The sequence below is a fragment of the Salvelinus sp. IW2-2015 genome, linkage group LG31 (genome assembly GCF_002910315.2).
Source record: "Salvelinus sp. IW2-2015 linkage group LG31, ASM291031v2, whole genome shotgun sequence".
Classification (NCBI taxonomy): Eukaryota; Metazoa; Chordata; class Actinopteri; order Salmoniformes; family Salmonidae; genus Salvelinus; species Salvelinus sp. IW2-2015.
In genome coordinates, this window is record NC_036870.1 from 13,856,133 (window position 1) to 14,000,311 (window position 144,179).

General features: G+C 42.3%; 4 protein-coding genes across 6 annotated transcripts in view; 2 read left to right on the forward strand and 2 right to left on the reverse strand.

Moving 5' to 3' along the window:
• LOC111956113 (thrombospondin-3b) overlaps positions 1-2,678 on the forward strand; it is a 31,474-nt gene extending 28,796 nt beyond the window's left edge. The window contains exons 20-23 of the mRNA XM_023976555.2: positions 1-146; positions 373-545; positions 1,825-1,964; positions 2,053-2,678. The exon at positions 1-146 is cut by the window's left edge and continues 51 nt beyond it. Of these exons, the coding sequence (XP_023832323.1) occupies positions 1-146; positions 373-545; positions 1,825-1,964; positions 2,053-2,108 (515 nt within the window). The 3' untranslated portion in view covers positions 2,109-2,678. The remainder of the gene's footprint in view (positions 147-372; positions 546-1,824; positions 1,965-2,052) is intronic.
• Positions 2,679-20,274: 17,596 nt separating this feature from the next.
• LOC111955812 (thioredoxin-interacting protein) lies at positions 20,275-23,908 on the forward strand. The gene is made up of 6 exons (XM_023976130.2): positions 20,275-20,756; positions 21,316-21,391; positions 21,488-21,635; positions 22,037-22,396; positions 22,786-23,088; positions 23,198-23,908. The coding sequence occupies exons 1-6, from the start codon at positions 20,501-20,503 to the stop codon at positions 23,243-23,245; spliced, it is 1,191 nt and encodes a 396-aa protein (XP_023831898.1). The 5' UTR covers positions 20,275-20,500; the 3' UTR covers positions 23,246-23,908.
• Positions 23,909-58,181: 34,273 nt separating this feature from the next.
• LOC111956151 (DNA-directed RNA polymerase III subunit RPC7-like) lies at positions 58,182-67,465 on the reverse strand. Of its 2 annotated transcripts, none has more exons than XM_024134738.2 (8): positions 67,401-67,465; positions 66,670-66,805; positions 66,174-66,303; positions 65,287-65,355; positions 64,874-64,930; positions 60,298-60,368; positions 60,037-60,156; positions 58,182-59,014 (listed from the first exon to the last, which is right to left on the reverse strand). In XM_024134738.2, exons 2-8 carry the CDS (start codon positions 66,787-66,789, stop codon positions 58,928-58,930), a joined length of 654 nt encoding a protein of 217 aa, XP_023990506.1. In that variant the 5' UTR covers positions 66,790-66,805; positions 67,401-67,465; the 3' UTR covers positions 58,182-58,927. The 2 variants fall into 2 exon arrangements, with proteins under 2 accessions (XP_023990506.1, XP_023832365.1); XM_023976597.2 differs by having other exon boundaries at positions 67,275-67,461.
• A 538-nt stretch (positions 67,466-68,003) lies between these two features.
• On the reverse strand, positions 68,004-119,271 carry LOC111955755 (transcriptional repressor p66-beta). 2 transcript variants are annotated; one of them, XM_023976072.2, is made up of 11 exons: positions 119,090-119,271; positions 91,149-91,523; positions 90,625-90,754; positions 90,301-90,432; positions 89,576-89,704; positions 88,706-88,873; positions 88,016-88,400; positions 87,450-87,652; positions 84,292-84,402; positions 78,521-78,740; positions 68,004-72,849 (listed from the first exon to the last, which is right to left on the reverse strand). In XM_023976072.2, the coding sequence occupies exons 2-11, from the start codon at positions 91,520-91,522 to the stop codon at positions 72,713-72,715; spliced, it is 1,989 nt and encodes a 662-aa protein (XP_023831840.1). In that variant the 5' UTR covers position 91,523; positions 119,090-119,271; the 3' UTR covers positions 68,004-72,712. The 2 variants fall into 2 exon arrangements, with proteins under 2 accessions (XP_023831840.1, XP_023831839.1); XM_023976071.2 differs by having other exon boundaries at positions 78,497-78,740.
• Between the last annotated feature and the right edge of the window lie 24,908 nt (positions 119,272-144,179).

The window sequence follows — 144,179 nt, forward strand, 5'->3', positions numbered from 1 at the left end:
CGGCCACGGACGATGACTATGTTGGCTTCATCTTCGGCTACCAGGACTCGTCCAGCTTCTACGTGGTCATGTGGAAACAGATGGAGCAGACCTACTGGCAGTCGCTGCCTTTTAGGGCCATTGCCCAGCCAGGCCTGCAACTGAAGGTGGGGCACACAGAACACTGCATCTGTTGGCTTTAAAGGGACATTACACTCCAACATCAAACGTGTGTCAGATGTTTTCAGACCTTCAAAGTTGTCTTATGTCAATAGGAGTACACATCCCACCCCCATCCTGTTGTGTTATTCCAGCTACATGCCTCAACATCAAATGTAATAGATATTAGATTACCACAGCCAAACACTTGACTTTACTCCTTCTGCTCAACAGGCAGTTAAGTCACGTACAGGTCCCGGTGAGTACCTCCGTAATGCCCTCTGGCACACGGGCGACACCCCGGGTGAGGTCACCCTGCTGTGGAAGGACCCCAGGAATGTGGGCTGGAGGGACAAGACATCTTACCGTTGGCACCTCAGCCACCGCCCGCAGGTGGGCTACATCAGGTGAGCAAAACATCAAAGGGCATTACAGCCACAAATGCTCTACTCCTAGTTGTATTCTCCTGCCAATGCACTTCGTCATCACAAACGTTCCTCACTATTTAAATGAGCCGTTTTCTGTATAGAGAGATCTATAGCTCTTCATGGCTACCTGTATATAATTCAGATTATGCACTGAATGTACAGAGCATTAGGAACACTATCCTAATATTGAGTTGCACCCCCTTTCCCCTCAGAACAGCCTCTATTCGTCGGGGCATGGACTTTACAAGGTGTCGAAAGCGTTCCACAGGGATACTGGCCCATGTTGACTCCAATGCTTCCCACAGTTGTGTCATGTTGGCTGGATCTCTACTCCGAATAGCTTGTTCCATCTCATCCCACAGATGCTCAATTGGATTGAGATCTGGTGACTGGGCAGGCCACTGCAGTAAGCTGAATTCACTGTCATCTTTGTGGAACCATTCCTAGACAATCGTATCCTTGTGGCATGGGACATTATCCTGCTAAAGAAATCTATTCGCAGATGGACACTGCTGCCATGAAGGGATGCACCTGATTGGCAATGATGTTCAGACATCATGTGGCATTCAAACGTTGCTCCACTTTTATTAAGGGGCCCGATGTGTGCCATGAAAACGCACGCCACACCATCACACTACCACCACCAGCCTGCAATGTTGACACGCACCATGATGGATACATGTAATGGTTTTCTCCATACCCTAGTCCTCCCATCAGCGTGAAACAGCAGGAACCGGGATTCTCCATTGTCCAGTGTTTTTGTTCCTTAGCCCACTGCAACCGCAGTTTATTGTTTTTCTCTGAAAGAAGTGGAACTCTGTAAGGTCGTTGGTTGCCATACACCATTCGTGTCAAGGTACGACGAATTGTGGATTATTTTATGGGTCTTTGGGCACTAATGTTATACTGGACTGTAGCCTGTCTATTGCTCTGCACAATTTGTGCCAGCCTCCTTTGTCCTCTTTAATAAATGACCTGTTGTTGGCTGGATGTCCTTTGGGTGGTGAACCATCCTTGATACACACAGGTAACTGTTGAATGTGAAAAACACAGCAGGATTGCAGTTCTTGACACAAATCGGTGCACCTGCTTGGCACCTACTACCATACCCCGTTCAAAGGCACTTCAATCTTTTGATGACATCAATAAGGGATCATAGCTTTCACCTAGATTCACCTGGTCACTCTATATCAGGGAAAGAGCAGGTGGTTTGTACACTCAGTGTATAGAGAGATCATTGTGTATACCCATGTCACAGGGTGAGGCTGTATGAAGGCATGACATTGGTGGCAGACTCTGGCGTGGTGGTGGACACGTCAATGAGGGGCGGGAGGCTGGGCGTCTTCTGCTTCTCCCAGGAGCAAATCATCTGGTCCAACCTGGGCTACCGCTGCAACGGTACGTCAACGCTCTCAGAAGATCATTTTCTTGAATTTGAATTTAACCTGGCTATGTTAGAATATTTCTTTCTATCTTTTTCCATCAGATACTGTACCAGAGGACTATGAGTTCTACCGCAAGCAGATCCACGTCAGGGTGTGACTGAGCCTTGCACAGCATCTGTGCAGATACACAACATCACCTGTGCCTTCGCTGTATCTTGCGTGTGTGTGTATGGTTGTGTGTGTGTTTTTAAGGTACATTTACTTTAATGTGGGGCTCTTTCTGTCTTTAGCCCACACAACGACCTTACACCTGACTGCAGGTTGGTCAAGTCAAGAGTTTAAGATTGTTTGACAAAATAAAAGCTTTTATTATTATTATATAAAATGATGAATGAAAGCTACTTTTAAGGAATTAGGATCGTGAAATCCTAAGGTACATGACTATGTGTATAAGGGAAAATGAAATACATATGTTTGAAAAGTGTAAAATCCTACTCTTAGACTTAAACTGAGCATCATAAAGGTTTCAGACTCACAGTTGACGTCACATTACACACCACTGAATCCACTGTTAAATTGTACAATATTTGTCATGATGAAGGGTTAACTTAACACAAGGCTGAGTTTATAAGGAATTTTATAATTTTTTATGAGGATCATCGAGACAGACCTATGTGGAAGCCTGTGAGAAACCAATTGCACGGTAATAAACATCCAAATATATATATATATTTTTTTTTACTGAGTGTTTGCATGTAAACCATAATACTAGATCTCACCAATCCAACATATGCATAAGGTTCATTGGCTACAAAGGCATCCTAATTCTGGTATTTTTTTTCACTAATTGGTATTTTAAGTGACTAGATCTGATGTGATTGGTCAAAAGACCAATTAGTGAAAAAAATATCAGAATTGGGCTGCCTGTCTAAATGCAGCCATTATAGCCCTGTTTATACCTGGTCCTTTGTCCAGTTATTATCCACATTCAGATTGTGTCCACCTTTTAAGACAGGAGTAGATGATTAAAATATGCAAACCGCACTGCTTCTTAACACACTGCTCGCTTAACCCGGAAGTCAGCCTTATCTATCAAGTTTGAAGGTAAGACCCAGATGCAGACTGTGTCAAAGTAACAATGTTTATTACAGCAACAGGGGCAGGCAAACGACAGGTCAAGGCAGGCAGGGGTCGATAATCCAGAGTAGGGGCAAAGGTACAGGATGGCAGGCAGGCTCAGGTCAGGCAGAGGTCGGTAATCCAGAGGTCGGGCAAAGGTACAGGACGGCAGGCAGGGTCAGGGGCAGGCAGAGGTGTCAGGCGGGCTCAGAGACAGGACAGGTAAGGGTCAAAACCAGGAGGGCGAGAAAAAGAGAGACTGGGGAAAAGCAGGAGCTGAGACAAAACGCTGGTTGACTTGACAAAGAAGACAAACTGGCAACAGACAAACAGAGAACACAGGTATAAATACACAGGGGATAATGGGGAAGATGAGTGACACCTGGAGGGGGGTGGAGACAATCACAAAGACAGGTGAAACAGATCAGGGTGTGACAGTACTCCCCCCCTCTAGGGACGCCACCTGGCGTCCTACCTGGGCACATACCTGGTTGAGCGGGTTGCCGGCACTGGAACTCAGAGATGAGGCCTGGGTCCAGGATATCCCTAGCGGAGACCCAGCACCTCTCCTCCGGGCCATAACCCTCCCAGTCAACCAGGTACTGGAATCCCCTGCCCCGAGGTCGAACCTTCAGGTGACGTCTCATCATATACGCCGGTCGGCCGTCGATGATACGGGGAGAGGTCTGGGCCTGGAAACAGGAGACAAGGGGCAGTCAGACATGGTTTTAACTCTAGACACAGAAAATGTAAAAAAGATACGGAGGGTACGGGGCAACAGAGGACGAACAGCAGAGGGGCTAATAATCTTGGGACAGGGGGGAAAGGTCTCGGCTTCCGGGGGTGTAGCCGCGGCACTATAGCAGCGTACCAGCACCTGAGGCTTGACTTTCTTGGATACCGGTCGGTGCTGCGGAAGCGAAGTGGCCCAGGCCTTACTGAACCCCTCCCAGAGGTTCTGGTACTCTGCAGAGCTGGCGGAGAGGTGCGAGGCAATTTCCGAACCCCCAGGAAGACGTCCCGGGGCAGGCAGAGCTGACTTCAGGCAATGAGTGTGGCAGGACAGGCTCCAGCCCACGATGGCACCAGTAGCCCAGTCAATGGAGGGATTGTGTCGCTGGAGCCAAGAGAACCCCAATACCACTGGAACCTGCAGAGACTCAACCAGCAGGAATTGGATCGTCGGTAGTTCTCAGGCTGCCATCTCATCCTTTACCTCCTCCAATAATCTGTGCAGGAACGTGTCGAACAGCGCTTCTGGGTTCCAGTTACACTCCGCTGCTAGCGTGCGGAACTCCACCGCATAGCCTGCCAAACTGAGGGTGTCCTGCCGAAGCTGGAGTAACTTCCGGGCAGCCTCTCTCCCGGACACCGGAGCCTCGAAAACGTTTCTCACCTCCACCACGAATACCTCCAGACTGAGGCAGATGGCGGAGTGTTGCTCCAACATCGCCGTGGTCCAGGCGAGTGCCCTCCTGGACATCAGCGTAATAATGTATGCTATCTTCTAGCGGTCTGAGGGGAACGAAGAAGGCTGCAGCTCGAAAACAAGGGAGCACTGGGAGAGAAAGGCCCAGCTGCCTTCCAACCCACCTCTACAACTGCCTTCCGGCACACCTCTCCAGCTGCCTTCCAGGTCAACTCTCCAGCTGCCTTCCAGGTCAACTCTCCAGCTGCCTTCCAGCCCACCTCTCCAGCTACCTTTCAGGTCAACTCTCCAGCTGCCTTCCAGGTCAACTCTCCAGCTGCTATACCGGTGCAACTCTACCACCTGTCTTCCAACGTCACATTCTCCCTGCACTTCCTGCAACGGTCTCTCGCGCCTGCCTTCAGAGATGGGCCAATTCGTCCAAGTGCTGCGGACAGGATCAACTACTCAGGAATAAGCCTCACAGGTAACTCAAATACCAGCAGTGAATACCAGGTCTAACATAAACGAGCATTAGCGCTCTACCCATGGTCAACACTCCAGCTGCCTTCCAGGGTCAATCTCACAGCTTGGCTTAAACCAGGTACAAACTCTCCAGCTGCCTTCCCAGCCAGCCTCTCCAGCTGCCTTCCAGCCCACCTCTCCAGCTACCTTTCAGGCTACCTCTCCAACTGCATTCCAGCCCACCTCTCCAGCCACTTCACAGGCCCCTCCGCACATGTATCAGGCTGTGGCTGGGAAACACCTGATTACTCTTCTGGTTTCAACACAGTTATGTACGCCCTTCCAAAAGCAGGGCCAGGTAAATTACTAAACTGTGATTTTGAAGGATACACCCGCAATTAGGCACTGGAAGGAGAGCATAAAAATCAAGCCTCAGAAGGAAGAAATAAAAATTGCACTGCCTAAAAAAAACAGTGGAAAGAAGCAAGCCAAGACAAACCACACTGAACAACAACAAAAACTGTCCTGCCTAAAAAAAGCCATAACAAAGCACGTTGAACAGAAGATTCAGATTCCTCCAACGAGGAAACTTCTGCATTGTGTGCATGGAGCACTTTAACAATTCCAAGTCAGTACAAGGAGGTCTTGGTGCAGTGCTGGGAATGAAAATTATGAGTTCCCAAGCTATACCCCAGGAAAGCTATACCACTGTCAACTGTCACATGTTCAATCAGACACAGACGACACGACAGGACACGGAACAGACACGACACGGAACAGACACGACACGGACACGGACACAGACACGGACCGGAAAGACACGGACACGGACACGGACACGGACACGGACAGACACGGACACAGACACGGACAAGACACGGACACAGACACGAACACAGAACACGGCACAGACACGACACGACACGACAGACACGCACAGACAGACACGGACAGACACGACAACACGACGAAACACGGACAACACGGACCCACACACGGAACACCGCACACACACACAACACACACACACACACACACACACACACACAACAACACACACACCAACACACACACACACACACACACACAACCACACACACACCACACACACACACAACCACGATAATGTTTAATGTTTAGTTTAGCTTAGATGTGCTGTGTTTGAAAAAGACCATTTATGAGGGTAAAATGATAAACATGTATTTATTATTTATTATTTTTTCTGCAACAAATGTTAACTTTCACGAGCCCTACCCGATCGGCGCACCCACACCCCACACATAATTAGCAACTAGCATAGCTTCAAAAGTAGATAGTAGCATCTAAATATTTAATCAAAGTCAGACACCAGATGAAAGATACACATCTTGAATAAAGCCACCATTTCAGATTTTTAAATGTTTTACAGGGAAGACAAAATATGTAAATCTATTAGCTAAACACGTTAGCAAAATACACCACTATTCTAACTCCATCAGTTCTTACTCCTTCAGGTGCTATCACCAATTCGGCTCAACTAAGATATTGATATCCACTAACCAAGAAAAAAACCTCTTCAGATGACAGTTGATAACATATTCATGGTATAGGATAGTTTTTGTTAGAAAAAAGTGCATATTTCAGGTAGAAATCACAGTTTACAATTGCACCCACATCACAAATCGACTAGAATTCTAGATAGAGCAACGTGTATGACCAATTTACTCATCATAAAACATTTCATAAAAATAGACAAAGCATAGCAATGGAAAGACCAGTTTGTGATTTCAGACCATATTTCAGATTTTCTAAGCGTTTTTCAGCGAAAACACAATAAATCGATAAGTTAGCATACCACATGAACAAACGTTACAGAGCATCGATTCCAGCCAAAGAGCGCGTATAACGTAATCACCGCCAAAATATATTAATTTTTTCACTAACCTTCTCAGAATTCTTCCGATGACACTCCTGTAACATCATTTTACAATATACTATACAGTTTGTTCGAAAAGGTCATATTTAGCCATACAAAACGTGGTTACACAATAAAAATTACTAGGAAATCAAGCCTCAATATGTCTGACGTCATCTATCAGAGTGATCTAGTTTAATTGAAAGCTAATCATATACTTGACTAAAAAATACAGGGTTGACAGCAATCGAAAGACAAATTAGTTCTTAATGCAACCGCGGATTTACATTTTTAAAATTATCCTTACTTTCAATACAGGGTTGGCCAAGTGAAGCTATACCAAAAAAATGGCGAATTATGCGTTTAAAATATTTCGACAGAAACACGGTTTATCATATTAAATATTGCTTACTTTGAGCTGTTCTTCCATCATATTCTTGGGCAATGTCCTTTCTATGTTATAAACGTCTTTTGGTCGATAGATGTCCTCTGTCCTTCGAAATGTCCACCACCAACGACCGACTCCCTAAAACGTGTGTCCAAACTTTCGAAACGCACAACAAAGAAATTCCTAAATCGCACTAAAAGGATATAAATTGATATAAAACGGCTCAAATTAACTACATTTATGATGTTTTTAACAACTATAACGACTGAAAACATGACCGGAGAAATATTTGCTGGTTAGAAAACGATTTGGAACGAGGCAGGTCCGATGGCCTTCACGCTTGAGGCGCACGTTGAGAAAGAGGGGTCTCTGTACATTTTTTGTCATTTATAATGGCTGTGAACGTCCATCGACTTCATTGAAAACGTGATGACGTACAGACACCCAGAGGAAGACGTAGGCAGGTCGGTTCCTTCATAGCATTCACTGTGGCCTTATAAACAGACCCCAGATCAGAGGTAAAAATTTCTGAAATCTGAACCCTGTCATGAAAAGTGCTGTAGAAATTGTTCTGTACCACTCAGAGACAAAATTCCAACTTCTATAGAAACTAGAAGGTGTTTTCTATCAATAATAACAATAATATGCATATTGTAGCTAAGCATTTTAGCACGAGGCAGTTTAATTTGGAGACACAAATATGCTAATGCGGAACAGCACCCCCTATAGTTGCAAGAATTAAATAGGGTAATGATGCTCCCATGGTCTCAATTAAGGCGTTCAATAATTAGTTGCATGTCATGATTTACGCACTTTTTTCATTCTGTTACAATTCACCACAAGCACTGTTACAACTAACCCAGACCATGGGGTAAATTGTAACACTTCACTCCTTGTATTTAAGACAACACTGTGCATTTGCAGTTTGATTTACATATATAGTAACCACACCAAGTTGTAGAGGACAGATGTAGGTTGTTTGTATCAAGTTTTGAATACACTACCATAAACGATCTGAGAAAATAATGAAATGGTGAAATGGGTTACAACCATCCCCGGTCTCCTCTAAACGCCACATCATAGCTACCCACCCCTCCTCTTCTTTTTGTTGAAACTTTTTAAATTATACTCAAGACACAAACATTTTAGATGCTTTTCACTGACAGCCGCAACTCAATCAGCTATAAGCGTGCTGCCCAAATTGCAGGATCCCTAAATAGGCATAAGCCTACACCACAGAAGGTTGGTGGCACATTAATTGGGGAGAATGGGCTCGTGGTAATGAGTGGAATATCAAACACATGGTTTCCAGGTGTTTGATGACATTCCATTTGCGCCATTCCGGCCATTATCATGTATCCGTTCTCCCCTCAGCCGCCTCTTGTGGCCTACACACGTGTGATTTGAAACAAAGCAATGTATTTAAAGAAGCTAATGATCATCTGTGGCTAAGTCATGCTCTCTGGTGAAGTATTTAGATTATTTTTATTTAGACAGGTGTAATTATATAATTTTGGCAAAACATACATTTATACTGAACAAAAATATAAAAATGTAACACGTAAATTGTTGTTCCTATGATTCATGAGCTGAAATAAGAGAAGTGTGCTCTTCACGGATGAATCCTGGTTTCAACTGTACCCGGGCAGATGGCAGACAGCATGAATGGCATTGTGTATGCAAGCGGTTTGCTGATGCCAACGTACAGAGTGCCCCGTGGTGGAGGTGGGGTTATGGTACGGGCAGGCATAAGCTACGGACAAGGAACACAATTACATTTTATCGATGGAAATTTCAATCCACAGAGGTACCGTGATGAGATCCTGAGGTCTATTATCGTGCTCTGGATCGACGTGTACAACAGCGTTTTCCAGTTCCCGCCAATATTCAGCAACTTAGCACAGTCATTGAAGAGGAGTGGGAGAACATTCCACAGGCCACAATCAACAGCCTGATACAACTCTATGTGAAAGAGACGTGTAACGCTGCATGAGGCAAATGGTGGTCACACCAGATATGGACTGGTTTTCTGATCCACACTCCTACCTTTTTTTAAGGTACAGTTGAAGTCGGAAGTTTACATAAACTTAGGTTGGAGTCATTAAAACTTGTTTTTCAACAACTCCACAAATTTCTTCTTAACAAACTATAGTTTTGGCAAGTCGGTTAGGACATCTACTTGTGCATGACACAAGTAATTTATCCAACAATTGTTTACAGACAGATTATTTCACTTATAATTCACTGTATCACAATTCCAGTGGGTCAGAAGTTTACATACACTAAGTTGACTGTGCCTTTAAACAGCTTGGAAAATTCCCGAAAATGATGTCATGGCTTTAGAAGCTTCTGATAGGCTATTTGACATAATTTGAGTCAATTTGAGGTCTACCTGTGGCTGTATTTCAAGACATACCTTCACACTCAGTGCCTCTTTGCTTGACATCATGGGAAAATCAAAAGAAATCAGCCAAGACCTCAGAAAAAAAATTGTAAACCGCCACAAGTCTGGTTCATCCTTGGGAGAAATTTCCAAATGCCTGAAAGTACCACGTTCATCTGTACAAACAATAAATAGTACGCAAGTATAAAAACCATGGGACCACGCAGCCGTCATACCGCTCAGGAAAGCCTGTCTCTTATACACATCTAGATGTGTATAAGAGACAGGTTCTCAATTGTGCATCTGTAAAAGTTTGTGAGGGTTTTAGGTGACAAGACACATTTCTTCAGCCTCCTGAGGTTGAAGAGGCGCTGTTACACACACATACACACACACTACATACGCTAACACACACCTGTCTCTTATACACATCTAGATGTGTATAAGAGACAGGGTCACATACACATGGTTAGCAGATGTTATTGCGAGTGTAGTGAAATGCTTGTGCTTCTAGTTCCAACAGTGCAGTAATATCTAACAAGTAATCTAACAATTCCACAACAACTACCTAATACACACAAATCTAAGTAAAGGGATGGAATAAGAATATATACATATAAATATATGGATGAGCGATGACCGAGCGGCATAGACAAGATGCAATAGATGCTATAAAATACAGTATATACATATGGAAAGAGTAATGCAAGATATGTAAACATTATTAAAGTGACATTAAAGTGACCAGTTATTTCAAGTCTGTATGTAGGCAGCAGCCTCTCTGTGTTAGTGACGGCTGTTTAACAGTCTGATGGCATTGAGATTGAAAAATATCTTCAGTCTCTCGGTCCCAGCTTTGATGCACCTGTACTGACCTCGCCTTCTGGATGGTAGCGGGGTAAACAGGCAGTGGCTCGGGTGGTTGTTGTCCTTGATGATCTTTTTGGCCTCTCTGTGACAACGGGTGTTGTAGGTGTCCTGGAGGGCAGGTAGTTTGCCCCTGGTGATGCGTTATGTAGACCGCACCAACCTCTAGAGAGTTCCCTGCGGTTGTGGGCGGTGCAGTTGCCATATCAGGCGGTGATACAGCCCGACAGGATGTTCTCAATTGTGCATCTGTAAAAGTTTGTGAGGGTTTTAGGTGACAAGACACATTTCTTCAGCCTCCTGAGGTTGAAGAGGCGCTGTTACACACACATACACACACACTACATACGCTAACACACACACATGCATATTGACACCACACACACACACTCACACATAGACATAATTTCACACTCTTTCACATTCTTCACATGCACTGCTGCTGCAATGTTTATTATCTATCCTGATTCCCTTGTCACTTTTTCCCCTACCTACATGTACATATTATCTCAATTACCTCAACTACCTCGTACCTGTGCACATTGACTCGGTACCGGTACTCCTTGTATATAACTTCCTTATTGTTATTTTATTGTGTTACAAATCATTCTTACTTTTTAAACTCAGCATTGTTGGGAAAGGGCTGGTAAGTAAGCTTTTCACATTTACATTTACATTTAAGTCATTTAGCAGACGCTCTTATCCAGAGCGACTTACAAATTGGTGCATTCACCTTATGACATCCAGTGGAACAGCCACTTTAGCATACGTGCATCTGCATCTAAATTTTTTTAAGGGGGGGGGGAGGGGGGGGTGAGAAGGATTTACTTTAATCCTATCCTAGGTATTCCTTAAAGAGGTGGGGTTTCAGGTGTCTCCGGAAGGTGGTGATTGACTCCGCTGTCCTGGCGTCGTGAGGGAGTTTGTTTCACAGTGAAGTCTTCAACTGTATTTGGCGCATGTGACAAATAAAATACTATTTGATTTAAATCATCATTATACCGCCCTCTAAAATTATTTACAGCTGACAACATTGACTTATGGCTTCAATATGCATCATACAGGACCAGGAAATCTGGTCACAATGTGAATATTTTTTTTAACCTTTATTTAACCAGGTAGGCAAGTTGAGAACACGTTCTTATTTACAATTGCGACCTGGCCAAGATAAAGCAAAGCAGTTCGACACATACAACAACACATAGTTACACATGGAGTAAAACAAACATACAGTCAATAATACAGTGAAAAATAAGTCTATATACAATGTGAGCAAGTGAGGTGAGATAAGGGAGGTGAAGGCAAACAAAATATATATATAAATAAATAAAAATATAAAAAAGGCCATGGTGGCGAAGTAAATACAATATAGCAAGTAAAAAACACTGGAATGGTTGGTTTGCAGTGGAAGAATGTGCAAAGTAGAGATAGAAATAATGGGGTGCAAAGGAGCAAAATAAATAAATAAATACAGTAGGTAAAGAGGTAGTTGTTTGTTTGTTTCATTCAAGCTGTCAAAGTAAAAATATGTCGTTCTGCCCCTGAACAAGGCAGTTAACCCACTGTTCCTAGGCCGCCATTGAAAATAAGAATTTGTTCTTAACTGACTTGCCTAGTTAAATAAAGGTGAAATAAAAAATAAATAAATAAAATGAGATGAGACAGTGGCTGGATCAAATACAATACCACGTGCAGACACGCCTGAAAATGTGGGCACAATCAGAATGTGGATAAGATCAGGACACAGGATCCATGTTAGAACCAGGGGTGTATTCAACGGAAAATATTTTGCAACAAAAACAAGAGTTTCTATTGGACAGGTAGGTCCCTTCGTTCCATTTGCTCTGTTAGGTTATTAAATGGTAATTGTTTTCCGTTGCAAGATGTAATGAATACACCGCAGGTATAAACTAGGCTTTTGGTATGCAGGGTTTGACATAAGATATAGCAGACTCACTTTTGCCTCTAGATGGTGCAATGTGATCACAGTTTTAGTGGTGACAGGGGAAACAACATGGGAAACAACTTTCTCTGCACTTCTGATTCACCTTCAAGTTCAACCACCAGTAAAATATGGGTGAAGCAGATTATCTGGTGCAATTTGACCAATTTAGACCATTGAATACCCAGATAGCACACATACGTCTCTCGTTTGGTAATCTTGCCAATTACCAAACGCTCTCCATACTACATCTTCCCGATGTATCATGTAAACATCAGGCTAACGTTGGCGAGAAATATGTGTGCTATCTGGGTACAATATGAGTCATGACATCTAATCAAACAATCTAATGTCTCAGATTTTAGGGCAGAAGGGGAACACTTGAAGTCTTGATAACTTTTCAGCATTTAAATGAAGTCACAGAAAAAAAGTAAGGTATGTAGGTAAAGCCCAGTTATTTACATTTTATAACTTAAGAATCCATAACTATTTGGAACTCTATATTGTGGGACATATTAATAGGTCAAACTTACAGTATGAGTATTACCTATAGAAAGCCAGCGGTCATACTTTGACATTGCTTGAGTCTGCTGTTTTCCTACTTCCAAGAAAGCACCTGGCATATTCATAAACAACCGCTGTCAACGCAAAAGCAACAGCAGTCGACGTCTCTTCAAACTTTACTCACACATTATGTAATTGGCACGAAACCAGCTGTGGTTTTGCAATGGATATTCCAAACAAGTTCAGGAATGAGCTATGTGTGTGACCCTWCTTTATCCTGAAATTGTTTACCAAGTCTGTCTTCAACCCAACATTAGTTTGACTCATGTTTGGTGTTTTACATTTWAAAAAATGTCATGCTACGCTATCTCACTAGAGGGCGCACCCAGTATCTGATAGAGTTTTTCAATAAACATGAATAAAATACAACCACCGACTGTTTGCTCGTTGCTGTTGCTCTAAGATGGCAGCTCCGTGCAAATGTGGATGTGCCAATTGAACCTCAACAAGGAAACAGTCGTTGGTGGCATTTCATTAACGTTTATTGAAAAAGTATGGATTCCCAGCAAACAAAGAAAGGCACACGACTACAGAGGACAAACATAGATACAAGCTGGGCGTTTCATAAATGTTTTGAGGTATCAACATGGAGTGGAGTTTAGTCCACTAACTGTAGGCATGGGCAAGCCTACGTAGAAACACGAGCAAATGGTTTAACAAGCTTATCTGCAAACAATGTTTGGTTTTCCCAACACGTCTGACATACACTGAGTGTACAAAACATTAGGAACAGCTTAATTTTGCCCTCAGAACAGCTTCAATTTGTTGGGGGCATGGACTCTTGGGGGCATGGACTACATGGTGTCGAAAGCATTCAACAGGTATGCTGGCCCATTTGACTCCAATGCTTCCCTCAGTTGTGTCAAATTGGCTGGATGTCCTTTGGGTGGTGGACCATTCTTGATACACACGGGAAACTGTTGAGCGTGAAAAACCCAGCAGTGTTTGCAGTTCTTGACCTCTGGCACCTACTACCGTACCCTGTTCAAAGTCACTTAAATATTTTGTCGTGCTCATTCGCCCTCTGAATGGCACACATACACAATCCATGTCTCATTCAGGACATCCCTTCAGGACATCTATAGCACCCGGTGTCACAGGAAGGCAAATAAGATCATCAAGGACCTCAACCACCTCAGCCACGGCCTGTTCACCCCGTTATCATCCAGAAGGCGAGGTCAGTGCAGGTGCATCAAAGCTGGGACCGAGAGACTGAAAAACAGCTTCAATCTCAAGGCCATCAGACTGTTAAATAGCCATCACTAGCCAGCCTTCACCCAGTCCCCTTCCCTGAACTTAGTCACTGTCACTAGCTGGCTACCACCCAGTTACTCATCCATGCACCTTAGAGGCTGCTGTCTATGTACATAGACATGGAACACTGGTCACTTTAATAATGTTTACTTACTGTTTTACCTATTTCATATGTATATACTGTATTCTAGTCAAGGCTATCCAATTCAACTATTGATGTACATAGACTTTATATACAAAAGTATGTGGACACCCCTTGAAATTAGTGGATTCGGCTATTTCAGCCACACCCGTTGTTGACAGGTGTATAAAATCGAGCACGCAGCCATGCAATCTCCATAGACAAACATTGCCACTAGAATGGCCTAACTATTAGTGGATTCGGCTATTCTGCAAAAAAATAAGATCATATTACTCTAGTGCTAGCCTCCCTACACTGGCTTCCTGTTAAGGCAAGGGCTGATTTCAAGGTTGTACTGCTAACCTACAAACCATTACATGGGCTTGCTCCTACCTGGGCTTGCTCCTACCTATCTTTCCGATTTGGTCCTGCTGTACATACCTACACGTACGCTACGGTCACAAGACGCAGGACTCCTAATTGTCCCTAGAATTTCTAAGCAAACAGCTGGAGGCAGGGCTTTCTCCTATAGAGCTCAATTTTTATGGAATGGTCTGCCTACCCATGTGAGAGACGCAGACTCGGTCTCAACTTTTAAGTCTTTACTGAAGACTCATCTCTTCAGTGGGTCATATGATTGAGTGTAGTCTGGCCCAGAGTGTGAAGCGTCGAACGCGAACAGCTCTGGAGCAACGAACCACCCTTGCTGTCTCTGCCTGGCCGGTTCCCCTCTCTCCACTGGGATCTCTGCCTCTCACGCTATTACAGGAGTCCACTGGCTACTGGTGCTCTGTCAGCACCCAGGTGCAACCCGTCAACCATGACAGGAAAAATCAGCCACCGTGACTCCCTGTAATAGGGTTAGAGGCAGAGAATCCCAGTGGTGAAGGAGGGAGGAACCGGCCAGGCAGAAGACAGCAAGGTGTTCGCTTTTGCTCCAGAGCCTTTCCCGGTTCACCTGCACCCGGTCCCTGCCCAGACGAACCACCGCAAGCAAGAGACTGCGAAGGGCGTAGCACGCGAGGAGGATCTGGGTGCAGTTGGAGTACTGGACGTGATCTTCCTGTCTCGGTTGGCCCCCTTGGGTGTGCCGTGCCGGAGATCTTTGTGGCTATCTCGGCCTTCTGTCTCAGGATGGAAGCTTGGGAACCATTCAGAAGATATCCCTTCTCAGTGGTGTGGGGGCTGTGCTTATTGGCAAGTGGTGGGGGTTATATCCTTCCATTTGGGCCCTGTCCGGGGTATCATCGATGGGGGCCTATCAGTGTCTCCTCGACCCGTGCCTGTCTTCAGCACTCACAGGTATTTATGCTAGCAGTAGTTTCTATGTGTCGGGGCGGCAGCGGTCAGTTTTGTATACTCTGGAGTACTTTCTCCAGTCTTATCCAGTGTCGCTGTGTGAATTTAGATGCTCTCTCTAATTCTCTCTTTCTCTATTCTTTCTCTCTCTTTGGAGACCTAGCCCTAGGATCCCACGCCCTGCAGACACCTGTGGCATGATGAACTCCTGCTGTCCCAGTGCCCGCCTGGCGTGGCTGCTGCTCGCAGTTTCAACTGTGGTCTGGCCTGCGGCTATGGAACCCGTGACCTGTTCCACCGGTACATGTAACCTGTCCCAGACCTGCTGGTTCTTCAACTCTTAGACGACAGCAAGGAGCGGTAGAAGGATACTCTGAATGCATCGGCATATGAAAGCCAACTGACAAGTTTCTCCTGAGGTGCCTGACTTGCTGGCAAGCCTCGACAAACTACTGTGCATTATTATATATTGACCATGCTCGGTGCATTTATTGAACATGTTGAATCTTCCTGTTGTTCTGTTATAATCGTCCACCCGGCACAGCGCAGAAGAGGACTGGCCACCCCTCAAATAGCCTGGATTCCTCTCTAGGTTTCGGCCTTCTGCTAGGGAGTTTTCCTAGCCACCGTGCTTCTACACTGATTGCTTGCTGTTTGCAGGTTTAGGCTGCTGGTTTCTTACAGCCAGCATTGAGATATCAGCGCTGATGACAAAAAAAAGAAAAAAAAAAATAAGAACGGGCTTATAAATAAATTTGATGTGAACTGAAGAGCTCATTGAACTCTCAGGCGTTCACCTTCACTAGCGATGCACACCATTATCCAGAACCAGTCCAACTCTCGCCCTGGCCTAGAGCTGCCCTGTGTCAACTGTTAGTGTATCTATTAGTGAGTGGAAAACGTCTAGAGAGCCAGCAACGGCTGGAGCCCGCAAGAGTGCGTAGGCCCACACAAGCTCACAGAACAGTGACGCACTGCGTGCTGAAACGCGCGTAGTGGTAAAGATCATCATTCACCAGTTGCGTCCACATTCACCACTCACTGAGTTCCAAACCTGCTCTCTGGAAGCAACCTCAGTCAACAAGACACTGTCGTCCGGAGAAGTCATTCATGAAATGGGTTTCCCTATGGCTGCAGGCAGCCCGCACACAAGCCATAAGAATGCACAATGCCGCAATGCTCAAGCGTTGGGCTAAGAAGGCAGTGTAAAGCTTGCCAACCATTTGACTCTGGAGCCAGTAGAAACACATTCTCTTGGAGTGATGAATTCATGCTCAATCACCAATGCTGGCAGTCTGGAATGACGTAACCTGGGCTTGGCGGATGCCCAGATGCCAAGACACCGCAGAACGCTACCTGCCTGAATGCATAGTGCCAACTGTAAAGTTTGGTGGAGGAGGAATAATGGTCTGTGGCTGTTTTTCATGGTTCGGGCTAGGCCCCTTAGCTCCAGTGAAGGGAAATCTTAACACTACAGCATACAATGACATTCTTGACGATTCTGTGCTTCCTACTTTGTGGCAACAGTTTGGGGAAGGCCCTTTCCTGTTTCAGCATGACAATCCCCCTTGTGCACAAAGTGAGGTCCATACAGAAATGGTTTGTTGAGATCGGTGTAGAAGAACTTGACTGGCCTGCACAGAGCCTTGACCTCAACCCCATCGAACACCTTTGGGGTGAATTGGAATGCCGACTGCGAGCCAGTCCTAATTGCCCAACATCAGTGCCCGACCTCGCAAACACCTCGATCACACCGACAGCGTCATTGTGCAAAATGGTACAACAAAAGTTCAACATTCACCTGCTACCATTTCTGTCAAGCAGTCTACACATACAGTTTGACACATAGGTTCGATAAATCCAATGCATGCACCACAAAGAACGCACTGTAACTGCCTCTGCAAAGCAAGGCTGCAATGCAAACACAGCGTTCCAATGGAAATTAATACACTTCTGGTGTACCAAAACGCAATGACACTATCGGTGTGATCAAGGCGTAATGCTCTTTGTGGCTGAATGGAAGCAAGTCCCAGCAGCAATGTTGCAACATCTAGTGGAGGCTGTTATAGCAGCAAAGGAGAGGCCAACTCCATATTAATGCCCATCTTTTTGGCATGAGATGTTCAACGAGCTTTTGGTCCACATACTTTTGGTCCATAATGTCTATACATCCCATCATATATACATACAGTACCAGTCAAATGTTTGGACACACCTACTCATTCAAGGGTTTTTCTTTATTTGAACTATTTTCTATATTGTAGAATAATAGCAAAGACATCAAAACTATGAAAAAACAACATATGGAATCATGTAGTAACCCAAAAAGTGTTAAACAAATCAAAATATATTTTATATTTGAGATTCTTTAAAGTAGCCACCCTTTGCCTTGATGACAGCTTTGCACACTCTTGGCATTTTCTCAACCAGCTTCATGAGGAATGCTTTTCCAACAGTATTGAAGGAGTTCCCACATATGCTGAGCACTTGTTGGCTGCTTTTCCTTCACTCTGTGATCCAACTCATCCCAAACCATCTCAATTGGGTTGAGGTCAGGTGATTGTGGAGGCCAGGTCATTTGATGCAGCACTCTATCACTCTCCTTCCTGGTCAAATAGCCCTTACATAGCTTGGAGGTGTGTTTTGGGTCATTGTCCTGTTGAAAAACAAATTATATTCCCACTAAGCGCAAACCAGATGGGATGGCATATCGCTGCAGAATGCTGTGGTAGCCATGCAGGTTAAGTGTGCCTTGAATTCTAAATAAATCACTGACAGTGTCACCAGCAAAGCACCCCCACACCATCATTTCCACTGGTCTAATGTCCATTACTCATGTTTCTTGGCCCAAGCAAGTCTCTTCTTCTTTTTGGTGTCTTTTAGTAGTGGTTTCTTTGCAGCAATTCGACCATGAAGGCCTGATTCACGCAGTCACCTCTGAACAGTTGATGTTGAGARGTGTCTGTTACTTGAACTCTGTGAAGCATTTATTTGGGCTGCAATTTCTGAGGCTGGTAACTCTAATGAACTTATACTCTGCAGCAGAGGTAACTCTGGGTGTTCCTTTCCTGTGGCGGTCCTCCTGAGAGACATTTTAATCATAGCTCTTGTTGGTTTTTGCATTTGTACTTGAAGAAACTTTCAAAGTTCTTGACATTTTACGGATTGACTGACCTTCATGTCTTACAGTAATGATGGACTGTCATTTCTCCATGCTTATTTGAGCTGTTCTTGCCATAATATGGACCTGGTCTTTTACCAAATAGGGCTATCTTCTGTATACCACCCCTACTTTGTCACAACACAACTGATTGGCTCAAACGCATTAAGAAGGAAAGAAATTCCACAAATTTACTTTTAACAAGACACACCTGTTAATTTAAATGCATTCCAGGTGACTACCTCATGAAGCTGGTTGAGATAATGCCAAGCGTGTGCAAAGCTGTCATCAAGGCAAAGGGTGGCTACTTTGAAGAATCTCAATATAAAATATATTTGGATTTGTTTAACACTTTTTTTGGTTACTACAAGATTCCATGTGCTATTTCATAGTTTTGATGTCTTCACTATTATTCTACATAGAAAATATTTAAAATAAAGAAAAACCCTGGAATGAGTAGGTGTGTCCAAACTTTTGACTGGTATTGCATATATATGTATTTATTCTCCGGACTCCGACATTGCTCGTCCTAATATTTCTTATTCAATTCTTTGACTTTTAGGTTTGTGTGTATTGTTAGATATTACTACACTGTTGGAGCTAGGAACACAAGCATTTCGCAACACCCTTAATAACTAATGCTAAACGTGTATGCAACCTATAATATTTGATTTTGTTTCCTCTTAAGGCTTAAAATCCATCTTTAACCTCTCTCCTCCCATTCATCTACACTGCTTGAAGTGGATTTAACGGGTGASATCAATAAGGGATCATAGCCTACACCTGGTCAGTCTATGTCAATGGTTCCCAACCAGGGGTCCCCTGGGGGTACTTAGCCTATCCACAGGGGGTACTTGAGAAGACTCATGAGACCATAGGCCTACTGGTAAAATGCACATGAGGGGGTACTTCAGGGGTACTCTGGGCAGAGAAAATTTCAGTTGGTGGTACAATAACTGAAAAAAGTTGGGAAACACTAGTCTATGTCATGGAAAGAGCAGGTGTTCCTAATTGTTTGTACACTCTGTGTAGTTTGTAGTGCCATAACACTTCTTTATCCACTCCCAGGAGGGTCAAATCTGAACAAAATGTACCTCGACGGGGCTGTAAAAAACCCTATACTAATAATATATTTAAGAGTTATGCTTCCTGTCCCAGGCTTGTGAAGTTAATTTCGCTCTCCAAAAGACCACAGACTGTAAAAAGCTACAAAGAATCTAGCCACTCCTCCAAAAGCCCTTCCTCTGTGACAGCTGCTGCGCACTCGCTCTATCCTCTCAGCCACGAGGTGTCCACGCGCCGTTCCCGGGCGCTGATTGGTTACAGACGACACAAACATCGATGTTCATGCGCTGAGCCATGCTGTGCATTCTGCTTCCACATGCTCAGCTGAAGTGATCAACAACGCTGGTGAATCACTGGCTGGCCTCCTCATATAAAAGCTGCGCCTTCCTCCTTTGTTTGTATCTCCTAAAGTTAACGTGACAGTAGGTTGGCTATATTTGAGGATAGGCTTACACTAAAGCAAGCTTTTTGCGCTGCTTTACAGTCGTAGTTCTTTAAACCTCACTCAATTAATTATATTGACCGTCTTATTGAACAACAAAACATTGATTTGGAGTTGGAATAACTCTGAACTTCTTGCAGTATAACTATTAGAGTTGCATCTCGACTAAATAGCAAACATGGTTGCTATGCCAAAGAGATTGAAGACTTTCGAGGTCATTTTCAGCGATGCTAGCAAGGCTTTCTACTGCAGTGGAGACAAAGTAGCCGGGAGGATCGTGGTGGAAGTATCGGAGGTGACCAGAGTCTCGGCTATGAGGGTGCTCGGAGTTGGATGCGCTAAAGTGGAATATGCCAAAGGAAAGCAGAAATGCAGAGAGGAGAATGAGTACTTGAGATACGAAGAAGTTGTTCAACTTGTTGACCAGCCAGCTGGTAAGATCCTCATTGAATTATTCCGTAAAATCAATATGATAACTTATTTTCATGTGTAACGTTAGTGATGTAGATACCCATATGGTGCTGATGACGGTGACTAGTTACTGTAGTAGACGAAGATCAGTTTGTGATTGTTACATGCATTTCAAATGTGACTGTCGCTGTAGGGATCGAATTACAGATTCATGTGAAGTATTAAGTTAGTTTACCTAGCAGTTATGAACTGTATTTAAACAAAGTGTCTCCTACTTCAGTAGTCATTGATTTCAGAGTTGAATTTCATGGAATGAATGAATGGCCTATTCAAAAGCTGCTGGCAGCAGTGGCTGAGCAGTACATGTGGAGTGTATACAGGGAATCCCATTCTGAGGTGTCAAGCGTTATCTATGTTTCACAGTACTAGGCTGAGGGTAGCATGGTGGCCTTGGCAAACCTCCAACACCAGGCTTTAGAAGTTAACATAGCTGATAGTCTAGCATAAAAAAAGCAACCTTGTATCTTGCCGTTTCCACTAATCAGGCAAATCACCATTATTAAATCACTTTATTAATTTCAGATCATGATGGATCAGTTGTCCTTAGACCTGGCAACAAGTACGAGTACATGTTTGGATTTGAACTTCCCCAGCAAGGGTAAGTCTCTTTGCATTGGCCTGTGTTTTATTGAGTCGATACAATATAAAGCTTCCTCTGTATGTGGCTCTGCCTTATCTTTTTGTTTCCCCACAGGCAGATTGTGTCTTCCTACAAGGGCAAGTTTGGCTATGTCCAGTACTTCGTCAAGGCCTTGATGGAGAGGCCTGCTCAGCCTGCCCTGGAGTGCAAGAAGCACTTTGAGGTGGAGGAGCCCCTGGATGTGAACACCCCAGATCTGCTGGTGAGTTCATCTCTCACTTAACACAAAGCCTGAACTGCAAAAGTAGAAACACAACAGATGACAATCTGAAAGCATTAAGAGTGAGCAGTCTGTATCAGGTGTTTCCCTTGAGTGTTAAATTCAACCAGCCTTTGGGATTACAGTCATGTGACATGCCCAGATGTGATGCTTCAGGTTGGGCACCTGTGCCTCATCCTGCTCAGCAGTCTTCCTTGTAAAGCATGGACAGATTTGACCTCATGCAATTGAAGTCATAGGTCCTAGAAGTCTTTAAACTATTTAGAAAACTTGTCATTTGTGAGCATGAAGGAATAGATYTATTGAATTAGAAATCTCAAAAGCATGGTTAAACATCTGTTAGTGAGCCCTTGTGTAACCAGTTTCTTTCTCTCCCTCTTCAGTCTCCTACAGGCGGCATGAAGGAGAAAAAGGTCACCTGCATGTTCATTCCCGACGGCCAGGTGTCCCTCAACGCCAAGATCGATCGCAAGGGGTTCTGTGAGGGCGAAGACATCTGCATCTGTGCCAAGTTTGAGAACACCTGCTCACGTATTGTGGTGCCCAAGGCAGCCATCATCTCCAAGCACACCTACCAGGCCAATGGTAGGACAAAGGTCTTCCGTCAGAAGCTTTCCTCTGTGCGTGGCAACCACATCATCTCCGGTATGTGCGACGCCTGGCAGGGCAAGACCATCCGTGTGCCCAAGATCAAGCCCTCCATGCTGGACTGCAATATCATCCGTGTGGAGTACGCCCTCATGGTGAGCATCTTGATCCCCTCAAATTAGCATAATAGGATAGTGCTAATAGGTTTTTGTGGTAAGCAGCCATTTCTAGTAGCAATGGACTTTCATTGGTGAAATGAAGTGCGTTTATTTACCTTTAAACTAACTCGTCGCTATTATCATAGACGTGCTTATACTACATAGTATGTTCATTACTCTAAATCCGACACTACACTGCAGAGCAAGGGGAACCACCACTTCAAGGTTTCAGAGCAAGTGACGTCACCGACTGAAAGGCTGCTAGCGCGCACCACCGCTACCTAGCTAGCCATTTCACATCGGTTACATCCGCACTAGTTAGACATGCAGCCTTTTCAAATGGCCACTCAGCAAGTCTGGTTTCTAACCATTATCCTCTCCTCCAGATCTACATGCACATCCCAGGCAGCGAGAAGCTGATCCTGGAGCTGCCGCTGGTCATCGGCACAGCCGGCCTGGGCAGCCGCACCAACAGCGTGAGCAGCACAGACGGCTCGGTCAGCAATGCCTCAGCCAGCTGGGTGTCCCTGCGCATGCCCTCTGCTCCCCCCAGCTACTGCGATGTCACCCGCGACTGCCGCCTGGATCAGCCACTCACACCCCTGCTGAATGACTACGACGGCGATGACAGCCCCATCTTCATGCACTCCTCAGCCTTCCAGTTCCCACCCCTGCCTGCCTACTCTGAGGTGAGTGTCTTGAAAATAAATGCAGATAAAGTATCTCCATGATGGTACATGTTCATTGTGATTGAATTGATGAGCAGGTGATCTAACACGTGTCTCTCGCCGGTTTCAGGTTGATGAGGAGTTCAATGGCAACACTCGCATGCTGCAGGTCTGCTGAAATACCTCAGCACTTCCAGAACTCTGGTCCACTGTACAAGGGCCACTTCTGGCACTTAGCTCACTTGAAAAGGAGCAGAATACAATATTTCCAAACGAATGGAGAAGTGTTGGACGGACTTTGGGAAGTGATGTGGTGTCTGGTATCGGAGCKGGCCCTGCATCGAGAAAAGAGGATGTGAAGGTCATGAGGCAAGAGGCTGAAGTCTTTCTTGTGCCGGCGCAGTCGGCCATCTTTGCAGCACCACCTAAGTGGATCTTGTTCTGTTTCCTCCTGGACTGTTGCTGTTCAGGTTTCTGCGCCTGAGCATGACACTGCAGACTTCATGGTTTGCGACGTCTTGGTGTGAATAAGCTGCTCCTTCCAATACCCTCAATGTTCTTAATACATAAGATGACTGTTAAGAAATGAAGAGGGATCTGCTAGTCCTTTATAAACCATGTGATCTCCATGAGTTTCCCACTGGGGCCAAGCATTTGTTGACAAGTCCCCGACTGACTATGAATAAGCTCTTTGCTTGTTGGGTGTCTGTTCTTCATGGCGTTTAGTCATTCCATATAATTCCTGTATTTCACAAATGTGGGATTTCATCTGAGGAGCCATATTTTTTTTCTAATGATATTTCTTCTAAAATAAAAGCAATCAACTGTGTTAGAACATGTTGAATATATCTTCCCAAGGACAATCATGCAGAGTTCTATATTCTGTACCAGTGTCTTCTATGGCATTGCATTTTTCTTATGGATGCATATTGCTCTAACCGCCTACAGGAGATCTCGTGGTTTAGATTTGTCTCCCGTGTTGTGTTGGGAGTCTCCAACTCAACCACCGATATATTGTGGTATCACCTCCATATTAGCAAGGGCTCATTGTTTTGTATTTCAAATGAGGGCTGAATCACAAGACAAACGGGTGTATTTTGTGCATAAGACATCACGGAAATGCACCTTGGGTGACAATAATAWTGACAATATATTTGGGTTTATCTTAAAGCGTTTCACTGTGGGATGCCTAAACTGAATAAATGTTGTAAAACTGATCTCTGAGAATGCAATGCATCTTTTATATTTTGTGCATATTGTAAATGGAAATTATCTTTTGTATGAGACTGTTTTCTATAAATAAAAAGTTGCACTAAATCATGTGGTACATGACGACAATCATTACACTGTATAGCCATGCAATAATAGTACCAAGCCACAGTTGCTTCTAGAGATGATCCCTTTTCTGAAAGGGAATTGTAATTTAAAGCCTACGACTGGAGTCAATCTGAATTGCAGTATTATGTAAACTCTGCGTTACGTTTCAAATGGTATAAGTAGCTATAGCTGCATTCATGGTAAACTGCCTATGTCGGCTCAATCGGGAAATTCTTTACATTTTAAAGTGGCTTGATTCCAGCCCCTAGTATTTACATTGTTTCGGGAAATATTTGGTTACACCAAATTCCATTTTCTAACCCTTAATACTGAAGTATATTTTATTGAACTTGTGGAACTACCGCTGCATGACTATTGGAGGTACTACCTTTCCCCCAAAAAAATTGGGCACATTTGATCACAAACTACTATTGTGATAGTATGAATATAATATTGGGACTATCTAATCTGAAGCATTACAGATTCCGGATAGAAATGTAAATGTAGTTTACGATTGAGCCGACATTGTAGCGTTTCCATGAACGCAGTTTCCGCTAAAGTGGAAACGTTGCCTTTAAATTTCAATCACGCTGTATAGTTGAACTTCAACCCACGATTGGATTGAATCCCTGCCTTGGATGTTAACTTCCCCTGCCCTAAAAACTGAACAAGGATCAACACAATTCTTTGGAAACATTCCCTTCATGAAATAAGTCCAGACAAACAGAAATACTGACTGTTTACCCAGAGAAGAATTGAAAGGCATTTCAAATGGGAGTGGGGCGAATGCATCGTCTTTGGGAAGCTTGTCCTGTTTTCCCCAGGTTTCTACTAGAGGTCGACCGATTATGATTTTTCAACGCCGATACCGATTATTGGAGCACCAGAACATTTTTTTAATTTCTTTGTAATAATGACAATTACAACAATACTGAATGAACACTTATTTTAACTTAATATAATACATCAATAAAATCAATTTAGCCTCAAATAAATAATGAGTGTAACAGTATAGCTTCCGTCTCTCTCCTCGCTCCTACCTGGGCTCGAACCAGGAACACATCGACAACAGCCACCCTCGAAGCAGCGTTACCCATGCAGAGCAAGGGGAACAACTACTCCAAGTCTCAGAGCGAGTGACGTTTGAAACGCTATTAGCYCGCACCCCGCTAACTAGCTAGCCATTTCACATCGGTTACACCAGCCTAATCTCGGGAGTTGATAGGCTTGAAGTCATAAACAGCGCAATAGCTGCTGGCAAATGCACGAAAGTGCTGTTTGAATGAATGCTTATGAGCCTGCTGCTGCCTACCATCGCTCAGTCAGACTGCTCTATCAAATCATAGACTTAATTATAACATAATAACACACAGAAATACAAGCCTTTGGTCATTAAAATGGTAGAATCCGGAAACTATCATTTCGAAAACAAAATGTTTATTCTTTCAGTGAAATACGGAACCGTTCCATATTTTATCTAACGGATGGCATCCCTAAGTCTAAATATTGCTGTTGCATTGTGCAACCTTCAATGTTATGTCATAATTATGTACAATTCTGGCAAATTAATTACAGCCTTTGTTAGGAATAAATGGACTTCACACAGTTCGCAATGATCCAGGCGGCCCAAACTGCTGCATATACCCTGACTGCTTGCACGGAACGCAAGAGAAGTGACACAATTTCCCTAATTATAAGAAATTCACGTTAGCAGGCAATATTAACTAAATATGCAGGTTTAAAAATATATACTTGTGTATTGATTTTAAAGAAAGGCATTGATGTTTATGGTTAGGTACATTGGTGCAACGACAGTGCTTTTTTCTCAAATGCGCTTGTTAAATCATCACCGTTTGTCGAAGTAGGCGCATCGATTATATGCAACACAGGACACGCTAGATAAACTAGTAATATCATCAACCATGTGTAGTTAACTAGTGATTATGTTAAGATTGATTGTTTTTTATAAGATAAGTTTAATGCTAGCAAGCAACTTACCTTGGCTTCTTGCTGCCCTCGCATAACATGTAGTCAGCCTGCCACGCAGGCTCATCTTGGAGTGCAATATAAGGCAGGTGGTTAGAGTGTTGAACTAGTAACCGGAAGATTGCAAAAACGAATCCCCGAGCTGACAAGGTAAAAATCTGTCGTTCTGCCCCTGAACAAGGCAGTTAACCCGCCGTCATTGAAAATAAGAATGTGTTCTTAACTGACTTGCCTAGTAAAAAATAATAATAAGTTAATCGGCAAATCGGTGTCCAAAAATACCGATTGACGGTTTTTATGAAAACTTGAAATTGGCCCTAAGTAATCGGCCATTCCGATTAATCGGTTGACCTCTAGTTTCTACCCCTTCATCTCATAATTATTAAACTATGTTCCCAATTAGATGTTTTTCTCAGTTTCGTCTGTCTCTAGCGTGGGAATCCAAAGTCATGTAATTTTGCTTATACTGTGTTACCTAAATGTGTTGGTTATCCTACAAGCCTGTGGCCAGACTATTTTGGTAATTTGGCCTTTTAACAAATGACTGAGGGAGACAATATGAAAGAGGAAGAGAGATGAAGTTTGGAGAAGACTCCTTAATTGTTCTTGCCCTTGTCTGGTCAGTGATGCATGCAGTCAAGACTGAGGGTCCACGCATGAACAAAGCATTTTTCCAAAGCATGTTCTCTACTCTGTGTTTCGGTGCTGACGTGCATGAGTGCTACTTCTGTGGGTCGAGTGATAAGGGCCATCGCTTATCTTCTGTCCAGCAGCAGCCAACAAGGTATAGTACACCACGCTCCACCCCCTCTTCTCTGACAACCTCTAAAGCATATGCTTCATTTTCCCTTTCTGTCTGAATATATGGGGTTGAGCCTAACTTGAGATCCGGGAGGCATTCAGACACCATAGGGTTAGTGGTCACATGACCTGGGGAGAACTTGACAAGGCCATTTCCTGGGCGCATCCTTCGTTTGCATTCAGGCTAGCCTCATATTTGTGGACACATGGGCTCACACAGCTCTGTGAGGTCACAAGAACAAGCTATGTTCGTAGTACATGTGCCCATCTTTGTGCCGTGCCATGCTTGTCCATTGCAATTTCTGCCAACGTCTACACTAATGTACATGGGCAAACTGTTTGGCTTGGTTATATGTCGTGGGTGGGCATTTACATGTACAGCCTTCAGGTGCATACAACTTCCCTAGGGTCAAAGGATGAGGGTGGCATAGGATGGATAAAAACATTCCCAAAGTTAATGGTTGACCAAAGAAGTAGCAGATGGTGAACTGACGCATATCGGTTAATGACTGTTTCCCTTGAGATCGTTCCACCCCATTGAGTCACCATTACTTGCCCATTCTGAAGTTGATGAGTGGGTACGGCTAACGTGGTTGCTGTGGAAGAAATATCAACAGCAGATAACAGATATATATCCACATGAAAAAATACTATGGTATATGGTATAAATACTAGTATTCACTGTAGTGTTTTTTTGAAGACTGCAAAAACATGTTTAAGGATTGCTTCCCTTGAAATAAAGCCTCCCTGACAAAGTATATATATATATTTTCTGAAGTGTCCTGCAAGATCACATAATGATATTTTACATAACAGAACCGAATATAATAGCATAGCATAGTGGGCCTATAACGTTCCTGTTACACCAAAAACACGTCATGTCTAGTGAGATTTTAGGATGGTTAACTGAAGCTGAATAGTCACATTTATTTTCTCAACAGCGCATATTCCCATGAAACTGATTAAGATCAAATGATTGGCATGCAGACACAGTTTGGACATTTCACCAGTAAAAGGTAAAGAATTATAATTTACAATTGACAGTGATGATGGCCTATTTGGAAATTAGGTATGCCTAACTTGGAGTTTGAGGGTATTAAAAATATGACATTTTCTTGAGACAATATGTTTGGGTATACACAGACATTTTAACTGGAGGATGCATTTCATGCATAGTCTATAATAATGTTCAATAGTTGGTACAAACTTTGATAGAGAAATTATGTCTTAATTATATATTTTTTAATGCGCTCTGCACCTAAAAAAAATAGCACTACACCACTGGTGCCAACACATTAGGATGGAACTCCTGCATAGTTACAAACCAGTCGCAGTATGCACCCTTCCCCAGAAGCTACAATCAGACCTGGGTTGTGCAACAGCTATATTTGGCTGTTCTTAATACCGACGGGGGTATTGTTTTAAACCTAGGATGCCAGACACAGGGACACTGAACGAACACAGTAGGCTACCTGCCCTGCATGTCCTGGGAAAAGCAGGGCCTTTCAGCCATATTCCCCACTCATACCAACTTCAACATCTTATACATCTGAACAATCATTTATAGCAACCTTCATAGTGGATAAAGTCTGGTCAGGGGTATGGCAATGAAGGTAGACACGTGCAAAAAGGCACAAAAGCAAGAATATGTTTCTGGCACAGGATTTTTCAATTGGGTCACTGACCTATGACCTACAGTCTTTGACCTCAGGTCATTCATCTCAGACTCTTGTTGTTGACCCTGCCTCCTATAACAGCTCTGCTACCATGAGGTCAAGGAAGGGGACACGTTTCTGACAGCCTACTCACCAGGGTAAAGTAATGTCCCACTGGGCACACGCTGGTTGAATCAATGTTGTTTCCACGATATTTCAATGAAATTATGTTGAACCGACGTGGAATAGACGTTGAATTGACGTCTGTGCCCAGTGGGGTGTGAGTCACTTCCCACTGGGCACACTACATCATTTCAACGTGGATAGTTGGTTAATATTTGGTTGAGACGTTAATCACTAAGATTACAACCTATATTCACCCACTCAAAAAGACAACCAAAAGTTGGCTGATTTTCCAATCTACCACTATGCTTTCAACCATCTAAAAGCACAACCAAATTCCAATAGAAAAATTATTTCAGATATTTGGTTTAGTTGTCACCCAAATGTCTATCACTGTAGTTTTGACCACAGCAAAGTTCAAATGCTAATACAATGTCAGATTTGTATTATTTATCAGGGGCGCAACTTTCACTGGGGACGGGAGACAACCCCACATTCTGAAATTGCATTTTTGTTCCCCCCCAGTTTTATCATTGGAATGTGATACAAAATGAGGCAATAGTGTGCTTTAGGACCATGCGGATGCCTCAGAGCGGTCAAGTAGGCTGTTTGGAGTGTTTATCCGACTGGAAAAATAAATAAATAAGTCCCCCCCACTTCTAAAACCAAAGTTGCGCCCCTGTTATTTATGGACCAGATGAATGATACAGAAGATAGCCCTATTTGGTAAAAGACCAAGCCCATATTATGGCAAGAACAGCTCAAATAAGCAAAGAGAAATTACAGTCCATCATTACTGTAAGACATGAAGGTCAGTCAATTTGGAACATCGCAAGTTTCTTAAAGTGCAGTTGCAAAAACAAACAAGCAAGCAAGCGCTATGATGAAACTGGCTCTCATAAGGACCGCCACTGGAATGGAAGATACAGAGTTACCTCTGCTGCAGAGGATACGTTCATTAGAGTTACCAGCCTCAGAAATTGCAGTTCAAATAAATGCTTCATAGAGTTCCAGTAACAGACACATCTCAACATCAACTGTTCAGAGGAGATTGTGTGAATCAGACCTTCATGGTCGAATTGCTGCAAAGAAACCACTACTAAAGGACACCAATAAGAAGAAGAGACTTGCTTGTCGTAAGGAACACAAGCAATAGACATTAGACCGGTGGAAACGTGTCCTTTAGTCTAGAGTCCAAATTGGAAATGTATGGTTCCAACCGCCGTGTCTTTGTGAGATGCGTGTGGGTGAACGCATCGCGTGTGGGTAGTAGTCAGTGACAGATATCATAGCTAAGCAGGGCTGGGCTTGGTTGAGACCAAAGGGTAGCTGTACAGATAGTAGTAGCTTATTTAATTTGACATGTAGGCCATACTTGGCAGCTAAAAGCTGAATTGCAGTACACAGCATACACAAACAAACACAAATTATCTTACATTGCTTTAAAAGTAAAAAACCACAAGCATCAAGTCTCTAGCTTCAGCGGGTGTCTGTGGTTGGTGAAAGCATCTAAAGGTATTCTGCTGGCAGCCGAGTTGGATGTCGAGTTGGAGCATTGAGAGAGCCCCAGCGGACATTAGCAACAAGATCAGGTGTGTGTGCGCGCACCTGCCTGCCTGCATAATTGTATGTGTGTGATAGCTGTCCCTACCTGCCTGTGTAGTACATGGAGATTTGGATGTGTGAAGTGTCCCCACTTGCGCCAGCCAATAGCTAGCTTATCGACTGTCATTGACAGGTAACCCAGCTAACAATTCTAGGGAGAGAGAATGTTTTTGTAATGTTACCCATAATATTCGCCAGATGTTTGTGTCCAGTTTTCTGTTAGTTAGGGGAACATTCTAAGTATGTTAGCAAAAACCTCCTGAGAACCTATTTAGCATGTTTTACGGTTAGAGTTAGGAGAACATTCCCAAAATGTCAAAGAGAATTTTCCCAGAACGTGGTTGCCATGTTCTCAAAATATAAGATATTAAAGGGTGTCCATCAGCAAATTGTATCACAAATTGTGTTGAAAACTGCCTTAAACTATGATACACTGTATTGAATAACTGTTTTTGATCTATTCAAATTAATCCATTTGAAAATGGACATATGGAAAATATTCAAGTTAGATACATGTTCAGTGGTAACTCACTGGGGTTGAATAATTATCAACCCTTAAAAGCAGCATCAATGATGAGATGGTTCTACTGTTCCTTCCTTTCACTTTTCCGTCACTGATCTGATTCTGACATGGTGAGATTGCTGATAGCAAAAATGACTCATAAAATAATTTCAAGCAATTCTATGTCATTTTACATGACTGGAGACATTAGACAAATATTTTTTAATACCACACAAATGACCAAAATGACAGGCTAACACTGACAAACAATACCATGGTTTTAGCTATATTGTTACAGAAACTGTAATGGCATGTTTAAACATGTAGCACAGAAACTGCAACCAAGTTTCTACAGAACAAAAATATAAACACAACATGCAACAATTTCAATTTTTTTACTGAGTTTCAGTTCATATAGGGAAATCAGGGGGCCTCCCGAGTGGCGCAGGCCGGGTTGTCCTTGTCCCATGTCATTAATGAGGCTGAATGAACTGTTTCACTGACATACAAGGCTCCACTGATAGCCAGGTGTAGTGGTGGTAAGGATTCACTCCATGGTGCTGAAAAGAAAGCTCTGCTGTTGGGACAGCTTTATGTAGGCATGTCACGCCCTGACCTTAGAGAGCCTTTTAATTTCTCTATTTGGTTAGGTCGGGGTGTGATTAGGGTGGGCATTCTAGTTTTTCTATTTCTTTGTTGGTCAGAGGCAGCTGTCTATCGTTGTCTCTGATTGGGGATCATACTTAGGCAGCCTTTTTCCACCTTTAGTTTGTGGGATCTTGTTTGTGTGTAGTTGCTTTCTGCACTGCATGTAGCTTCACGTTCGGTTGTAGTTTATTGTTTTTTCGTGTTCATCAAAATAAATGATGTACGCTCACAACGCTGCACCTTGGTCTGATTCTTCCATCAACGAACCTGACAAGGCACCGTTTGAGTGCAATTAATGTATTGTTTAGTGTTACGAAGCCACACTGTGACGAGTAAATCTTGACTGTAATAATGTTTCATCAAATGTTGAGAACTGATTGAACTGATTGACACAAACCGGTGTGCCTTGCACCTACTACCATACCCTGTTCAAAGACAATTCAATATTTTGTCTTGCCCATTCACCCTCTCAATGGCACACATACACAATCCATGTCTAAATTGTCTCAAGGCTTTAAAATCCTTCTTTAAACTCTCCTCCCCTTAATCTATACTGAGTGAAGTGTATTTAACAAGTGACATCAGTAAGGGATCATAGCTTTCACCCTTGATTAATCTGTCATGGAAAGAGCAGGTGTCCTTAATAATTTGTACACTCAGTGTATATATCTGTAGATGACTGAGCCACCACCAAAGCTGTCTGCAGCCCCTTTTTATCTCACAATCGATTGGCTGACCAGCGATCCAGTGTTACTTAATGGGGTATACCACCCACATCTATTTCAGACGTGTATGCAAATAAACAAGGCCCCCTTAAAACAACTGAACTCTAGGGCCAGTTCTTAGAAACACTACTGGAAGCCTCGCTATGTTCCCTTGGCATAGGACGGAAGCTATTTCTCATCCGAGTGTGGAAAGATATCTCCGGTGGTACAGTATGGTCGTCTTTCACATGGTCATACTAGGTTATGAAGAAGACAACTCTATGTCCAAAATCAACACGCTATTGCTATGTGTCAACATTGCTGTCATTAGATAACTCGTGTGTGTGTTTATCTCTAAACAAAACCTGTGATCGTATATACGTACATAGCATGTGCTGTAAATAGTGCTCCTCAATGGGAAATATAGGGCACTGGGAGCAACCAGTACTTTACAAAGTACAAGGGCAGAAATCTTATCTGTGTGGACCTCTGCTTATATAAACAGTTTAGTGTGTGAGCAGCTCCTTACTTTCTTCCTCTCAGATTCCACAACATACCCCAGCAGTCCCATTGTAGTGAGCCCCTACAGACACCATATGAGCAACCCAACACTTGTTTTCTCCACCTGCAGCTGTTCTTAGAATAGAGGAAGACTCCCCTTCGGACCTCTCACCTCTTTACCCAACCCCCTAGCTGTCAAAATAGCGGTCCAGGTAACTACAGACAGGAGAAACCAGACACGAGGGAGCGTCCAAGTGAGGCCAGGTCCATCACCACTTCCCTATTATGTGTGAGCATTTCCGACCCTCTCATCGGCAACTAATGACACTTGGCTTTGTTGTAATGATAGTACCAAACAGTACCAACCTTGTTAACATGCCCCCACCTCACAAGGCTAGGATCCAGGTTCATGCTATTTCCATGGGTATTTTATTGTGTTTGTGAGAGGAGGTAAAGTGTAGATGAACGGAGCCAGGAACTTATTGGAATTTGGAAATGTGACAGTATTTCAGTAGTATTTTCTGTTAGACGTCATTCATTCCGAACAATKTTTTGGTACAACCCACCTGAGGTATATAAAGAATAAATAAAAAATGCTTACGAATATTATATTTATATCTAAACAATTTTTTGCACTATCCCCAAACTCTCCCCTACATCCCATAAACCCTTTATCAAACCGAGAACTTTCTTGAGATCCTTCAGATATTTGTAGAACTATTAGTTGAACTATAGCATTATGGTCTATGGAAATAACAGAATTCATCTTAAAGCGGCAATCTGCAYTTGCTACATCAATTTTTGGTCTTATGAATGAATGATATATATCCATTGATTCTTGGAGAATATAACTGCCTGCTGAGCATAGTTAAACGTTCACACCCTGTCAGAACCCAAAATATAAGCTTGTTTCACTCCAATGTTTTGTAAACATAGCAAAAGTAAACAAATATTGTGTAGCCTCAAAACATGCTGAAATCTATAAGTTGTAAATCATGGATGACCAGTCCTGGCATCCATAGCATAAATTGAGAGTAGTTACATTTTCTCCAGCCCCATCCCTCAGCTTTTAACCAAAACAGGGGTAACCACTTTGTAATGTTTCAACTCTCTGTTTCAACACTCAACTCAGAATCTCTCAATTCTGAAGAGGCATATCGTCATCATCACCGTCACAAATGGAACTGAATGCCCTGTGGAACAACATGAGCTGCGAGTACAGTATGTGAACTGTGTAAGAGGAGAAACTGGCCTGATGAGCCCTATTTTATGTTAAATTACGCCATGTGGAACAAAGGTGACAGAAGATAAACCTGTTCTCCAGTTTCTATCACCTGCTGGGGAGCCAGCGACATTGCAGTGGAGATCACATTGCTTAAATCGTTTTAAATCCAGGCACTCGGGTGACATGCAACACGTGGTGTAAATGCATTTGTTTTGGAACGTTCAACGGCAAGCACAGCCTAGAGGTGGAACAAACAAGGTCATGTCCAGCGACCCCCTGAGCCGAGAGGACGTAATATGAGACCTGTTCTGGGATCTGTCTGAGAGAATTATATCAAAGCGAGTCTGACTGAGTAGCCCCATCTAGAATGATCTCATTACCAGCTTCCCTTTCACCCAGTTGGCAATACAAAGATCCTCAGGAACAAAGTGGATTCTATTTCTGAGACATTTGTGAAATGTAATCGGTCCCTAATCAATCAAAAGAAATGTGTATTGAGATATACACAGAAACTGCATGGTTATTGATAAAGATCCACATCTCTCTATAGGTCCAGTAAAAGCTCAGTCATTATAGAGTAAAAAGTACAACATCAATTTGACAGTCAATCCTCTGTGCATGAACAAACCAAATTCATCAAATAAAGCGGTTCTATGAGTGGTGTGTGTTTGGATCGTCAAGAGAAATAAAGGACCATATAAGTCACAAAGCTTCAGGAAACTCATCTGAGAATGATGTCACAGAGAAGACACTCCACTCCACGGAACCCCAGGGCAGTAGGTGTAAAGCTAGCCATTGCAACCAGCACCACCAGACCATATTGATATGATGTAACTTAGATCTGTTTCATCTATTTTAAATATGCATCTGTTAATGCAAGCATTGTGAGTTATCTCCTATTGCTGAGCCATCCGTTCTGTACTTAAAGGTGCTGGAATGTCTTTGCAAGGACAGGGCAAGTGTGCACCCTGTCAGATAGCAGCCTGTTGATTAATAAGACATTGAAATCCTTGGATTAGTGGGGGCTAATTTTATACGGTGTTCATTAGTGCTCTGAGGCCCCAGCATGGGAAAGTATTTTTACACCTGCAATCAATTCATGGCAGTGTGTCACAGTGCCAAGTTCACGACCAGTCAAATTAGATTAAAAACATAGGGTCTAAAAGAAAGTGGAATACATTGGAATTCAAGCCAGAGTTCTAGATTTGACTTCATCAACCTTTACTTGAACTTTTTGAAAGAAATCATTTGACAACTCTACAAACAGCATCACTATAAAAACATGTTAGAAAGCCTGTTTAAATGGTTTTGCTCTGTGATCCTCAAGGTAATTGGAGCAAAAACAACATGGGAAGTTTGGTCCTTATCTCAGGTAGCTAAAGGCATTTCACACGCTCCTTATCAGAGCTCTGATTGGTTAAGGGGAGTTGTTCATGCAGTCTCCCATTGGCTGCCATGTCCCAGACACTTGCTTGGCAACTGACAGTTTGTAGCACATCTTGAGTTTCATATATTTATTTGGCCCCATGCCAAAGAGATTGAGACATAAAGTAAATGCACTAATCGTTCTACTGTCTTGTTTGTCTACGCGGATTGCAGAATCATCTTGAGGCATGGCATGGTATACAGACTACAGAGTGAATAGGATGGCGTCTGGTTTTCTGTGGGCTTCGTAGAGAGAGAGAGAGAGTTCTTTTGTACACCCAAACAGAGCAAAATATACAAACATGCACTAACACAAACACACGTGCCATCATTTTGGCTCTTGGCCATGGGGAAAYACTGCTGTAGCTGTGGATTAGCTCAGCTAATGGGAACAATCGAGTAGTCACTACCTCTCAGTGACATGTTGGAGTTTAACTGTTGTTTTGTCTGGTTAGCTTGGAGTTTTCTCTCTTGGGGGATTTCTGTGACAGAGTGGTGGTGAAGGAGGATTTTGGTTCTCATTTAGCCTTTACTTTCCATATTCAAAGGCAACTATTTCAAGAAAGACTCTTATTTCGCAATATAACATGCCTCAGGGTCTAGTAGTCTATCACCACATCTCTCATTAAAGTTGTTTGTCTGTCACAGTATGTTAATCTCACAAAACGTTATATAACTTTGTAAGAAAAACAAAACTCAGAAACTAGATAAAGTTAAGTATAAATAAATATTGAACGTATAGTATAGTTCTTTGCAATTGAGGCTGTTTATGAGAAAGCTGAAGATGTTTCCTTTTCTATGTGTTTGCTCAATGAAAATTCCTGAAGGGGGAAATAATTCGGACAGGGAGCCTCCCATGTATGACGATGCCTTACTTGCCAGTTCATGTTAATCAATCAAGAATTTCATCATTATGAATCCCATTATAAATCCAGCTTGACACAGAGCTCTGGGAAGTGCTGTGCATGCAGAGTGCAAGTGGCAGCCCATGTGAAACTGGCCTCAGACAATGATGTTGTGATTTAGACCTCTGACCAATCAGAAACAAGTTGAGTCAGGACTAGAAAGAGGTAATCCTTAGTGATGACAAATATCAGAAACCAAGGTACTTTAGCAGTCTCTTTCCCTCTGACTGTTATCTTAGAACATTTGTATATGTGGAATATATTAGTCACCTTACCATTCACCATTCAGGCATACCCTATTGGGACATTCAATTGTTTCACAATGAACAATAATTGAAATAACAGACTAAAACTAATTTTCATCCATTTGTAACTGTTACAGGTATCCTGTGTGTATTTGTTTTCTCTCCTTCTGCCCTAGTCACAGGTGGCACTCATCAGTCGCCACTGAAGACACACCTGCTCCTTTCCCTTACCCAATCACATCCCCTTTCCCTTGGTTTAAAAACCCAGTCAGTTGTTTTCCCAAACTCTCTCTCTCTCTCTCCCTCTCTCTTTGTATGGAGCTATCTCTCTTTTGTTTTGGTGCCTACATCTCACTTTGTCCGTTATCCTGTGAGTGTGTATTGTTGTGGTGCATGACTGTTTGTTTGTTGGTGGGAAAAGGGGATACCAAGGCAAGTCGCCCATGGGCATACACTACCCGTAGGAAAACTTTGTCTAAGAACCCTAGATAGAACTGGGCGGACCACCCACTGTATTTTATTGGTTAGTTAGCTAGCTGTGCTTGAGGCAGGTAAGACTAGCTTCTGGGTTTTGGATACCTATTATTTCTTTCCTTGGGTCCAGCTCAGCCCCTTTTTTCCCACACCCCATAACCGTGTGTTTGAAATAAACCTTAACTGTTTGATGGTAAATTTAAGTTTTCTGTGGATTTCTTTTAGTTCTCACTGTTTCTTTTCACTGTTATGATTTGCATGAGATATGTTACGGGTCTCGTTTCCATCCCCCCTAGACTGCAGGGCCAAAGGGGTTCGTAACAGTAACAAACACAAAGTCACCATGCAAAATGTCCTTAAACTTTTAATAATAATAAAAAGTGTTTATTTGTGTTCCCTATAGCTTTTCTGTGACAGAAGTGATGAGTCATTTGGTAAACTGTCAGAAAGGATGCATTAGAATATATGCCATGTAGCTGACGCTTTTATCCAAAGCGACTTACAGTCATGCGTGCATACATTTTACGTATGGGTAGTCCCGGGAATCGAACCCACTACACTGGCGTTACCAGCGCCATGCTCTACCAAATGAGCTATTATTCATGTAAAAGTGTTATTTAAGGGAGACGATGGATAAAATGTAACTACTTTACGTAAAGTTGACAGACATAATGCTTTATAACTTGTTATAAACATGTATGAGCTTTTATAATGTGTTATTATTTTAAGGATTCCTGTATGATATGTTATGTCTATGGAGCAAATTGTTGGATTCTAAATGCCTGTTATTTAGTAAGGATGTCATACGTGCTTATGGCAAGTCTGAATGCATCATAATGGCATGAATGCATCATAATGCTTATGGCATTATAAATGCATCATAATATATTATACCTTTTGGTGTTATGTATTGTGTTGTGACCAAAGGCTTGGCCAGCATTGTAAAGCTGAGAGAAGCGCCATGTCAAAGTACACAATGTTCTCTTATACGTTCTCTCTGACCAAACAAGGTTAGTCTGTRTGCTGCAATGCTCTCCTTCCCTGTTCAGTGCTGCTCTGGTATGCCCTGACTACTATGGCCTGTGCTTCAAGACTTCCCAACACACGCACACTGGTCTCTTGCCCAGATATGTCCAGACGTTTTTCGAGGAAAAAGGAAATACTCCCCATCCAGTTTCCTCACCTGACCAGGCTAGTAAACCGTGAACGCTGAAGCTACTGTAGTAATAGTTCATGTTGCAGCTAACTTTCAGTCACCGACACAAGAATTGTACCCATTGTGTGGTTATGTTGGTCACTCTTGAATCAGATTTTGGAGTCACTGGTATATATCTTTCGCTTCAGTGATCATTCCATATTCAGAAATAAGCAGGTATGAATACAATAAATATGACATTTTGTGGGAAGATATGCCAGGATGACACACAATTAACACAAATGACAATAATGATACCGTGGAACTCTATTCACTTCCTGAATACCTTTGGAAATAAGCCTCAATGTAAACATTGCAACACACTACCCTGCCCTCGTTCTAACACAAAACCCTCTGATGATATAAAACCATCATACTCAAAACAGCAGTCACACTCTCTGGTTTCTTTATAGGGCTTCTCATTGGCTCAGGCCCTTGATCACTCACATTGTGATTGGTCTAGCCGGTTGTTCACGAGGGCTCCCATTCAGTCAGCACGTGTTCACCACACCCTTCCCAAGAAATCCCTGCCCTCCCACTTGTGGATTTCCTGTTTATGTTCCAGTGGCCTGAGTCAAGCAAGCCTCCCTATTTTCTCTACTCCTCCTTTCTGTTCTGCTTTTATTACAGTTGGTTGAGAGAATCCAGGCCACCATGTGCTTGTTAGGTGCTATAGAAAACAAACAGCATCTCTGATCAGTTATAGACATGCTTTTACGACTATTAGGTTTAGGCACTACTGAAAGGCCTCGATAAATGGCAGGGCACACAATAGAGTGTAACATAAAATGGTTTACAATAGACTCTAATGTAAAAGACTTCTATATTTTTACAAATATAGAACATATTTATTGTACAAAGAGATGGGTGGAGCACATGTGTGTTAGAAAAAAAGCATGTGTAAGATAACAATGAAGCCTGATCTGTGAAAGACTGTCATAAGCCATCATACTGCCAGGGCAACCGATTTCCGTCTATCTAAACCCCCATCAAACTGTGCAATCTTCCTTTCTGTGCCTTTCTCGTTCATGTTCCCAAGGGAGAGCATGTCCAGATAAATGCGTAGGCCTACTTGGCATGCTGGCTTTACATTATATTACAGTTCGGTTCGACTATTTGACTATTGAACATTGTAAATATTGACCCAAGACTACCCCTCGGGCCTTTTTCACTTGTAACAATTAACTTGACAAATTAGTGAGGAAGTRCTACTGTATGTAGACTACATGACACACAGGATATTTGATGGGTAGGTGAATGTTAACTTGACAACCATTTTGACATGGGCATTAGATAACCAGTCACAGTGTGACACAGAAGAGAGAGTATAGGGTAACTGTTATTCTCTTATGCAAGCATGGCCCCTTTCATTCCCATTATAGCCCAGTCTGACTCCGAAATAGGAAACTGAGCAGGTCAGTGTAAATGCTGAAAAAGGAGAGCTGATCTGATAGCAGTATAGGATCTCACGGCAGGGATGATCAAAGTCAAAGTAGAGCCTTGTACATATTTTTCTATGATTAAATGGGGAATTACTCATTGAAATATATATGGAATTGATGGTGAAAAGGAATGGGCTAAAAATGAATTTATCACAGGTTAAAGTTGATTTAAATGTGTAAAGGTTATATTGTTTTAGAAGAATCTAACAAACACATAATGTACTGTATGAAGTGATAGAATTTGTATGACCTTCAGAACATTTGCTACAGTACAACAGGCCCTCGCTTGAGGTGAACTCAGCCTTTCCTCTCTGCATATCCTCAACAGAAATTAAGTGAGCCCCCATTGGCCGACACGCACTATCACTCGCTCTCTGATTGGCTGAAGGGCGTGCGCATGCGGCTGCCATGCGAGGACGGCATGCAAGCATCCCCTGTACACTGATCAGTTCAGGCTCTGGTCTTGAGACATAGCTTTTTTTTTGGGAGAGAGGCTTTCTTAAGGGCCTCCCTCATGCCACMAAGGGAGTGAACGTTATTTATAATAAGGGTTATATGGAGAAAATCTGACTTCTCTGAAATGAAAATGGATGGCCCTCCCTTCAGCAAAATATAGAGGAGGGAAGCAAAAGTTATTCCCCTACTTAAGGATAGTAAAGCCCCCTTTACAGGCTCAAATAGCCGACTAATCAGCCTGTTACCAACCCTTTGTAAACTTTTGGAAATAATGTGTGTTTGACCAGATACAATGCTATTTTACAGTAAACAAATTGACAACAGACTTTCAGCACGCTTATAGGGAAGGACATTCAACAAGCACAACACTTACACAAATGATTGATGATTGGCTGAGAGAAATTGATGATAAAAAGATTGTGGGGGCTGTTTTGTTAGACTTCAGTGCGGCTTTTGACATTATCGATCATAGACTGTTGCTGGAAAAACTTATGTGTTATGGCTTTACACCCCTTGCTATAATGTGGATAAAGACTTACTTGTCTAACAGAACACAGAGGGTGTTCTTTAATGGAAGCCTCTCAAACAAAATCCAGGGAGAGTCAGGAATTCCCCAGGGCAGCTGTCTAGACCCCTTACTTTTTTTCAGTCTTTATTAACGACATGCCCCTGGCTTTGAGTAAAGCCAGTCTATGTATGCGGATGACTCAACACTATACACGTCAGCTACCACAGCGACTGAAATGACTTCAACACTTAACAAAGAGCTGCAATTAGTTTCAGAATGGGTGGCAAGGAATAAGTTAAACCTAAATATTTCAAAAACTAAAACCATTGTATTTGGGACAAATCATTCACTAAAACTCAAATAAATAATGTAATGAATAATTTGGTAATTGAGAAAGTTGAGGAGACTAAAGTGCTTGGAGTAACCCTGGATTGTAAACTCTCATGGTCAAAACATATTGATACAACAGTAGCTAGGATTAGGAGAAGTCTGTTCATAATAAAGCGTTACTCTGCATTCTTAACAGCACTATCAAGAAGGCAGGTCCTACAGGCTCTAGTTTTGTCGCACCTGGACTACTGTTCAGTCGTGTGGTGATGTGCCACAAAGAGGGACTTAGGAAAATTGCAATTGGCTCAGAACAGGGCAGCACGGCTGGCCGTTGGAAGTACACAGAGACCTAACATTAATAATATGCATGTCAATCTCTCCTGGCTCTCAAAGTGGAGGAGAGATTGACTTCATCACTACATGTATTTGTGGGAGGTATTGACTAGTTGAATGCACCAAGTTGCCTGTTTGAACTACTGGCACACAGCTCGGACACCCATGCATACCCCACAAGACATGCCACCAGAGGTCTCTTTATAGTCCTCAAGTCCAGAACAGACTATAGGAGGCACACAGTTCTACATAGAGCCATGACTACATGGAACTCTATTCCACATCAAGTAACTCATGCAAGCAGTCAAATTAGATTAAAAAAACAGATAAAAATACACCTTATGGAACAGCGGGGACTGTGAAGCAACACAAACATAGGCACAGACACATGCATACAAACACATGATAACATATGTACTATACACACACGGATTTTGTGTTGTAGATACGTGGTAGTAGAGTATGGGCGCGCACTTAATATGTTGTGAAATCTGTTGTGAATGTATTATAATGTTTAAAAAAATGTATAACTGCGTTAATTTTGCTGGACAACCTGGAAGAGTAGCTGTTGGCTTGGCAGTAGCTAATGGGATCCATAATAAATACAAATACATGACAACGCAGGAATTTTGACAGCACACAGGGCTGCAGGCCAAAGGTTGTGGGTTTGCAGACCACTGTGGACAAGAGTAGGGGTTGAAAGATCTATTTTACAGTAAAAGCATTGAATGAATCTATCATCTTATTTGCCGGTCTGAGAAAAAAATTACTAATAAAAATGTCATGCAATTCTACTTCATTTTATATATTAGCAGAATATTTTTTTTTATATCAGCCAAAACACCAAAATTACAGGTTAAGAATGGACAGAGAGATAGGCCTATGTGTTCATCTTATCATATTTCTCCAATGACAAACCAAGTGTCTTGTTTGCAAAGAAACGGTCCCTGTTTGCAAATAATGAAATCTGAGACATCATTAGGAATCTGAGCATGGCATTTTCAAAAGTTAGGCCTACCTTTCCACCCCAGACAGAGTGGTTCCACCGACGCAGCAAAAATGTAAGCTTTAACTGCTGGCTACTCTTCTTCTGTGGCTTAACCCAACGAGAGAAGGTCACAAGTATTTTCCTAAAAGCTGTCTGGGTTTAAACATCTTCTATTGTACAGAAAGTGAATAGCTTAATCAATTGATAGTGACAGAATTAGATTACTTCCCAAGCAAAGTAAATGTTTTGTCTCCTCAGCTATAGAAGGTTGTAGCTCAGCCTCTGAATGTCAAAGAAACTAAACAATGTGCATCGGCGTCATGTCTTTTCGAAGTATTTTACATCTTGTTTCTAGCATAAAGCATCGCGGACCAAAGTGCTGTTATAGATAACTTAAATAAATCGAATCCATTTTATTTTCTTCTGCCATTTTCTTTAATAAAACGTAGGCCTATGTCCTACCRTTGCAATTTGAGTCTTGGTTTTAACAGCCCTTCACTGACATAGAGTTAGGCAATTTAAGAGTGCATGTTGGGTGGAGGAATTGACCGACAAATCTATGAATATAGCAGCCTATAGCCTGTCTGTCAAACAGGTAGACCTAACTCTTATTTCTTAAATAGGAATAAATAGGCTCCAACACAAAGCTCACTAAATTGTTTGTGAATTATGCCTACTAGAATTTCAGCCACATGAGCTGTCCATTTCCGATTGATTGTGCTTAAAGTTTCAACACCACAACGTAAATTACTAAAATCTGGTTATTGTGAGGTCAATAACTCTGATAAATAGGCCGACATCATGGGCAAGGAACATAATGTTTTTAATAAAATCAATTCTAGTTGTAGCAAACTATCAAAGTTGACCTCAGGTCCTCATCTTCATGCTCTTCTTCTCAAACTGAACAGAACATACAGTACCAGTCAAAAGTTTGGACACACCTACTCATTCAAGGGTTTTTATTTATTTTACTATTTTCTACTACATTGCAGAATAATAGTGAAGACATCAAAACTATGAAATTACACATATGGAATCATGTAGTAACCAAAAAAGTGTTAAACAAATCAAAATATATTTCATATTTTCATTCTTAAAAGTAGCCACCCTTTGCCTTGATGACAGCTTGGCATTCTCTCAACGAACTTCATGAGGTAGTCACCTGGAATGCTTTTCCAACAGTTTTGAAGGAGTTCCCACATATGCTGAGCACTTGTTGGCTGCTTTTCCTTCACTCTGCTGTCCAACTTATTCCAAACCATTTCAATTGGGTTGAGGTCGGGTGATTGTGGAGGCCAGGTCACCTGATGCAGCACTCCATCATTCTCCTTCTTGGTCAAATAGCCCTTACACAGCTTGGAGGTGTGTTTTGGGTCATTGTCCTGTTGAAAAACAAATGATCGTCCCACTAAGTGCAAACCAGATGGGATGGCGTATCGCTGCAGAATGCTGTGGTAGCCATGCTGGTTAAGTGTGCCTTAAATTCTAAATAAATCACTGACAGTGTCACCACCCCCACACCATCACACCTCCTCCTCCATGCTTCACGGTGGGAACCACACATGCAGAGATCATCTGTTCACTTACTCTGCGTCTCACAAAGACACGGAGGTTGTAACCAAAAATCTCTAATTTGGACTCATCAGATCAAAGAACAGATTTCCACCCATCTAATGTCCATTGCTCATGTTTCTTGGCCCAAGCAAGTGGTTTCTTTGCAGCAATTCAACCATGAAGGCCTGATTCACTCAATCTCCTCTGAACAGTTGATGTTGAGATCTGTCTGTTACTTGAACTCTGTGAAGCATTTATTTGGGCTGCAATCTGAGGTGCAGTTAATTGCTGATTTCTGAGGCTGGTAACTCTAATGAAATGATCCTCCACAGTAGAGGTAACTCTGGGTCTTCCTTTCCTGTGGCGGTCCTCATAAGAGCCCGTTTCATCATAGCACTTATTGTTTTTTTGCGACTGCACTTTAAGAAACGTTCAAAGTTCTTGATATTTTCCGTATTGACTGACCTTCATGTCTTAAAGTAATAATGAATGGTTGTTTCTCTTTGCTTATTTGAGCAGTCCTTGCCATAATATGGACTTGGTATTTTACCAAATAGGGCTATCTTCTGTATACCAACCCTATCTTGTCCCAACACAACTGATTGGCTCAAACGCATTAAGAAGGAAAGACATTCCACAAATGACCTTTTAACAAGGCACACCTTTTAATTGAAATGCATTCCAGGTGACTACCTCATGAAGCTGGTTGAGAGAATGCCAAGAATGTGCAAAAATGTCGTCAAGGCAAAGGTGGTTACTTTGAAGAATCTCCATGATTGAGTGGACACAAAACCGTCAGTTATATGGGCCAAGTCTTCTAGCATATCCTCTATCTATAGACATATAGCTTATAACGTCACTTACAACGTCACAAAAAAAATGTGCGCGCTTCAATGGGSCAGAAGGCCGTGTGTTGTGATTCTGGATGGCCTGATGGCCAACAACGACAAGAAGCTGCCATGTGGGGAATCTTAGGTGGCCCGTTTCAGCAAGTTTTATATTGTTGTTAATACCATGTCTTGTTTTGAGTTGTTTTGACTGATGTCATGTCTACGCTAATATGACAAAAAAATTCTAGCTAACTAACCAACAACTGTATCAATGTATTTGAGAGACAAGTGCTCATTGTGCAAGTGTATTTGTTTTCAATAAACATTGTAGACGAAATATACATGTTGTCAACAATCTAAGCCAATCCTGTCAGTTTTTCTCCATAGTTGCGCACACGTTGGTGTTGTTGCTAAACAACCAACCTGTCTATGGCATAACACGGAACTCGTCTGAAACCATACTCTGATGTGGCCCATTTACTTTACTGTGCCCACTGTAGTAAATTGTGAAGTTGGAAAAGTTAGATAATTAAGCTAAACATATGTAGTGAGTAATTTTTTTTCTACTCTGTGTGACATGCCATGGCAAAATGGGGTTTAATGAAGAGGGAGAAAAGATATTTGCTCCAGTCATGAATCTCTTGACCATGAGTCTCTTTTCACTCTCAACGGGTGTGGAAATCAGACAGTTAAATAGTTACATAAGCAAGTCTTCAAATGCTATTAAAGGTAACATAAGACATTTTATTACAACAAATGACTGCTGAAATCAAAGCCTTTGTTCATCTATTGACATCTCTTTCACACTCTTTCACACCTGAACCACTACAATACGTCCCGCAGCAGTAACCACATGGCTTTTTTAATGTATTCGTTGTTTAACGCAGATAGAAGGTGCTTTCATGGTCAGGGACTGTGCTAACTTACACATAGTCATGAGACTCTGGCTGCGTTAAATCGGGTTGATCCGCTAACACAGCAAAACTGTAAAAGAGAAAACGCAACACAAGGACTGGTGAGACATATAACAGGACGAGGGCTGGTGAGAGATATAACAGGATGAGGGCTGGTTGAATTTGATATACTGCAGTCACATGTCTTAAATGATGTCATGTACAGTACATGCCCTCTGCAGAAGTTAGAGAAAGTACCTGCTATTCCGCCCACCCCACAACACACAGACATAATCTGTAGCTACTTGCCTGGTTAAACTCTATGGGGACAGTTTCGCACAGACACAGATTAAGCCTATTCCTGGACAAAAATTGATGTTCAGTGGAGAATTTCTAGATAAGCTTTTTATTCCAGGACTAAACTACACTAGGTTTAATCCATGTATGGGAAACTGGCTATTAACACATTTTCTGTCTGGATCATAGTAATGAAAGAGTCTATCTATGACCAGAATACACTTGGTTCTCCTTTAAGAAAATTTGAAGATAGAATCAAAACATCTTGGGCAAGATCGTTAACAAATGTGCACAGAGTGTGTGTGCGTGTGTCCTGCGTGCATGTGGTATATGTGTGCACATATTTGTGTGTGGACGTGCAGAGGCCTGCAGAGCAAGACTGAGCAAACACAGGCCTCCCACACTCGGTGAGGGATCGGAATGTGCTGTTTACCTGAAGCTTCAGCACACCAGGTGAAAAAGAGCAAAACAAGAGACACCACGAGGTTAACTCCCCTCGCAACGTCTAACTCCGCCTTAGTTATCTGATAATGACCTCACTGTACTGCTTGATTGTTGATAGCGTTGCAAAACACGCCAGTCAACTGTAATGCAACTGCATTTCAATTAGTTAAAACACACAATTTTGCTCAAAATGATACTTTTTTTTACCCTTTAGTATGTGTACTTTACTGTATTTATACATGGGATTTCACTTTTCAACAGTAAAAGTTCAGAAATTACTGGAGAACGTCTTTAAGCTCTAAACAGCATTGCATGTGCCAGAGAGTTCCCTTACCTCTAAAAGTGCCTTGTAACTCGCAGAGAAATGCCCTTCTCACAATACCATGACACGGTCCCTCTGACCTAGGCTAATAATAGCATCAGTATCAATCATGGCCTGCTGAGCTCTGCTGGTTGTGGCAGTACGGAGCACGGATGTCCCCGCTGTCTCACTATGGGTCAGGGTTGAGTTGCCTCAGTGTCAACTTGTTGACATGGGCTTGGCAAAGGAACAGAATGACGATATGTCGCTGATTGGCCCTCTTAAATGGTAGAGAGAAGCTTTAATGAAAAGAATAAAGAGGTTACAGAGCATGGAGGGTTTTGACAGGACGTCAGGGAAGCCTGGAAGTCCCATGCCCCTGTTCTGTAAAATTGTAATGGAAGGAACTATAGGTCTTAAATTAGCCATTTGAGGAAACAAAGACAGATTGATATGATAGTAGACAGACAGATAAAGTGGTAATTTGTTTGAATGACTGCATTACATTACAGGAATTGTTTCAGGACACAGATTTGTCAACGTGGAAGATGCTCAGATGCAGCTGCTAAGTTTTTGTTCTGGACATCAGAAAAGAAAAACTGGAATCCTACCAAAGGAAAGGTCAGGGATTGTGTGACTAGAACTCTATAAATCACTCAGACGGAGTGTGACGTCATCAAGGCCTCGACGGAAGAAAACCAGTCCCTTTAGCCACACACTACTGACCTTGCGTTGTTCCGAGTATTTCACTCTGTTATGGCTAACGGCTAAATTTCAGCATATTGTTGTTTTGATTTTCAATGTACTCATCAAAAATAATTTATATGGCTATGGCCTGCTTTGTTGTCATGGATACTGCATATGCTCACTGATACCAATGGCTGTAAACTGCTTCTGATTTGGTTTGATAAGATGGAGTGTGTTTCACTTCGCTATGTGTGATGTAACAACCCTTCAAAAGGCAATGGCACATCAATCTTCAGAGGTCTGACCCTCAAAATACAGATACACTTACGTCGATATCATTGTACTTCCAGTCTCTTCCTATTAAAGATGACACGTAATGGTATCTTTAGCTTAGTCCTACATCCATGACATTACATTCATAACCCTTCAGCAATGTGCAGATCCACCTCAAAAAAGGTACAGTATGTAAAATATGGCAATGATTTAAAATGACTACGCATTACACAGCACTAAAGCTGATAGATAACATGGTGCCTTGATAGGGCTATGCTTTATGGGTGGCAATAACATCAGCATTGACTACCTCATTCATAAGCATTAAAGGTTAATGATCTGCTGCTCTTGAGGAAGTACACTGCCATCAATGAAAGTGCTATCGAGGGCACAGGCACACACATAGGTGGTGTTGACAGCTAGTAGGGCTTCATCTCTCCCAGGCTGTTCCCATGGCTGACTGTTAATGCATAGAGTAATTGGTTGAAAACACGAAGGCGAAAAGTCATCATGAGAACTGGGGACGAGGCCTTCATAGGATCAGTGATTCCTCTATAAAGAACATAAAAACCTTTGATGTTGATAATATAGTAAGTAAGAAACTGAATCAGTACAACATAGTCATGTAATAACCTATAAATAAAGGCTATGTGTTATTACATGTCCATAACAGAGGKAATATGAGAAACATAAGAAAAGGGGAAAGTGTCAAACCGGTTTCATGTCATATGTCCTGTTTATAACAACAATGAGGTGTTTGATTAGAAATGTGATATATATTATATTTAATTCAACCTTGGCAAGAGTAAACACTAATATTTTCTTTGCTTGTTGAAATAAGAGTGTGCAGTCTCAGGGTAGCAAGCCCGGGTCAACGACATAATCCCGAGGAAGCAAAAACTGTAAAACAAACCAACATAGGATGTACAACATTGACCCTCCCACAGTCAGGGTCCATCCGGAAAGGAAACGCAATTAAATGGCTTGTTCTGCAGTGTGGGCGAAACAGGAAGTGGTTTGTTGGCCTGTAGTCTCGTGGCAGTCAGGAGACATGAACACGGCACACCAAATCAGCATAGGAAAAAAGGGCAAGACTACCACGTCTGCCCCTTTAACAGCATAAACTGATTACAGGACATAAACATTATAATCCAACGGTGGCTTGATGGCATTCACATGAACCTGAAACCCTATTTTTAGATTTGTTTATTACACTTAGTTCAGTTTATCGTACAGCGTAAGATAAGTAAAGTAGGAGGAAACATGCGTTAAATCACCAGAGGCTGTGTTCATAAAATGGCAGAGGTCACGGTGTTCCATTTCTTTTTTTTTTAAACCAGTCACAAGACAGAGTCTATCAGATTAAAAAGACATTGGCTGTGAGCCAAATATACCCAACAAGAGATACTTTTTTGTCAGCCCCACAAAACTTCAGATTTATGTTTTTTGAAGCCATGACATCATAAGAGAAAGCAAAACTAAGTTGATTGGGAAATGAGCTGATGCCTCTTGACGAGCAAGAATCTCTCTGATTTGAATCACTATATAAAAAAGACATGACACTGGCCGCCAGTTATTTCTATCCTCACAGTTAGACAGAGTATCAAACAATTAACGGCACAAATTGGTTCACTGTCATTTGGAGCTGTTGCTCCGGGCCCATATGGGGCTAACTTTGCTGTGGCCAAAGTAGAAGTCCTCATATTTTAAGCGCAGTGCTAGACATCCAAGTCAGCCTGTGGCCTGAGGTATAAGATGTAGGGCTCAACTAAGAGGTCAGGAGTTCTAGTGCAGAGTAACGGCTCTCGGTTAACCTGTGATACTCCCTTTCTATAGGTATGCCTGGCTAAAGCTGAATTCATAGTTCACAGCCAGAGCTGCAATAGTACGGTAGCCCATTAGGACATAAATAAGAGCATCATTAAATTGACTCTTACGAGGTTCGGACAAGGGTAGTAATGGTCCGACAGACAATTGCGGCTGTTTCAAGCTTTTCTCTCCATTCCTACTGTTAGATGAGGGAAGAACAGATTAATGGACAGACCAGAGCATCAAGAACCTACACAATGGCATCAGTAAACTTAGGTTTGGGCACACTTCGTAGGGATCACATTGCTGTTATCCTCCTGTCGTCCTCCTCTTCCTCTCTCCTTCTGCTCAGCTCTCCCTGGCTGGAGTGACACCATGGGAAGTGGTGACATGTGCACCCTCTCATTGGTCCAATCCTATTTTTTGTTTTACTTACTGCGTTCTAGCAGTGCCCCTATATGTATCCCCTCTTCCATCCTCTACTTTCATCTGTCTTGTTTTAGTAGTGTGGTGGAAACCTGCGCCATGTTGTGTCACCTGAAAGGCGGGGTCAGAGCTTGGTGACCTGGGGGTGATGACGTAGAATGAGAAGGCTGAAATCGGATAAGCCCATCCGGTCATCCCGCATGCTACCAGGACTGGCTTAGCCTCTAATGGTGGAAGAAGCATCCAATTGGGCCAGCGCAGTGATTGGATGACCAGCGGTGATGACGCTCAAAAAATATGGTGTTTTTATTGGATGGCCACCTGTGAAAAGAGCCTCTGGGAGCCAAAGGATGAGCTGCGAGACTAGCTGTGGCATGTGCGTGAGTCTGTGCACTTGACCTGGCTGAGAAATCRTGGAAAGTACAGGCACTGGGGAACATAGGTACTAACACGTTACACTAACACGTCATCTTTGAATGTACAAAAAGTCTACTGTTAACCTTATAGTTGTGAATGTGTGCAAACATACTGGTTAGTGTTCTGCATTTACACTAATGACGAGCAGCTACTCAGTTCTTCTTCTTCAGTTCCTCAACCTAAACGACCATTACCTCAGTTCAAATCAGTCAATCTCCACTGTTTTAACCATTGTAACAAATCGCACCTTGGTCAGAACTAATCTCTCATTACAGTGGATACAGATGAGGGTAGTCAAGGCAAAAATCTTATTGATTAGTGATGAGCTCCTCCATGCATGACAGGTGCTTGGGAACCTAACCCACTTGTGTTACTCAGCAGAACTCAGCTGGGTCAGCCAGGCAGAAAACAAAACCTCTAAACAGGCTAACATTGCAGAACTAGCCTAGAACCAAAGGGATTCTTTGATTAGTCACATACAGACTGGATTTAACCTTAATCAGGGTTGAGGCCATTTCCAGTAATGCTAATGTAAAGATATTCCCTTACTGTTAATGCTTAACTGTAATTACCTAGTATTTACATTTCTATGTCTTTGGGTGTCATTGAAAACACAATGAGGTACTGTCTACTACCAGGACCAACCAATTCTGTTGACATAGTTGAAGTAGCTAATTACACAACATTTCTGCAGTCCTACCGATTGGGGTTTGATATATAAAACACTAAGCATGTGATTAGGCCAATAAATATACACAGTTTACAAAACATTAAGAACACCTTCCTAATATTGAGTCAGACCAGAACAGCCTCAATTCGTCGGGGCATGGACTCTACAAGGTGTCGAAAGTGTTCCACAGGGATGCTGGCCCATGTTGACTCCAATGCTTCCTACAGTTGTTTCAAGTTTGCTGAATGTCCTTTGGGAGGTGGACCATTCTTGATACTCACAGGAAACTGTTAAGCGTGTAAAACCCAGCAGTGTTGCGGTTCTTGACACAAACCGGTGTGCCTGGCACCTACTACCATACCCCGATCAAAGGCACTTAAATATTTTGTCTTGCCCATTCACCCTCTAAATGGCACACACACAATCCGTCTCAATTGCCTCAAGGCTTAAACATCCTTCTTTAACCTGTCTCCACCCTTCATCTGCACTCATTGAAGTAGATTTAATAAGTGACATCAATAAGGGATCATAGCTTTCACCTGGATTCACCTGGTCAGTCCATATCATGGAAAGAACATGTTTTGGATACTCTGTGTATGATACCAGACATTCAGTTTGTGCCACTACTCCAATAGGAAGTACAAATACAGGGTGTCCTTTCATGTTGTCCAGGATTTCATGTAGATCTTTTGTGCCAAAAAACAAAACACACACACACATCGGATTGCCCTTGTCAGTCTCATTATCAATGATTGTACCCACTGTTTAACAAGAGAGACATTCACCCTAACCGCCATAAAGTTGATGGTGGCTTATGAACACCTGTGCACTGCCACGCAGACAAACATACGGTGTGCTGAATGAACAGAATGGAAGAAACATGAAGGACACAATAACAAACTTCTTCAATGTAACAAATAATTCAAGTGAACCTCAACTACAGCTAGAGTTGGTTGCTCCTTCGTCCTTGTATAGACATATCTACAGATATTGTAGCAAATGCATTTCTTTCGATTACATATGATGGTTATTACTTTAAGTAAAGAAAGAGCAACATGTGTTGCATAACCTCACATTGTTTCCGTGGTTGGCGGGAGAAAGTGAGACAAACAACAAGTTCCCCTCCTATGAACTGTTTTGAACATGGCTCAGAAGAGTATACTGCCCCCATGCAGATTATGGTGGAATTGCACCATCAGATACAGATTTGACTGAACAAGCATTGTACAAATCTACTACATCTGATCAGAGGTTGCAAAAATGTGTTGTCTTAGTCACTTGCTAAGGAAAGCAGTCGTGATAGAAAAGATAGGGAAGCATTGCAGCCACACAATATTGTGCCATATCCTTAGGAAAACACAATGACACATTGAATGAAACAGTCAGATGCATTGCACTATCACACTCTTAACAAGCACTTTCCATTGCGTGTCCCTATACACAAGTTTGATGAGTCTATTTTTTCTAAGAGTTCATTTTCTCTGCAGACACCCACCCATCAAAGGATTCAGTAGAGTACACAGCACACAATGTTCTAGCTATGTTCTCTCCCACCATAAACAAAAGGCAAAACGCAATACCACTTCCGCCCTTAAAGAGGAAACGCGATATTGCTCACCTTTTTTTTTAGCATGCCTTATTGCACTGTTAGGCTTGCATCAATAACCACCAATTCTTTTCACAAATGTTTTGAGATAGCACCCAAACATAAACCCAGTAGAAGACACTGACAAAATGGACTAGCACGGTAGGGGACAGAGGGGAACAGGGACAAACCTATATATGGTTCAAACACTAGGTTGTGGACAAAGAAATAAGTGTGTGCCCTTGTAAAAACCGGAGGATGTCGCTTGTTGTGAAAAGGGGTGCCAGCACTATGGCCACAGGCCATTCCACTCCATAAGGCTGACATTCTTGTAGGCAGTTCAAATGTAGGGGCTGTCGAGAGCTGTAAATTGTCGCCTGCTTGGCCAGACACTAGAATCCTCTCTGGTTACGTCCCAAGACCCTGATTCAAGGGGGAGCAGCATGGCTCGATTCCAGAAAGTGGGATACCCATGGAAGGAGTGTGGTGAACAAGTCCACGGTCATGTTCATTCAGGACACGCAACAGAAAATATTTTGCCACGGAAAACAAACGTTTGTGTTGCTCTCAACAGCCCAGGTACTCCCTTTCTGTTTGGTGCCAAATTAACACAACCTTGTTTTGAAGGAGCATTCTGTGATTTTGACGACAAACTCTTCAGAATCAGTCAAGAGGCTGTTTGTCCTCGTCTATTTAGGTTAAATCTCAAATTGGGTAATAATGTAATCAAATAGAATCTCTTCTGTATTGACAGTGGATAAAATGCACAATAAAGTGATGAAACTGAATTGGTGACATTTAATCATAAACTCAATGACATTATTTCCCTCAATCAAAAGAGTTACATGAGTCAAAGATGACAACAGTTTAATCCCCAGCAGTATTATAACTGCAGAACCAACTCAGCGAAGATCATAGGATGAGTTTTATGGAATACATTTTTCACCTTTGCATGCACAGAGCCCCTGATAAAGCGGTGTTTCACTCTAAAACAAATGGTGTCCAGAACAATCCTGTGCAATCTATAGACAACTGTGCGTGGGTCACACATGTATAGTATACCGTCTTCCCTCGAAGAAAAACACGTTGCACAACGAAGAGTCATTCGGCAGAAAGAGCAGATGAGATATGCAGGTGTGTAAATAGAACTCATGGTGGTGTGACCAACCGACAAAGGAGCACCGACACCTTCACTCCTTCTGTGTATGTGACAGTAGGTGGGGCTGCCACCATGAATAGAAAGGCCCACAGAGCTTTGCCTTTGTTTACCGCTGGCTGTGGCTCTATGGTTCCCATACTGAACTTATGAATGTGAAGGCCGCCCGCTCAAGCTCTATGCGTTGAGTTGACAACAACAGGAGGGGACATCTTTGCTAGGGGTTAGGTCTGTGTATGCGAAGGCACAAATGAGCTACAGTGGGGAGAACAAGTATTTGATACACTGCCGATTTTGCAGGTTTTCCTACTTACAAAGCATGTAGAGGTCTGTAATTTTTATCATAGGTACACTTCAACTGTGAGAGACTAAACAAAAATCCAGAAAATCACATTGTATGATTTTTAAGTAATTAATTTGCATAAGTATTTGATACATCAGAAAAGCAGAACTTAATATTTGGTACAGAAACCTTTGTTTGCAATTACAGAGATCATACGTTTCCTGTAATTCTTGACCAGGTTTGCACACACTGCAGCAGGGATTTTGGCCCACTCCTCCATACAGACCTTCTCCAGATCCTTCAGGTTTCGGGGCTGTCGCTGGGCAATACGGACTTCAGCTCCCTCCAAAGATTTTCTATTGGGTTCAGGTCTGGAGACTGGCTAGGCCACTCCAGGACCTTGAGATGCTTCTTACGGAGCCACTCCTTAGTTGCCCTGGCTGTGTGTTTTCGGGTCGTTTGTCATGCTGGAAGACCCAGCCACGACCCATCTTCAATGCTCTTACTGAGGGAAGGAGGTTGTTGGCCAAGATCTCGGGATACATGGCCCCATCCATCCTCCCTCAATACGGTGCAGTGGTCCTGTCCCCTTTGCAGAAAAGCATCCCAAAGAATGATGTTTCCACCTCCATGCCTCACGGTTGGATGGTGTTCTTGGGGTTGTACTCATCCTTCTTCTTCCTCAAACACGGCGAGTGGAGTTTAGACCAAAAAGCTCTATTTTGTCTCATCGACCACATGCCTTCTCCCATTCCTCCTCTGGATCATCCAGATGGTCATTGGCAAACTTCAGACGGCCTGGACATGCGCTGGCTTGAGCAGGGGACCTTGCGTGCGCTGCAGGATTTTAATCCATGACGGCGTAGGTGTTACTAATGGTTTTCTTTGAGATGTGGTCCCAGCTCTCTTCAGGTCATTGACCAGGTCCTGCTGTGTAGTTCTGGGCTGATCCCTCACCTTCTCTATGATCATTGATGCCCCACAAGGTGAGATCTTGCATGGAGCCCCAGACCGAGGGTGATTGACCGTCATCTTGAACTTCTTCCATTTTCTAATAATTGCGCCAACAGTTGTTGCCTTCTCACCAAGCTGCTTGCCTAGTCCTGTAGCCCATCCCACCTTGTGCAGGTCTACAATTTTTTCCATGATGTCCTTACACAGCTCTCTGGTCTTGGCCATTGTGGAGAGGTTGGAGTCTGTTTGATTGAGTGTGTGGACAGTGTCTTTTATACAGGTAACAAGTTCAAACAGGTGCAGTTAATACAGGTAATGAGTGGAGAACAGGAGGGCTTCTTAAAGAAAAACTAACAGTTTCTGTGAGAGCCGGAATTCTTACTGGTTGGTAGGTGATCAAATACTTATGTCATGCAATAAAATGCAAATTAATTACTTAAAAATCATACAATGTGATTTTCTGGATTTAGATTCCGTCTCTCACAGTTGAAGTGTACCTATGATAAAAATTACAGACCTCTACATGCTTTGTAAGTAGGAAAACCTGCAAAATCGGCAGTGTATCAAATACTTGTTCTCCCCACTGTACATGCTTAATAATGTGAAACTCATCCTATWACATTACTCAATTTAGGCTGCGCTTTTCAGACGTGACACTAGATAACTTGAACTGAAAGCCAAGTAGACTGCAGCAACTATTACTTTGGATGAACTGTACTCCTTAGCTCAGGCTAAACCACATAACCATAGGCAATACAATGCTAAGTTAACCTTATCTGAAGCAACATGTGCTGCTCAACTGGTTAGTTCATGCAAATTCCTGAGGAAGTTGTGCTGTACATGTCTTTCCACACCTTGGGTGAAAGGAAGTATTTTTTTTATTTAATTAGGCAAGTCAGTTAAGAACAAATTCTTATTTACAATTAGGCCCTCGCCCCGTCCAAACCAGGACCAATTGTGTGCAGCCCTGTGGGACTCCCAATCACGGCCGGTTGTGATACAGCCTGGATTCGAACCAGGGTGTCTGTAGTGACGCTTCAAGCACTGAGATGCAGTTCCTTAGACCACTGCGCCACTCGGGAGCCCACATTGCTACTGTAGGACTACTGTAAATGTTTAAGTCCACACCCAAAACATTTGGTCGACTTAAAGGGATACAAGATTAACTTGTCAATATAATGTCTATGTGTCCAGTACAAAGGAAGTTGAGGTAGTTTTGCGAGCCAATGAGCAATGACTGGAAGTCTATGGGTATCTGCTTTAAAACGGCAGCCAGGGGGCTATGCAGAGTGGGCTTACACACACACAAGCGGTCAATTTGTTGCGCACAGCCTATGCTGACTACAGTCTTCGGTTCCTAAAAAGGAACTAACCCCAGGTCTAGGTCCCAACACTGTAGCAATGGGTATCACTTCCCTTAGCAAATACATGAAAACATATTTCCCCATTTTCAACATGCCTTTGAAAAGGAGAAGCCCTGGAGCCAGGTTGCCCCTAGAGCTTCTAATGAGGGAATTGCAGAGGGAATGCTTAGATTGCAGATACAACCATGCCAATATGTAAGCTAACACTTTTGCATACATGCACATTTTGCATACGTGCACAACGTGACAAGTGCTATGGCTCAAACAAAAATACCAAAGAATATCTTTGGCATTTGGTATACCTCCTTGATTTATACCCAGCAGCAGAGGAGATGGAGTGCAGCTGCAGTAGGCTAGTCTGGATCACGTCAGGTCTGTGTGAGGATGATTATGAATCACACAAGGTCTTAACCCACTTGTCTGCTGAGGACTTTTTCATTTTTATTTATTTACCTAGGCAAGTCAGTTAAGAACAAATTATTATTTACAATGATGGCCTACCAAAAGGCCTCCTGCAGGGACGGGGGCTAGGATTAAAAAATATTTATATAAATATAGGACAAAACATATCACAAGAGAGACAACACAACACTATATAAAGAGAGACCTAAGACAACCAAATAGCAAGGCAGCAACACATGACAACACAGCATGGTAGCAACACAACATGACAACATGATAGCAACACAACATGGTAGCAGCACAAAACATGGTACAAACATTAATGGGGACAAACAGCACAAAAAGTTAAAGACAACAATACATCACGCAAAGCAGCCACAACTGTCAGTAAGAGTGTCCATGATTGAGTCTTTGAATGAAGAGATTGAGATAAAACTGTCCAGTTTGAATGTTTGTTGCAGCTCGTTCCAGTCGCTAGTGACTGGCAGAACGGGTGTTGTATGAGGGCTGCAGTAGACATCTCAGATAGGGGGGAGTGAGGCCTAAAAGGGTTTTATAAATAAGCATCAACCAGTGGGTCTTGCGACAGGTATACAGAGATGACCAGTTTACAGAGGAGTGCAGTGATGTGTCCTATAAGGAGCATTGGTGGCAAATCTGATGGCCCAATGGTAAAGCACATTTAGCCGCTCGACAGCACCCTTACCTGCCGATCTATAAATTATGATTAAATGAGTAGTAAACAGACTGTCGAGCGGCAAAATAGACATGGTTTTTTATAAAAATTATTATTATTTGAGGGGACGGCTTATATTTGTCCTGTTTCTGTATGTAACAGAAACTCCCCCTGAGACACCTGCAGGAAGTGGGGTCACAGCCAGGGTCACCATTGTCTAGCGTCCCAAGAGCAATTAGTGGTAAGTGCCTTGCTCAAGGGCACAGCGACAGATCTTTCAACTTGTCAGCTTTGGGATTCTAACAACCTTTAAGTTACTGGCCCAACACTTTAACCTTGAGGCTACCTGCCACCCCGTTTAAGTGTTATTGATGTTGTTTGGATAGAGAATTTSTCAAAATCCAAATGGTAAGAGAGCAGAAGACGTGTGAGTAAACAAATAAACAATGCCTTTTTTCAAAACTAGTCATGCAATGGAAACTTTCTGCCCTTCGGGTTTTATTTTCACTGCTGACGGCAACATGTTAAACCTTGTTCAATGAAATGGAGGATCACACCATTTCAAGGGTAGAAATAGAAGAAGAAACATTCTGGGAGCTCACCACTATAAATGGCCTTTTACTTGGCAATGGTGAATAACTTTTTTTTTGTGAGCTGCATAACCTACCAACTACACACAGTGAACATAAACCGCCCCTTGATTTACCTTGGAGTAATATGCCATCTGCTGGCTGATACAAAACACAACTATTTGCTAGAGTTCTTMAAAATGTATTCAGAGAATCAAATTCAACACTTTCAAATGTTCAACTCGCATAACAGAAATTTCACATTACAGAAATAAAATATTTAAAATGAACAAAGGTAATTTTTCGATTAGCTAAGACATTGAAAACTGTAATTAAAAACTTTGATTGTCGTATACACTTTAAAAAACAAAGATTGGTACACCAAGGAATTGTAAAAGCTAAATTACCTTTCTCTAAAACATGCCTTTACTCTAAAAACCCTATCACTGCAATTGCACATTATTTGTTAATTAAAACCATAAAATCTATTATTAAAGTTATAAAAGGCAACAATGGCCTGTAAATAAATCAGCTCCCATTACTACCTCAACATAGCTGAAGAGAGGGGAACTGTCAGCATGACTAGTTAGTATCTTTGGGACTTTAAACCACCACATACAACAAGTCTGAGTATTCGCTCTAGACATCTACATTGAGCAACTGTTTCCACTAGCAGTCACCACCTTCCATGTCTTGGACCTAGGTTATCAGATAGCAGCATATTGTTCGTTACATGTTTTAGACTATACCTGTCATGGCTGAATAGCAGCAGGCATTCAATGTCTGTTACCATGGCCAATGACTCCACAAGTAATTAAAATACTGTAACTGCGTCCACAGGGACGATTACTTAAGGCCTCCTCTTCTAGTCTATTTAGTGTTATCAGCACTCTTACGGTCTCTCAGTAAGTAGCTTCGTCAATGTTGTCGTCGCTGTCCCCTCCAAACTCCTCTCCGTTGTCAAAGTAAGACATGATGTAGTCGGTATCCTGGAACGCAGATGAGAAGCAGCGTTTCCATTAGGAAAAACTTGTGAGACCCATGGTAAGACCAGATTTTAATTTGCAAGGGTGCCCCACTGCCAAATGACACCACATATGGAATCGAGTCGGTTGCAATTAATATTGAGCTATGCAAGGAGTAATGATAGCCTACCAAGTGAACAATGGCTCTATGCACAATGCACATCTCCCTTGGTCCCGCTGGCTTGTCAACATTCTCTGTTTCAGTGTCGCTTCATTTCCCCACTTGTCTGTACCTTCTCGGTATAGTAGCTAGCTAGTTWAATTTGAGCTGTTTTTAGCATGTTTGACATAGCTATTCAAACATATATTAGAGGAAGGCATCTTACTTAATCAAAATACTCCCCCTTTGTGAACTTGTATGACATTTCAGTGAGTCCTCATTTGGAGAGGTGAATCTCGCAAAACATCATAGAACACTTATGGCCTGAGTAAATACAGCCGTGTCTGTCACAAACTCAATGGCACGGGAAACTGAAGGCCGGATCCAGTTGATAAAATGTGGCAAGTTTGCAAGCAAGAGCGCGAGCTCAAGACAGACAGGAATAATCGACTGATGATTGAAAGACAACCTGAACCAATCTCCATGCATAGCCAAAGTGACTATAAGAAGATATGGATTTTCATCAGGATATTTTCTGCTGGACAATGTGTCCGGCAATGTTTTTATTTTCGGCTTTTATGGGGGGGTTTTAGCGACCAAAAGACGGCTATTATCAGCTAATGGACCTCTGATGAGAAGGTGGGGATTTTATGGAGCCTAAACACACCTTAAACACCGTTTATGCACTTATATATTTTGTGAATAGTATTTGAGTAGCTATTATGATAAACGAGTGTTGTTAGCATCAGTGTTACTCGCCGCCCATTATCTCAACTGGCATTTCACCCATTTTTTTACCACTAAAACCCTGACCATAACAATCAGGTTCAAAGAGGAGAGGGTTACAAAACGTAAATGGGCCACATCAGTCGTCAATACCCCTTACCTCTTCAAAGTCTTCCTCGAATTCCTCTTCCTCTGCCTGTTCTTCTTCCTCGTTRGTCTTCTTTTTCTCCCCGTCTTCCTCTTCCTCAGAGTTCACCGCCTCTTCTTTCTTTTCGAGAGTCTGAAGGGTGGGAATTTCCACGAAACATCAAAACCAGAGCACGGTATATGCAAATCTCCCTTAATTAGCAGTAACTAAAAGGAATAAATGTATGATCTCTAGCCTTTCGAAGAAAGGTTAGTAATTTTTGTAGTATCCTACCTCCAGCTTGGTGAGAATCTCCTCTTTTCCCACAAGAGGTTTCTTTGGCTGTTTAACTTGGGGTGGATGTCCTAGAAGAGAAGAACGGAACATGAAGGTTAACCTAAAAGTAAATAAATAAAAAAGGAGAACAGACATGGCAACAAATGGCACAAGACAGAAGTATGGCCGTAACTACATATGAGAACACAGAGGTCAGGACCTCGTGAATTTTTTTCTAATAAATGTATCTATATATATATCTATATCTATATATACACAGTTGAAGTCGGACGTTTACATACACTTCTAATAAATGTATCTACATAGATATATATATCTATCTATCTATCTCTATATATATACAAAGTTGAAGTCGGTTGTTTACATACACTTAGGTTGGAATCATTAAAACTCGTTTTTCAAACACTCCACAAATTTCTTGTTAACAAACTACAGTTTTGGCAAGTCGGCTAGGACATCTACTTTGTGCATGACACAAGTAATATTTCCAACAATCGTTTACAGACAGATTATTTCACTGTATCACAATTCCAGTGGGTCAGAAGTTTACATACACTAAGTTGACTGTGCCTTTAAACAGCTTGGAAAATTCCATATAATGATGTCATGGCTTTAMAAATTTCTGATAGGCTAATTGACACAAGTATATATTTTTAAACCTGCATATTTTGTTAATATTTCCTGCTAACATGAATTTCTTTTAACTAGGGAAATTGTGTCACTTCTCGTGCGTTCTGTGCAACAGAGTCAGGGTATATGCAGCAGTTTGGGCTGCATGGCTCGTTGCGAACTGTGACGACTATTTCTTCCTAGCAAAGACAGCCAACTTCGCCAAACGGTGGATGATTTAACAAAAGCGCATTTGTGAAAAAAAGCATAATCGTTGCACGAATGTACTTAACCATAAACATCAATGCCTTTCTTAAAATCAATACACAGAAGCATATATTTTTAAACCTGCATATTTAGTTAAAAGATATTCAGGTTAGCAGGCAATATTAAACTAGGGAAATTGTGTAACTTCTCTTGCGTTCATTGCACGCAGAGTCAGGGTATATGCAACAGTTTGGGCCGCCTGGCTCGTTGCGAACTAATTTGCCAGAATTTTACGTAATTATGACATAACATTGAAGGTTGTGCAATGTAACCGGAATATTTAGACTTATGGATACCACCCGTTAGATAAAATACGGAACGGTTCCGTATTTCACTGAAAGAATACACGTTTTATTTTCGAAATTATAGTTTCCGGATTTGACCATATTACATTTACATTTACATTTAAGTCATTTAGCAGACGCTCTTATCCAGAGCGACTTACAAATTGGAAAGTTCATACATATTCATCCTGGTCCCCCCGTGGGGAAAGAACCCACAACCCTGGCGTTGCAAGCGCCATGCTCTACCAACTGAGCCACACGGGATATTAATGACCTAAGGCTCGTATTTCTGTGTGTTATTATGTTATAATTAAGTCTATGATTTGATATTTGATAGAGCAGTCTGACTGAGCGGCGGTAGGCAGCAGCAGGCTCGTAAGCATTCATTCAAACAGCACTTTCGTGCGTTCGCCAGCAGCTCTTCGCAATGCTTCAAGCATTGCGCTGTTTATGACTTCAAGCCTATCAACTCCCGAGATTAGGCTGGTGTAACCGATGTGAAATGGCTAGCTAGTTAGCGGGGTGCGCGCTAATAGCGTTTCAAACGTCACTCGCTCTGAGACTTGGAGCAGTTGTTCCCCTTGCTCTGCAAGGGCTGCGGCTTTTGTGGTGCGATGGGTAACGCTGCTTCGAGGGTGGCTGTTGTCGATGTGTTCCTGGTTCGAGCCCAGGTAGGGGCGAGGAGAGTGACGGAAGCTATACTGTTACACTGGCAATACTAAAGTGCCTATACGAACAATCCATAGTCAAAGGTATATGAAATACAAATGGTATAGAGAGAAATAGTCCTATAATTCCTATAATAACCTCAACCTAAAACTTCTTATATGGGAATATTGAAGGCTCATGTTAAAAGGAACCACCAGCTTTCATATGTTCTCATGTTCTGAGCAAGGAACTTAAACGTTAGCTTTCTTACATGGCACATATTGCACTTTTACTTTCTTCTCCAACACTTTGTTTTTGCATTATTTAAACCAAATTGAAATGTTTCATTATTTATTTGAGGCGATATTTATTTGATTGATGTATTATATTAAGTTAATAAAAGTGTACATTCAGTATTGTTGTAATTGTCCTTATTACAAATTTTAAAAAAGTACAAATTAAATCGGCCAATTAATCGGTATCGGCTTTTTTTGGTCCTTCATATTGGTATCGGCGTTGAAAAATCATAATCGGTCACCTCTAACACACACACACACACACACACACACACACACACACACACACACAACACACAATTGAGCTCAGATGCATCCTGTTTCCATTGATCATCCTTGAGATGTTTCTACAACTTGATTGAAGTGAATTCAATTGGACAGGATTTGGAAAGGAACACACCTGTCTATATAAAGGTGCAACATTTGAAAGTGCATGTCAGAGCAAAAACCAAGCCTTGAAGTCAAAGGAATTGTCCGTAGAGCTCTGAGACAGGATTGTGTCGAGGCACAGATCTGGGGAAGGGTACCAAAAAATGTCTGCAGCATTGAAGGTCCCCAAGAACACAGTGGCCTCTATCATTCTTAAATGGATGAAGTTTGGAACCACCAAGACTCTTCCTAGAGCTGGCCGCCTGGCAAAACCGAGCAATCGGGGGAGAAGTGCCTTGGTCAGGGAGGTAACCAAGAACCAGATGGTCACTCTGACAGAGGTCCTCTGGAGAATAAGGCTGTAAGGTAACAAAAAGTGGAAAATGGGAAGGGGTCTGAATACTTTCCGAATGCACTGTATATACTGAGTATAGCTGGATGTCCTTTGGGTAGTGGACCATTCTTGATACACACAGGAAACAGTTGAGCGTGAAAAACCCAGCAGCGTTGTAGTTCTTGACACAAACTAGTGCGCCTGGCACTTACTACCATACCCCGTTCAAAGACACTTAAATATTTTGTCTTGCCCATTAACCCTCTGGATGGCACACACACACAATCCATGTTTCAATTGTTTCATGGCTTAAAAATCCTTCTTTAACCTGTCTCCTCCCCTTCATCTACACGGATTGAAGTGGATTTAACAAGTGACATCAATAAGGGATCATAGCTTTCACCTGGTCAGTCTATGTTTATTGTTTTGTATACTTAGAGTATTTTGTACACAATAAAGATAATTTATTATGGGCCAACATCTAAATATTGCTCCAAGCGTTGATTAAAACTCAGAATGCTTATTTTTTATCTGACAACGTTCTAATTGTGCCTGCCTCTTTGCGAACGAGTGGAATCATGAACAGTGGTTTGTTCATTATGTTCACCTGCGTCCCCCGGATATGCCTCCCGGATTTGCTTTTATAGCAGCGCATTCACTACTCTCTCAAACGGTTAATTCCGCCCTCTCGCTGCACAGACCGAGGGCCTGAGACGTGAAACAAACTACCCCAGCCCACAGTCAGTTCAAGTAAACAAGAAGAGATGCTGCTGAAAGTGCGTTTGTGAGATTTCGGACAAAAGGCKATTTTAAAACCGTCTCGCGACTCTGTTCGTATCTACAAACATCCCCCAAACAAAAACGGACTCTCGGATAATGCACAACTGGTAAACAGTCACTTATGTCAGTCAGTTAGGTGGCTAGCTGCCGGCAGAGACTTCTATTGCAGTAACGTTGAAGGTCTCTGGCTAGTATTACTTAGCTTCTTACTTCATCCTACCTCAGCAGGAGCAAACGATACACCAATACGTTCTCATAATAGGTTTCATTTACAGAGAGTAGGCTACTGAGACAGACAGTGATGTGGGCATGTGGCACTCAGTGTTGAGGCTGGGGCAGGCTGCAATTCATGCAGGAGGTAGCAGAGGAGAGAGAGGAAGCAAGCAGAGAGAGAAGTTACTACAGTGCTTCCTAAACTTGGGCCTCAGAAAATCTGTACTTATCTTATCAAACAAGATAAGAACTTACAAAAAGTATGATATGTTTGAATATGAACATCTTCACATGGCCTATCTTCCCTATAGGCCTAGATTAACATGCAAACAAAGTTGTAAAATGCCATACGTTTTCATTTCGTCCCTGACGCTACATGTCAGTGTGAACGATTTCTCACATAACATTACAATTATAAAACTAATAGGCCATGTGTTTGTAGAACGACTGAGGTGAACGAACCTACAGCAGCCAAGTTGAGAATGGCTGGGGTCATTTTTGCTGTTCACCAAATAGCATTTCAACGTTTTTTTTAACGGACCTCACTAAAACTCAAACCCTGGTTACAGCCCTTGACAGAAGGGGTGGGAAGCGGTTCAAAATTGTTTCGCAAGGAATTCAAAGGCCAAAGTAAGTAGCTAAGAAAATATGTTGATGAAAGTTCACTTATTGAGTATCTGGGAAAGAAAATTCTCAATTGAAAACAATACATGGCTTCCACAAAGTTTGAATTCCACACACAAATCTCAAGGCCTTTCAGACAAAGTACTCACTTTTAGCCAGAGGCTTCCTCACTTTAATGCAAAGCTCTTTAGGTAATCTGCTCCAGTCTGAAACAGAACCATAGAAAAAGAGAAACATGTTAACACAGAAAAATACACCATAATGGATCTTATTCACAGTATAAGGAATAATGACACCACAGCACAAGATTAAAAATCAGATAAATTCAGACCAGAAATGGACTTGTCTGGCACCATCTGCTGGACATATACCAACACTGCATCAAAAGAAAGCACCAGAAAAAGGACCGACAGCCTGGCTAGGAGTTGCCACTGAAGACTACTAGCAGCAGGAAAGTGGCACAGAGAACTAAATAGTTTATGAAAGAAACAACTGTTCTGTGATCAGTTGGGTGCAGATTCTAACCCCCAGTATTTCCACAAACCAGCCCATCATCACTCACCTGGGCTCCACTCGATGGCACTGTCCTTGGGCTCTCCGCTCTGGTACTTATCAGAGTAGCGATCGACATCTACAATGGAAACACCAGCATAATTACAACTAATAATGTCCTATTCATATAATACCAGCAAGGGAAAACAAGTATAACACTCCATTACAAAACCTTCTATACCATTTGTCTGACATACATTAACATCCATCATAACTGGGTACTTTTACATGCATTCAATAACCCGATTATTGTGAATACTTTGATAATATAATAGATTGATTTAAACATTTACATGCTTTGCCCTTACAATCCGGTTTACATGGACAGCTGATAAATTGGCTACCTAAAGGGACTTTGAACATTTTTGAAATTTGCCAATCAAAAACAAAGGTTGTATTTCAGCAATCTTATACATTTTGGGAAGCGTATTTGATTGAGTTCAGACATATACACATTGTATGTGAAAACTATTTCTAAGATGCATACTTTCGAGTCTTACGAAATTATTTCACGCGCGACAAATGACATAACAAAAACTTGCAATTTTCTTTAAAAGTTTACAAATAACATTAACCATATGACTTTGGAACTTAGCTCAATCACGGTTAATAACATTCTACGATTTCTCCACCCCTTAAAATGAAACTCGGCAATATGACATTACAACGAGCAGCACCGCAGATGTTGCAGATGAGCGCGATGCAAGACAATGCACTCACCGAGTATCAGAGTAGTTGTGCATGTGCAATTCAATAGCTACAACGTGATAGCTATGGGACCAAAATGGCAGAGCCTCACGCTTCAATGCCCTTACTTGTTTGCGGAAATTGGCCTGATATTGCCCTTTACTTTGTGCATCGCTAACTCTACTTTCAATCCTGTGTGTGCTGGCTTACCTCTTTTGGGAGCGGCCCGTCTGATGTAGAAGGGCAGGGTCTTGTTGGCAGCCCTCAGTTCCTGTTTCAGAGCCAGCATGTACTCCACCTCCTCTCCTGTCTGCAGGGGCACAGGCTGGACTGGCATGGGCTGAGGTTAAGGAGGGGGGACAGATCAAGAGGCTGGGTTGTTATAGCGCCACAACACTAGCAGTAAGCAAAGACATTACWACATTTAAATTACTATACAGTATTTCAAAATACTGCAACCCAGTTAGAGGATGGTAGGCAATATTGTGTGTTTAAACCAGTCAGTGTCCATACAAATGATATTGTACCTCAGAGAGAAAAAATGCCTCTAAGAGAAAAACAAAACATGTCTCCATTACATTACTAGTAATATTAGATAACTGTAATTATTTTAATTTTGTGACGCTCAAGACAAGAGCACTATAAGCAACAGTGGCAAGGTAAGTCTAGGCTATGTTACAAGCCCTGACTCCATGTGCACACTCACGGGGAAGAGGGGTGAGGGCTTAAAGGTGGTGGGGGGCAGGCTGTCTCCCCTTCCTATGCCCAAGTCCTCCAGGTTGAAGGTCATCTGACCCCTTCCACGACCCCTGCCTCTTCCAGCCATGGTGATGAGTCTGTAGCTAAATGCATGAAAGAAAACTGATAGTAGCCTAACAAACACAAACGCACATAACAGCCAGTATTGTGGATATCTAACTAGCATTTGAGACAGGGCTCCCAACACTTGGGCCCCAATTTACCTGTTTATAGATTGCTAGTAACTAGTCAGGTAGCTAGCACTCAATAACCACATGGGAGTCCATACAGAATAGGAAAGCTAATTACAGTAGCTATTGCATTTCACCCTTGCCCTACTGACTGCTGTATGGGCCTGAGTTCTCGAGAGTTAATTTCACACATGATTACATCACATTTTTTAGCAGGCAAAATATCTAGCTAGCCGTGATATTTTAACTGCCATCCAGTGCAGCATTGTGGTTGTTGTATAGCCAGCTAACTAACATTAGTATTGGCTGGCATTCAAGCTAGCTAGCTATATTTCACCGCTAAGGGTCATTCTGGCATGGTATTGTTTCCACTTAACGTTACCTAAATGGTTTGATAGCGATGAAGCTAACGATTAAGCTTGCAGGTTGAGCCTTCTAATAAACTGCAGGCTATAATACATATGTTGCTTATACTGTAGAACATTCAACATTTTAGGAATAAACCCACACGTGCAGACTGCCGGATGTTTTCAACTGGAGTAAACGTGTGTTCCGTCAGCCTTGAATGTCTCATGAAACATATTCTGTGAGGAATTGTTCCGCCCTACTGCCAAGTACTGATATAGAATGATCGTTTCCAATTTAATCTACAATGACACAATTTCCCCTAAAAAATGTGTTAGTGTTTTTTAGCAGTTGTGGTGAGCCATATCATAGACAAAAATGTAGTAATTGTTATTAATTCATTCTTCTGTCTGGGCAATAAGGAAAAACAGCCTACAAGACATTGATGCTTTTCTCATTCGCCCCCAAATAGCTCGGCCAGTGCTGCCACCTGATGGCACTATTATTCCTAGCGTATTTTGTTATTTGCCAATGGCTTATGTACAATGATTTACGATTGTTTGAGAAAGTAAGGGTGTGGTGTTTAGTTCGGAGTGAATTTTAGATTTGCCTGTTAGCTTTGTGCTTGTGTTGCTGAAAAGGTTAGACTCTTAAATGGTATGTAATGCCAAATAATTACTTTACATTTCACATCTACCCCTATAGTGACTTCACAGGAAATACTGGGGATATTTCCTTTAACAGAGCACAAGTCACACTACAGAAGTAAATCGTTCCATCCTTTATTAAACATAGCTTGCAAGAGATAAATATTACAAAGTTATTTCCTCCAAAATTAGCTTATTTTTTCAGTCAATGCATAATCATTATTAATCAACTGGCAGTTTTCAAACAGCATCAATATTTTTTTTATTTTTTTTTATATATATTTGAAGACATTTAAATATTAAGTATGTGCAAAAGGTCAGGATTTACATTTGAAATCAAAATAAAACAAAAAGGGCTTTTTTTTATAGGATCAAAATTCATTTTAATGTTTTCATCCATTCCCCAATGTCCATTCAATTGATACAGATTGAGTCATTATCAATGTCATTTTTTTCTCACAAATGTAATATACAACATCAACATTATGCAATGTTCAAACTGAGGAATTGCAGTTAATTTTATATGTATAAAAAGAAAAGATTTCAGCATATTCACATCAAATTTAGAAAATGATTTGCAATAAATCCCCCCCTCCCTCCCCTTCAAAAAGTTACCTGTATTTCCAACAATAACTAATATGCCAAGAGTAAATGAAATTATACCAATAAAATAATATTATAAATTTGTGTAGCCAGGAAATGTGATCAGTCCTCCATCAGAATGACATCACGATTAGTAAACCCCATAACTAACACTGTCCTGATGGGCAGCTTTATCTGCCTTAAAATGTTTTAGTCACAACCCCATTCTTTTTTAACTCACTTATATGGCAGTCAATATACAGTATTGTCAGTTTGATAACGCCATGAAAATTCCCCCAAAACAGATGTTGACCAGAACAAAATGGTGATGAGGGCAATATTTCACTCATCTCCAACAGCTCCTAGCACACTAGATTAAAAACAAATACTTAAAAAAAAAAAGACAATTTAGACAATTTATATGTTCCAATGGAAAACATGAGCATTACAAAATGTCACATTTTCATATTAATAGAAATATGGAAGAAAGCAAAGGAAATGTACATGTTTTAACTTGTCATTTCAGACATGGGTAGCCCTGTAGTTCAGTACAGAAATTGAAGTCAACAAAACACAGAGAGATCTGTGGATTTGATGACCATCCCGGGGTAGTACTGTCCGTCAGCGCTTTGATCCATGCCACATCCTCACACATGAAGTCTGCATGGGCTCAACCAAAGTAAGAAATACACTGAACAGTGTTGAGTTTCTAATAGAACATACAACAAACATACGTGAACTTGACATTCTTCACGCTCGAAGCATGTGGAATGGATCTAACTCCATCAGAACAATGACCACTTTTCCAGCAAACACTACTTACTACAACAACAAAAAAATACATCCAGGGAGAAAATGTGTAAAAAAAATAAGAGAATAATAATCCCATACATTTTGCACATTTGTTACACAATAATACACAGTGATCACAAAACGAAATGACAAGCTTCACTATATTCATGGCTTTTTGTTTGCTTTTCTACACAATATACCATTTTTTTTTGAAGGGAGAAAAAAAGCTTATGTACAATAAGTCATTATTACTTCTGACCTAGCAAATATCGTGTCATTTTTTATTTCAGTCAATAAAATGTTGTTTAATTATTGTTTTTATTTTTTCTTGAAAACTTAAAACATTACAAACAAAACAAAAAATTAACTGAATTGAGACATCAGAAATAGAAGAATGACATTTAAAAACCCTAAAACATTTGACATTTAAAAAAAGAAAAAAGATTGGTTGAAATTACCAAGGTGTGTGGATTCATCTATTACAGTCTGCAAGAGAGAGAAAGGATCTTCAATATACAAGTCCAGCTTTGTAGCAAGAGGACATAGGGAAAAAAATGAGACAGCCAAATCAAATATATGATGGGGTGGGAAAGAAAATGTACCCCAACAAACATTTTTTTTATGACATCCTATACTAACCAACCACAAAAGTGGGAATTGATTGACAATTGTATAAGCAACAAAAAAACTCTCTTCTGAATGTAAACTTCCATTCACATCTACATATTGCACCTGCCAATCAAACCCAAGGTAGTTTCATAATGACTTGGTGTGTGTTCAGTATAAATAACTTACGAGAACTAGGAAAGGGAACTTGAAATTTCATAGGCCACTGCATGAGTGCACTTGACACACCAAATCTGTGTTTCCAGTGGGCAGAGCTTGTATGCAATCTTCAGACTACTCTGCCGTAGGACTAAATGTAAGCCCGTCATGGCAGGCCTGCCAAACTGCACACACCCAGTGATAGTAGTGTTAACTATCATGAGATTGATCCAAATCAGTAGATTACCTTGTTGGTTCAGCTCCTCATAGCTTCCACTCTAACAGTGTTGGTCATAATCTCACAACCAAACCATACAGGTTGTCAGTGCATAAGATGGTGAAAAACCCCAAACTCTTTCTTGAGGCCAGTGAACAATACAGGTCAGACATTTTTAAGTGCCAATATTATTGCAGTGTTTCCATTGGGTCTTTCGATGGTCCTTTGGCTTTACTTAAGTCTCTCTATGGCCATTGGGATGGTGATGTGCCCTAACCCTTTATTCTATAACCTATTTGACCAAAAACTGACATAATACGCTGTTGAGCCCATGGCCTACAGGGGCAAATGTTTTATGTCATTCAACGGTTGACCTAAACTCCTGATATAGTGAGAGGTGAAATTGCAAAGATAGGTTATAGCAGTAAATAATGCAACAATCCTCTAAAAGCCCGAAAGACTGAAAACTGTGACGCTGAACCTAGCACAAACTAAAAGTCCTGTCTGKTCTTCCCAAGACTAGCCATAAACCCCCTATAGCTTCTACACGGACACACATGTAAAAACGTATCTCTTTGGCCAACGAGACAAACCCCAAACTGATTGAAGATCTGCTGGTCGACCTCTCTCGGAGTAATACTGCATATTTACTGAACACTGCTTTAATGTATTGTATGACGTGTAGCAAACTTAACTTCAAAACCAAACCGAAAAACAAACATAGAAAGTGCTGCTGGTGAAATGTGTGTGGCAGTGGTAAAAGAGTGTTGACAGGCGTGAGAGACCATGCTTGTATGACCGATGCCCCAAAGGACAATGGGGGGCAAAAAAAGGATAAAAACAATTTGGTGTCAGTGCCAGCGTTAACAAACCTGTTCAAATCATTGAAAAGATAAGAGGGTTAACCAATTGAATGTCGTCTGATACAGTCCACATGAACACTCTGGACAATGGTCTCTCTCCCGACTCTCTTGTAGACAATCGGATGACATCCACACCTTGGGGTACCTGGGAATTATAACATTATTACATTTTTAACCTTTTATTTTTATTTTATTCATAATAAGAAAAGTGCTCCTCGAGAATGAGGCATCTCGTGTGCATTGCCTGAACACGATGATTGATCCATCTCTCCCATTTTCTAGATAAATCCATATCAGTCTCCTTTCTCTCAAGCTAGCCATCAATACATAATCCATATAGATATTTGAATAGTTTCAATCTGTTCACTATTTTTTGATAGTTATCGTCTCCTGGGACAAGTATCTCACAGATACGCAGCCTTTTCTACAGGAGACGGCGAAAAATAAAAATAAACTCATCAAGAAAGCCTACAACAACAAGAAAACAAATAACATGCCACTGCCACCTCCTGCTCGAGTCCTCTCCATTTCCCTCACGGTACCATAAGGAACAGTTGGGTTTAGAAAGGTTTGAAGTCTCTGCATACTCTGAAAGTGAAGGCATTGAGGGGCAATGGAGAATCTTGGGGGCAGCTTTCATGACCCCATTTTCAGGCCTGTGCCAAGCAGTGAGATGGGACGATACGCCACAGTCCAAAATGGCTGCCAAGCTCCTTCTCTATGCAGACCATTGCCTCCACCGGTGACATGGCAGGTATTTTTTCTCACCGCAAACACCGGTGGACTTTCCTGTGCTTAGTTCATAGATTTTTTAAAACCTATCTGCTCCTTAGTGCGTACTTTCTGAATTTTCTCGCTTCCATTAATACTGTGTCAAATAAAAATATGAATAGTGCTTCCTGGTCATGATCCGTCATCTTTGCTGGTCGACTCAAAGCAGGGCAGTCAGTCATTGGACCAGTGTCCAGTTAGATCCGGTTCATTCCACATGATCGCCCTCTTACATAGCGATATGTCCATCTCTTTTGCTGCGTTGAAACTTCACAAGAATCCAATCCATAACAGAAGGTGGCTTTAAACATTTTGAAAACTAAAGAACCATACATATGGAGTGTAGAAGGGGAGTAACTAAAATACAATTATGCCAAAAGAAAAACAATGATATCCTAAAGCAACCCTGCATTAGTCCCCCCCCCCAAATAAATAAAAGTAAAGGTATGAACTGAAAGGCGCTCTACGTAGCATAACAATAAAAAAGCTTAATAAGAGTAATAGTAACTGAAGCGGTAACAGTTATCATAATAATAATAGTAACAACGGCAATAATAGTAGTACAAATTATTTGAGTCTTCGAAATAATTTTGCTATAGTAAGAAAGTCGAGAAGATGCACTGACAGTTTGGTTGTCTTTTGTCTGGCTGATTGTGTCGTTTCTCAGGCTGATTGTGTCGTTTCTCATGGGTTAGTTTAGGTAGGCACACGGACAGGCACTGCATGCAATGGGGTGGGGGAGGTGGTCAAGTTTTTTTTTTGTGAGGGCATGGTGGCGGGGGGGAGTTGAAGGTGGTCCTTGGGGTGGGGATTGGGAGGGTGGGGACAAAGGGGGGGTTCATTTCTGTCCGTTGATGGACTGTGATATGGAGCGCGGCGGGATCATGTCCAACAGGTACTCCCTCTGGCGGTCAGCTAAGCTGGAGCCCTTGTGGGCCCCAACCCCTCCTTGGTTCAGGTATGCAATGTTCAATCCTGACAGAAAAGGAGAAAGAGATCAAGAATAATAGAGAACGAGAGAAAGAGACAGAGTTCAAACAAGAGGTTGAGAGAATGAACAAGGAAAGGGAAGTTAAAAGGACAGAAAGAGAGAGAGAGAGGAAAAAGAAAGAGAGGAAGAAAGAGGAACACATTCAATAAAACCCTTGTACCCACAACATATTTAAAAATAAAAAATGTTCCAGTCGGCTGTGTCTGTTTTGCCCACCAGGGTTGGGGTCAATTGCAATTTAATTTGAAATTCAAAATGTAACACTTGATTTTACTCACGAAGCGGAGAATTTACATTGAATTCAATTAAAGTTTGACAATTTTCAAGTTATGGAATTATGATTGAATTGGAATTAGTGTGTTTGAATTGGAATTGTAAAAAAATGTAATTGAATATTTGTACATTTCACAGTTAATGCACTTAGTATCAAAAATTGACCGCAGGAGTTGTTTTAAAATTATTTAAAGTTGTATTTCTATGTCCAGTATAACTACAGTACACTGTCTGAACAATGACATGTTCAGTCTAACAGCCTGAGGGAATTTAATTGGAATTTGTGGAATTGTTGGGGATAATATTGAATTGGCAATTACATTTTTTTTAATAACATAACATTGGAACTTGGAGGGATTGAATTTTCTCTGAATTCAAAGACTAACCTGGAATTTGAATTGAATTTACAGGGAATTTAATTAGAATGTAATTTGTTGAATTAATCCCAACCCTGCTGTCCACCTCACCAGAGATTTCAGAGTTTGTTAGACAATCATAAGGTATGACAATTATTGTTGCAATAATTATTTTATTTATGCTCTCAGTGTGGCCATCTTTGTGAAAAATGTGTAAAGCCCATCGTGTATCACTCCTTTGCTTTCTTTGAACGCTCAACATTTGGCATCACCTTCAGGTATAATGCATTGTAAGACCAGCACGTATGACCCCCATATTATCGTCTCATCATCTCATAATGATCCTGACTGAATTAAAAACAGGCATTTGGAAGATGTTTAAAATGTGCTACATAGAAGACATAACTTATTTTGAGCCTTACACATTATACTAATCCCTTAAGGAAATCAAACCCACAACCATTTATACACTGAGTGTACAAAACATTAAGGACACCTGCTCTTTCCATGACATAGACTGACCAGGTGAAAGCTATGATCCCTTATTGATGTCACTTGTTAAATCCACTTTAAAAATCAGTGTAGATGAAGGGGAGGAGACAGGTTAAAGAAGGATTTCTAAGCCTTGAGACAATAGAGACATGTATTGTGTATGTGTGCCATTCAGAGAGTGAATGGGCAAGACAAAGATTGAAGTGCCGTTGAATGGTGTAAGTGCATGTGCACCAGTTTGTGTCAAAACTGCAATGCTGCTGGGTTTTTAAGCAGCATTGCAGCTTCTTCTACAATGTAGAAAATAGTAAAAATGAAGAAAAACCTTGAATGATTAGGTGTGTCAACTTTTGACGGGTACTGCATATATACACACAGCACCAGTCAAAAGATTGGACACATCTACTCATTCCAGGGTTTTTCTTTATTTTTACTATTTTCTACATTGTAGAATAATAGTGAAGAATCAAAACTATGAAATAACACATGGAATCATTGTAGTACAAAAAAGTGTTAACAAATCAAAAAATACATTTTATGTTTGAGATTCTTCAAAGTAGCCACCTTTACCTTGGTGACAGCTTTGCACACTCTTGGCATTCTGTCTCCTCTGAACAGTTGATGTTGAGATGTGTCTGTTCTTGAACTCTGTGAAGCATTTATTTGGGCTGCAATTTCTGAGGCTAGTAACTCTAATGAACTTATCCTCTGCAGCAGAGGTAACTCTGGGTCTTCCTTTCATGTGGCGGTCCTCATGAGAGCCAGTTTCATCATAGCGCTTGATGGTTTTTACGACTACACTTGAAGAAACTTTCAAAATTCTCCATATTGACTGACCTTCATGTCTTAAAGTAATGATGGACTGTCGTTTCTCTTTGCTTATTTAAGCTGTTCTTTCCATAATATGGATTTGTCTTTTACCAAATAAGGCTATCTTCTGTATACCAACTTTACCTTGTCACACACAACGGATTGGCTCAAACGCATTAAGAAGAAAGAAATACCACAAATGACTTTTAACAAGGCACACCTGTTAATTAAAATGCATTTCAGGTGACTACCATATGAAGCTGGTTGAGAGAATGCCAAGAGTGTGCAAACTGTCATCAAGGCAAAGGGTGGCTACTTTGAAGAATCTCAAATATAAAATATATTTTGATTTGTTTAACACTTTTTGGTTACTACATGATTCTATATATGATATTTAATAGTATTGATGTCTTCACTATTATTATTACAATGTAGAAAATAGTAAAAATAAAGAAAAACCTGGAATGAGTAGGGTGTCCAAACCTGACTATACAGTGGGGAGAACAAGTATTTGATACACTGCCGATTTTGCAGGTTTCCTACTTACAAAGCATGTAGAGGTCTGTAATTTGTATCATAGGTAACACTTCAACTGTGAGAGACGTAATCTAAAACAAAATCCAGAAAATCACATTGTATGATTTTTAAGTAATTAATTTGCATTTTATTGCATGACAAAGTATTTGATCACTTACCAACCAGTAAGAATTCCGGCTCTCACAGACCTGTTCGTTTTTCTTTAAGAAGCCTCCTGTTCTCCACTCATTACCTGTATTAACTGCACCTGTTTTAACTCGTTACCTGTATAAAAGACACCTGTCCACACACGCAATCAAACAGACTCCAACCTCTCCACAATGGCCAAGACCAGAGAGCTGTGTAGGGACATCAAGGATAAAATTGTAGACCTGCACAAGGCTGGGATGGCTACAGGACAATAGGGAAGCAGCTTGGTGAGAAGGCAACAACTGTTGGCGCAATTATTAGAAAATGGAAGAAGTTCAAGATGATGGTCAATCACCCTCGGTCTGGGGCTCCATGCAAGATCTCACTCGTGGGGCATCAATGATCATGAGGAAGGTGAGGGATCAGCCCAGAACTACACGGCAGGACCTGGTCAATGACCTGAAGAGAGCTGGGACCACAGTCTCAAAGAAAACATTAGTAAACACACTACGCCGTCATGGATTAAAATACGCAGCGCACGCAAGGTCCCCCTGCTCAAGCCACGCATGTCCAGGCCGTCTGAAGTTTGCCAATGACCATCTGGATGATCCAGAGGAGGAATGGGAGAAGGTCATGTGGTCTGATGAGACAAAAATAGAGCTTTTTTGGTCTAAACTCCACTCGCGGTGTTTGGAGGAAGAAGAAGGATGAGTCAACCCCAAGAACACCATCCAACCGTGAAGCATGGAGATGGAAACATCATTCTTTGGGGATGCTTTTCTGCAAAGGGGACAGGACGACTACACCGTATTGAGGGAGGATGGATGGGCCATGTATCGCAAGATCTTGGCCAACAGCCTCCTTCCCTCAGTAAGAGCATTGAAGATGGTCGTGGCTGGGTCTTCCAGCATGACAACGACCCAAACACACAGCCAGGGCAACTAAGGAGTGGCTCCGTAAGAAGCATCTCAAGGTCCTGGAGTGGCCTAGCCAGTCTCCAGACCTGAACCCAATAGAAAATCTTTGGAGGGAGCTGAAAGTCCGTATTGCCCAGCGACAGCCCCGAAACCTGAAGGATCTGGAGAAGGTCTGTATGGAGGAGTGGGCCAAATCCCTGCTGCAGTGTGTGCAAACCTGGTCAAGAACTACAGGAAACGTATGATCTCTGTAATTGCAAACAAAGGTTTCTGTACCAAATATTAAGTTCTGCTTTTCTGATGTATCAAATACTTATGTCATGCAATAAAATGCAAATTAATTACTTAAAAATCATACAATGTGATTTTCTGGATTTTTGTTTTAGATTACGTCTCTCACATTTGAAGTGTACCTATGATAAAAATTACAGACCTCTACATGCTTTGTAAGTAGGACAACCTGAAAAATCGGCAGTGTATCAAATACTTGTTCTCCCCACTGTATATCACACACATACATTACATACATACATACACACACACACACACACAAACATACATACATACAACATGTAATAGCATTATACAGTGCCTTTAGAAAGTACTCACAGCCCTTGATTTTTTCCACATTTTGTTGTGTTACAGCCTGAATATAAAATTGGTTATATTTAGATGTTTGTCACTGGCCTACACACAATACCTCATAATGTCAAAGTTAAATTATGTTTTTAGAAATGTTTGTTTTGGCAAGCGTAAATAAGTTCAGGAGCTTAGCAACTCACATAACAAGTTGCATGGACTCACTCTGTGTGCATTAAAAGTGTTTAACAAGATTTTTGAATGACTACCTCATCTCTGTACCCCACACATACAATTAATTATCTGTAAGGTCCCTCAGTCAACCAGTGAATTTCAAACACAGATTCAACCACAAAGACCAGGGAGGTTTTCTAATGCCTCGCAAAAAAGGGCACCTATTGGTTTATGGGTAAAAATAAAACAAAGCAGACATTGAATACCCTTTTGAACATGGAGAACTTATTAATTACACTCTGGGTGGTGTATCAATACATGCAGTCACTATAAAGATACAGGCGTCATTCCTAACTCAGTTGCCGGAGAGGAAGGAAACCACTCAGGGATTTCACCATGAGGCCAATGGTGACTTTGAAACAGTTAGAGTATAATGGCTGTGGTAGGAGAAAATTGAGGATGGATCAACAACATTGTAGTTATTCCACAATATTAATATTAACCTAAATGAAAAGAAGCCTGTAAAAAAAAATATATTGTCTGCAATAAGGCACTAAAGTAAAACAGCAAAAAATGTGGCAAAGAAATTACCTTTAAGTGCTGAATACAAAATGTTATGTTTGGGGCAAATCCAACACATCACTGAGGACCACTTTTCATATTTTCAAGCATTGTGGCGGATGGGTCATGTTTTGGGTATGCTTGTCATCGGCAAGGACTAGGGAGTTTTTTGGGATAAAAAAAAACGGAGTAGAGCTAAGCGCAGGCCAAACCCTAGAGGAAAACCTGGTTCAATCTGCTTTTCACCAGACATTGGGAGACAAATTCACCTTTCAGCAGGACAATAACCTAAAAGACAAGGCCAATTATATACTGGAGTTGCTTACCAAGACAACGTTGAATGTTCCTGAGTGGTCTAGTTACATTCAGTTTTGACTCAAATCTGCTTGAAAATCTATGGTAAGACTTGAAAATGGCTGTCTAGCAGTGATCAACACCCAACTTAACAGATATTGACGAATTTTTTAAAGTATAATGTGCAAACATTGTACAATCCAGTAGTGCAAAGCTCTTTGAGATTGACCTATAAAGACCCACAGCTGTAATCACTGCCAAAGGTGATTCTAGCACGTATTGACTCAGGGGGTTGAATACTTATCTAATCAAGATATRTTTCTGTTTTATTTTTCATATTTAAGAGTTATTATTCCACTTTGTATTTTGTGTAGATCATTTACAAAAAAAATGCAATTAAATCAATTTCAATTCCACTTTGTACAACAACAAAATGTGGAAAAAGTCAAGGGGTGTGAATACTTTCAAGGCACTGTATCTGCAGGCTTTATGCCTAATTGAAGTGTTACCATAAGGGGTTCTCAAAAACCCACCGGGGATGTTGTAGATCTGGCGACGGCCATCATGCTGGATCCGACTGCTGCCACCGCCACCACCACTACCGCTCCCACCTCCTCCTCCGCAGCGCTGCTTCCCTGTCATCCCCAGCAGGCCGCTGGCCACGGAGAGCTGGGATGCCTGGGCGAAGTTGGAGAGGACGCCCCTCGCCGAGCTGGGGAGACCCCTCTGCATGGAGGCCTGAGGCTGGGGAGCCTGAGGGAGCAGAGAGTGGAGAGAAGGTGGAGGAAATCAGTGACCTCCAGATACATCAGTCCAGTCAAAACTGTTTTTTTGTTGTAACATTACAATTTAAAACATAATATGATACTGTGCTGGAGTATGGTCTACAAACGCTGCCAACTAAAACAAATCAAATTTTATTGGTCACATACACATGGTTAGCAGATGTTAATGCGAGTGTAGCGAAATTAAATTAAAGCAGGAAGCACCAGTGACTCGGTCTATAAAAAAGTGGTCAGATGAAGCAGATGCTAAACAACAGGACTGTTTTACTATCACAGACTGGAACATGTTCCGAGATTCTTCCGATGGCATTGAGGAGAACATCCCATCAGTCACTGGCTTTATCAATAAGTGCATCGAGGACGTCGTCCCCACAGTGACTGTACGTACATACCCCAACCAGAAGCCATGGATTACAGGCAACATTCGCACTGAGCTAAAGGGCAGAGCTGCCGCTTTCAAGGTGCGGGACTCTAATCCGGAAGCTTACAAGAAATCCTGCAACGAACCATCAAACAGGCAAAGCGTTAATACAGGGCTAAGATTGAATCATACTACACCGACTCAGACGCTCGTCTTATGTGGCAGGGCTTGCAAACTATTACAGACTACAAAGGGAAGCACAGCCGCGAGCTACCCAGTGACACGAGCCTACCAGATGAGCTAAATCACTTCTATGCTTGCTTCAAGGCAAGCAACACTGAGGCATGCATGAGACTGTGTGTTCCGGACGACTGTGGGATCACGCTCTCCGTAACCGAAGTGAGTAAGACCTTTAAACAGGTCAACATACACAAGGCTGAGGAGCCAGATGGATTACCAGGACGTGTGCTCCGGGCATTCTGCTGACCAACTGGCAGGTGTCTTCACTGACATTTTCAACATGTCTCTGATTGAGTCTGTAATACAAACATGTTTCAAGCAGACCACCATAGTCCCTGTGCCCAAGAACACAAATGCAACCTGCCTAAATGACTACAGACCCATAGCACTCACGTCCGTAGCCATGAAGTGCTTTAATGGCTCACATCAACACCATTATCCCAGAAACCCTAGACCCACTCCAATTTGCATACCGCCCAAACAGATCCACAGATGATGCAATCTCTATTGCACTCCACACTGCCCTTTCCCACCTGGACAAAAGGAACACTCATGTGAGAATGTTATTCATTGACTACAGCTCAGCGTTCAACACCATAGTACTCTCAAAGCTCATCACTAAGCTAAGGATCCTGGGATTAAACACCTCCCTCTGCAACTGGATCCTGGACTTCCTGACGGGCCACCCCCAGGCGGTGAGGGTAGGTAGCGACACATCTGCCACGCTGATCCTCAACACAGGAACCCCCCAGGGGTGCGTGCTCAGTCCCCTCCTGTACTCCCTGTTCACCCACGACTGCATGGCCAGGCACAACATCATTACGTTTGCAGACGACACAACAGTGGTAGGCCTGATCACCGACAACGACGAGACAGCCTATAGGGAGGAGGTCAGAGACCTGGCTGGGTGGTGCCAGAATAACAACCTATCCCTCAACGTAACCAAGACTAAGGAGATGATTGTGGACTAAAGGAAAAGGAGGACTGAGTACACCCCCATTCTCATCGATGGGGCTATAGTGGAGCAGGTTGAGAACTTCAAGTTCCTTGGTGTCCACATCAACAACAAACTAGAATGGTCCAAACACACCAAGACAGCCATGAAGAGGACATGACAAAGCCTGTTCCCCATCAGGAAACTAAAAAGATTTGGCATGGGTCCTGAGATCCTTAAAAGGTTCTACAGCTGCAACATCGACAGCATCCTGACTGGTTGCATCACTGCCTGGTACGGCAATTGCTCGGCCTCCGACCGCAAGGCACTACAGAGGGTAGTGCGTACGGCCCAGTACATCACTGGGGCTAAGCTGCCTGCCATCCAGGACCTCTACACCAGGCGGTGTCAGAGGAAGGCCCTAAAAATTGTCAAAGACCCCAGCCACCCCAGTCATAGACTGCTCTCTCTACTACCGCATGGCAAGCGGTACCGGAGTGCCAAGTCTAGGACAAAAAGGCTTCTCAACAGTTTTTACCCCAAGCCATAAGACTCCTGAACAGGTAATCAAATGGCTACACAGACTATTTGCATTGTGTGCCACCCCCCAACCCCTCTTTTACGCTGCTGCTACTCTCTGTTGATCATATCAGTCACTTTAACTATAAATTCATGTACATACAGTGGGGAGAACAAGTATTTGATACACTGCCGATTTTGCAGGTTATCAAATACTTGTTCTCCCCACTGTATGTACATACTACCTCAATTGGCCCGACCAACCAGTGCTCCCGCACATTGGCTAACCGTGCTATCTGCATTGTGTCCCACCCGCCACCCACTATCCGCCAACCCCTCTTTACGCTACTGCTACTCTCTTTTCATCATATATGCATAGTCACTTTAACCATATCTACATGTACATTCTACCTCAATCAGCCTGACTAACCGGTGTCTGTATGTAGCCTCGCTACTGTATATAGCCTCGCTACTGTTTTTCCACTGTCTTTTTACTGTTGTTTTTATTTCTTTACTTACCTATTGTTCACCTAATACATTTTTTGCACTATTGGTTAGAGCCTGTAAGTAAGCATTTCACTGTAAGGTCTACACCTGTTGATTTGATTTGAAATGCTTGTGCTTCTAGTTCCGACAGTGCAGTAATATCTAATAAGTAATCTAACAATTCCACAACAACAACCTAAAACACAAATCTAAAGGGATGGAACAAGAATATGTACATATAAATATATGGATGAGCGATGACCGAGCGGCATAGGCAAGATGCAATGGATGGTATAAAATACAGTATATACACATATGAGATGAGTAATGTAAGATATGTAAACATTATTAAAGTGACATTATTTAAAGTGACTAGTGATACATCTATTAAAATGGCCAATGATTCAAGTCTGTGTGTAGGCAGCAGCCTCTCTGTGTTAGTGATGGCTGTTTAACAGTCTGATGGCTTTGAGATTGAAAAACAGCTTCAGTCTCTCGGTCCCAGCTTTGATGCACCTGTACTGACCTCGCCTTCTGGATGGTAGCGGGGTGAACAGGCAGTGGCTCGGGTGGCTGTTTTCCTTGATGATATTTTTGGCCTTCCTGTGACATCGGGTGCTGTAGGTGTCCTGGAGGGCACGTAGATTACCCCCAGTGATGCGTTGTGCAGACCGTACCACCCTCTGGAGAGCCTTGCGGTTGTGGGCGGTGCAGTTGCCGTACCAGGCGGTGATACAGCCCGACAGGATGCTCTCAATTGTGCATGCCCCCACCTCCTCCCTATAGGCTGTCTCGTTGTTGTTGGTAATCAAGCCTACTACTGTTGTGTCGTCTGCAAACTTGATGATCGAGTTGGAGGTGCCCATGGCCATGCAGTCATGGGTGAAAAGAGAGTACATGTGGTTGAGCACGCACCCTTGTGGGGCCTCAGTGTTGAGGATCAACAAAGTGGGGATGTTGTTTCCTACCTTCACCACCTGGGGGTGGCCCGTCTGGAAGTCCAGGACCCAATTGCACAGGGCGGGGTTGAGACCCAGGGCCTCAAGCTTAATGATGAGCTTGGATGGTACTATGGTGTTAAATGCTGAGCTATAGTCAATGAACAGCATTCTTACATAGGTATTCCTCTTGTCCAGATGGATTAGGGCAGTGTGCAGTGTGATGGCAATTGCATCATCTGTGGACCTGTTGGGGCGGTATGCAAACTGAAGTGGGTCTAGGGTGGCGGGTAAGGTGGAGGTGATATGATCCTTGACTAGTTTCTCAAAGCACTTCATGATGACAAAAGTGAGTGCTACGGGGTGATAGTAATTTAGTTCAGTTATCTTTGCCTTCTTGGGTACAGGAACAATGGTGGCCATCTTGAAGCATGTGGGGACAGCAGACTGGGATAGGGATTGATTGAATATGTCCGTAAACACACCAACCAGCTGGTCTGCACATGCTCTGAGGATGCGGCTAGGGATGCCGCCTGGGCCAGTAGCCTTGCGACGTTTAAAACGTCGGCCGTGGAGAAGAAGGGGGGTCCGGCAGTCCTTGGTAGCGGGCCGTGTTGGTGGCACTGTATTATCCTCAAAGCGGGCAAAGAAGGTGTTTAGTTTGTCTGGAAGCAAGACGTTGGTGTCCGTGAAGTGGCTGGTTTTCTTTTTGTAGTCCGTAATTGCCGGTAGACCCTGCCACATACATCTCGTGTCTGAGCCGTTGAATTGCGACTCTACTGTGTCCCTATACCGACATTTCGCTTGTTTGATTGCCTTGGAGGGAATAACTATACTGTTTATATTCTTCCATATTCCCAGTCATCTTTCCATGGTTAAATGAAGTGGTTCACGCTTTCAGTTTTGCGTGAATGCTGCCATCTATCCACGGTTTCTGGTTAGGGTAGGTTTTAATAGTCACAATGGGTACAACATCTCCAACGCACTTCCTTATAAACTCACTCACCAAATCAGTGTATAAATGGATGTTATTCTCTGAGGCTGCCCGGAACATTTCCCAGTCCGTGTGATCAAAACAATCTTGAAGCGTGGATTCAGATTGGTCAGACCAGCATTGAATGGTTCTTGTCACGGGTACATCTTGTTTGAGTTTCTACCTATAGGACGGTAGGAGTAAAAATGGAGTCGTGGTCGGATTTGCTGAAGGGAGATAATATGGTTGGCATTTGATTGTAAGGAATTCTAGGTCAGGTGAACAAAAGGACTTTAGTTCCTGTATGTTGTTATGATTACAACATGAGTCATTAATCATGAAGCATACACCACCGCCCTTCTTCCCAGAGAGATGTTTATTTCTGTCGGCACGACGCATGAAGAATCCTGATGGCTGTACCGACTCCGACAACATATCCTGAGAGAGCCATGTTTCCGTGAAAAAGAAAATGTTACAATCTCTGATGTCTCTCTGGAAGGCAACCGTTGCCCTAATTTCGTCTACCTTGTTGTCTAGAGACTGGACATTGGCAAGTAATATACTGGGAAGCGGTGGGTGGTGTGCACGCCTTCGAATTCTGACCAGGAGGCCCCTCCGTCTACCTCTTCTGCAGCGATGTTGTTTTGGGTCGGCCTCTGGGATTAGATCCAATGTCCTGGGTGGTGGTGCGAACAAAGGAGCCGCATCGGGAAAGTCGTATTCCTGGTCGTAATGTTGGTAAGTTGACACTCTTATATCCAATAGTTCTTCCGGGCTGTATGTAATAACATTTAAGATTTTCTGGGCTAACAATGTAAGAATTAATACATAAAAAAAACAAAATACAGCATAGTTTTCTAAGGACTCGAAGCGAGGCGATCATAGCTGTTGGCGCCATCTTGCTATAGATGGTTGACTGGGGGATAACTGGATCTACGCAAACAGATTGGGGTGGGCCAAGGACTCATTTTAAGAAAAACAGACTACGTTTGAGGTCTGACAACAGCTGAGAAATTAAGGTTTTGCAGTGAACTGTCACTTTAAGGTGTCTAAGTGTAGGCCCGTTACCTGACGCAGGGCATGATGTCGGATCATGGTCTCGGCCTTGCTGACGTTGGGAACAGTCTGAGCCGTGCTGGGTGAGAGGGCTGCCTGCTGCTGGAGCCTTTGCTCAATCTCCTGTTAAACATGAGGAGAGAAAGAGATAAGGGTTGAGACAATGAACAACAGATGGAAAAAATTGTGGGACAAGGAGAGCGGGAGAGAAACAGACAAGAAATTAAAGCCGCACACACACATCTGTAAAAAAGCATTGATGCTCATTATATTTATTTATTTAACAAAGTTATATAACACCCAATTCCCCTATGTGAATAAGTAATTGTCCCCTTACACTCAATAACTGGTTGTGCCACGTTTAGCTGCAATGACTGCAGCCCCAAATGCTTCCTGTAGTTGTTGATCAGTCTCTCACATTGCTGTGGAGGAATGTTGACCCACTCTTGCATGCAGAACTGCTTTAACTCAGCAACATTTGTGGGTTTTCAAGCATTAACTGCTCGTTTCAAGTCTTGCCACAACATCTCAATTGGGATTAGGTCTGGACTTTGACTAGGCCATTCTGAAACTTTTTTTTTTTAAACAAGTTTTTTAACCTTTTTCCTGTAAACTTGATTGTGTGTTTTGGATCATTGTCTTGCTGCTAGAGCCAGCTGTGCTGCAGCTTCAGCTCACAGACAGATGGCCTGACATTCTCCTGTAGAATTCTCTGATATATAGAATAATTAATGGTTCCTTCTATTAAGGCAAGTTGTCCAGGTCCCGAGGAAGCAAAGCATCCCCAAACCATCACACTACCACCACTATACTTGACCGTTGGTATGAGGTTCTTACTGTGGAATGCAGTGTTTGCCAGACCTAAATGGTGCCCATCTTGTCCAAAATGTTGACTCAAGTTTGCCAAAAAAAGCATCTGGAAGCACCTGGATGATCATCAAGACTCTTAGAAGAATGTTATATGGACAGCTGAGTCAAAAGTATAACTTTTTGGATGACATGGGTCCCATTATGCCTGGCGAAAACCAAACACTGCATTCCACAGTAAGAACCTTATACCAACGGTCAAGCAAGGTGGTGGCAGTGTGATGGTTTGGGGATGCTTTTCTTAATTTTTTTAACCCTTTTTCTCCCCAATTTCGTGGTATCCAATTGGTAGTTAGTCTTGTCCCATCGCTCGGGAGAGGCGAAGGTCGAGAGRCGTGCGTCCTCCGAAACAACCCAGCCGAGCCGCACTGCTTCTTGACACAATGCCCACTCAACCCGGAAGCCAGCCGCACCAATGTGTCTGAGGCGACCGTGTCAGCGTGCATTGCAACCGGCCCGCCACAGGAGTCGCTAGAGCGCGATGGGACAAGATCATCCCTGCCGGCCAAACCCTCCCCCAACCCGGACGACGCTGGGCCAATTGTGCAGACCCCCATGAGACCCCCATGGGTCTCCCGGCGCGGCCGGCTGCGACAGAGCCTGGACTTGAACCAGGATCTCTAGTGGCACAGCTAGCACTTAGACCACTGCGCCAATCAGGAGGCCCGGGGATGCTTTTCTGCCTCAGGACCTGGACGACTTGCCTCAGAAGGAACCATGAATTCTGCTCTGTATCAGAGAATTCTACAGAAGAATGTCAGGACATCCGTCTGTGAGCTGAAACACAGCTGGGTCATGCAGCTAGAAAATGATCCAAGACACACAATCAAGTTAACATGAAAATGGCTAAAATGCAACACATTTGATGTTTTGGAATAGCCTAGTCACAGTCCAGACCTAATCCCAATTGAGATGTTGTGGCAGGACTTGAAATGAGCAGTTAATGCTTGAAAACACACAAATGTCACTAAGTTAAAGCAGTTCTGCATGCAAGTGTGGGCCAAAATTCCTCCACAGCGATGTGAGGGACTGATCAACAACTACAGGAAGCATTTGGGGCGGCAGGTAGCCTATCAGTTAGAGCGCTGGACTAGTAACCGAAAGGTTGCAAGATCGAATTCCAGAGCTGACAAGGTTAACCCACTCTTCCTAGGCCGTCATTGAAAATAAGAATTTGTTCTTAACTGACTTGCTTAGTTAAATAAATGTTTTTAAAAAGGGCTGCAGTCATTGCAGCTAAAGGTGGCACAACCAGTATTTGAATGTAAGTAGGCAATTACTTTTTCACACAGGGAAATTGGATGTTGCATAACTTTGCTAATAAAAAAAATTAAATAAGTATTTTCCCCCCCCGTTATTTGTAAACTCAGGCTCCCTTTATCTAATACTAGGTTTTGGTTGAAGATCTGATAACATTCAGTATCAAAAATATGCAAAAATTGAGAAAATCAGAAAAGGGGKAAATACCTTATCACAGCACTGTATCTCTTTAATCCATGCCATGCCATGTGAAAAATAAAATCTGCCCACCTATTCATAAATTGGAATGTGGATCTAGGATAAATTGTCTTTCAGATCAGATTACAGTGCATTTGGAAAGTATTCAGACCCCTTCCCTTTTTCCACATTKTGTTAAGTTACTACCTTATTCTAATTTATTTTTATGTTCATCAATCTACACACAATACCCCATAATGACAAAGRAAAAACAGGTTTTTACAAACGTTTTCAAATGTATATATAAAATTTTAAAAATCCTGAAATATCACATATACATTAGTATTCAGACCCTTTACTCAGTACTTCGTTGAAGCACCTTTGGCAGCGATTACAGCCTAGAGTCTTCTTGGGTATGATGCTACACACTTGTATTTGMAGAGTTTCACCCATTCTTCTTTGCAGAAGAACCTCTGTCAGGTTGGTTAGGGAGAGTCGCTGCACAGCTTTTTTCAGGTCTCTCCAGAGATGTTTGATTGGGTTCAAGTCCGAGCTCTGGCTGGGCCACTCAAGGACATTCAGAGACTTGTCCCGAAGGCGTTGTCTTGGCTGTGTGCTGAGTAAAGGGTCTGAATACTTATGTAAATGTGATATCCGTTGTTTATATATACATTTGCTAAACTGTCTAATAACCTGTTTTTGCTTTGTCATTATGGGGCATTATGTGTAGATTGATGAGAGAAAAAAACGATTTAATCCATTTTAGAATAAGGCTGTAATGTAGCAAAATGTGGAAAAAGTCAAGGGATCTGAATACTTTCCAAATGCACTGTAGATCAAGCCCTGTTAAAAGGGGTCGAGCTAACCTGCTCCTGCTGCAGGGCCTTGACGAATGCGTTCTTCAGTCTATTGGTGTGCTCCGCCTTCAGGGCCTTCTTCTGATTGGACGTCATGCACTGCTCGCAGAGGATACGCCCGCCCTTCTCCTGCTTCCAGTGGGGTGTGAAGTCGATCCTGCACTGGCCGCAGAAGAAGGGCTCCATGCGCGACAGCGTCCCCCGCAGCTTACCTGATGAGAGGCAGGAGAGAGGCATTTATTAAAGGTTTTGATTCTTGAGGGGGTCAGTTTAAACTAGCTGTCCTGTGTTTACAGATTTCTATGAAATATTAGCTATAATTAATAACAAAATAGTTTCCTTCCAAAGTTGTTTAATTATTTTCATAAATGTATGCTTTGACCACAAATTTGAGTATAGGATAAGTTAACAACATTATTTGGGTATGAGTTAACAGAATATGAACTTTAACAAGTTTGATTTTCACTGGACAGTATGGTGAGGCGCAGAATCACTAATCTTGATCATATAATGAGTAGTTATTTGGGATGCAGTGTGATTTGTAGATTTTTAGTGGTGCCTGTCCAGTGGCTCACCCTGGCTGTCGATGACGCTCTGCACCACCTCCTCCAGGCCTACCATGTAGATGAACTCGCTGTTGGCCGCCGACGGCAGGAAGTGCAGCAGTGGGGCCGGCGGCTTGGGTGGCGGGATCTCCAGCAGGGTCTTCTCCAGCTGTTTGCGCAAAGCCAGCTTGGCTGCCGCCTGGCTGCTGGCCTGGTCCGCCAGGGAACTCACGCCGGAGCTGCTGCCGCCACCTGTGCCGCTCGATATGGTGGAAGGGCTGACAGCGCCAATCCCACTGCCGCCCATCCCCACACCGCCCACACCACCAGCTCCCGAAGCCTGCATGTGGGCCAGGTTCATGTAGATTGCAGAGGAACCAGAACGCTGGGACGCCGCCACCTGCTGGCTAGTGGTCTGTGGTGCATTCAACACACAAGGGAAAAGGGGCACAGTGGAAAGACCGTGAGACAAGTTGAAGTGATTGCTATTATTCACACGGAATGGTCCTCTGGGTGGCTTTTATGACATTTAAACATGCTCATGGGATGAAGTGGTATAAGGAATATAGTGGGAACATCCTCCAGCCATGCTTGCAATGATCCAATGCTTTTAAATGCATGAGGGGGAGTGACCGAGTGCATACTCATGGGTGAAGGTTAGAGAATCGGAATGCATCCAGTGTGTGCTGAAACGTGGAGAGCAGAGGGGTGGCACCATACCTGCTGGTAGCTGATGTTGCTCATACTACCCGTGCTGGAGCGGCCCATGCCAGGCTTGGAGGGCATTCTCTGGCCATGTAGCTGGGATGGGTTGGGGGCGATGACCCTCTGTGACATCATCATTGGTGGCAGGGAGGCGTTGGCCCCCGACCTGATGACTGTGTGACCCTGTGGAGAGAGGAGAGGAAAGGTTAGAGGAAATAGAAAGAGAAGGGATGTCCAGCAGGGATGGAGGAGGGAGAGGGACAGGAAAATGTGAGAAAGTAATAAGGAGAGGTGGGTTAATAAAATGAGGAGAATTATGAGGAGAACAATAAAAATTTGGATGCATATTAATTAATTCCGCAATTGAATTGATCAGGAATCCACATTTGCTACACGGCGTGTGCCATTGAAACAGAGAGAGCTAGTCATCCACGAATGTAATGCTTCTATGAATGGGTATATGTTGTACCGTTTGTGGTCACTAGAGGACAATAGATACTTGGCCTTATTGTCACAGTTCAGACAGACAGTGAACAGCTTAGATAAAAAGCTGACCTGACAAACCCATGTGCAATTCAAGGGATCATGGCAATGTCTTCCTAACAGATGTAAGATATCAATCTAACCAGGAACGATATACTTTTCTAAACACAAACATGATCCAAAGAGTAGTGAAATAGATTTGCCTAAGCATGCAAACACAAATTAGCTTTGAGTATTGATCCTACAGTGTTGGTATGTAATGCATTACAAGACGTTCCAACTGAAGGAGCAATAATGCTCTTGGAGCTGTGGATAGCAGGTTTGGCTGCTAGACCAGAGGTGCAGGTAGAGTTCCGGTTAGGCTACTGCCAAAATCACTGCAATACACACAGACACACACACCTGTGCACTGCGAAAGTTCTGGGGCTCCGGGGTGTGCATGCCAGGGCGCATCGGCAGCTTTCCCATCCCCTGTGAACTGTGGATGGGGGATGGCTGCACTAAAGAGGGGGTATTCTGGACCACTGGTACCTGGATGGGTTGGAATAGAACAGTTAGAATAGAAAACAATAAAATAAAATAGACAACATTACACACAGACGTTACAAATCAATTGGTGCAATGTATATCATGTACATATACATCGTATTGTCACTTGCTTTACACGTGGCAGGGTCAGGTCTGGCAGGCYAACACACACGCAAAACTCTCTCTCTCTCTTTCAAAACAGAGACACACACAGCACACAAAAACGTCACTGATCTCTGCCATGTTTACTCCTGCTCTGTGACATTGAGATGTTTAGTCTGTGTGTCAGCACAATCTCACTACTACTTCAAACAGGGGACGTAGGTAACGCTACCTGCTGAGCCATTCCCATTTCACTAGTATCAGGCTGTTTCAGTGCCTGTATTTCGTGGGATATAGTAGATTTGAGTGATAATGCGTCCCTGATTGTGATTTTTGTTTACCGGTTGATTATCCATTGTAAAGTGAGGTAGCTGGCTAAGGAATTGTAACACCAATATATTGTCACAAACTAGGGTGCTGGGTCTCATTTTCTATAACGATATTTCAACTTTCTGAATTGAATATGGAACGGTATTAGCATCAACTCTGGTACTAACCTTCTGCACGACATTCTCCTTCTGGATCTGGCTRTGCCGAAGCTTCTTGAGCAGCACCAGACGGGCCTCTTCCAGACGCAGCTCTTCCCTCAGAGCCTTGATCATCTGCTGCCGCTCCTCGCCAGTCTTCCCCTAGAACACACACACAAACACACACGTTTATGGATAGGACAGTAAAGGGCTGACAGGAAAGGTAGGAGGAGTGTGAGTATGAAGGGGGGTGGGGCAGATTTGAACCATACCGACTCTGGTCTACATGTGTGCCGGGGTCAGAGTCAGTGGCTTTAACCCCTAGACCACKCAGGCAAAATGGTGGCAACATACCTTGAATATCTCCAGGTTGGCCTGGTGCAGCCTCTCCTCGGGGTGGGGCGTCCCCCTGGGACTGGATGCCTCGTTGTCCGACAGGATGATCACGTCCGGGGACGGAGTGTGTCGCTCGCGGTCCACATCGCTGGAGGTGGGAGAATGGTGAAAGGTGTACGCTGTTTAGCACTGCATAGAGCTACACTGCATTACCTCCTCTACATGGAGCTACACAATACTAAACAGGTTACAACAATATACATTGTACAATGAATTAAATCAGTTGGCAACCCATCCCTTATGGGATTAATTGACACAAACCAACATTACAATAATTCACTGTGATAATTCAGTGATGATTCTTCCGGTATTCTCTGCAGTGCGCATCGCATGAATACATGTAAAAGGTGTTTTTGTTTTTAAAATCTGCATAACACACCAACTAAATACACTTCCAAAGTCCACATCTTCTGCACAACTCATTTCCACCCATCACCTGTACTTCGTCCATTTTAAATCACGATTAATTKTATGATAATTACCCTCTTCTGGCGCTAAAGTCCACTGGCTCATCCACCATGTTCTCCTTGCCGTTCTTACTCGGCCCTCCGTGGKCCCCCAGCCTCCCGTTCATCTTCTCCTCATAGGCCGCCGCTGCGCCCGCCAGCATACTCTGGTGGTGGTGGCTCCCCCCCAGTCCCCCTTTGCTGCCGTCCAGGGACCCGGCTGCCACCGCTGCCCCTTCCAACGCAGCCAGGTCCTTGCGCTTGAGCAGGGCCAGCATCTTGAGGTGCTCCATAGCCTCGTGGCCCTCCATCTTAAGGCGCTTGGCCAGTGCCTCTTCACGCTCCTCGGATGTCTCCAGGCCCCGCTTGAGCAGGTTCAGCCGCAGCGCCTCCTCAGGCATCCGCTCCATCCTGCAAACAAAGGAAGGGAGGGAGGAACGTGAGGTTCAATTCAACGCAATTCAATTCAACCAAATATTTGAAAGCATTTCACACATCACAGATACTTATGAACCATGGTTGAGAAGGGGCCTATGTGAAATTAACACCTCAAAACGAACACTCGCCCCCGAGCTGTGTATTTTATTGTGAAAATAGTGCCGTTGTTGCTCTTTATGTGTGTGTCCATGTAAAAATGAGTGTGTGGGATTGCTATATTCCTGACTGCCCACTGACTAACTACGCAATCAGGTGACTCGCTGACAGCATCCAATGAACTAAATACACAAGCATTACATTTAGAAACCAGTCATATTCACCACTTGATGGCACTAATATTGAAGTCAACATAGATATTTAAAAAAAGGGATGTTTGAGTCTTGCAAAGGAGGGAAATTGTAAAATATTTGAACGCCTACAGAATTCTCATCCTCAATGGTGAATCTGTGAGAGTGAACTCTTCCACCTTCAGTGAATGGGGGTGTCCTTATTTTGCTATAGCACCAGATGACATCAGGTGCATTGACCCGTGACTAACTGACAATTATGTTAACAAGTGGATGACGGTTATTCATGTCATGTCGTTATATTAAAACAAGTTCCTATCCAGCAAATGAATGCATGAGAAGGAACACACAAATAAAATGAATGCGTGTTGACTTGACATTTTCAAGTAACCTACATTGTGGTGCTCAAGACATCTCTTCAGGACAGGGATCATCAACGAGATTCAGCCGTGGGCCGATTTTTCTTTAGCGGATGGTCAGGGTGCCGGAACATAATTGCAAATGATTTGTAGACTGCAAATTGACCGCAAGAAGCCCAAACAGATAATATTTGACTAAAACAATCAAACATTTCACTTGGAGCTGATATGCTAGTGTTTTTAATAGTCTTAAGTCCAACAATTAAAATAAAAAATACATTTAATTTGTATTTATTTTTGCTCAGAAAACTTCAAATKAAATAAAATCACATGCGAGCCAAATTGTGCGTGGTTACTATGTGGATCACATCAGTGAGGAAGACTTCGGTTGGGTGGCAACCAATGACCTCCAACAAACACGGCTTTGTCATGTGACTGGTTGCTATAAGTAGACTGACTGAACATTTGGTCCAATCAAAAGCCTGTGTCAGGAATGCAAGCTGGAAGTCTTAAAAATAAATTGCATGTTTACTGAATAAGGCAACAATATCAGATTGTACGTTTTACACATACATCTTCATAACGCACATGAAATGAGCCCTCGGTACAGTTACAGTAGAGCCGTCAGATTTAGATTCTAAAGAAAGGTCCTATAATATACACATAGGAAGAAACATTTCTCAGAGGCCAGTATCAATCCAGATCATACTAGTTAGTGGATGATCAACGTGTGTGGAGAACATATGCGCATGAGGTCATACGTGTTTAAGTGCCCGTGAGTTAAATTGTGTGCATACATACAGTCTGCTCCAGTTTGACCATGTGTCACGTACAAACGATCTAAATGATCATGTGTGTGCGTGCCAGTCACACTAAGTTAAGCACGCTTGGGTGGGCTATGGAAGGCCCGAGGACACACACCCACACCCCAGACAGTGTGTGTCGGCTTTTGTCTGCTGGCAACTCCCTATCTGCCCAATACATTTGTATTCCAGTCAGCATAGATAGCAAGCCTGAGATTAAGTGCATTACTATCAGGCGTTGCACTGCATAGTGCTCTGACGTCTGCATCGGTTCCTTGAGATCTTGCTCTGCATAGAGAGGATTTTCTGAGGTAAAAAGACCAACAATAAGCAGACAGTTCAGAACTGAACTTACAAAATGCTTTCCACTGTCTATACGTAGACAAAACACAAGATAGCTGTCAAAATATATTAGATAAAACATCCCAACCAGACATACAAACATAAAATAAACAACAGCACATCAAAGGATAGTATAAAGCATCAAAGGATAGTATAAACACAAGATGTTGGGAAAAACATGCTGAGTACATTCAAATCTGTGGATGCATGGCTTGTTATAATCTTGAGGTATTTCCAGGATTTTCTACAAAGATAAGTTTCCCGTGGCAGCATATATGTATGGATTTCCATTGCAGATACAGCCAGTATCTGATGAAAACCCACCCAAATTAAGAAACTGTTGTGATTCATATTCAGACAAAGTGCGGTGAGAGCCAAGTTCATTCTCAGTTAACAGATGACAGATGAGGCCTTCAGTGATGCATACATGAGCGCACTGCACCAACAGTCAAACAGTGCTGTAGTAGTACCACCATGGAGGATGACTTGTCTGTAGTCGCACATACCACCTCAATGCATGTGTATTGTGTTCGTTGTCCATAGCTCATGCCTGCCCATACCATAACCTCACTGCCACCATGGGGCACTCTGTTGACAACGTTGACACTTCAGCATACCGCTCGCTCACACGTCTCCATACACGCTGTCTGCCATCTGCCCGGTACAGTTGAAACCGGGATTCATCCGTGAAGAGCACACTTCTCTAACGTGCCAGTGGCATCAAAGGTGAGCATTTGCCCACAGAAGTCAGATATGACGCCAACTGCAATCAGGTCAAAAACCTGGTGAGGATGACAGGCACGCAGATGAGCTTCCCTGAGACAGTTACTGACAGTTTGTGCAGAAATTCTTTGGTTGTGCAAACCCACAGTTTCATTAGCTGTCCGGGTGGAGGTCCTGAGCTGGGGTAGTTACACGGGGTCTGCGGTTGTTGTTCGGTTGGACGTAGTGCCAAATTCTCTAAAACAATGTTGGAGGCGGCTTATGGTAGAGAAATGTACATTCAAATCTCTAGCAACAGCTCTGGTGGACATTCCTGCAGTCAGCATGCCAATTGCACGCTCCCTCAAAAGACATCTGTGACATTGTGTTGTGTGACAAAACTACATATTTTAGAGTATCCTTTTATTAAGGTGCACCTGTGTAATGATCATGCTGTTTAATCTGCTTCATGATATGCCACACCTGTTAGGTAGATGGATTCTTTTGGCAAAGGAGAAATGTTCACTAACAGGGATGTAAACAAATTTGTGAACACAATTTTTTGGCTTATGGAACATTTCTGGGATCTTTTATTTCAGCTCATGAAACATGGGCCCAACACTTTACATGTTGCGTTTATATTTTTGTTCAATGTATTTTCTTTCATTATTATATTCCCCTAACCCTATCACCCCTCCTCTAATTGGAGTAAACTAATGGACAACAATACTTTGACTTTTACTTCCAAAGTATACATATACATATGCCCTTACTTATCCTTCTTTTCCTTTAGTCCCACCCTTCAGCTACCCTTAACACCTCCCATTTATCTCTGAAAACCATCCAGTTTTGATTTCTACTTGCCATATATTTTTCAACTATGTTGTAATGTTTCACAAAAGTTCTGAACCTTCCGATTGTCATAGTTTCTATAGATTCGAAATCAAATGTTTAGATTTTTATTAAGAGTATTATTAGACTATTGATCGATTGACTACGGATTTTCGAATCACCCAGCAGTGCCATTTGCAGAGTTACTTTTAGGTAAATGTTTCTATTTTCAGCCATTCCTGAACCTCTGACCAAAAACAAGCTACATATGGGCAGTACCAAAACAAGTGATCAAATGATTTTGTGTCTTTGCAGCAAAATCTGCAGAGCTGGGATGATTCTATCCTCCATATACAAAACATTTTATTGGTTGCAAGAATTTTGTATAATAATTTAAATTGAAACAATAAGTTTTGAATCAGGCATTGTTTTGTGAATAAGTTCATAAACCAAGCACCATGGAATCGGCACATTGAAAATATTTGGAAACCTGTATGGCGCAGATGTGAATTTTTTGGTCCTTATTAAATGGAACTGGTATACTTGGAACTGGTATACCCAAAACATTTTTATACTAATTTTGGTCTTTAATGTAGGGCTGACAGACAAGTTCCTTAGCTTCTCCCCCTTTGACTTGCCTCCTCCATTTTTGCAGTAATGCTGCAAGCAATTGGTTGTAATTTTGGACAGAGCAGACATTTCCAAATATTTTTGTTAGCTTGATGTGTGACATAACTCTACCAGTCCTATTTATGATATCATTAAGAAAAAGTAGACATATTTTTTAGATCAATTAGAATATTTGAGTTAACCATAATATTTGTTCTGTCTTTTCTGGTGGATGAAACTGAAATTGCAACCAGCTTTCTATGGCTTGTTTTAAAAAGAACACATTTTGTACATTATTTCATTTTCAAATAACTGAAAGTGGAGGATGTTGTAATCTGGATAAAGGGAAAAACATTTATTTAAACATTGTTTTGTTTTTTTACGGGGTGAGCCATTGTTACTAATCTGCTGGAGAACAAGTTTGGATATAAGTATAACTTTTGTATGACTGAAGCCTTTTGAACCTCTCTCTATGCTTTAATATTTAAATCATTAAAGCCCTCTCCGAATTCATATTCATTATATAAAATAGGCCCATTGAATTCTGTCTGGCTTGCCATTCCAAAATAAATGTAGAATATTTTCTGCTCATATAATTAAAATAAACAAGTTGTTCGGTGTAGGCAGGGCCACATATAGTGCATTCGGAAAATATTCAGACCCCATTCCCTTTTCCACATTTTGTTACGTTAAAGCCTTATTCTAAAATGGGTTCCTCAATCTACACAAAATACCCCATAATGACAAAGCAAAAACAGGTTTTTATATATTTTTTGCAAATGTATTACATATAAAACAGAAATACCTTATCTACATAAGTATTCAGACCCTTTGCTACGAGACTCAATTGAGCTCAGGTGTATCCTGTTTCCATTAATCATCCTTGAGATGTTTCTAAAACTTGATTGTACATGCTTTCGAAAAGCACACACCTGTCTATGTAAGGTCCCACAGTTGACAGTGCATGTCAGAGCAAAAACCAAGCCATGAGGTCAAAGGAATTGTTCATAGAGCTCCGAGACAGGATTATGTCAATGGCACAGATCTGGGGAAGGGTACCAAAACATTTCTGCAGCATTGAAGGTCTCCAAGAACACAGTTGCCTCCCTGATTCCTAAATGGAAGCAGTTTGCAACCACCAAGACTCTCCTAGAGCTGGCCGCCCAGCCAAACTGAGCAATCAGGGGAGAAGGGCCTTGGTCAGGGAGGTGACCAAGAACCCGATGATCACTCTGACAGAGCTCCAGAGTTCCTCTGTGGAGATGGGAGAACATTTCAGAAGGACAACTATCTCTGCAGCACTCCACCAATCAGGCCTTTATGGTAGTGGCCAGACAGAAGCCACTCCTCCGTAAAACACGACAGCCCGCTTGGAGTTTGCCGAAAGGCACATAAAGACTCTGACCATGAGAAACAAGATTCTCTGGTCTGATGAAACCACGATTGATCTCTTTGGCCTGAATGCCAAGCGTCACATCTGGAGGAAACCTGGCACCATCCCTACGGTGAAGCATGGTGGTGGCAGAATCAAGCTGTGGGGATGTTTTTCAGCGGCAGGGACTGGGAGACTAGTCACGATCATGGGAAAGACGAACAGAGCAAAGTACAGAGAGAACATTGATGAAAACCTGCTCCAGGGCGCTCAGGACCTTAGACTGGGGTGAAGTTTCACCTTCCAACAGGACAACGACCCTAAGCACACAGCCAAGACAACGCAGGAGTGACTTTAGGACAAATCTCTGAATGTCCGTAAGTGGCCCAGCCAGAGCCCGGACTTGAACACGATCGAACATTCTGGATAGATCTGAAAATAGCTGTGCAGCGACACCCCCCATCCAAGAAGAATGGGGGAAACTCCCTGAATACAGGTGTGCCAAGCATTAGAGTCATAACCAAAAAGACTTGAGGCTGTAATCGCTGCCAAAGATGCTTCAACAAAGTACTGAGTCAAGGGTCTGAAGATGTATGTAATTGTAGACTTTTTTTTAAATACATTTGCAAAAATGTCAACAACAAAAAATAAAAAAAATAAAACGATTGAATCCATTTTACAATAAGGCTGTAATGTAACAAAATGTGGAAAAAGTCAAGGGGTCTGAATATTTTCTGAATGCACTGTAAGTAAATATGTAACCTGGGATATGACTAAATAATTAAATCAGGAAAGATTTTCCACAAAAAGACAGGCATTTACCATTCCGTGGTAGCAAGATCTTATCCATTTTTGATAACCTTCTATAAAAATGTATTGTAGTGATATAATTTATATGAATACTGAGTATGTCCACCATCAGACTATTTTATTAGTAACTACACAGGAATTTAAAAGTTTAAATTTTTGTGATCTAATACGCAATATGGTACATCATAGTTCAGTTGTAATCCAGAGAGGTTAGAGAAATGATCTAGATCCTCCAGGAGGCTGTGCAGTGATCCAGATTGCGGATTTAAAAGAAAACATGAGTCGTCACTCTCCAAACCAGTTTTGTCTAGCAGCATAGGACAATTGATTGTTTTTAAGCCTTTGATTTCTAGACCCTTGATAATATTGTTGGATCTGATTTAAATAGCTAACATTTTAATGGCCATAATAAATAGATACGCCAACAGTGGACAACCTTGTATAGTACGGTTTTTCTGCTGACGTTCTGACCTTATTCACCTTGGTGACAGGCAACCGCTATGCGTGTTCAGCCATGTTGACGGATGTGGTCTGATTCGCACTTGACCTCACAGAGATGGAGGCGTTTGATGAGGTCTGGTAAGAAGAACACAGTCTCCAGCCACACCGTCTGAAGAAGACTGGTGACTGTGTTCCACTGAATCCTTGGTCCTCACAACACATACCAATGGTCTACTTTCTTGTGAAGTATTCTGTTTATAGCCTACCACTTTAGCACTAAGGTTTCAGTCCTGGTGCAAATGAGTCTCACAAAACTTGAAACCAAATAAAGAGCCAGTAGTACCCACCACCAGTAAAGTAATGTCCAAAAGTTAAGGGTCTCAAAGACGAAATGTATCCCAATTTGCTGTGATTGCAACTGTCAAAATAGAATAACTTGTGCCTCATCTATGCATGGGGCTGTCGCAAATGATTCAACATCAGGTTTACCTACAAACATGGAGTCAGACTTCGAACAGTGTTACAAAATGATCTATATTCTTGGGTAGACTCACAGGTAGCCAGACAGCTCTTGAAAACACAACTCTCAGACCATGCTCGCTGGTCATTGCCAAGTGAAGGGCAATGTGGAGGTCAAGCTCTTCAAGGGCAAGTTTGTTTCACTGGCTTCTCAAACCAGTCACTTTCTGTTTTAAGCTATCAGAGAATCAGATGCTCTGACAAAGGTCAAAAGCTTGGCACATTAAATGACTGTAATGTGCATTGTTCGAAGAGTGCAAAGACTCTTTTTCTAGTCCAAAATGTTCTCGACTTCAGCACTGAATCTCGTTAGAAGATTTATTTGGCCCTCAAAAGGGTCACAGTATGCAAACACCTGCCATGAAATGACCTTTGTAAGACTGAGCCATCAGCATTAGTAGTTCACCTGCACCGTAGTATAGGAACCATCATCTAATTAATCTAATTAATCCCTACATCTAACTTTACAAAAATGTCATGTAGCGAGCTCCTCATCAATTGGAATTCAAATAAGAGATTTAATTGGTCCCTTTTAATCGCTTAATCACTTCCCTATTAGTGGATTATTCCTTGTGATGTCTTTCTATAATTCCCCCTCATCTATAGCATTATCTTATTCTTTTGGCTGGCACCATTAAATCCATTCAGCCTGTCATTCTGTTACATCTCAATATTATCATCTCCAGATCTGAAGCGTTCTCTTTAAAAAAAAAAGTGAGGAATCTTTTACGATAACGTAATATCCCCTCCTCAATAATAAGGACTCAGGGAGTGTCGGGGCAATGCGAGTGCACATTCGCCTCGTTTCATTTTGGATGCCTCAAAAGGCATGATGTGAATCACAGTCTCCATTTCATGTATAAACACCCTTGCAACCTCCATGCCAAGCCACCCACCTCTAATGAGAGACAGAAAAAAAACAGAAAAAAAACACAAGCACGCGCATGGCCAACAATGGCACTGGCCGAGCCAATCAGTGCGGCTTCTGTGGTGCGCGTCAGTCTTGCCCCCACTGTTCCCCCGTCTGCCTTTACATAATATAATGGCTGTTTCAGTCAGCTGCTACACAAACCAGACTCTTTCTCCCCAACCACTCTCCCCCTTATCCCTCCGCCTAAACGCCCACCCCTCCCTCCTTTCACAGAAACCTGCACACGCGCATTCCGTGACAGACTCACGGCTTTGGGCACTTTGCCAGCCAACGCAGCAGCAGCTAAGGGAAACGAAAAAGAAAGAAAGACTGTGCGAGAGGGAGGAGAGATAATTTGAGACAAGAACATCATCCCCCTTTACCCCAAATCGCCATTTTTCATTTACCCCACCCCCCCTCTCTGGGCAGAGTTCCTCACCTCACCACACACAACCGCTCAAAAGTACATTTACATTTAAGTCATTTAGCAGACGCTCTTATCCAGAGCGACTTACAAATTGGTGCATTCACCTTATGATATCCAGTGGAACAACCACTTTACAATAGTGCATCTAACTCTMMMYYGGGGGGGGGGGGGGGGTTAGAAGGATTACTTTATCCAAAAGTATGGGGTCACTTAGAAATGTCCTTGTTTTTGTAAGAAAAGCAATTTTTTTGTCCATTAAAATAACATCAAATTGATCAGGAATACAGTGTAGACATTGTTAATGTTGTAAATGACTATTGTAGCTGGAAATGGCCAATTTTTTTTATGGAATATCTACATAGGCGTACAGAGGCCCATTATCAGCAACCATCACTCCTGTGTTCCAATAGCATGTTGCGTTAACTAATCCAAGTTTATAATTTTAAAAAGGCTAATTGATCATTAGAAAACCCTTTTGCAATTATGTTAGCACAGCTGAAAACTGTGTGCTGATAAAAGAAGCAATACAACTGGCCTTCTTTAGACTAGTTGAGTATCTGGAGCATCAGCATTTGTGGGTTCGATTACAGGCTCAAAATGGCCAGAAACAAATAACTTTCTTCTGAAACTCGTCAGTCTATTCTTGTTCTGAGAAATGAAGGCTGAAGATCTCGTACAATGCTGTGTACTACCCTCTTCACAGAACAGCGCAAACTGCCTCTAACCAGAATAGAAAGAGGAGTGGGAGGCCCCGGTGCACAACTGAGCAAGAGGACATGTACATTAGAGTGTCTAGTTTGAGAAATAGACGCCTCACAAGTCCTCAACTGGCAGCTTCACTAAATAGTACCCGCAAAACACCAGTCTCAACGTCAACAGTGAAGAGGCGATTCCAGGATGCTGTCCTTCTAGACAGAGTTGCAAAGAAAAAGCCATATCTCAGACTGGCCAATAAAAAGTATAGATTAAGATGGGCAAAAGAACACAGACACTGGACACAGCATCCCGGAGTCACCTCTTCACTGTTGACGTTGAGACTAGAGGTCGACCGATTATGATTTTTCAACGCCGATACCGATTATTGGAGGACCATAAAAAGCCGATACCGATTAAAATCAGCAATTTTTTTTAACATTTATTTGTAATGATGACAATTACAATAATACTGAATGAACACTAATTATAACTTAATATAATACATCAATAAAATCAATTTAGCCTCAAATAAATAATGAAACATGTTCAATTTGGTTTAAATAATGCAAAAACAAAGTGTTGGAGAAGAAAGTAAAAGTGCAATATGTGCCATGTAAAAAAGCTAACGTTTAAGTTCCTTGCTCAGAACATATGAAAGCTGTTGGTTCAATATTCCCAGTTCTTCAATATTCGCAGTTAAGAAGTTTTAGGTTGTAGTTATTATAGGAATTATAGGACTATTTCTCTCTATAACATTTGTATTTCATTAACCTTTGACTATTGGATGTTCTTATAGGCACTTTAGTATTGCCAGTGTAACAGTATAGCTTCCATCCCTCTCCTCGCTCCTACCTGGCCTCGAACCAGGAACACAACGACAACAGCCACCCTCGAAGCAGCGTTACCCATGCAGAGCAAGGGGAATAACTACTCCAKGTCTCAGAGCGAGTGARGTTTGAAACGCTATTYGCGCGCACRCCGCTAACTAGCTAGCCATTTCACATCGGTTACACCYGCCTAWTCTCGGGAGTTGATAYGCTTGAAGCACAGRGAAGAGCTTCWGGCWAAACGCAGGAAAGTGCTGTTTGAATGAATGCTTACGAGCCTGCTGCTGCCTACCACCGCTCAGTCAGACTGCTCTATCAAATCATAGACTTAATTATAACATAATAACAAACAGAAATACGAGCCTTAGGTCATTAATATGGTCAAATCCGGAAACTATCATCTCGAAAATAAAACGTTTATTCTTTCAGTGAAATACGGAACTGTTCCGTATTTTATCTAACGGGTGGCATCCATAAGTCTTCAACCTTCAATGTTATGTCATAATTACGTAAAATTCTGGCAAACTAGGCGGCCCAAACTGTTGCATATACACTGACTATGCGTGCAATGAACGCAAGAGAAGTGACACAATTTCACCTGGTTAATATTGCCTGCTAACCTGGATTTCTTTTAGCTAAATATGCAGGTTTAAAAATATATACTTCTGTGTATTGATTTTAAGAAAAGGCATTGATGTTTATGGTTAGGTACACATTTGAGCAACGATACGCACTGCATCGATTATATGCAACGCAGGACACGCTAGATAAACTAGTAATATCATCAACCATGTGCAGTTAACTAGTGATTGTGATTTAATGCTAGCTAGCAACTTACCTTGGCTTCTACTGCATTCGCGTAACAGGCAGGCTCCTCGTGGAGTGCAATGTAATCAGGTGGTTAGAGCGTTGGACTAGTTAACTGTAAAGTTGCAAGATTGAATCGCCCGAGCTGACAAGGTAAAAATCTGTTGTTCTGCCCCTGAACGAGGCAGTTAACCCACCGTTCCTAGGCCGTCATTGAAAATAAGAATGTGTTCTTAACTGACTTGCCTAGTTAAATAAAGATTAAATAAAGGTGTAAAAAAAAAAATACTAATAAAAAATATTCGGCCAAATCGGTGTCCAAAAATACCGATTTCCGATTGTTATGAAAACTTGAAATTGGCCAAAATTAAATCAGCCAATCCGATTAATCGGTCGACCTCTAGTTGAGACTGGTGTTTTGCGGGTACTATTTAATGAAGCTGCCAGTTGAGGCATCCTACCCCAAAAATGTGTCACACTGGAACATAACAGACCATTCCAACATAAGGCACTCTTTTGTAACCCCCCCTCATCCATGCTCAACCCTCGTCTTCCCCTCTCCAGCATTCTACTACAGCTGTGCCACACCACAAAGAAGTGTGCATAAGTGACTCCTCCCTTCTCCTGCACCCCCCCCCCCCCCCCCAACACCAAAACTCCCCCCCACCCCCCCCATCTCTCCCCCCTCGTTGTAAAAATAAACACACATGCTTACTTTCTGGGGGCCCTCGAAGGTACTGAGAGCGGAGGGCTTTATTTTTTATTAATGCATTTACATTACACTACCCCCATCTAAAAAAGTGTGTGTACGTGGTGGGGGATGCTGTGTGAGGAAGAGATAGGTGGGAGGGTGGGGGCGAGGACAGAGGAAGATCGAGCAGAAAAAAAATACAAAAATGCTCTCTTGACACGCTACCCTGTCATAATGCCAACCGTTAATTCCCCCCCCCCATCCACCCACCGACACACACCATTTTCTTTATGTGCACACAACTGCTGCCTGTCGATCAGATCAGAGCACACACACACAGCAAAATGTCCCCCTTTTTTTTGCACCCCAAGAATCCAACACCTCCAGACACCTTAACGTCAAAATGTCCACACAATCAATCGTCCTATGCTGCTAGACATAACTGGTTTGGAGTTTACCAAACAGGCCAAATTCCAGATGGTGGGGTACAACAGTAATAAGGCCATTTGCAACAATACGGTGGAATCCGCAGCTCATTTCACCATGATCTGCATCATGCCAATTCATTTGGCTGACGCAACTCCTGCACCCCACCTTCCCCAACCCAAAACGCTGGTGGCACTGCATCTTTCACCCAGGGCTAGAGAGAGGGAGAAAAAGAGCAGAAAGAAATTCTTCACCCCCTTCTGACTCAACTTCACACAAGACTGAGAGCATCCTCTTTTTCTAATATATATATATTTATTAACCGTTACGTTCGTCTGATGGTAGGGGTGCTTATCGCAGAGGSGSGGGGGGGGGGGGGGGGTGTTCGCCATCACTACCCTACCCCCTCATCTCCATCCTGTGATCCTGGCCAAACTCCCAAAAAATCTCTGGCTCTACCCATCCAGCTTGTCTGATCACCCACCAGCTCAATTGGCTCGATTAATCCTTTTCCTCTTCACCGCATCTGATGCCGAGCGAGCATTGCAGGCACACAAAATGGCCGCCATCACCATAACACAAGTGGACACTCACCCTTGTGAAATACTCTGGGGCTGAATCCCTAATCGAGTCAACATATTTGTCATTACAAATCATCTGTATCATCATCACAGTTATCACCATGGCCTTATAAGTCACTTATGTATGGTGTTCTAAGTAATGTATGTAATTTGTGGTATAGTATCACAAAGCTTTGGGCTGTGACCCAGTTAGGAGTTATAAATGCCTGGCCTTGTCACAGGGTCAGACAGGGTGAGCATTGCAAGTCWCTGGGGATGCGGGGTGGCTGCTGGGCTCTGGGACCTTTCTGGAAACGCACAATCCAGTCCTGCTTTCCCCCTTGGCCTTGTATGTGGTTTGGAGGGATAGTGCCACGACTACGTACATATGCTGAAATTAAAAAGGAGTCTAATTGATTAACTAGCTTGCATAATTAACAAACTTCATTCAAAGTTGTATTATAGTGTTTCATGGAAGTTCATGCGGATGAGGAATAGGCACCTATTTGTTTAAGATAATGGTTGGTGAAGTGAAAAGGTAAGTGTTGGCATGAGTCAGCTTCTCTAAGGCTATAGGGCAGACATCTTTAATTTGAGCTCAGCGCCCATGGCCATTGATGGCTGACTAATCTCCAGTTCCACATTCCCAGTTCCAAAGCAGGATAGAGTAACTATAGACATAGGTTGGTGTGCTTGTACCACAGATAAATATAAACTGTCTGAGGAATAGCACGGAAAATAGAAATACTGGCTTTCCATTGTGATTAATGGATTTCTGAGAGAAATCCTATGAACCTTTCACGAACTGGTGAACATTTATTAACCAGTTGAACATGGCAATAATGCTATTGGAATAATGACATCATGTGGAGGTCATATCATTTGTCATATGATTTTGGTTGCTGAAAATAGCTTCATACACGTGACTGGTGTTTAAATTGTCTGTAACCCCCCCCCCCGAGTATCCCTCACGCATCCTCAGATTTTGAGTTCTTCTGAATTCCACAGGCCGTTTGCGACCCTAGTATCAACGGATCAGATAAGGGCCTATTTTCATTAGCGTAGCTGTATGCTCTGAACTCCTGAGGGATATTTATGATTAACATTCGGCGGCAGACCCACATTTCTGCACAATGGAGACAAAGTCCAGATTTAAGGCAGTTGAGCTGCCCTGCTCGGGGTTGAAGGTCGTCACGACAAACAGCCAATCCTTTGTGATTAGGAGAGCAGTCCGATGGGGCTCTGCACAGCAGGGCACAGACACTGTGAACTCTCTTACACAGGCGACAACGCACCAGGCGAGAGTGCGACATCCCCAAGGGCACATAAAGCAGAAATATTACTTCAGTAGCAGACACTGGTTTCATGATCTCATGCTGCAGCCATTCATGCACCTCGTAACGGCGCAGGCGACGTATTGCAGGAGACAAAACACCATACAGGTCAGAAACGCTGGGGTTGCAGAGGTCCTGTTTCCACCTTTCCCTCCATTTCACTCGATAAGATCTCTTCGGTGTAATAACATTTGCAGATGAGCCATCTTTTTTCTTTTATAGTGCTTATAGTTAAGGAAAATGCATTATAGGGGAACATGAGCCTACCAAATGGTGAGCAGCACCAAAATGCCAGAGATGTGGGTTCATTTGGGGCCAAAGCTTGGTTTCTACAGAGGTTTCCTACAAGAGCTCCATACCCATTCCTTAGTAATTATATAACCTTATATTGGTTTCCAGACTTAGTACCCCAAAAATCAACATTGATTGATGAGTTCATAAAAATAAAAAACAGTAATCTAGTTGATGGAAATCTATACCTTGATTAGTATTGGTCTTACGATTGGAATAAACCTTGATGCAGGTTGGAAAACTACCTGGCTATGCAAATGTTGTAAGCAGAAAACAGTGGAAGCATACAGCGAGAACGTATAAATCCCATCGTTCAAGAAAATGGAGGGGAGATGTAGACGAGCCCATTTTATTAGTCACCAAATCTGTTAAAACGGATTATTGACAAATTCACTGGCACACTAAGGCAGGGCAGAGAATTGGAACAATGAGCCAATTAGCTTTACGAGTTGTTGGGAGGTATACTGTTAGCTTGGCTTTTGCACTAAACGTTGTGCAAATACATAGAAAAACAAACTGGTGATGGTAAGTGGGCCAATTGATTGAGCTACAAGATAGAGAGAATAGTTCATACATTTTTTCAATGAAGCAACATTACATGGTATCAATAGCAGCTAATGCTGAATTATTTGATCCCATTTACAAATAAATATACAATCAATTCATCAACACAATAAAATCTAAAAATGTCAAATACATATTTTCTGGAAAGACCATCAGTGCTGGGAGTTTGGTAGACACCGATCACAAGTAAAGTTCACATTAGTCAGACAAAAGGTGGCAGTCCATAGCTCACAATTATTGTGCTCTTTTCGCAGAAATTTAGATATATGTTACTATAGCCTAGGACTGATCAGTAACACATTTTTGTTGTTAGAAAGGGAATTTGAGGTCAACCGTATCACAATTGTTGTGCTGATAAAGTTATGTCTGGGAAAAGCAAAAAAACAAGGCACAGCTATTTTTTTAAAGCCAATGGGAGGTCTGGGCAGGGGGCAGCTGCTAAGCTCATTGGTTAATGTACTAATTGGACCTACATCCTGATCAACCCACACACTGGCAACGTATATTACTCAGATGGGGCGCTGCTGGGAATATGACCAGAATTTGCATACGGCTAGTTTCTGACACTAATGAGGCCAATTAGGCAGATTGCGCCCATGGCAACAGAGTTGTAATTGGTTGGCTTGAACTGCTCAGGAGTTATGGATAAGAGGATGTGGGTTCAAAGTCAATAGTAAGCACTGCAACTGTGAGATGTTGACAGACTTACAACATCTCATTTCATATTGGTGGTTTTTGTTCACCCTCAGGTTGAGTAAGCCTATCAAGGTTTAGACTGTGACAGAGAAAATCAGTCTCACATCTCAGAAGCAACAACATCCACGTAAAATTGGCATGGGGGGGGGACTTCCAAATAAATACAGATGATGTCAGAAGTTTACATACACTTAGGTTGGAGTCATTAAAACTCGTTTTTCAACCACTCCACAAATTTCTTGTTACTAAACTATAGTTTTGGCAAGTCACGTAGGACATCTACTGTGTGCATGACACAAGTCATTTTCCAACAATTGTTTACAGACAGATCATTTCATTGTATCACAATTACAGTGGGTCAGAAGTTTACATACACTAAGTTGACTGTGCCTTTAAAAAGCTTAGAAAATTCCAGAAAATTATGTCATGGCTTTAGAAGCTTCTGATAGGCTAATTGACATCATTTGAGTCAATTTGAGGTATGCCTGTGGATGTATTTCAAGGCCTACTTTCAAATGCAGTGCCTCTTTGCTTGACATCATGGGAAAATCAAAAGAAATCAGCCAAGACTTCAGAAAAAAAAATTGTAGATCTCCACAAGTCTGGTTCATCCTTGGGAGCAATTTCCAAACGTCTGAAGGTACCACGTTCATCTGTACAAACAATAGTACGCAAGTATAAACACCATGGGACCATGCAGCCGTCATACRGCTCAGGAAGGAGACGCGTTCTGTCTCCTAGAGATGAACGTACTTTGGTGCGAAAAGTGCAAATCAATCCCAGAACAGCAGCAAAGGACCTTGTGAAGATGCTGGATGAAACAGGTACAAAAGTATCTATATCCACAGTAAAACGAGTCCTATATCGACATAACCTGAAAGGCCGCTCAGCAAGGAAGAAGCCACTGCTCCATAAAAAAGCCAGACTACAGTTTGCAACTGCATATGGGGAGAAAGATCGTACTTTTTAGAGACATGTCCTCTGGTCTGATGAAACAAAAGGGAACTGTTTGGCCATAATGACCATTGTTATGTTTGGAGGAAAAGGGGGGATGCTTGCAAGCCGAAGAACACCAGCCCAACCGTGAAGCATGGGGGTGGCAGCATCATGTTGTAGGGGTGCTTTGCTGCAGGAGGGACTGGTGCACTTCACAAAATAGATGGCATCATGAGGGAGGAAAATGATGTGGATATATTGAAGCAACATCACAAGACATCAGTCAGGAAGTTAAAGCTTGGTCGCAAATAGGTCTTCCAAATGGACAATGACCCCAAGCATACTTCCAAAGTTGTGGCAAAATGGCTTAACGACAATAAAGTCAAGGTATTGGAGTGGCCATCACAAAGCACTGACCTCAATCCTATAGAACATTTGTGGGCAAAACTGAAAGAATGTGTGCGAGCAAGGAGGGCTACAAACCTGACTCAGTTAGACCAGCTCTGTCAGGAGGAACGGGCCAGAATTCACCCAACTTATTGTGGGAAGGTTGTGGAAGGCTACCCAAAACGTTTGACCCAAGTTAAACAATTTAAAGGCAATGCTACCAAATACGAATGGAGTGTATGTAATCTTCTGACCCACTGGGAATGTGATGAATGAAATAAAAGCTGAAATAAATCATTCTCTCTACTATTATTCTGACATTTCACATTCTTAAAATAAAATGGTGATCCTAACTGACCTAAGACAGGCAATTTTTACTAGGATTACATGTCAGGAATTGTGAAAAACTGAGTTTAAATGCATTTGGCTAAGGAGTATGTAAACTTCCGACTTCAACTGTACAAACATATGTGCACACCTGCACACTAACATAAAATAAGAGCAAGTCTCCCTCATCTACTGAACACCAAACGCACATCTCTCCTTCAGGCAGCAAACACACCCGCATCGATACACACCTACGTCTCTCCTCCCGCTCGCACTACCCCTGCTCAGCCACAATACTTAAAACACACCCCTGGTCTTCATTAAACAAGACAACAGCTCATTGTGGTCATCGCCATGACAACCGACCCCCTTCTATTTTTAAGCCGTGCCACTAATCAATTCCTGTTCTGCTGTCGCCTGAGGGAGGGAGAGAGGGGCGGCTAGGAAGGAGGAGGGTGGTGGTGAAGAGGGGTGGGCAGTGGCAGGGGGCACAGTGGGAGGAAGTGTGTGGGGGTGTGAAGTTTGGAGACAAAGAGTCGAGCGCACAAACGCGAGCCCCGAGGTAGCTGACATGGCGGAGCTCGACAGTGGCCTTGAGGGACCATCAGTGGTGAGCAGCAAGCAGTAGCAGCATTATCAAGAAAAGGAATGAATCTTCAACTAGGGCTGTGTTCATCAGTTTTAAACTATTTTGAGAATATTTTTGCAACACAAAAATGTGCGTTTCTTACTGGACACGTCCATGTTGTCCCTCCCTTCAGTTCAGTCAGTTTTCTTCCAGTTGGTGCCAAATGAACACAACCKAGGATTTAATTCCAATAAGTCCCCGACAGACGGCAGGGCTGCCTTACCGTCTGGGTTTTTGGAGACTACCATACGGGCGGTAACGGACAAGAACCCAATGGGTCATCATGGTTACCAATCACAGACCAAATTGGTCCAGGACCCAATAAGTTTAGGTTACATAGCTGAGAACAAGTCTAGCTCATCTGAGGCCCTATGGCATAGGCTAGTTTCCAATGTTTCATTTGGGAAAGACATAAATGACATAACCCATGGTCACAAAGATCAGATGGGTTCTGAAGAATGCCCATTAACAAAATGTGTTGTCTCAAAGACCGGTGTGGGATATTCAGTGCTTGGGGTAGTACGAATGCTAAAAAAAGAAAGAAACAAAAACAAACTTGTCCTAAACACCKTATTCCATAATACAACAAACAGATTGGACACATACCTATACACTGGGATCTAAATGAAAATGGTTACAGTACCTCCAGTTCCAGTAACATCTCTACATTGAATTTGAGCGTAAACTCATTGCATTAATTTAATTGAACCTGAATGGGAATTCATTCCAATGGAACCCATCTTATATTCAGCACTTCCTGGAAAACCATGATTCGCTCAAATGAGAAAACCATTGGGTACTGAGGTGTGAATATTTAGCTGATAATATTTTTTTTGCTGATAAGTGTTTTTTGAAAAACATTGATACTCCAGCTATGTTTCTACTGAAATATCATGCTGTTTTCTGGTCTACTCAGACCAATGAGTTTCATTTTTGAGTGTTGGTCATATGGACATGACGTTGTGCTTTTATAGATTATGATTTTGTGTGCATATCAAGCATGGAACCATTTCACTTTAAGTGGGCATGCTGACATACAGCAGTGTGGCATATACAGTAGGTTAGCATACAGATGAACTAATTATGATTTTCACTGAGACTGGATTTTCCCTGACCTACCTTACCGTAATGTAACTACATAACAATGACTGGTGACACTGTTTTTTGAGGTACTCTGCCTCCTCAAGGAGGAATTGGAGAGGCAAGGGTAGAACAAAAGATAAGTGAATTTTAAGAGGGCATCAGAAACCATCCCAAGTCATTGGTTCACCATGAAAACAAGTCTACTCTAATGAATTGAGTTTCGTTCATTGAGAATGTGTGGTTATCCCTACGATTACCACATTTTGCGATGAGAATCTYTAGTCTACTCCATCCACTATTTGTATTTGTGGATGTGCCTGTGTTTCTCAGACACAGTACCCTAACTTAATGTCACTCTTGGCATAAATGTCTCCTGTTCCTTTAAAAAAAAGTCACAATTCTGTTCACTTTTCTTTTTCTATTACCCAGAGTACCCAGCACAGTCAAAAACGTGAGAGAGCTAGTCTAAGCCGGTTTGTAACCTCAGGGTATGGAATTATCTCTTAATATGTAGCCGTTAGTGGTCAGGACGTCACACGAAGACAGGGAGAGAGAAAAAGTCAGAGGGAGGGAGGGAGAGAGGGGGTGGGGGAGGGGCAATGAAGCCCCTGTGCTTTCAGGGCAGAAGAGGAAAATCTACTTCTTGCAAGACGTTGATTCTAAAACCTGGCACCTTGACAAAATGGGATCATTGCGGAACTTCAGACCACAGGGTGGGGCATTCGTTGTTTAAAAAAAAAAAAYGGGGGGGGTGGGAATGCTGGAACTTTGGCCATCTGGAGAGACTGAGGTAGCTGAGAGATTTGTAAAATGGGGTTGAATGGGGCAGTGAGGGTATCGATGTCTTCCACGAAATGAGAGGAGAGCAGAGAATAATAGGTACAGTGAAGACATCAACACAGACGCACACAGACTGATTTTCTACATTAAACCCTGTGAGCACTAATCCCTTGAATCACACAACTGACACTCTTACGGGAGGGATGCTTCATCAAGAGGAGATAGCGTCACTTGTCTCAACCTAAGAGTAATGGGTACGTACGTATACACTCACACACATACACAAAGGACAACACAAGATCCCACTATACAGGGCCAGGTGAAAATAGGTTACAGGAAGGAAGAGAGAAGGAAGCTACAAAGACAGAGCATATGAAAACATCTTGCTCGTTTCCGATGCCTTCTGTGGGCTGACGCCACTAACTGTACGAACGAAATACATTTGAGGTCTGGCCACAGCCACACAAAGGTGCCCTATTGCAGAAGGTAAACCGTAGTTTTCTAATCATGGTGGGCTGACGCTGCCATAAAGGACACGGATGAGGAAATATCTCAATGGGTAGAATAGCAATCTGTTCCAGTGCATAAACATGTTCATATGAGAGAGGGAGGGAGAGGGCTGTGGGTGAAGACGACTAGGACATAGCCCTCGGGGACCCCCAACCATTGCAGATATTTGTTCCATTTCAACACACCGGATTCAACAAATCAAAGGCTGGACTGATTAGTTGAATCAAGTGGTGCTGGAATCAAAGACATACGTTGAGAAACGCTGTCCTGAAGGAGAGTCCAAGATGGACGCCATTGATAACAGCACAGTTATTGACAGAAAAACGGAGTGCAAGATTCTCCTTCACCTACTGACCGTAGTGTAGAGAACTAAGACAGCGAGAGCAAAGAAATTAAACTATAACTAGACTGAACTTGCGTTCAGTGTTTACCAACCAGTTCTGTTAACACTACTTTTCATCTCCGGCTGAATCGTAACAGCATAGACATCACTACTGATACAGTAAATGAATGGGACAGTGTTTGGGTGACGATAAGGGATACATGACAGCTAGGACACGTCCCCCTGGGAACATGGGACACAGAGTTCAACACAGGGAAAAAAGGTCAAAAGAGCAAAGGCGTGACATGATACACGTTCTACAAAAGGTCACAGGGTCAAAGTGGTGTGATGTGTGAATGGCATAGTTTGGTGAAAAAAAATAAAAAAATAAACATTGTGTTAGGTGACAATTAAATTCACTTCATTTAACAAGACGTGGCACAACATAAAACTGAAATCATTTTGTTTTTGTAGGGCGTAACAGTGATTTCCTGTCTAAGCAATTTTCAAAAGGACTTTTTTCAGATGTGAAATGTACACAGTGCAACAAAAGGAGAGCTACAGTAGTGTAGCACTGCAGCTGCACAATAAACCTTGAGAAAATCTGAGAAGTTACTGCCTGGTGGATCTGGGAAGTGCTATAACTCATCCCCTTCATGCCAACCTCCCAGCCTACCTTTGCAGTCCATTCATTTGCATTTTAAGCTCAACTTAACAAAAAACATAATTAACCCAACAAGGAACACCCAGAAATGGGGATGTTGTGAAAGCCAACAGTGGCAAACTACTCATCCAGAACAAGGGTGCCAATTAGCCATCATGGTGCCCTACGTGTTTTAACCTTTTGGTCACTGACACGGAGGTCCAACACAACAGAACATGGTGGCAATAGGACCCCTGTGGACCTAAAATGTTCTTATGAAAGGAGTCATTTAAAAGGTCTCAGTTTCGTCTGATCAAACCAATTAAAGGCTATCCTGTTCACACTACTCATCTGAGCCAAGTCGTACTGGGCTGGCTTGGTTACGCATCCACCATCTTTGCTGGAACTATACTGGAAAAAAATATATATATTCCAGCACAGCAAGGTTCGGGTTGGCATGGTAGTGTGAAAGGGTATAAGTCAGCCGGGACCTGGTGATTCTTGGTGACCACAACTGCGTTTTGCTGCGTTTCCCGCTGTAGCTTAGAGTCGAAACGTTGGGGAGGCCCGCTAATTAAGAGTTGCAGGGAGCCATTCATCTGGGCTGTTTGTTTCTGCGTAGGGTTTAATAAGCCTTGCGTGAAGCCCACTGAACACAGCCACCCCGATTCAGGTGTTAACAAGGATGCGACACCAAAACACACACACACACACTTAACACGCAAAAACCAAGCATTCTTGAGACCCATTCACAAACCAATTACATCCCATGCTGCTAATTCATTAAATTGATACTCTTCTCAGTTTGCTGGTTAAGGTTGCTTTGCCCATTGAAAGAAGGGGCATTCCAAGGTGAGTGGTAAAAGGTACTTTCTTCTATGATTGACAACAAATAGGCCAATGTAATAAAATAAATGAAAAATGCTTTATTTATTTATTTAGACCTTTAACTAGGGAAGTCAGTTAAGAACAAATTCTTATTTACAATGACGGCCTACGGGGGAACAATAGGTTAACTGCCTTGTTCAGAGGCAGAACGACGGATTTTTACCTTGTCAGCTCAGGGATTTGATCCAGCAACCTTTCGGTTACTGGCCCAACGCTGTAACCACTAGGCTACCTGCCACCCCAAATACCGGTGTAATATCTGTGGGAAAGTCTYGCCAATTACCTTCCCCTCTCACCTACCGATTCAAAATTATGGATTTTGGTAAACCAAAGGATATGTGTAAGCATGTAGAGCCTACAGCTGCTGGAAATTTCATTTAGTCTACCCATTTTTGATTCAGGACTTTCACTGAACAGAACCCACATTACAAGCAAGGATATCCCCCAATGCATGCCTCAACACTCCTCTTTGGGAATGCCTTGGCTCTCACTAAAACTCTTACTCATTGGCTTGGACCGGGACTGCTTTTAAATTACAATTATTTCAAGGAACAGCACAGGCTAAATATGTTGAAACATTACACAAACTATACATGTAATTAACGGGACATCATTAGCTGGGCTGACCTTTCATGACCCGTAGAAAGGGAGAAAATGGCTAAAACCAACACTGCATTAGAGTGATCTTCTCAATACTCCATTTTCTGTACAAGCTGCAATGTGCACAATCGCAATGTGAATCAACTGCGATATCATTTGCAAAACATTATTCCTGGGCATGTCAGAAACAAATTACAAGCCTGTGAAGAAATTTTTTCACACTCCCGTTGTACCCACGTTGCTATGCAAGATAAATCCCTTGTTTATAGTTACACTTTACATGCATTCATTACCATCACACATATCAATTAGCGCCACGTGCCAGCTACCGACAAGGCTTCTCCCCCTCAAAGGAGTTTCACTTGGGCGGATTCTTAAATAAACTAAATTTTCCTGATTAAGAGCTAATTATACAGATTTCTCTCCCCTCGAACTGAGAGCGTTTATCTCTTAATTTCAAATAAGTATGGACCACTAAATGAGCATAGATTTTAATGGGGTGCTAAGGATCCCTCTTCCCATGACTGAAAACACAAGGAAGGAGTTGTTGGAAACAGCAGCTTTCAGAAATTACCACAGGCTGTGTTGGGTATGACAATCCTTTTGCACTGCAAATATTTGAGCTCAAAAACATAGGCCTAGTTTTGAATGCTGGACAATAACATAGCAATATAGTGGTACCAAAGCTGACTGACTCAACTGCAAATTTGACCTCCTTTAAGTAAAACATTAAAGGCTACGGTCTTAAAATGTACCCTACCCCCTCAAAATCAGCTCTGATAAAAACTTAAGTGGGAAAGCTGCCGGACTATAGCTTCTCCAGACCAATAAGTCGTACACTCATGATATTTTTCAGAGAGCTTTCCTGTACACTCTGTCATAGGAAAGTCTGAGGTAATGGTGTTSTCATGACTCTGTTTTTGTATAGAACCAACAGGGAATGTGAACAGCTGGTGTCAAGGCACACATGCTTTATCTGTGAGAGAGAGAACATCAGTCCCCTGCCCAACCCAGGGCCATTGAGTCAATCTGGACATGCCAACTCAGTGGTAGGGTCATCACACACACAAACACAGGTCTCTTGAAACACAAGCACGTGTCTGAATCAATGGGTGAGTGCAATCAACACCGTATTTATCCCCCACACCATGAGAGACAAATCCCCTCCCTCTGAAGGTCATGAGATCAATATTAGGATATTCAACATTGAAGCTTCTCCAACACAACATGATCCTTTCATCAGAGGTCGTTGTGACTGCATCCTAAGCACATCAGTGGAGGGCACCTGGTTTATTGTTATTCAACCGCAGGTGCACTGGTCGTTTATTTAGAGGCTGTCACTTTGTTGTGTCTGGGACAAAGGGGGCGTTTAAAAGGGCAGCCGTCCGTTTTCAACCCTTTTTTCTTTTGACCAAGGTCAACAACCCTGAAGCACGGCCAAGACCACCTACATTGAGTGCTTTTGTGATCTTTCCCTCCAAAAATGATAAATGCCTACATAAAACTGCCCCGTTTGTCCGATATAGGCATAAAATCTCATTTATAAGCAATGTTAATTTGGAACAGATTTGTTCCCAGGAGAGGAAGCGGTTGCTTATCCTTAAAATTAGAATGATGCAGAACCTGATAGTTTTAGCYGATGATAAAAATTCAATCGGCAAGTTCTACTGAGCCAAGGGACTGGCTGTAGCCATAATCTGTGATCGATCTGAAATATTGCGTTGATGATACACATCTACAGAAACCGACCAGTGGAACATTTATCAAGGCAATAGCGTACCTTTCTTTGTGGAACTGAATCTGTATCAATAGGAACTTGTCAGGGTTGAATCTTGGCACAATGTCGCATCAGAAATGCAGGAGGACGAGTAACAGAGGCCTCATGGGCTTTGCTACACCAGGCAGTCAGTAGCGATAAGGCACCATGGAAATTAAAGTGTGCACACTGTGTGAAATCCCTTCACGGGCAGTGCCAGTGTACTGGAGCACATCAATTGTGTTAAAGAACCGCAAAGAAATCAAATAAATAAATAACATTGTATGTCACATACTACCTAAACTGGGTAAAACCTCCTTGATGATGAGCTATTGATGCTCTATATCAGGAATAGAATTCAAGAATATGCTACAGCCACCCCAAAAATACATTTGTTATGGATTCCTCTTCTACCCCATGTAGTTGAGCGTGATCAGGGCCACAGGTCTCTCCATACACATATGGGAAGGAGCGTATGGATGGTAGAGTGATACACATTAGAGTACATGGCCATGGATGGTCCATCATTGACAAAGCAGTGCCGTAACCATTCATTCATACTGCTAGACAGTGTTCAACACCAGGGAGTCCCATTCACAGACTGCAGACTTTCATTCATACAGAGAGATAGAGAGGTAGGTAGACACAGAGAGAGAGAGCTGAGCACTAGATTTTCCAGGGCTCAGAAAGTACTGTACTTTTGGATTACTTGGTAGAATATAGTGTCTGGTGGAAAAGCACAGGTTGAAATACTTCTCAAAGAGTATTGTAGGCCTATAAAGACAGGGAACATTAAATAAGCAAAAATACAATATTCAGACAAGCCCCATGATGAAGGATCCATGTTTAGACGTGTTTATCCTTAATTCCTGCATATCTTGGATTGGTATAGATACAGTAGGTTATGCATGTCTTAGTTCCATATATGATCTGAAAGACAATACTTCCTCTTGGCTTCAGAGTTTTAACTCCAAAAGGAACTTGTTCATTGCGCCCGAGTACCCCTGCGTCATTCTGAAGTTGAGATCCCAAAATAGAACAGATATAGGCATAGCCGCGGGAAGTAGTTTGGGGGTGGTGCAATTTTTTTTGCCCACGCTGAAGATGTCTATATCGGTCTGCTAACACAGGACTAGTAAAGGCCCAGTGCACTACTTTTGTGATTTTTTTTAAATTAGATGTATTTTAGTATTTACCAGCATTTGTAACTTGAGTCTTATAATTATCTGCACGAATCAGTTAATCTGATAATACTTGTGGAATATAAAAATACTTGCTTGATATATACATTTTCCAGTTTCTTTAAATACTTCGCAAATGCAACTTATTTCTATGTGAAAACTGAAATTATCTATTCATTCCTTTTCCATTTTAGTAGACACTCTTATCCAGAGCATCTTACACTAGTGAGTGCATACATTTTCGTACTGGTCCCCCGTGGGAATCGAACCCACAACCCTAGCGTTGCAAGTGCCATGCTACCAACTGAGCCACATCATCACATCTCATTACAAACCACTTGATGTCTCAATTACTATATTGTGCATTGTTTTTCTTTATGGTGATGGAAAGTCTACAGGTACAAAACTAGATGACTAGCCTATTTACAATATAGTAATGTACATTAAGTGGTTTGTAAGGATGGTAAATTAATACTGCACAAAAAGTGGTTGTTTCCCATATTTAATTTGATGTGGTTGTTTTGTGTCTTTGCCCATAACTTTGCACCTTTCGATGTAAATGTTTGAGGACAGAGTTTGTTTGTTCTGGATCCCATTATAATGACAATCACAGAGAAAGGGACAGGGCAACCACTCTTACAATTACAACTACTGAATCCTGCAAGATACTGTTCTTAATTATACAACTACCTTTTTTGCCAAAGCAGAGAGAAAAACGCTTACCCTGTGCTGGAGATGCTTCAAACGTGTATAATATATATAAAAGGCCCAGTGCACTATTTTTGTGAAAAATATGTTTTTTTCATTATTTTGTATGATTAATAACATTTTAAAAAATKAATTCTGATTATTCAGGAGGGTGCTTAGCACCCCTAATTCCTGTGGCTATGGACATAGGCTTTATTTGGAACTTTTACGAATGGTCTCTCCTGTGTTCCAACTAGTCTTCATCAATTCAGCAGACTTGTCCTTACATTGTTCTGTAAACTGAAGGTTATAGCCAGGCCTACATAGACACTGAGCTCCCGTTGTCAGATAACATTTTAGAAAGTAATTCAACGAGGGAAGGGTAGAATATTTTAAATTGAATTAAATCCAAGTCTTTTGGCAATCCCATTGATAGGCTAATAAATGGGTTAAAACTATTCTCAGTGGGAACCAATGTATATATATTCCAACAGATGCCTGGCAAGAAAGTATACACACGGACTCCCCAAAATGTTGCCAAAGCCGCATAAGGATCAGACAGTTAGGCTTGGCCCAGTTGGGTAGCCTCGACTCTACCCAATCTGCCTATCTAAATAAACTAGGCGCTGTCTCACTATTGACTTGTCTGCCGCACCGAGAATAATAGCCGGCCCATATTAGCTATTGATCTGCGTTTCTTTCCTAAACTCATCTACTGCTGCTAATCAGTGGTTGCCCCTGCGTTAGAATTACATTTCAAGTCTTACGACATGTCATGCGTCGGGCAGCCATTTGAGTGCATATGGAACAAGTTAAGAACGTCCTCACTTACGTATATGGCTGATAGATTTTCGGATTTAAWTTTTTTTATTGTACAGCCTCAGCTACAGTGCACCGTAGCCTCATCCACACAACTCTGTGAAGCTACCACTTTAGTCTTGTGTACTACCACTACATTGGTCTTACACACGGATATGCTTCATACAAGGTGTTTTAAAGCGCAATATTTGTGTATATTTAGAGGATTTCACCGTGTGCACATGCTTTGCTTGTGTAGCCATCCGGGCACACGCAGGGCTTTCTCCGCCAATCTGAGTTAACCCCCAGAGACGCTAAATTAAACAATGAAACGAATTTGTTGCCATTGCACGAATCTTTAATATTGCTCTCAACTTTTGTTTCTTTCACATGAGTCCTTTATGACAAAGCGCGACATGTATCCAAAAAATGCCTATCAAATGATCCCAGACCTTGATTAGTCACTTTGAACCAACCGTTGGTTGTTGGTCGCTTGCAAATCAGCTTGCATCAATATATGAACCATGTTATTTTATTGTCTGTCTTTGAGCACCATTTACCCCCGAGTCACCCCCCATAACGTTGGATGAGATTATTACTACCCCAAGTAGAGTTCACTCTACCATCCGTAAGAATCCAAATCCTGCCGCCGCAATTTCAAAAATTATATTCCATCTCAGCTAGGCCTTATCCATATCCTCGGACTCACCTGACTCGACTTTCCCCTCAGGTTCCACAAGCTCGGGGTTCTCTTTCAGATCCTGAAGCGCTGCAGTAGCTCCTCGCGACCAGTCCCCGGCACTGGCAGGCAACACAAAAGCGCTGATTGGGCCTCGGCTAGCGCTCATCCCCTTGGTCTCAGCCCAGACAGACGGGTTATTGGTCGCCGGCTATGTCGAAGGCGCGCCCCTATTATTAAGGTGTGTGTTGTTGTCTATGTCTGGAGGGGAGGGGACAAGAAGCCGTGAAATGATGGTAACTAAATGGGTTGTTATGCGCGCCGTGTCGGCAGCACAAGGCAAGCTTACTACATTGACAGATAGTGGACAGCCATATGAACTCCCTCTTCATTCGGCGATGGTCATCGACTGAATCTCAGAGGAACAATGCCGTTTCTAGGACTCATCTTGAACCTAGTATTTTTTCCAAAATGTTATTTCAATTATCTTGTTGTATCGCCTTTCGACCAAGAACACTAGATCAACCGCTTGATACGGCAGTAAATCATATGCGCAAAAGCGTAAATAAGATAACTCAATTTGGTGTTATATAATTGATCTATTTTCAAATTGTATATTTTTTACACAATTTAGGATTTGTATAAAAAATATAGGCTATATAGCCTATATACATATTCTACATATAGGGCTTGCACATACATATTCATACACATGACCATGTAACATCAGTAGCCTATCATTTAGGCTACAATAGAAATACACTCAAAATAATCGATTATGAACAATAAAATGCCTTCCACTTGCTGACCTACTTAACAAACTATAACCCAATCGAATGTAAATGTTTCAATATGCATATTTGGAACTAAAATAGGATTGTTAAAACAGGGATTTGGCTCAGAAGTATTGTTGAACTCCACTTTAGGTTGTCCATACAAGGCAAGCAATATTGTTATTCATAAAAAAAAAAAATGCATTTGTTATGCATAGGCTATGTAAGCATTGTATAGCCTTAGCCTGTAATAACCTAAATTCTAGGACTTCAGTCATAGTTTATTGATGGCCGCCATGGCTGTGATAATAACCATTACCTCTACAGTAGGCTATAGCCATATTGCAGGGGAAAATGTGGAAAAAGCGGTGCATGAGCAAGTTTTACTTAAAGCTTAGCCTGCTGTATGTATGGACAGCTCCATATGAACTCAGTGACCGAGTTCAGATTCCCCATCATTGCACATACAGTTGAAGTCGGATGTTTACATACACCTTAGCCAAATACATTTAAACTCAGTTTTTCACAATTCCTGACATCACATTCCCAGTGGGTCAGAAGTTTACATACACTCAATTAGTATTTGGTAGCATTGCCTTTAAATTGTTTAACTTGGGTCAAACGTTTTGGGTAGCTTTCCGCAAGCTTCCCACAATAAGTTGGGTGAATTTTGGCCCATTCCTCCTGACAGAGCTGGTGTAACTGAGACAGGATTGTAGGCCTCCTAACTCGCACACGCTTTTTCAGTTCTGACCACAAATTTTCTATCGGATTGAGGTCAGGGCTTTGTGATGGCCACTCCAATACCTTGACTTTGTTGTCCTTAAGCCATTTTGCCACAACTTTGGAAGTATGCTTGGGGTCATTGTCCATTTGGAAGACCCTTTTGCGACCAAGCTTTAACTTCCTGACTGATTTCTTGAGATGTTGCTTCAATATATCCACATCATTTTCCTCCCTCATGATGCCATCTATTTTGTGAAGTGCACCAGTCCCTCCTGCAGCAAAGCACCCCCACAACATGATGCTGCCACCTCCATGCTTCATGGTTGGGATGGTGTTCTTCGGCTTGCAAGCTTCCCCCTTTTTCCTCCAAACATAAGGATGGTCATTATGGCCAAACAGTTCTATTTTTGTTCCATCAGACCAGAGGACATTTCTCCAAAAATACAATCTTTCTCCCCATGTGCAGTTGCAAACCGTAGTCTGGCTTTTTTATGGCGGTTTTGGAGCAGTGGCTTCTTCCTTGCTGAGCGGCCTCTCAGGTTATGTCGATACAGGACTTGTTTTACTGTGGATATAGACACTTTTGTACCTGTTTCCTCCAGCATCTTCACAAGGTCCTTTGCTGTTGTTCTGGGATTGATTTGCACTTTTCGCACCAAAGTACGTTCATCTCTAGGAGACAGAATGCATCTCCTTCCTGAGCGGTATGACGGCTGTGTGGTCCCATGGTGTTTATACTTGCGTACTATTGTTTGTACAGATGAACGTGGTACCTTCAGGCATTTGTACATTTCTCCCAAGGATGAACCCAACTTGAGGTCTACAACATTTTTCTGAGGTCTTGGTTCATTTCTTTTGATTTTCCCATGATGTCAATCAAAGAGGCACTGAGTTTGAAAGTAGGCCTTGAAATACATCCACAGGTACACCTCCGATTGACTCAAATGATGTCAATCGTCAGAAGCTTCTAATGCCATGACATAATTTTCTGGAATTTTCCAAGCTGTTTAAAGGCACAGTTAACTTAGTGTATGTAAACTTCTGACCCACTGGAATAGTGATACAGTGAATTATAAGTGAAATAATCGGTCTGTAAACAATTGTTGGAAAAATTACTTGTGTCATGCACAAAGTAGATGTCCTAACTGACTTGCCAAAACTATAGTTTGGTAACAAGAAGTTTGTGGAGTGGTTGAAAAACGAGTTTTAATGACTCCAACCTAAGTGTATGTAAACTTCTGACTTCAACTGTATATTCTGTCAAATGCTACATTTTATTATGACATTGTATATTATTGTAATGGCTAAAAATAAGCAGCCATCTAATCAAAACCACTATCCTGTCTTCAAGTGTCAAAATGTGTGTTAACAGCTGGAGCTTGGCGTTTCTTTGGGGCAAGTTAATGGTTAATTGGAGTAATGTTTATGTTTGACAAATATACCCATACATTTGTACATGCATGTGCAGGCACAGCGTTGCAAAGTGAGGGTATATTACTTGGAACTTTCGAAGTTTACCAGTAAACTACCAGAATTTTGCTATCTTTGCTATCACAAGACATCTAGTGGCCCTTTTTGGGTACTTCAGATTGTTACAGGTGTGTAATTATCTCGGGCCCTATCTCTGGTCTTATCACATGTAAAATATATGAAGTAATGAAATAATATTATTTTTAAATAAACAATTGAATGACAAAGCTGTAAAATATTATCCTAAATATAAACCATCAACTTAGTAAATACCATTGCTGTTTAATATGAGGGTTTCAGCATTAAATATCCTTTATCATTTTTTACAAACTTTTATTTATTTTATTATGTCAATATGTATTTGTTGTCAATGTTTTAGCGTCCAACTGGTGGCAGTTGCGATAAAGTCAATAGTTGGATGAGTTGCAGAGGCAATTTAAAATAATGCAATTATAATAATACAACAGCCTCCAGTATTTATGCTGCAGTAGTTTATGTGTCGGGGGGCTATGGTCAGTCTGTTATATCTGGAGTATTTCTCCTGCCTTATCCGGTGTCCTGTGTGAATTTAAGTATGCTCTCTCTAATTCTTTCTTTCTTTCTTTCTCTCTCTCAGAGGACCTGAGCCCTAGGACCATGCCTCAGGACTACCTGGCATGATGACTCCTTGCTGTCCCCAGTCCACCTGGCCGTGCTGCTGCTCCAGTTTCAACTGTTCTGCCTGTGGCTATGGAACCCTGACCTGTTCACCAGACGTGCTACCTGTCCCAGACCTGCTGTTTTCAACTGTCTAGAGACAGCAGGAGCGGTAGAGATACTCTCAATGATTGGCTATGAAAAGCCAACTGATATTTACTCCTGAGGTGCTGACTTGTTGCACCCTCGACAACTACTGTGATTATTATTATTAGACCATGCTGGTCATTTATGAACATTTGAACATCTTGGCCATGTTCTGTTATAATCTCCACCCGGCACAGCCAGAAGAGGACTGGCCTCCCCTTATAGCCTGGTTCCTCTCTAGATTTCTTCCTAGGTTTTGGCCTTTCTAGGGAGTTTTTCCTAGCCACCGTGCTTCTACACCTGCATTGCTTGCTGTTTGGGGTTTTAGGCTGGGTTTCTGTACAGCACTTTGATATATCAGCTGATGTAAGAAGGGCTATATAAATAAATTGGATTTGATTTGATTTTTCATTAATTAGGCTATTATCTCTTGAAATTCGTGGACAATATGGACACAGATATAAAAATGAATACTCCATATGAAGACATTTTATAAAAGTTATTAGTATAAATTACCAACGTGACGATAGATTGCCATACATTTTCTATTAATTACCAATATTACTGAAGATTCTGGTAAACTTTGGTATATTACCCGTAGCTCTGAAACCCTATGCAGGCGTGCAGAGCCGCAGTTTTCTTGATATGAATCGCAATTGTGTTGATCTTCACTGTTAAAAATCATTACGTTTGGCAACAGGGGTAACTGAGCCCTCTATGACACGCAAAGGAACCCTCGCTTGGCACTTGGCCAACACATGGCCAAGTGCCAAGGTCATGATACTATATGTACAATAGGCCTATCAGGCGATTGTATAAAATCACAAAGACTTTGCTACTCATGTAAGTGATGCAAATTTTAGGCTTTACCATCTGTAAATTATGGGTTTCACATAATTTTTTTTGTTATTTACCATAAACGTTATATTACACTGTATATAATTAATTATTCACGATTAAAATTAAACTGGGTCACGTTGGTCTTATAACCCGAGCTGGCTTAGCCATGTCATGTAAAATAGAATGTCACGTTATCAACCACTGATATAATCATGATGGCAAGGCCACAGGGTCAGCATTTAAAATCTTGAAGTCATCTTATCCTGCTTTTCGATTAACCCCAGGAAGAGTAGCCAAGGAAACCTGGTTAGGGAGCTTTGTTCACTAACTGACGTTACTCAATGGGATGAGGTAATGCCTCCAAAACAAGCAGACTCTTGCTCAGGGTCCTTCAGTCTCTATGTACAGTATTGTACAGTGAAAATAGGAGCTTTGTCACCCTTTATGGGCAGAATATGATGACTTCGGGAATTTTTTCATTTTTAGAATGTGTGTGTTTGTGTGTCTGTGTGCATGTGTATGGCGTGTGTGTGTTTGTGTGTTTCTAATTAACCCCTGCCATCAARGTATTGCTTGATACTGAGAGCGGACTCCAAATATGAGAAATGTATGTGTCACAAAAAAATGTATGTGTCACTGTAAATGTATGTGTCACTATAAATGTCACTCAGTGAGAAGCAAGTTTTTTTGCTGTTGCTGATGTCGATTACTTCTCTCTTTTTGGACTCTCTCATCACCAAAGAATTATGAATCATGAAATTAAGATTACAGGGAAAATCTTCACAGAATATAAACACATTACTTCTCTGCAGTTTGTCAGGGTCAAGTGAACCTTGATAGGGGTCAGTTCCCGGTTATGTCCCCTACTCTAAATTCAGACAAAACGCTTCCCTTGTTTTCATTATCCAAATTCCCTAGCCAGCTGGTCATCTTTCTAACTGCAGTACTGTACTGTACGTTTCAAACACATCCAGAACCTTTCCCAGAAGTGACCTACCACTGCTGCCCAAAAATAACCCACAAACACAGGAAGTCAACCTGTTTTCGGTAGCCTGCTTTGTCTTCTAGAGTAAAGCGCTAATTATGCGCAAGGCAGTGGGTTTGCAATGGTAGGTACGTATTACATACTAGTAGGAACGGAATGCGACATAGTCCCCTGCACCGAATGTCTCGTTAACATCCATGGAGCCGCTGTACTATCAGAGGACCATGCAGGGCACAAAACGTGCAAGCCAGAGTGTTCTTCTCTGGTGCCTGCTCTAAATCATTCATGTGAAGGTGGGCACTGCAACTGGACAAGAGATCAACAMAAAACAGAGAAGGCATCTGGAGGGTTGCAGCACCGCAACACTGCAGTAGTCCACCAACTGCATTATGTTACATTATATTCATTGTACCTTGCTTTGAGAGAGGATGCTGTGTGACTTATCTCATGCATTATTTAATCTCAGTGCCTTAATGCACATTGCTTGAGCCAGCAGTGTGATTTAGATATGAACCTTTTGAATACAGTATTTGTCAACTATTGGCCCAACAAAGGCCTTTGTAAAGTTCCATATTTCCCTGCAAAATTTGGTCAAAGTATTCTCCTTGTGAAGCACCTACTTGAACACTACTTCCTCTGTGAAGCTGGCCTGATTATTCAGTGGTGACTTCCTACAATGTGGATCATTCACTGAATTTAGGTATTAAATAGATTACAGATACATTTCAAACATGTCCATTGTAATCCAACAACATGTTCTCTAATGGTTGGCCATTTTTGTGTGGAAAGGAAGAGAGGGGAAGTATTATTTTACATGGCTACACAGAACTTACACCATAACAGTCATGTCAAATCAATGACTCCTCCAATGAAAGGAGGAAGAACACCTCTTCAAAGTACTTCCAACAGAGACACTGAGTGACTTCCTGACCCCATATGAAAGGATGCGTGACCATTGATGCCAAAGCTCTCCATCACAGGAGGTGGGGATTAAGGGTTATGAAAAGTTATTTTTTGATTACATGACAGGAAATTACAGTTAAATGGGTGAGGGACCGCTCAAAACACTGCAGATACGGAGAGAGGGTGATGCACAGTAGTGTAACCTGTGTCATGTTCATTAGTGGAAAATGTATCCGCGATTCATATTGGACAAGTCCAGGAAGTCCCTCTTTCAGTGAGTTTTCTTCATTAGGGAGTTTGGTGCCTAATGAACACAACCCTTGCCCTTCCCAACCATTCGGAAGACATAGGCCAGGATTCAGTCTAAGAGAGCAATACAGTTGTTCCTTTTAAATTATTTTTTTAACGTCAGTTATGATGCACCTCCATGCATTGAATCCCGGCCATATTCTTTGTTTACAGCACTGGAGATTCCCCTGACATTCCAGTAAAATAGTTTGGTTAATTGGCTATTAAGTGATTAGCATGCATGGCAAAGAAAAACTGTGTCATCTCAAACGTTGATTGATTGATTGCTGATGAGAACTGCAGCCAGTACAGGTATATTCTGCCACTCATATGGTTGTCTGGCAGTTGCTTGACCATGCAGGTATAAATCATGCTTACATTGATCCACCAATAACATCAGGTTGTTCATCCCTCTAAGATGAGTGGGCAATTCCCCTCCTCTTGAGGGCCTGATTGGTGTCACAGTTTTGCCCCAACCCCCAGCTAACACACCTGACTCCAATAATCACCTAATCATGATCTTCAGTTTAGAATGCAATTTGATTAATCAGCTGTGTTTGCTAGGGATGGAGAAAAAGTGTGACACCAATCAGGAACTCGAGGACTGGAGTTGCCCACCCCTGCTCTAAGGGACGGGGAGTCTAAAAGAATGTGGTTAAAGATATCTGCTTTGTTATCCCTTCATAGGCATTTTCTCACATCTAATTGATGGACAGATTTTCTTGGCAGTGGCCCCGTCTCTATAGATCAAAGTGGGGTTTTGTCGTCACTCAAAAACACTTGTTTGAAAAAAAATCGCCCCGGCTGAGACGGAGATATGTTAACACCATAATTAGATGTGCTGTTTGGCCTAATCTGACATTAACCTCTCGTCGACATACAGTAGGGTAGAAAGGGAAAAACAATCACACACAGGGAGATCTGATGGAGTATGTAGGTTTCAAATGGCCCTGGTCCAGTCTTTGCCAAAAAAAACACTTCATTACGGTTGCCCAAATTCAATCTATAATCCTGCCCCCTTTAAATTTGGTGTGTCAACATGGGGCCCACATTAATAAATACTGACTCTAAATAGATTACGAGGTTTAACTCCTGATTAAAAACCCATACTACCCATACTACGAATAAGGCAGCAAACACTTTGGTAAGACTGCCATATGTTAGAGAGAGGAACAAGTGGTGTTCTAGACAGTAGATACAGTGGACAAGCAGACAGACACACCATGTGAGAACATAAAATAGTAAAGAAACTTTAACTGAAGAGAAGATATAACTCACATTGACACAATAGTCCAACTGTCTTGTCGATTGTTCCTGAAAGCATTTTCCTCATACTGTAACCTGTTAACCTCTGGATTGCTGGCATCCAAATCATCTCCTAACTGCTTACCCCGAGGCACTCCTGCAGATCTAAAATCATTGAATAAATGTATGGACTGTGCTGAAAATTCCACCCAGGGCAAGGTGAAGCAATTACCATATTGCCTCAAACCCATCTGATGCTTTCAGATTTACAGGAGTGCCTAGGTACCAATGACATTTTTTTTTTAAATGAATGCTTAAACACTAACAGTGATTATTGACGCACTCTCTCTGAAACCATTACCACTTGTAGCCAATGCATTTAATAAGTGTGCCAAACAATGCACGTTCTCTGCTTTACAATCAGTTTTCAAATTAATAACACACTTCTACAAAACTGTAAACATTGGTCTCTACATTGCTACACTATTTCGCCAGTTGCCTTTCCACATTGACACATGTGAAAACACTTTTAAATAATGAGTTCACTTACAAATCAGAGCTTGAGCGCTATGAAACTACTTCTCAGACAGAGTTCACTGTGTCAAATCGGAGGGCCTGTTGTCCGGACCTCTGGCAGTCTCTATAGGGGTGCCACAGGGTTCTATCCTCGGGCCGACTCTTTTCTCTGTATACATCAATGATGTCTACGCAGACGACACCATTCTGTATACTTCTGGCCCTTCTTTGGACATTGTGTTAACTTATGGATAGGGGGCAGCATTTTCACGTTTGGATGAAAAGCGTGCCCAGAGTAAACTGCCTGCTACTCAGTCCCAGTTGCTAATATATGCATTAGCATATTTGGATAGAACACACTCTGAAGTTTCTAAAACTGTTTGAATGATGTCTGTGAGTATAACAGAACTCATATGGCAGGCAAAAACCTGAGAAAAAATCCAACCAGGAAGTGGGAAATCTGAGGTTGGTAGTTTTTCAACTCATTCCCTATTGAAGATACAGTGGGATATGGGTCATGTTGCACTTCCTCAGGCTTCCACTAGATGTCAACAGTCTTTAGAACCTTGTTTGATGCTTCTACTGTGAAGTGGGGCCGAATGAGAGGGGAATGAGTCAGAGGTCTGCCGGAATGCCTTGAGCTCGTGACGCTCGTTCACGTGAGAGCGAGCTCTGTTCCATTGCTTTTCTGAAGACAAAGGAATTTTCCGGTTGGAACATTATTGAAGATTTATGTTAAAAACATCCTAAAGATTGATTCTATACTTCGTTTGACATGTTTCTACGGACTGTAYTATGACTTTTCGTCTGAACTTTTGCCTGGACCTGCCCGCGCGTCGTGAGTTTAGATTGTGTACTGAACGCGCGAACAACAAGGAGGAATTTGGACATAAATGATGGACTTTATGGAACGAATCAAACATTTATTGTAGAACTGGGATTCCTGAGAGTGCATTCTGACGAAGATCATCAAAGGTAAGTGAATATTTATAATGCTATTTCTGACTTATGTTGACTCCAACATGGTGGATATCTTCTTGGGTTGTGTTGGTCTCTGAGCGCCGTACCCAGATTATTGCATGGTTTGCTTTTTCCGTAAAGTTTTTTTGAAATCTGACACAGCGGTTGCATTAAGGAGAAGTATATCTTTAAATCCGTGAATAACACTTGTATCTTTTATCAATGTTTATTATAAGTATTTCTGTGATTTCTGTGGCTCTGTGCAAATTCACGGGATGTTTTGGAGGCAAAGCCAAATGTAAACTGAGGTTTTTGGATATAAATATGAACTTGATCGAACAAAACATACATGTATTGTGTAACATGTTGTCCCGGGAGTGTCATCTGATGAAGAATATCAAAGGTTAGTGATTCATTTGATCAATATTTCTGCTTTTTGTGACTCCTCTCTTTGGTTGGAAAAGCACTGTATGCTTTCTGCAACTAGTTGCTGACCTAACATAATGATATGTTCTGCTTTCGCRGAAAAGCTTTTTTGAAATCGCACACTGTGGTTGGATTAACGAGAATTTTATCTTTAAAATGGTGTCTAATACTTGTATGTTTGAGAAAATGTAATTATGAGATTTCTGTTGATTGAATTTGGCACCCTGCAATTTCATTGGCTGTTGGCGAGGGGCCCCAGTCCTAGACAGGTTAACTAACCTCCAGACGAGTTTCAATGCCATACAACTCTCCTTCCGTGGCCTCCAACTGCTCTTAAATGCAAAACTAAATGCATGCTCTTCAATCGATCACTGTCCACACCTGCCCACCCATCCAGCATCACTACTCTGGACGGTTCTCACTTAGAATATGTGCACAACTACAAATACCTAGGTGTCTGGCTAGACTGTAAACTCTTCTTCCAGACTCACATTAAGCATCTCCAATCCAAAATTAAATATAGAATCGGCTTCCTATTTCGCAACAAAGCATCCTTCACTCATGATGCCAAACATATCCTCGTAACACTGACTATCCTACCGATCCTTGACTTCGGCGATGTCATTTACAAATAGCCTCCAACACGCTACTCATTAAATTGGATGCAGTCTATCACAGTGCAATCCGTTTTGTCACCAAAGCCCCATATACTACCCACCACTGCGACCCGTATGCTCTTGTTGGCAGGCCCTCGCTTCATACTCGTCGCCAAACCCACTGGCTCCAGGTCATCTATAAGTCTTTGCTAGGTAAAGCCCAGCCTTATCTTAGCTCACTGGTCACCATAGCAGCACCCGCCCATAGCACGCGCTCCAGCAGGTATATTTCACTGGTCACCACCAAAGCCAATTCTTCCTTTGGCTGCCTTTCCTTCCAGTTCTCTGCTGCCAATGACCCTCCCAGTCAACCAGGTACTGGAAACCCCTGCCCCGTGGTTGAACCTTCAGGGGCAAATCCCTAGTGGAAAGTCATACCCTCTGCCCATGCGGTAGCGGGGAGCTGGGGTCCGGCGATTGTCCGCTTGTCGACGATACCTGGGGTTGGTCTTGAGAATACCCGCCCTGGCTCTTCTCCAGGTACGTCGACAGTGGCGAACAAACATCTGGGCCGAGGGTACACTGAGCTCCTGCTCTTGTTCCGGGAAGAGTGGAGGCGGATACCTCATGGAGCACTCAAAAGGGGAGAGTCCTGTGGCAGAACTGGGAAGAGTGTTCCGGGCATACTCCACCCAGACCAGTTGACGGCTCCAGGTAGTGGGGTTAGTTGAGACCAGGCACCTTAAGGTGGTCTCCAGGTCTTGGTTGGCTCGCTCTGACTGACCGTTAGTTTTGGGATGAAATCCGGATGACAGGCTGGCCGACGACCCAATAATGGTGCAGAATGCCTTCCAGAACTGAGATGAGAACCCTGATCGGAGACCATGTCTCCCGGGAGTCCATGGATAAGGAGGACATGCTGCACCATAAGCTGGGCCGACTACCATTAGAATGACAGTGCTGCCATCAGACGGAGGGAGCCCAGTGTCAAAATACAGCGATATGAGACCAGGGACGATGAGGAACCAGTAGTGGCTGCAGGAGGCCAGAAGGAGCTTGCCGTGGAGTCTTGTTTTGAGCACATAGTGCATGTGGTAATGAAGGCAGAGACGTCAGGGACCATTGTGGGCCACCAGAAACGTTGTCAAAGGCAAGGCTAGTGTATGATGGGACCTTGGATGACAGGTCAGCCTGGAGGATTGAGCCCATTCCAGGACCCGGGACCAGACTGGGTTAGGGACAAACAGCCGGTTAGACGAGCCCCCTTCAGGTCCAGGCTGGGAGCGTTGCGCCTCGCGAACCAGTTTCTCAATACCCCAATCCACAGTGGCAGCAAGGCATGAGGTAGGGAGAATGGTTTCGGAAGTCGAGGGTGTGGCAGAGGAACTGTATAGGTGGGAGAGAGCATCAGGCTTCACATTTTTAGACCCAGGATGGTAGGAAATGGTAAAGTTGAATCTGGTAAACTGGAGGGCCCACCGGACCTGCCTTAAGTTGAGGCACTTGGCTGAACGGAGATATTCCAAGTTATGGTCGGTCCAGACCAGGAATGGCTGTTCTGCTCCTTCCAGCCAGTGCCTCCACTCCTCCAATGCCATCTTCATCGCCAGGAGTTCTCGCTTGCCAACATCGTAGTTCCTCTCAGCAGGATTGAGATGATGGGACAAGAAGGCACAGGGATGAAGCTTCTGGTCCTGGGCAGATCGCTGGGACAGGATGGCCCCCACGCCAACATCCGAAGCATCCACTTCCACCACAAATTGACGCGAGGGGTCCAGATGGATGAGGATGGGTGCTGTTGTGAACCGATGCTTCAGGTCCACAAAGGCTTTGTCGACAGCTGGAGATCATTTGAATGGTACCTTGGGGGAGGGGAGTGCCGAGAGGGGGGCTGCCAAGGTGCTGTAATCCTGAATGAAACGGCGGTAGAAGTTTGCAAACCCAAGAAACCATTGCAACTACACCCTGGACGTTGGTTGAGGCCAATCCACCACTGCTTTCACCTTTCCAGAATCCATCTGAACAATTACATATCCCAGAAAGGTGATAGAAGAGCGGTGGAACTCACTTCTCAGCTTTCACAAACAATTGGTTCTCCAGGAGGCGCTGAAGGACCTGTCTGACATGGAGTACATGTTCTTGGGAAGATTGGGGAAAAAAACAGGATGTCGTCCAGGTAGACGAACACAAACCAGTTTAGCATGTCCCGAAGCACATAATTGACCAAAGCCTGGAAGACAGTGGGGGCTTTGGGGAGTCCAAATGGCATGACCTGGTACTCATAATGTCCACTGGCTATGTTGAAGGCTGTCTTCCACTCATCCCCCTCGCGTATCCGAACCAAGTGGTAGGCATTCCGAAGGTTCAACTTTGAAAACATGTTAACCCCCTGGGGAGGTTCAAACGCCATGGAGAGGTAACGATTAACAGTGATATCATTAAGTCCCCAGTAGTCGATACACGGGCGCAGGGTCGGACGGACGCCCCCATTGGCCTGAGACTCCTCTATGTACTCCTCCATAGCTATGGTCTCTGGTGTGGACAGAGAATACAGCCGACACCGAGGTGGTGTAGTGCCTGGGAGAAGGTCAATGGCACAATTATAAGGACAGTGCAGGGGAAGGGAAGTAGCACGTGCCTTACTGAACACTTCCAGGAGGTCATGGTATTCAGTAGGAATAGCAGAGACATATTTAGTCTTGCTAACATCCTGAGGAGGATGACTTGGGGAAGGCTGTGCTGCTTGAAGGCAGTGGGAATGGCAAAAAGGACTCCAACCCAGGATGGAGCTTGTGGTCCAGTCAATCACAGGATTGTGTTTTTGTAGCCAGGAACATACCAACAGAACCGGGACATGGGGAGATGCAATGAGGAGGAACTGTACGGTCTCACTGTGGTTACCAGAAACCTGTAATTGAACGGGCACAGTATTATGGGTGACTTCCCCTATAGAGCGGCCGTCCAGTGCCCTAGCATCCATGGGCACAGAGAGAGGCTAAGTGGGGATACCAAGCTGCGAAGCTATCGTGGCATCAATAAGACATTCATCAGCCCCAGAGTCAGTGAGCACTCGGGGAGACTTAGATTGGTCTCCCCACAGCACAAGAGCAAAAACGGGTGTGCGGGTGATGGGAATTAGGGAACTCCCAGTCTGATTCACTATAGTACTGGTACCCACTAGAGACAAGGGTTTCCTAATAGAGCAGGTAGCTATAAAATGTCCTGCCCCTCCACAGTACAGACAACAGTTATTATTCATCCTCCGTGAGCGCTCCCAAACTGATAGACTAGTTCTTCCCAACTGCATAGACTCAGGAGTATCCAACTCACCCGTCGTAGATTCATGAGAGAGCTCGGGTGACTTTGACTCCTCTCGGAAGAGCTGCCTTTGGAAACTTCCGGATTCCATAGGAGATGAACGCACCATGTCGGGTGCACAAGTGTGCCCAAGACCAGACCTACTCTCACTATTGCCTTCCCTTTGGCGTCCATCAATTTTAATTGTTAAAGTAATAAGAGAGTCGAGGTCCACCGACAGTTCCAGAGCAGCTAGCTCGTCCTTTACCTCAGATAATCCGTGCAGAAAAGTATCAAAAAGAGACTCCGGATTCCAGGCACTCTCGGCGGCCAACGTGTGAAAGGCCACCGCGTAGTCTGCCACACTACGGGAGTTTTGACGTAAGTCAAGTAGTTTGCTGGCCGCCTTTCTCCCGGATACCAGATACTCAAACTCTTTTCACCTCTTTCATGAATTCCTCCAAATGACCGCAAATGGCAGATTGTTGTTCCCAAACTGCCGTAAGCCACGAAAGCGCCCTTCCCGACATTACAGTAATTATATACTCTATCTTCGATCGGTCTGAAGAAAACGAAGATGGCTGTAGCTCAAAAATAAGCGAGCACTGAGAAAGAAAACACCGGCAGGTACCAGGATTCCCAAATATCGCTCTGGAGGTGGTAAGCAGGATTCATGGGGAGTCGGGATAGGCTGTACAAACTCACCACAGATAGGGGGAAAAAATTACTGGGTGATTGGGGTTTTTCAGAGGAGGCAGACAGTCTGAGCTAACTCCCTGATTTGCTCCATAATAGCCTTTAACCCATGGCTGTAGTGTTCCATCAAGGAACTGAGCCCTTCCAAAAGGCCCTGTTGCAACTCCTGATGTCTCCCAATGGTGGCTCCCTGCAGGGAGACAGCTTGGCAGAGCTGGTCCAGTCTGCTGGGTCAGGCATGGCCAGTTCGTACTATCAAGGCACAAGGCGAGACCCAAATGCAGACACAGGACGAAAATGGTTGGAGTCTTACAATGTTTATTAATCCAAAGGGGTATGCAAGACAATGGTCGTGGACAGACAAAAGGTCAAAACCAGATCAGAGTCCAGGCGGGTACAATGTCCAGAAACAGGCAAGGGTCAAAACCAGGAGGACTAGAAAAAGGAAAATGCAAAAAGCAGGGGAACAGGAAAAACACACTGGTTGACTTGAAAACATACAAGACGAACTGGCACAGAGAGACTGGAAACACAGGGATAAATACACTGGGGAAAATAAGCGACACCTGGAGGGGGTGGAGACAATCACAAGGACATGTGAAACAGATCAGGGCGTGACAAGAGGAGAAGGAGAAGACAGGGAAAAGGAAGAGGAAGGGGAGTCAGGAACACAATAACTGATGAAATCAGAGCGACTGTGGTTGACCATGTTGTCAACCATGGAATGAGCAGTTGGGAGGCTGGGCAACGGGTTCAACCAAATCTGAGCCGTTATACTGTTGCAGAAATGAGAACCGGTAAGTAACTGTAAGTGCTGTAGTCTTACTGGTACAGTAATATGTACTGTGCTTTCATAATGAGAAGGTACTATCACTAAAACCATTCAAATGTTTTTACAAAACTGCAAAAGAACAAGTATCTGGTGGAAGAGGTTGACTGTTCACCCCAGAGCAGGAGACCCACATTGTAAATATGGTCATTGCAAATAACTGCATCAGACTCAGAGAACTGCAGGACCACATAATGGCAGATAACACCATATTCCAAAACGTCTACACTGTCTCGTCTACTGAAATGCAATAGAATTAAGATGAATCAGCTGTACAGAGTCCCTTTCAAAAGAAACTCAGACCGTGTAAAACAACTGAGATATGAATATGTGCACATAAGCTATACTATCTTATCATTGGTGCTGGATCTGGAAGTGTATGGTGCTACATCATATTGACTGATCCCTGTCTTTTCGTACTGTGCTACATTGTTTTGTCTTGTCTCTTTCAGAGAGACATGGAGCTAGAAGCAGATGCTGTGCATCATGAACTAATATATGTGGACGAGGCAGGTTTCAAGGGGCCGCGGCAGAAATATCGTAGGACATCGTGCCATCATCAACGCCCCGGGACAACGTGGTGGCAACATATTGTGTGCGGCTATTAGTCAAAACAGTGTCCTTCACCATCATGTAATCCTAGGCCTATACAACACTGCACACATTATCACATTTCTGGACACCCTCTACAGACTAATCCCTAATGACCAGGGGCCAAAGCAGCCCAGGTACGTTATCATCTGGGACAATGTTAGTTTCCACCGGGCTGCTGTGGTCCGCAATTGGTTCACAGGTCACCCACTTTTCATCGCACTCAATCTCCCCCCATACTCTCCGTTCTTGAATCCTATTGAATAATTATTCTCTGCATGGCACTGGAAGGTGTATGATCGCTAGCCCCACCAACGTATACCCCTTCTACAGTTAATGGAGGAGGCTTGTGTTACGTGGGGCGGTGCAGGTGAACCCAAATGCAGACTCAGACAAGGAGACAAGGATAGGTAACCAATGTATTTATTGAAGGAGGAGATGTGGTGCAGTCAGGGGAATCTCGGGAGGGTAGTAGGGAATCCGGACTGAGGCTGGGAGCAAGGAGATTAGGAACCGGGTAAGCAGGTCTGGAGCTGAATCCAAAGAAGCAGTAGAGCGGGGATCCAGGGCAGGGAAGCAGGACTGAGGAGACAGGTACCAGAGTCAAAGCAGATGGTACTGTAGCGGAGAGAAAAAGCAGCGTGAGGCTAGGGAAAACAGGCACAACAGGATGACAAAATCTATGCAGGCACAAACAACTAGCGATACAGACTGACTGAGTAGAGGCTACGATCTGGTAGTGTGGAAGTGGCATGGCTGAGAATTTGTAGGGTTCTTGATTATGGAACAGGTTGCAGCTGGTGGGAATCTGCTCTGCTTCCAGCACACCTGTCTCCACTCACACAATCACATACACACGGAGAGAGAGAGGGAGCGAGCACTGGGGAAGTGGTGGCACATTTAGGGAGGTCCAGGATGAGAAGTAGAGGGCATGGTAGGAGCAGATGTAACAGCTTGTGGAGATCAGGGGTCACACTAGGCCTGGTTACGGCACTCCAGGCGATACTTTCTATGCTGCCTAACTCAAGACAACATCGCATGTGATTTGGATGAAGTCTTCTGGCCAGACCCACAATGAAGGTGAGATGTACCCTAATATTTTTATGTTCTTTTTTTTCCTAGCACAAATGTTTTTGTTTTCTTCTACTGCACTTTTGTTGTTTGATGAGAGTTAGAAAATGCTGAGAAAAAACGTAATTAACTTTTTCCCCTTATTTGTATTGATAGTGTGTTATGTTCAGAATACACATCCATACTTTACACATTTCCATACCTGTGTGTATGTGTGCTTACTACATGTATGACAAAACTTTATTGCAAACTCCTATACCCTGCACACAGAAAAAGCAAAAGCCACAAGTGTTTTTCATTTATACTACCAGTGCGTAGTTGGTGCTCCGTGTGCTTATTCAAATGATGGTTTGTGTGTACTGTATTGATGCAAAAACAAAAAAATGTAAAARGAGTTTGAAGAGTTTTGCAAGAATTGTTTGCTTTTGCAAGAGTTGTATAATGTTTGGTATAATGTTTGGCGTAAGGTTTTGTGATTAGTGTGTACAGTTTTGTAAAAATAACCTATAGTTTCAAAGATAGTGCCTAAGCAATCAGAAAAACATGTAATGTATCAACCCATTGCTAGTGACTAGGGGTCGATTTGGGGATTCAAATACATGAAAACATTAAAGAGAATATTCAAGGGGAGCCCTCCATCTAGTGGCCATATTCTGGCATTGCATCCCTTTACATAAATTCCTTTAATCAGTTTTGAGTTTGAGTTACTCAACATGTATTCAGTAAGGGTGTGGATGGTTCTGTCCTCCATATTGTAGGTGTGTTTGTTCAAATGCTTCACAGGGAGATTTTCACAAGATGTCCGCTTCCAGAACACCATTGATGGTTGAAGCTGTATCCACTACTGTTCCTGCCTGCTCCTCCTTAACAATGTGACCAACTCATTAATAGCCTACTGTATAATGTTTGGATATGAATATGGATGTTCTCAGACTGTTATGCAACACACATTAATATGAAGAAAGAACAATGATACACACTTTATTCAACATATCAAGCAAGGTAGCGACCCTGTATTGTCATTGCATCTCAAAGAAACCGAAGTGTAGCCTAATTAGGATACTTTGTAATTATTAGGTAAATACTATTATTACAGGTGCTTTCAAAGTAACTACCTATTAAAAAGCTGGGCTGTAAAATAAAGTGTTACTTTTAAATAGTACATACACATACGTATATTTAAAAGTATACTTATATAATAAGGCCACATGCTTTGGTTCATATTTGATATACTATATATTCAATTTTACATTATTAAACGGAACAATCTGGGATATTTCCTATTGTTCAATGCTTATTTAAATGAATGATATGATTATTGAAGAATGTAATAATAGGAATAAATACATCATGGGCTTAGTACAACTGCCTTACCCTATCATAGAGCTCATGGATTGTCAGTCCTTGCATCTGTTGCTCTGTCTATGCATTTAAGAGTGGTTACATRCCTCATCTTCACACCAAACCATTGGATGAATTAAGCCTGAGCTACTATCTCTTTAATTCTCAGTAACCCTTAAAAAAAACACTGGGGATTCTTGTACCCCTTTTATCACCTGAAATATGAGTGGCAGTATCTAAGTTACATCTAACAATGTACTCCAAAATAATTCCATACTCTAACTTCTGTAATATTCTGGAGTATGGTTTAGGAAACATATTCCTGCTATTCTTTTCCATAACACAAGGAATGCCAAAGTATGAAATCATTGTTCGTGTGAAACAGAGGATCGCACACTATCAATAGCACAGGGCATGGAACCAAGGATCTACTTGTAGTCTGACACACAAGTTATGTAAACAAACAGAGGGTGCATACATTATGAGCTTATGAGGGTTACATAACCCTGTCTGCGGGGATGGACTACATCACAAACTAAAACAGTTGCTTTCTACCCAATACCACTGTGAATAAAAATAACTTGCATGAAGAGAATCTGTGAGTGGAGAAAGAGATTGCTGAAAAGAAATACAAATCTCATTAATTTTCTAATTTTGGGGGAAAAAATGGTGCAAGCAYGTACGCACTGTCACTAGGCACCGTATGTATGAAAATGGTCAAAACATATCTGAGGCCTGGTCTGAAAATGAAATGACATTGTAGGAGACAGGATATCTGGTCAGAATAGTGTACTCACATTCATAAAGTTAATAGGTGAAGGGTAGGTGTAATAACGTGTGAAAAGAAGAATAGATTAGGACAATTACAGCATTATAGATGTGACATTTGCTCTGAAAATACAAGCATAAATGAAACGCTTGAACTTGGTGCCTACCTTTAACCATATCTGGGCTCAGTTTGATTAATAATGTAACAATGCACTCTTCTTTCCCCAAGGTAACCGSCAATCTGACATGGTAAAATAAATGTTCATCTATCCACTTCCAGGACAGTGATTACCGCAAGGAAGGGAGGAAAGATGGATGTACTTTAAAGGTATTTGTGTGGCCTAGCGGTCGAAGCCGCTGCCTACAGTGCACATATACCACTGCATCATGGATTTGAATTCATTTTAATTTGAATCATCAGGCCCACTTCTATCTCAACATACTCTCCTCATTGCTCTCTACTTCTTTCCTATCCAGTAAATAAAAACATGTGTAAGGAGTGGGACTTGCCCCACTCCTTATAAAAAAGAAAAAGGTATTTGAACAGGGACATGGTGCCACCATGTCCCGATTGGAAACCCCCCAAAATAAAGAGAACACCCAGCTGCACCTTATGAATATGAACAGCAGAGGTCAGTATTCTCCTTTCACTTACTTAATTCTCTAGTCCAGTGGTTCGCAAACTTTTTATAGTCCCGTACCCCTTCAAACATTCAACCTCCAGCTGCGTACCCCCTCTAGAACCAGGGTCAGCGCACTCTCAAATGTTGTTTTTTGCCATCATTGTAAGCCTGCCACACACACACTATACGATACATTTATTATACATAAGAATGAGTGTGAGTTTTTGTCACAACCCAGCTCGTGGGAAGTGACAAAGAGCTCTTGTAGGACCAGGGCACAAATAATAATATAATAATAATCAATCATTTTGCTCTTTATTTAGCCATATTACACATAAAACCTTATTTGGTCATCAACAATTGTGAATAACTCACCACAGGTTAATGAGAAGGGTGTGCTTGAAAGGATGCACATAACTCTGCAATGTTGTGTTGTATTGGAGAGAGTCTCAGTCTTAAATCATTTTCAACACACAGTCTGTGCCTGTATTTAGTTTTCATGCTAGTGGGGCCGAGAATCCACTCTCACATAGGTACGTGGTTGCAAAGTGCATCTGTGTCTTAACAGCTCAATTTGCTAAGGCAGGATACTCTGAGCGCAACACTATCCAGAAATCTGGCAGTGGCTTCTGATTAAATTAAATTTTCACAGAACCGCTTGTTGGAATTTCGACGAGGCTCTCTTGTTCAGATATTGGTAAGTTGACTGGAGGCAGGGCATGAAAGGGATAATGAATCCAGTTGTTTGTGTCATCTGTTTCGGGAAATTACCTGCGTAATTGCGTACCCAGCTCACTCAGGTGCTTCGCTATATCACATTTGACATTGTCCATAAACTTGAGTTAATTTGCAAACGCAAAAAATCATACGATGATGGAAGGACCTGTGTGTTGCCCTTGTTAATGCAAACAGAGAAGAGTTCCAACTTCTTAATCATAGCCTCAATTTTGTCCCACACATTGAATATAGTTGTGGGGAATCCCTGTAATCCTAGATTCAGATCATTCAGGCGAGAAGAAACATCACCCAGATAGGCCAATCGTGTGAGAAACTTGTCATCATGCAAGCGGTCAGACAAGTGAAAATTATGGTCAGTAAATTAAACTTTAAGCTCCTCTCTCAATTCAATACTTTGGCCCTTGATAACCGGCACACTTCTGTATGTTGTAAAAGCGTTACATGGTTGCTGCCCATATCATTGCATAATGCAGAAAATACGTGAGAGTTCAGGGGCCTTGCTTTAACAAGTTTGGGAATACCTGCTCTAGTCAAACCCTATGGAGGAATCTCAATAGTTTAAAAAGGTTTCCTCTCCCATCTCCTACTCTATTCACAATAAAGCAGTCCCTCTGTAGACTTCCGCCATACTGCTTCACTTGTCCTGTCTTTTCAGATGAGAGAGGAGACATTAGGTCTGCAATGCATTGACATTTACAGCTCTGCGGCTCCTTCCAGCCTCTTGTAGGCTAGGTGTAGTGTCATATGTGTAGTACCTTGGGGGTTGGGAAAAAAGGCATAAGACAAATGTCAATTTCACAAATGACAAAAAGAGTTGAATGAACAAAAGTGTAATTAATAAACTTTAATTAAAAACAACAACTATTGCACTCAGGAAACACTAGTCATACCAATCTATCAGATCTAAGTAGAAACAAAGAAGAGGGATATATTTTTCCAACTTCCAAAATCATTCACTAGACTAGGCCTACTATACCTGTGTAGGGCTACAAAATAATTTGGACTCTGATAAACAATGCGAGTAGCCTATAGAGGAAAGTAGGGTGCACATCCAAAGATTCCTTTGCGAAATGCCCAGCCGAAAGTTTCGTTGACTGGTTTAACGGATATATCAATAATGAAAGCTAAAGAAACATTTTATTTGCGTGTTGTTAGCATGACAAATCATCTCTATAGTTGCCATCTACCCCATTCAGAGCATTTAGTGCTGTTTAACAAAATGTCTAACTCTGGATGGTCTTTTCTGTGGGAACTTGACGCACTGGAAGTGGCATAATTGGCCTTTATTAGTCAGCAACCTTTGAACTTAGAAGACAGCATTTATTACTGATCAGGTTGTCTTGTCCACAGTTGCCATTTTGTTAATGATCTACAGGGTGGATGGAAAATTAAAGAGGAAATCACTTTTTAATCAGGAAAATGAAATCTGTGGGTTTGTGCGTTGCATGTCTCCTCATAAATTTAAATAACTTTCGTTATGATTATGCCATTAATATATTTCCTGTCTGTTTCTAGTTAGCTCATGTTCTTCTTATTCTTCGATGAGGTTTAACGGCAGTTGGCATCCAAAGAATGTTGCATTACCACCGCCTACTAGACTGGAGTATAACTCCCTTATACTTTGCTTGAAAATAAAGAAATCCAATAAAGAAATACCCTACCAACTAACCTTACACTCACTAAAACCCCACCACCCTCCTCCACTATTGAAATCTATCTAGTCCTACATCAGGCCAACAGCCTGAAAAGATGGGACAGCACCACTGAACACACCCTGTAACTCTTTTAACATCAAGTCTTGTACACCCAAATACTTCTCTGCAGCTGCCACCACAACCTCCATTTTCTGCGACTTAAATTCCACCTCTGCAGTACAGTTGATAACAATTGCTATAAATGCTAAAAATCCAATCTTACTGAAGCATATATCACTTGTTGGCCCATCCCTCCATACTGGTACAGATCTACTACTCAGACCACTCTTCTCAGGATCCCTCCCCTTTGATCTATCCTTCTACATTTTCTTCCCTGCCTCAGCATACGACAACTTCTGCAATACTCTAACCCTGGGAACCTCATCCTGCCTCTCTCGCACCGGACATTTCTGATCCCAAGCCCCATAGGCACCCCTACAATTAACATGTACCACTACTTTCCCCAATGCTACACATTCCTTTGTCTCATGCCCTACTGCACACTTCTCACAATAAGGAATCTCCCTCCTACACACTGCTGCCACATGCCCATAAACTTGACACCCCTAACAACGTAATGTATTCGACACAAAAGCCTGTATGGGATAACTTATATATCCTAACATCACTTTGTCGGGCAAAGACTCAACATCAAAACTCAAAAGAACAGACAACAACTTCTGTTTCACCACTCACGCCACCCTGTCTGCGTTGCACCAAACAACGAGCATCACAAACACCGGGAATCTTCCCCTTCAGTTGTGAACTGTCACATTTACCGCTACCCCAGTAATCACTCATTTCAATGGTGCCCTTTTCTTGAGAGCAAAACAATTCACATCTCTTGCTCACATTCCTTTGACGCGGAGTGCCTGCTCCCTCTGACCAGCAGAAACACAAACAATTATCACAGACCACTTTTGGTTACCTTCACCGATTCCACAGCACGTAATTCTGTTTTCACCCACCCTGAAACCACAAATGGATCAGCCAAAAGGCAAGGGTCCACTTTTTCCAAAAATGTCACTCCTACCGTCACAGACTCATCTTTATCCTAACCTTCGGTGCAAGTCTCAGGCTCCGAGAACTTTCCCACACCTAACCCCTCCGATACTTCGCCCTCATACACTTCCATTTCTTCTCCTGTCTTAGATCCGGTGTACAGCTCACTCTGCTTACACTTTCTACCATTCTTCTTTAACAAACCATGTCCCCCTTTCCCACCATTTTTAACCTATTCAAGCTCACCCTCTTCCTCCCTCTCTCTCTTCTACCCCCTCAGCCTCTCCTTTTCCCTCCATTCCTCATCCATATTCCAAGTATACGTCTCCTTATGATTATACGACACTTCTCCTGACATACATCTTGTTCTTGCCCTCTCAAGGGACGCATTCCTCTCTTCCTGATGACTCCACTTTTCCACTTCCTAGTTAGCTCATGGGGGCGGTAAGTAGCATATAGAGCTTAGAGAGGCGTCAAACTCTCTGACTTAAAGGTGTGCAGGCACACGTATCAATGCGCGCACACACAATAACACAAGTAGACAACCACAAGTGGACAATCTGATATAGGCCTATACAGTGGGTATCATAAGTATTCAACCCCTTGGCTTTCTTCACATTTTATTGTTACAAAGTGGGATTAAAACATATTTAATTGTCATTTTTTTGTCAACGATCTACACCTAATACTCTGTAATGTCAAAATGTAAAAAATTATTCTAACATTTCTGAAAAATGTATGAAAAATTAAACACTAATGGTAGTGGTTGGAATTTGTGAAGAGTAAACACAGATCCGAGATCTGTGCCAAAAGTCAACGTCTTATTCACACATTTTTCGAGATCGAAATAATTATTAATGTCTTTCTTGTCACAAAAAGGGTCTTAAAAAGAGTCCTAAAATAGAATAACTGCCTCAAAGACATATGGAATTATGGATTTTCAGGATGATTTGGCTACCGCAGGCGGTCCTGTTGTCTCCAATGCAGTGAAATATTGATAGGTCAGACGGGAAGTTTTGCCTGAGATGTCATTGGTGCGTGACGAGGAGGATGGGATGGGAAGAGGGGAGGCGCCAGTGTCAGTGAGATAAATCTCGAATAGCGGACTGTACTGGAGTCTTTTAATCTTTGGCAATAGACTTGAACATTTATTACAGAATAAATCAACCAAGTTTCGTTTTTCTCTGCTGCTGATAAGAAAGTTGAATATTAATTCCATATTAATCGCATATGAATTGAGTGCTTCATTTAATGTGTTGTTTTTATAGTGAATTTCGATATATATGGATTAACACGTGGAGGTTCTTTAACACGTTTGCGCGAGATGGTTAAAAAGTCGCGCTTCAGCCTTTGGTGCACGGACAGCTCCTCTCTATGCTGCCAGGTTGGTCTTTGTCGCAGTGCCATGCACACCCTCTTCTATTATTTCGGTGTAAGTAGCCTACCCTACAGTGTGCACTGTTTGGAAGTGCACTATATTGTAAATGCATGAACTCATATTTCTTAAAGAGATATTTTGACACCAGTCAGTTTGGACAACAGTGGAATATCGTGGCAGACTTGTCAGGACTAGGAATTGAGCCGTCAGTGACCACGACCACTTGAGAGTGAACGCTTTTTTCATGTTTTTGGAAGATGGAAACATAAGCACTGTGTCAAACAGTTCAGAAAAAAAGCCCAACTCACTGTTTTTGTATGACAGTATTTGGAAGGAGTGAATTCGTGGGACTTGAGTCGGCCCATCGGACTTATTTGGAATTATTTAATTGTTCAATTGTGTTGTGCCAAACTAATCGGGTAAGCATGTGTCTTGATAATCAGAGAATCCTTCAGTCATTTTTGTCTCTTGCGTTACATTTCCTCACATCCAAATCAATTTTTTTGGAGTTTGAAATCTTAAGGATTTGACACTGATAATCACTTATTTCTAGCCTACATATGTTTTTGTCTGCTATATAA

Coding starts and splice junctions, on each gene's coding strand:
- LOC111955812 (XM_023976130.2), top strand. CDS start 20,501: ATGGTTGCTATGCCAAAGAGATTGAAGACTTTCGAGGTCATTTTCAGC. Junction 21,392..21,487: donor TTTGAACTTCCCCAGCAAGG/GTAAGTCTCTTT, acceptor GTTTCCCCACAG/GCAGATTGTGTCTTCCTACA. Junction 21,636..22,036: donor TGAACACCCCAGATCTGCTG/GTGAGTTCATCT, acceptor CTCCCTCTTCAG/TCTCCTACAGGCGGCATGAA.